The sequence below is a fragment of the Brassica napus genome, chromosome C2 (assembly GCF_020379485.1).
Source record: "Brassica napus cultivar Da-Ae chromosome C2, Da-Ae, whole genome shotgun sequence".
NCBI classification, from domain to species: Eukaryota; Viridiplantae; Streptophyta; class Magnoliopsida; order Brassicales; family Brassicaceae; genus Brassica; species Brassica napus.
In genome coordinates this window covers 34,767,326-34,911,504 of record NC_063445.1, presented here as the reverse complement: position 1 = coordinate 34,911,504, position 144,179 = coordinate 34,767,326, and the positions used below count along the sequence as shown (strand labels likewise).

The following is a 144,179-nucleotide window of genomic DNA, read 5'->3' as shown; positions in this document are numbered from 1 at the left end:
TCCCGTTACTGACTTTATTCTTCTTGTCTTGTTCGCAGGTACTCCTTGAAGGGGAAGCACTTGCAGCTGCGTCGTTTTGCTCAAGTGGGCTTTTGAGCCTCCAAGTCTGAGTGGGTTTGGGCCTCTCATTAATAGGCCCCCTCAAACTTTGCGTGGGAGGAAGGCACACGCCAAGTTTGCTTCGTAGACTCCGAAAAGGTTCTTGCGGGAGAGATTTCGTAAACACATCTGCGATCTGAAGTTTGTTGGAGATGTGTCGAACCTCAATAGCTTTGAGAGCCACTTGTTCTCTGATGTAGTGGTGATCTCTAGTAAAGTGCTTCGTCTTGGAATGAAATGAAGGGTTAGCTGCGAGCATCACCGCTGAGAGGTTATCACAGAGCAGGAGAGGTGTGCCCGGAAGAGGAATGCAGAGATCCTTGAGAAGCAAACACAGCCATGTAATTTCTGAAGCTGTTTCTGAAAGCGATCTATATTCTGCCTCCGTAGAACTCTTAGAGATTGTAGATTGCTTCTTCGATGACCAGGAGATCAAATTAGAACCCAAATAGGTAGAGAACCCTCCTGTAGATCGACTAGTTGTAGGGCAGCCACTCCAGTCACTGTCGCTGTAAGCGGTGACTTTGAAGTCTGTATGGCGAGTGAAGGAAACTCCCATTGTGACTGTTCCCTTGACGTATCTGAGAATCCTTTTGAGGTGATGGAAGTCAAACACTGACGGAGCATGCATTTTCTGACATACATAATTCATAGCGAATTGTATGTCAGGTCTTGTAAGGGTTAAGTATTGCAGCTTCCCGGCGAGACTTTGGAAGTAAGTGGGATAGGAGAAGAGCTCTTCTTTCTCCGTCACTCTGTTGAGATCAAGCGGAAGTGAGCAGTCTGACATTGATGCTATAGCTAGCAGATCCTCAGCGTACTTCTGTTGAGACATGAACAGACCATCTGAATGATGGTAAATCTGAATTCCTAGGAAGTATCCTAGTTGACCCAAATCTTTCATCTTGAACTGAGTGTTGAGTGACTCTAGGAGATCTTGTAGTAGTTTAGAATTGTTTCCGGTTACTAGCATCTCATCTACATAAAGGAGTAGAATAATGATGTTTGTACCCTTTATGCAGACAAACATTGAAGGATCAGAGAAGCTGCAGACAAAGCCAAACTCAAGAAGAAAGGTGCTGAATTTGTCGAACCATGCTCTGGGAGCCTGCTTCAGTCCATAGATCGCCTTATGAAGCAGACACACGTAATCAGGATGTTCCTCATCAACAAATCCAGCAGGTTGGCGCATATAAACTGTTTCCTGTAAATTTCCGTGTAGAAATGCATGCTGAAAATCAAACTGTCTCATTTCCCATTGCAGGACAGTAGCTAGGTGGAGAACCGTTCTGATGGTGGCTGTGCGCACCATGGGGCTGTAGGTATCCAGGTAATCTATGCCTTCTGACTGCTCATAGCCTTTTGCTACTAGGCGTGATCTCCGTTTCTTTAGAGTACCATCTGCATTTAGTTGCGTTCTAAACACCCAGCGGCAACCTAGAACATGCATTCCTGCAGAATACGGAACTAGAGTCCAAGTTCCAGTAGCATGACAGTTACTAATTTCTTCACTCTATCAAACAAAACAACACATCCTTCCTACCTTAAATCACTTCATTCATACTAATGATATTTTAAGCTTTTTCTGGAGAGAACTTCTAACGTAAGCCTTTCTCTTTTCTTCTTACATGAGCTTCAAGACGTTGGAGAACTCTGTGAAACAGCGCATCCTATGTGAAAGTATGCATGAGCTACAAACTTTATGTACTCCCCTAGCAACATGTAACACGAACTAAGAAATATTAGTTATTATTGTTTTTCTTAATTTAGTTAAGGATAAAATAAATAAATCAATAAAATATTGTATTGAAATTTTGTAGAAAAAAGTTTTATTCTACAAAGAAATTAAATTAAAACAGAAAGAATACTTGATTAACTACATTCAGTAACCAAAACGTCTTTTATAAAACAGTTCTCTTTGAATTTTCCCTGCAGATACTATATGAGTTTACATAATGAAAGCCGAGGAGAAAAATGAAAGCCAACAAAGAAATTTACATATTAGGGAAGAGCCGTACAAATAGAAGTTGTAGAATATAATATGCTCTTGATTTCTTTATTTTGATTTCACTTTGCCAAATTAAAAAAAAGCAATGACATGATTCTCATGTATATTCTTCTTGATCATTATATCTTCCATTATTGTATAAATACAAATACTTTTTTTTTAGCAAAAAAAAATACTTTTCTTTCCATCATTGTCTTAATATATAAATAAATCCATATAAGAAGACGTAAAAAGAGAATACGATTTCTAAAACCGCAATTAATGTTTTATAGTCAACCTTATGTATCATTAGCTTAAAGGTCAAGTGATTACATAGTTCTATTTTATAAAATTGCAAATAAGAAACCCAATGATCCTAAAGCCGAGAAAAAAAAAGTTAAAGTGAGAACTCAAGTAGACAAAATAGAAGACTAATTAGATAACAATTAAATTTTATTTTAATTAAATTTATCTTTCACTAGCTAATGTATATGCTTTGGATATTAAAAATGATACTTTCAAATTCATAAATTAGTTTTATTCTTATAATACAGTGGAAATATAAATGTATTATATACACTCAAATAAAATAATATATAAATTTAAATTTACTCAACAACCACAAAATTAATGACATGATTCTAAAAATACAAAACTAGAGACGTAATACAAAACAACATAACATATAACATATAAACACATAAGTAACATATGCGCTAAAAAATAAAAGAAAACAATACTACCAAAATAAATATAACATAGTTTCATTAAACCAATCTCACAGTTGAATTTTAGAATTCGAATATCATTTTTAATCGAAACAGATGGTCAAGAATGTTGAATCACATAAAATATATAATCAAACACTTTCAAATAAATTATAAAGTTAAATAAAATACTTAATTTTTCTGCACGTAGCGCGATTAATAATGAAAACCCTTTAAATTCGTAAAATATGTTAGCCCAACACTTCTTCTCCAATTCAAACTATTTTTCAAAATAAAATTCACCAGTATTGTGTACTATAAATCATCTCCGGACGCATACGAAATAACTCATATCACAAAGTCAACCATGTCTGGTTCGAATGTGGGAACGAAAGTGAAAACAATGAATAAAGTGAAACACGATCTAGACATATTTAAATAGCTTATCTTGGTTGTCTTATATTGTTTTGTTCTAAAAGAAAAACCTCAGTTACATTCTGATTTAGTGCATTATCGTTTGACATAACAACTACGATATTAATTAAAACCACAACACAAAATTTGTTATACTCTGGTGATAACTTTTTTAATCAACAGAAAATTTTGAAATGAAAATAGGATTATATATATAAATGGTGCATTTTTTATCAAAAAAATATATATAAATGGTGCATTTACATTAAAACATACTTTGGACGAAGTGGAACAAAAATTTGAAAGGGTAAATTTTCAAACATCTGTGAAAATAAGATAAATAATATTTAGATAATGGATCTGATTAGTTGGGTTGTAAATGCATAAATTTTGTTGTGAGAACTCAGTTTGTAATTTTTAGTGACATAGTTGTAAGTTATCTGATCTTGAAAATAATACAATTTTAAATGTCTGATTTAGGAAAAAACCATAAAAATTTATAGGATTGTAAATTTAAAGGGAGAGAATCCATTAAATTACGTACAGACTAATTGGAAACAAACGTTATAGTCTTATAGATGGTTTTAAGTGAAATAAAACATGTCCACAACTCAACCAATTAAATATCATAACTAAAATTTAATTAATTTTTGTTTATTCTGCCTTTCACCTTATATATAATTTCAAATAACAAAAAAAATTAGATACTAAAGTTTTTGAATTGCGTAAGACAAAAGGAAAGAAATGATTTAAAATTATTTTATATTTGTCTAAGCTACTTATATTTTTATAATATATTCTAAATAAATAAATATATATATATATATAAATAAATATATATATATATATATATATATATATATATATATATAAATAAATAAATATTTATATATATATATATTAAAATAAACATGCTAAATATATAATCAAAATTAAAATTTAAACAGAAAATCCGGGCGTAGCCCGGACCGACCCTAGTAAACAATAAATTATGATATTGGTATCAATTAGTATCGTAAGATTATTGTGTTTGAATGCATAATTAATTGTATTCATATAGTAATCAAAATACAAATATGTTTCTGAAAATTCTAAAAATATAAAATTTGGATAAATATCTATATTAGTTTTATTTTGAAAAATGTATTTCTTGTTTTAAATTTTATTTTCTTAAATAGTATTTTAATATTTATATAAGGTAATTCTCCTAAAAATTCTTAAAAAGTTTTTATTATAAAAATAACCCACAAAAAATGACCAAAAAAGTTTTTATTAAATAAAAAAAACTAATTTACTCTTAATGATTAATATGCTTAATATAAATAAATAATAATTTACTCTTAATGATTAATATACTTAATATAAATAAATTACTCTTATCCCATATATATTTAAGCACAAGTCACCTCACCTATTAAAATTTGACATGTGTCATTGCTTTGCAATTTTAAAAAGAAAATTTAAAACCTAAAAATCAAGATTAAAGCACGTTCTATTGATTACAAACATTTTTATAACCGTAGAAAAAACAAGTTCTTATATTTTCTCAAACCATCAACATGACACATGCACGCATTCAATAATATGATCTGTGACTCCCAAGTCCCAATATCAACTACTTCATCTCCTATATAGCATTCGATCAACTATTTATATTTTTTTCTATATTTTCTCTTTGTCTTCTTCTTCTAATAGTTTCATTTTTAGTTTTATCTGATTCAAGCATGGCAACGAGTTATTCTTCTCTTTGTCAAAAGAGGTTATTCTCCTCTTTTTCTTAATATTTTTCTATGATATTTTCTGCATTCAAGCTAAAAAATTAATCATAGTGCACTTCTATTTTGTAGATTAATTTTCACAGAAGGGTGGATATCAGAGTTTTGTTCACAAAATAACAATTCATGTGTTTTTCATAAACCCTATATTCTTTAATGTTACTACGCAATCAGTTATACTATAAAAACTCACTCCAACAACACTCCAACGGTGAAAAAAAAATTTGTCCAAGTCAAAGATGATTTATCATGGTAAAGTTTTGTCATCTCCCATGTGTTTTAATCCTTTCACGGTTGGCATCTTCTATACAATATATTTTTTTGTTGATTGAGTCAATTTCTTGAAAATGGTTCAGATTTAACATAACTGTCCAAATTACTGAGTAGCAGTTGCTGGTGATATAGCGATTGCAGTGGAGCTTTGGAGACTGCCAGAAAAGTACAAGAGATAATGGCATCTCTTTATATCGGCGATCTGGACACATCCAACTGTTTGAAGCATTTAGCCAAGTGGGTAAGGTGATTTCATATCTTGCTGCTCCTCAAGGTGGTAAATATCTTTAAAAAATTTAGGGTTCATATTGTATTGTGATAACAGTTTCTTGGTTTAATCTGATAGGAAGTTAGATATTATACTCATTAATTGAATTGGGGTTTAAGCTAAATTGTGTCTGTTTAACGAATTTTACATTGATGCTTTGTATCATGTTTTTGATATCCCTCTTGGAGGATATGCATCGTAAAATGGTATTCTAAGCTAGATTTGAAATAATTTTGTGGGCTTCTAATCATGTGTATTGAATCTTTGAATTAGGTGGCTGTGGAAGAATGTATTATTGTTGGAGAAACTATGCTAAAAACTAACTAAGTATTTTAAACCTAAACAACACCCCAAATACTAAACCCTAATTCTTAACCAATTACCTTATGGATATATGTGTATTTTAAACCCTTCGGTAGATATTTTTTTTTTCATTTTTTTCTTGTGAAATATTTTTTGATAGTTATAAAATAAGTTATTTTAGATATTTTTCGTTTATATAGTACTAGTATTGAGCTCATGCTATGCATGAGAGTATTTTTGCTTACAAATAATACCAATAAGAGAAAACTACAGAAACAGCAAAATGAGAAGCTTTAATCTAATTAAGAAGCTTCGATGAAAGCATAATCACTCTTGTCCCTGACTTGATTCAAAGTTGCAAGACTCCATATTATAAAACTCACTTCCCTAAAATTTAAACCTTGAGAATTAAGAAACAAAATATAACCATCGTGCGTACCAGTGTCTGCGGACATTTCTTTTTTATATTCGGTCCTTTTTATCAAACCTAAACATTGTTATAGTTATATTTTCTGGAACTGGATAAAAAGGAACACCTAAATTAGAAGTTCAGCATAAAACCAGTTAGAAGCCATTTTTGTGTTAAAATTTTCTATGTTTTAGGGTTTGACTGCAACACTTCTAACTGAAGTCGATTTTTCTTAACATGAAATGAGAAATTTTATCCTTTAAATCTGAACATGATATGAGAAATTTTAGGAGTTTAGGTTTTGTAGTTTCAAAAAACTGAAGTCGATTTTTCTTAACCATTTTGCACTAAAATAATGTTTTACACATTTAACTGTACATGAACACTAACAATATGATATATGGTAATTAATACGTTACCGGTAACTAAAGAAGTAGTGATCCCTATAAGACGATTGACCGTGGCACATGTTGAATAAAATCATTCAAGTGTTAAATTCATAAAATACGCATGTTGAATAAATTGAAAAGTTGAGGTGGATTAAAACTTGTCGCATAGTTTTAACATGTTGAAAGACATGCATGACTCATTGATAGGAATATGTCAACCAATATCTCAATTATCAATCATGACCTAAAATTACTTAAAAAAATGTTGAGTTTTTTTTTTTGAGAATTATGAAATCTTCAAAAGTTTGGAAAAAATAATATGGTGAAGTATTTGCAACTTATGATTTTATCCGAAAATTTAAAATATATATTAATAAATCCTTTAAATGATTTATCCTTTAAATCATTACATGATATAAGAAATTTTTGGAGTTTAGGTTTTGCAGTTTCAAAAACTCGAGTCGATTGTTTTTTAACCGTTTTGCACTAAAATAATGTTTTACACACTTAACTGTACATGAACACTAACAATATGATATATGGTAATTAGTACGTTAGTCGGTAACTATAGAAGTAGAGATCCCCATAAGACGATTGACCATGGCACATGTTGAATAATATCTTTCAAGTGTTAAATCCATACAATAAGCATGTTGAATAAATTGAAAAGATGAGGTGGATTAAAACTTGTCGCATAGTCTTAACATGTTGAAAGACATGCATGACTCATTGATAAGAATATGACAACCAATATCTCAATTATCAATTAAGAAAGTAAATAATTTTTTTAAAAAAAAATTATTTTGATTTTATTTATTTGCTGGATTAAAAACAAACTTATGATGACAAGGTTGTGATTAATACTTACTTTTATTGATCTTGATGTTACAATCTTTGGTTACAAAGTTGCTGATAGAACTTAGAATTTTACAGAATTTCTAGAGAGAAAGGAGAGCGATTTTTAGAGTGAGAAAGAGCTTGGCGAAATTGCTCGTGCTTCGTTCTTCCTCATGTGTTCCTTTTATAGGCGAAGCTTGCGTATTGATTGGTTGCCACGTGTCGTCTTCTGATTGTGCCGACACTCTGCTTGTTACGTGTCGTCTTCTGATTGTGCCGACACTCTGCTTGTTACGTGTCAAGTCTTGGTTGGCTGATGGAGACCTTTGTCGTGTTGCTTCAAAGTCTCTAGGTGGGTCCCATGCTTGTCTCATGTGGGTCCCTTGATGATGATGTCTTGGATGTTTATACAGATATACTCTGTATAATTATTTTGTACCTGTTACAAATATAGAAAGTCGAAAAGAAAATAATTTACAGAGTCTACTAGGATATTTTTTAGAACAAAATTCAAAATTTAGGCTATGGACATATTATTATATTTTTTTTTTGTTTTTTTTTTGATCATTCTTCGAAAGGGTCTTGTGCTAGAGGTCCGCCGAATGGGTCGTTGTTATCGTTGTTAGTGTCCTCTTCTTTGAAGCTTGAGCCCATCAATTGATCGATGAGTTGTGCCAGTTTTTCTTTCTTTGATTGCTTAGATCTTTTTTGGCTTCAAGAAGATGTAGTTGAAGTAGCAGGACTTGATTTCTTCTGAGAAGGTTGTTGTATTTGACTTGGTAAGAGTAGGGGAATTGTTTTTGAAACCGATTGGACAACTTGTTTTGCTTGCTTGATGGTGTCAAAGTATTTCTGGATGTTTGAATAGCTACATCGGTCTTGATTATATTTTTCCCACCATTTTACCCAAAATTCTCTGACAAGAGAATAGGGCATATCTTGAAGATGTAGGGCTAGTTGGAAGTGCCATGAGCATATCCAGGGAATGCCCATATCGATGTGAAAGTAAATCTTGTTTAAGGGTCCGATTGGTTGATCTGGAATATGCTTCTTGTAAAACTCGAAAGAGGTCTTGAGTAAGTTGGTTGGGTAAATTGCGTCTGATGGTCCGAACCAGTACCACCATTCTGCAAACCATCCGGGTATCGTTTTTGAACAATTTTGGTCAAAGATGAAGAACCAGGAGGGTCGTAAGGTCTGATGAAGAATGCCCTGAAAAAGGCATTTTGATAGTCGGTATAGGTATATCCTTGAATATGAAAACCTGGGGTAACAAAGGGTTTTGTTGTGTGATGGTGGATAAACCCAAGGTCTTTGGATTGGTGAATGTTGAGGATTTTACATGTTGAGTAGGCAATAGTATTTTTGTCTTTTTGGTCTGGGTAATGGGTTACTTCGATAGATCTAGAGTCTACTAGGATAAACTCATAGAAAGTGTGGTTTTTGGTTATATTATCGGTTGGATAGGGACAGTCTGGGTAAAAGGCTCTGTTTACAAAGGCTTTTAGTTGGGGTAAGGTTATGGGTTTGGTGAATTGGGTAGTCATCAGGTGCTGTTTTTGGGGTTTGACATAATAGGTTGATTTGGTAGGGGTTTTGGGCTCTTTGGATGTTGGGACAGTCTCTTTTGAGGTAGATCCTTCCGCGGCTGCCTTTGCATAAGATAGCGGTGGATATTCCACTAATGCTGAATATGGATTTGGTGTAAGAATTCGCCCTTGCAAATGCGGTTGATTCTTGACATAATCCGATGCCGTCATCGGTTTTTTGTTTTTTTGTTCAGCCATCTTGATTAGTTTTTCCCTGCAAGTATTCTCTTGTTAAGAAATCAGGTAAAGAGTTGTTTTCACCTTTGATATATTGTATATCAAAGTTAAATGCAGATAATATAGCTTGCCATCTTGCGAAGATTTGTTTGGATACGAGATTCTTTACATCTTTTTGTAATATTTCTTTTGCTGATTTGCAATCGACTCTTGGTAAGAATTTTTTATTAATTAAATCATCTTGGAATTTAGATATACAATTGACTATTGCGAGGACTTCTTTTTTAACAGTTGAATAATGTTTTTGAGGTCCTAACCAGATTCCTGAATGGAATCGGATTATTGATTCTGTTTTAGCTGTTGGTAATTTTTGCTTGAGTATTCCTCCATATCCTATTTCTGATGCGTCAGTTTCGACGATCATATCTGCCTCAGGATTTGGAAGTGTCAAACAAGGAAGAGTTTTGATCTTTTCTTTTACTTGTTTTACGAGTAAAGTATGTTGATTAGTCCAAGGTTTTGGATTCTTTTGCAGTCTTTGAAATAAAGGTTGAATAGATTTTCTTAAATCTGGTAGGAAGTCTGAAACATAGTTTAGACATCCTAAAAATCTTTGTAATTGAGTTTTTTCCCTTAATTCGTCAGAGAATTTATTTGCAAATTCAATTGATCTTGCTATTGGTGTAATAGTTCCTTGGTATATAGTATGTCCTAGAAATCTTATTTTTGTTTGGAATAATGACATTTTCTTAGCAGATACTACTAATCCATGTTTTTTTATTATATTAAGGAACGTGTTGATATGGCTTATGTGTGGTCTATTGATGTTGAATATACTAGAACATCATCTATATACACTATTGTGAATTTAGAATAATCATTGAATATGTTATTCATTATATTTTGGAATTCACTTGGTGCATTTTTAAGACCAAATGGCATTACGTTCCATTCGTAATGACCAAAGGGTACAGTGAATGCTGTTTTATATTAATCTTTTTCTGAAATTTGGATTTGCCAGAATCCACTTTTCATATCAATTTTGAATAGATTTTTGCATTATATAATCTTTTTAATAAATCTCTTTTATTGGGTATTGGATATCTGATCCATTGTAGTACATCGTTTAGCGGTTTATAATTGATTACTAATCGTGGTACTTCACGTTCTATTTCTGCTGGGTTGTTTACATAAAAGGCTGCGCAACTCCAAGGGGATTTGGAAGGCCTTATCAATTTTTTATCTAATAATTCTTTTATTTCCTTTTTACAGGTTTCTAATAAATCTTTATTCATCTGGATAGGTCTTGCTTTTGTTGGTATATTTCTTTCGTTGAATTCTTTTATATACGGTAGTTCTACCATGTGTTGTTTTCTTTGTCAAAAGGCATTTGGTAGCTCAGAGCATACTTGTTTTATCAAGTTGTTTTCTATTTCTTTTATTTTACTTATAGTGTATGGCGTTTTGAGTTGTTCCTCTATTTTTTGTATGTTATTTCTTCTTGTAAGTATTGAATATGATTTTGTCTATCTTTGATTAAATTGATAGTTTTTCCTATTGTATTTTGTTGTAGGTTCAATATTTCTTTTGTTTTCACAGGTGATAAAAATTCGAATGTTAATTTGGTTCCCATTATTTTCGTTGTTACTCCTATCTCATTTACTTTAAATGGATATATTTGCGTAAAAAATGGAGTTCCAAGAATTAACTCTTGTGATAAGTTTTTAACCATTATGAATTGATTTTTAAAACAATAGCCTTGATTACATATTTTAGCGCTTGGTAATTTATATTGAACTTTGAAGTTGGTGCCGTTAGCTCCACTTAAACGTTCAGTTGTTTTTTCATAATATTTAGTTGGTATAATTCCTTCTCGGATGCAGTTATAGTCTGCTCTTGTGTCCATTAAAGCTATTACATTTATTTTGAAGTTGTAACCGATATGTAAAGTTATTTTTGTATACCATTTTTGGTAATTTATTTTGTTGATCATTTGTATATATTCTGTGTCATCTTCGTTTGGTTCGCTTATTACTATTCCCTTTAGTTTCTAAAGACGTATTTTGATTACTTGTGGATGGTTCAGTATTATTAGTGTCGTTTGGTTTATTGTAATTATTTTCTATTATTGCCAGTCTTGCATCCATATGAAATTGACTTAGTTCCTGTCGGTTAACTATTATTTGTAATTCCTTTATTTGACTTTTTATTTGTTTGACCTCGGTTTGTAATTCTCCTGTTGTTACTTGTCTAAACAAACTTTGGGTTGGATATTTTTCGAATATTTTGTTTAAACTAAAAGTATCTGGGGTTAGTAATTCACTCTCTCTACTAATTATTTCTTTCAGTTTTATTAAATAATCTCTTTTGATATCAGGGTTGTCAATTTTATCGATTATTTCTAATAAGAATTGTTTATCGTTGTCCTTTGTAATGACATTAATTAACTTGCAGTTGCATAAGTTGTCAGATAACTCTGGTGGTTCTTCTGAAGAATTGCTTATGTTGTCTATCTCATTTTCTGAGGTTTCGTTACTTGATTCGTTGGACGATTCTGATTCTGATATTAATAATTTCATTAATTTTTCTTGAATGTCAGGTTGATCCTGAAATATTTCGTTGATTTTTCTTTTCATTTTGCATTCTGAGGACTTGTGTCCTGGCCTTTTACAATTCCAACATACAATTTTTTGTTTATCGTTTGGTTTATAAGATTTTTTATTTTTCGAATAATATTGATCATTAGGTTTTTTATTGAATTTATTTTGATTATTATATTTTTTATAATGTCTTCTATATTTTCCTTGATTATTTTTATATTTAATCCTTTTAATTCTTGATGGGGGATTGAGTTGATTATAACCATATTGTTCACAAAATGATCCCATATTAGTTTTAAATTGGAATTTTTCATTTCTCCTTTTATTTTGTGTTCTTGACATATTGCTAATCCTTCTTTTTTGATAAATGCGAATAATTGACCATAAGTTATTGAATTCGAGGGGATTGGCTGTCCTACTGAGTATTCTTTTAATTTATTTGTTACTCTTTCTGCGAAATATGTTGGTAATCCTGCTATAAATCTTTCTTTCCAAAAGGCTTGAGTACAGTCATTTCTTTGAAATATGTTTGTTACAAATACATCTTTATACCATTTGAAATCTCCTAATGTCGGACATCTCAAATTGGTTAAGATTATTTTTTTACTTTCTAATTCTTCTTTTGGATTTCCTATAAAGTGCATAGTTATAGTATGAATTAATACTTCTACCGCGTTTTGTGTTTCTACTTGTTCTAAATCTCCTTCAGTATTTTCTATTGTTCTTGTTTCAGTATGGTTGATAATTGATTCTCGGGTAACGCTGTCTAGTGAGTTATCCCACCAGTATCTCAGTGCTCCGTTGAATCCTACTACTAATAGGACACATGATTGATTATCATCATTTCCCTTTGCTTTATAAGCCATAGCGGCCATTCCCATTTCTTGTAATAAATTCATTATTTCGTATTCTGATCTTCCATCAATATTCCATTCATATATCCCGTCTCCAGAATACATATTTGCGGAATATTTATGGTGTTCTTCGAATAATAGGTCTGGCGGAGTATGTCTCTTATAATATGGTTTTGTTGATTTATTATTTTTTATTCGATTGATTATTAGTTCGTCTTCGGTTATTATGGTTGAAGTTGACTCGTTGTCTCCTTCATCTATAATATTAATATTCTTGCCCCTGTCTAATTTGTCTAGTCTAGCTGCGATTGACGTTAAAATAGGATTGTCTGGTAATTTTACTTGCATGTTCATTGGTTTAAATATTGGTGGAGTTATGGATGAAAATGGATGTTGATCTTGTTTATTGGTCTCGTTATTATTTATTTTTATATCTATTTCATTTATTTATCTAGATATTGTGTGTAATATCTGGCTTTGATAATTGTTTTGCTGATATATAGATTTTATATCTTGCATATGAATTGGATCTTTATCATCTTTATTTGCTCCAGTCTTAAACGGGGTTGCAATAACTTGTCTATTTGCAATATTTATTTTTAAATCCTTTAGAGGTGGATGGATTGATCTTATTTTGTTTCCATCCGTTTGTTCCCAAACTTGGCTTAGTGTTGAATTTACATTAATTGATTTGAATGGATAATTTATTTTATTTGTGTTTGCATAATCTTCAAACCATTTAAAAAATGGAATGTCCGTTTCTTTAAATCTCATAAAATTGTACCAATTTTCTCGATATAATATAGTTTCTTCTTTGGGAAAGGTATTAAAATACCATTTCCTTTTTTCCTCATTTTGTTTTGAATAAAAGTCTTTTTTTATGTATTGTTTATTTATTTCGTATGGTTTGGTTATAACGTTTATTGATTTAAAGTCTGATAAAGTTGGTGAGGTTGGATACATATCTTGATTTTTTTTTTTGTCAGCAGCAAAACAGATTCATATAGACTCTGCGAACCATTCCGGTAACTCTGCATCCATATGAACGACAAACGACGGTTGTTTCCTTGCACTGCGTGCTAGACTATCCGCCTTTGAGTTCTGTGTCCGTGGTATATGAATGATCTCTGAGCTGTTGAAACTTCTCTTCAAGAACTTTATGTCTTCCAAATAACTTGCAAAGGCTGGCCACTCTTCTGGTTCCGAAACCATCTTCACCAATTGAGCACAATCCGTTGCAAAAGTAACACAAGACTGTCGAAGGTTCCTCATGCATTCTATTGCCCATATGAGAGCCTCTATCTCTGTGTGTAGTGGCGACTGACTCGCTCTCGTATTCCTTGCTCCCATTAGTCCATCGTAACCTTCTAGGGTACTGTACCATCCTTGCCCTGAATATTTATGCTCTGTTTTCCAAGATCCGTCCGTAAAACACCATCTACCTGGTATACTCGGTATTGCCAAAGGTACTGGAACTTGGGTGCGGTCCGTACTCTGAGTCTGAGAGTTTTGTGCTTCCGCCCAAAGTAACGATTCCGTTTTTGCCAATTTGAGAGTATCTCTGGGATCCATATCCAAATTGCTAAAAACTTTATTGTTTCTACCTTTCCATATATACCAGAGAATCCAAGCAAAGTAATGATCCTCCATTTCGGGGGACACTCTCCAAAATAAATGATCCATATTGGTAAACAAAGATTGAGTGGGGAAAATATCCGGATTCGTTGGAATCCGTGAAAGTGCCCAGACCTGAACCGCCGGTGGACATTAAAAAAAACGTGATTAGTGGACTCCTCGAGGGCTCCACATCGGTCACATACAATACCTCCTTGCATTCCTCTTGACCTCAAATTTTTCTTAACCGCTATACACCCAGTTAAAATTTGCCACAAAAAATGTTTCATCTTGGGTGGACAGCGTACTTTCCAACAGAATGCCTTCAACGGTGTTATCGAAGGACCAAACTGGGGTGGCATACTTTCTATGTCCGGATATACTCGCTTCATATCCAGATTTGACCGTGTATTTCCCATTGTTTGTAAAATGCCATCCATTTCGGTCTTCTAGGTGAAATCTGCTTATAGGAATACATTCAATAATTTTCACATCTTGCGGATCCACCAGAGTCCGAATAACCTGTAAATTTCATGACCGTGATGTTCCATCGATAAGAGCATCCACTGTTAGTTCCGGGTAAATATTGTGTTGATTTTTATTTGCTGGTCTCGGGCGAGTGGATGGAAGCCAAGGGTCATTCCATACTGAGATAGATGATCATATTCCCACCCTTTTGATTAGTCCTTTGCTAACCAGAGATCTAGCAGAGACAATACTACGCCAGCCATAAGATGACGAGTATGATCTAATGGGTTCCAGGGGTGAAGCATTCCTGAAATATCTCCCTTTGAAAACACGAGAAAAAAGCGTGTTAGGTTTGTCCATTAATCTCCAAAATTGTTTCTCAAGCATAGCTGTATTAAAGTCTGTAAGATCCTTAAATCCCAAACCTCCATCATCCTTAGGACTACAGAGTTTGTCCCATGATTTCCAATGCATACCTCTCTTATTACCCCCTGGACTCCACCAGAATTGTGCCACAACACTCACTAACTTCTTCATTACCGTTTTCGGGATTCGAAAGCATGACATAACATTGTTTGGCAGAGCTGTAAGAACATATTTTATAATCACCTCCTCCTTTGGTGAAAAACTTAAAAGTCCATCCATTTGCTCTGCTATTTAACCGATCCTGAACAAATCCAAAAACTTGCACCTTTGAACCCCCCAGATTTTCCGGGATTCCCAAGTATGACCCAAATCCTCCTAAAGTTATGTATACCTAAGACACCTCGTAATTCCTGTCGGATACATATCTTGATGGGGCTCGGCTATTGGAGCTTTGAATTTAATTGGTTCTTCTTGCCTAACATTTTGATTTACGCTTTCTGTTTCTGAGTTTGTACTGGATTGACCAGTGCGATATTCAGAAAATGAAGCTCTCGAGTGGTATGGACTTATTCTGGGTGGTAACGGATCTCTATAAGATCCGAATTGTAACAATATTTTTCCGTCTCTTTGTTCAATTATTTTTGATATATTTTTCTGTTCAATGTTTCTGGGAGGTTGCGTAATTTCAATTTTCCATTGATCCGGTATAGTTATTTCATCCCAGTTCAGTTGTTTAGGTGTGTATGTAGCCGTTGGAATGTTTTTACTATGAACGGCCAAAATTGCTGTTTCACCTTTATTATCTTGTAGTAAACATCTTGGGTTGAATTCTGAAATTGATTGTTTGAAATACACTCTATAGAGTAATAAATATCCATGTCTTTCGTTTTGAAATTTAATTTCGGGTAAATGAACATTTAAGGTCAGAGTGTTGAATATAGTTGGGTCGTGTAGACTAACTTGAAAATTAGGAGCGCAATTAAAATATACGACTCCGTTGCATAGATTTGATTGGACTGCTCCAAGGAGTGAATCTTCGAATTTTAATAAAGTCTTGTCTCTTAATAACATAAGGATGGGTGAATCAATTCATGTTCTTGATAATGGTTTTATAGCTACTTGAATTAATCCGAAATGAATATAGTTGAATCCTTTTTGTTTATATTTCTCCAAAGCTAATGAGGATAATAATTTGATTTCTTCAAACTCGTTTTGTAAAGACAGAGTTTGTTCATGTTCTTTTATTGAATAAGCCGTTTTGAAATCAAACGTTCCTATTTGATATATATTCTCAGGGTTAATATGCGGTCTAAAGAATCGAAGATGCCATGATTTTAATCTGATTTTAAACTCATAAAATTTTACTAACCGTTTAATTCGACTCAACTGCTGGCTTGCCAACGGTCTTACTGCCTTCTTCGGACTTGCTGCCTGGAATACCTACAGTGACAGAGTTTTACTTAGACGGTGAGGTCGTTTTAACGGGTTTAAAATAGATTAAAGTCAGATATCTTGATGGTCAAATTCTTTAGACCAGTTTGCATCGTTTTAGCATCTGATACCAGTTTTACTTACTTTCTTTTTATTGATTTGTTTACAAAGTTCTTAATTTATTTTGATTTTATTTATTTGCTGGATTAAAAACAAACTTATGATGACAAAGTTGTGATTAATACTTACTTTTATTGATCTTGATGTTACAATCTTTGGTTACAAAGTTGCTGATAGAACTTAGAATTTTACAGAATTTCTAGAGAGAAGGGAGAGCGATTTTTAGAGTGAGAAAGAGCTTGGCAAAATTGCCCGTGCTTCGTTCTTCCTCATGGGTTCCTTTTATAGGCGAAGCTTGCGTATTGATTGGTTGCCACGTGTCGTCTTCTGATTGTGCCGACACTTTGCTTGTTACGTGTCGTCTTCTGATTGTGTCGACACTCTGCTTGTTACGTGTCAAGTCTTGGTTGGCTGATGGAGACCTTTGTCGTGTTGCTTCAAAGTCTCCAGGTGGGTCACATGCTTGTCTCATGTGGGTCCCTTGATGATGATGTCATGGATGTTTATACAGATATACTCTGTATAATTATTTTATACCTGTTAAAAATATATTAAAAAAATTATTAAAAAAAATTTGTACCACAAAGAACCATTATTAAAAAAAAATTTTAAAAGTGTATATAAAACAAACAAATAAACAAACATAGAATAGCCTTAAAAATTATTATCCTAAGACTAACTAGATTGGAATAGTGGATAATAGAGAAAGAAGATAAGATAAATAACAGAAGGCCGCACGTTATATAATAAAAAGAGCTGGATAAAGAAACTACAAATAATAATTATATATTATATGATAATAGGAAATCTATATATTTTAGTAATTTTACAATAAGAATTCATACAAAAATATCAATTTCTTATTTGAGTTGAGAATTCGTGAGTACCTCCGGGGGTAAGAAATTGCATCTTCCATTACGAAAGCATCCACAGATAACAGAGTTCCACATAATCAACAAGCTAAGAGCGTTGCTAGTGTGTATTTGCTAGGGTTTTAGCACTCGGAACTGTAAGCAAGTTGATGTTGTGATCAGCACAGAGAGCTTTAACAAGCTTGACGTAATCAGGCTGGTTGCAGTCTTCAGCCAAGACACAGAGCTGAGCAGACCGCTTCTCAATAAGCTTAGCGCATTCATGGAGACCATGAACCACACCACCGTGAGCACGAGCTTTGCAAATGGGACATGCTTGGTGAATCAGGTGCGATCATCAAAAGTTTTTTTGCAAACTTATTTGCAAACATCTTCACGCAAATCTTCCACTTATTCCCAAACTGGGAAACTGGAATCACGTTATTTGAAAGTGGGATAACTTCTTCATCCCAACTCCTATGAGATTTATTCAACTTCCTGGTGATTCTCCACCACTTTATGTATCCAAATCAAGCTTCTTACAAATTGATTCATCCTGGTTTGTTTGGAACGACGAAGAAGCTGTGCTATTCCTAAACTGGGAAACTGGAATCACCTGATTTGAAAGTGGGATAACTTCTTCATGCCAACTCCTATGAGATTTATTCAATTTCCTGGTGATTCTCCATAACTTTATGTATCCAAATCAAGCTTCTTACAAAGTGATTCATCCTGGTTTGATTGGAACGACGAAGAAGCTGTGCTATTCCCAAACTGGGAAACTGGAATCACCTGATTTGAAAGTGGGATAACTTCTTCATGCCAACTCCTATGAGATTTATTCAACTTCATGGTGATTCTCCACCACTTTATGTATCCAAATCAATCTTTTCACAAAGTGATTCATCCTGGTTTGATTGGAACGACGAACAAGCTGTGCTGTTCCCAAACTGGGAAACTGGAATCACGTTATTTGAAAGTGGGATAACTTCTTGATCCCAACTCCTATGAGATTTATTCAACTTCCTGGTGATTCTCCACCACTTTATGTATCCAAATCAAGCTTCTTACAAAGTGATTCATCATGGTTTGTTTGGAACGACGAAGAAGCTGTGCTATTCCTAAACTGGGAAACTGGAATCACCTGATTTGAAAGTGGGATAACTTCTTCATGCCAACTCCTATGAGATTTATTCAAATTCCTGGTGATTCTCCACCACTTTATGTATCCAAATCAAGATTCTTACAAAGTGATTCATCCTGGTTTGATTGGAACGACGAAGAAGCTGTGCTATTCCCAAACTGGGAAACTGGAATCACCTGATTTGAAAATGTGATAACTTCTTCATGCCAACTCCTATGAGATTTATTCAATTTCCTGGTGATTCTCCACCACTTTATGTATCCAAATCAAGCTTTTCACAAAGTTATTCACCTTGGTGTGATTGGAACGATGAAGAAGCTGTGCTATTCCCAAACTGGGAAACTGGAATCACCTGATTTGAAAGTGTGATAACTTCTTCTTGCCAACTCCTATGAGATTTATTCAACTTCCTGGTGATTCTCCACCACTTTATGTATCCAAATCAAGCTTCTTACAAAGTGATTCATCCTGGTTTGATTGGAACGACGAACAAGCTGTGCTATTCCCAAACTGGGAAACTGGAATCACGTTATTTGAAAGTGGGATAACTTCTTGATCCCAACTCCTATGAGATTTATTCAACTTCCTGGTGATTCTCCACCACTTTATGTATCCAAATCAAGCTTCTTACAAAGTGATTCATCATGGTTTGTTTGGAACGACGAAGAAGCTGTGCTATTCCTAAACTGGGAAACTGGAATCACCTGATTTGAAAGTGGGATAACTTCTTCATGCCAACTCTTATGAGATTTATTCAATTTCCTGGTGATTCTCCACCACTTTATGTATCCAAATCAAGCTTCTTACAAAGTGATTCATCCTGGTTTGATTGGAACGACGAAGAAGCTGGGTTATTCCCAAACTGGGAAACTGGAATCACCTGATTTGAAAAGTCATTTCAATATTACACCAAATATAAAAGAATAAACAGTATTACTCCGTTTCACAAAAAAAAAAACAATATTATTCCAAATATAGAGTAACACTATTCATTTACTCTATTTTTAAAATTGAAAATTTTTCTTTATAAATGGTCCCTCACTTTTACAAGTTTTCATTTCTACCTTAATAAAATCATATATTATAACTTTATACTTTTCAATATCATTAAATTCATAAAATTAATAATTAAATTAGCTGAAAATTTAAATGCACTAATAACTTATATTAAATTATAAAATACAATAACGTAATAATTAACAAAATAAATATACATAATCCATAATAAAAATATAAAAAGATTTAAACTTATCATTCTAAAAATATACTATAAAAAAAATTGTTGGACCTATTAATTAGACTTAACCTATTATATAAAACCAATGTTCATAACATGTTTTCTGCTATGGATATTGATGCTAACTGAGAGTGATATGTGGTTCTGTCTAAACTGGATAAATCCCTAACTGCCTTTCAGCTGAATCCTATAATTTATAAATTCTCCTATTTTCGCATACAAACTGCGGTTCTTGATCCAATATGTTTACACGTTTACTTTTGTAGATTGTTATGTCTTTTCTAAATTTAATACGTGGGAAAAAAAACTCAAACGTGCATGAGCTATTTTGTTTTATAAGCATTGATTTTACACATACAAAATCTTCACAAAACGTTGAAAATGTATTTTGCAACAATCCAAATGAAAAGCCAAATGTCTCTTCGTAGATAGCCTAAACATGGGAGAAGAAAAAGCCTTACATATACTGACTAGCATATCTGTATAATTTACAGACTAGCTATTCCCACACTGGAAAACTGGAATCACATGATTTGTTTTTGGTGTAATATTTATATGTCATAGGACCTTGACATTTGGCTAAATTCGCTTAGAATCTTATCCATATATACAAATATGTTAATATGTTTATCAGTATATTCAGATACAATGCCAGTCCAGAGTGCCTAATCTGAGATTTGACAGGTCATTAAAATTGCTCATTAAAGTCGTTAAGTGTGTAAGACATTATTTTAGTGCAAAACGGTTAAAAAACAATCGACTTCAGTTTTTGAAACTGCAAAACCTAAACTCCTAAAATTTCTTACATCTTGTTCAGATTTAAAGGATAAATCATTTAAAGGATTTATTAATATATATTTTAAATTTTCGGATAAAATCATAAGTTGCAAATACTTCACCATATTATTTTTTCCAAACTTTTGAAGATTTCGAACATTTTTTTTAAGTAATTTTAGGTCATGATTGATAATTGAGATATTGGTTGACATATTCCTATCAATGAGTCATGCATGTCTTTCAACATGTTAAAACTATGCGACAAGTTTTAATCCACCTCAACTTTTCAATTTATTCAACATGCGTATTTTATGAATTTAACACTTGAATAATTTTATTCAATATGTGTCATGGTCAAACGTCTTATAGGGATCACTACTTCTATAGTTACCGGTAACGTATTAATTACCATATATCATATTGTTAGTGTTCATGTACAGTTAAATGTGTAAAACATTATTTTAGTGCAAAATGGTTAAGAAAAATTGACTTCAGTTTTTTGAAACTACAAAACCTAAACTCCTAAAATTTCTCATATCATGTTCAGATTTAAAGGATAAATCATTTAAAGGATTTATTAATATATATTTTACGTTTAGGATAAAATCATAAGTTGCAAATACTTCACCATATTATTTTTTGCAAACTTTTGAAGTTTTCGTAATTCTCAAAAAAAAACTCAACATTTTTTTTTAAATAATTTTAGGTCCTGATTGATAATTGAGATATTGGTTGTCATATTCTTATCAATGAGTCATACATGTCTTTCAACATGTTAAAACCATGCGACAAGTTTTAATCCACCTCATCTTTTCAATTTATTCAACATGCTTATTGTATGGATTTATCACTTGAATGATTTTATTCAACATGTGCCATTGTCAATAGTCTTATGGGGATCTCTACTTCTATAGTTACCAGCTAACGTACTAATTACCATATATCATATTGTCAGTGTTCATGTACAGTTAAGTGTATAAAACATTATTTTAGTGCAAAATGGTTAAAAAAAAGCGACTTCAGTTTTTTGAAACTGCAAAACCTAAACTCCTAAAATTTTTCATATCATGTTCAGATTTAAAGGATAAATCATTTAAAGGATAAATCATTTAAATGATTTATTAATATATATTTTACGTTTTTGGATAAAATCATAAGTTGCAAATACTTCACCATATTATTTTTTGCAAACTTTTGAAGTTTTCGTAATTCTAAAAAAAAAACTCAACATTTTTTTTAAATAGTTTTAGGTCCTGATTGATAATTGAGATATTGGTTTTCATATTCCTATCAATGAGTCATGCATGTCTTTCAACATGTTAAAACTATGCGACAAGTTTTAATCCACCTCAACTTTTCAATTTATTCAACATGTTTATTCTATGGATTTAACACTTGAATGATTTTATTCAACATGTGCCATGGTCAATCGTCTTATGGGGATCTCTACTTCTATAGTTACCGGCTAACGTACTAATTACCATATATCATATTGTTAGTGTTCATGTACGGCTAAGTGTGTTAATCATTATTTTAGTATAGTTAAAAATCAACATGTAGTAGACTTAGGTTTCTATTGTGTCCTATGTTATCCCCTTTTCTGTAACACATGTCCTAGTTATCCTTAGTCCATATCTTCTACATATCAGCATTTGTACCTTCTTTACATCACGTGTCAAAAATGAGAGGGACATTTTAGGTAGTTAACTATGAAATTATAATAGTGAATATGAGTTTTTAGCATGTTTGTGTATTCTTAAATTTGGAATCCACTGTTTAGATTTTTATCGTCCAAGTTGGAACAAAGTTTAGCTTCCAAGTGCGAAATTAATGTTTAGATTTATACCTAAATTTGTCGTACAGTTGAAAGTGGAAACTATGTGGTGACCACAAAAGGAATAATAAAAATATAGATGAAAGGAATGAAGATGAAAAAAAAAATAATTAACTAAACTTATAACTACAACCACTTTGAAATTTTTTAACTATAATTTTGGATATATATATTTTTAAGTCGGGTACAAATCTATTTTTATCGGGTCGGATCTATTCGAATCGGTTTTTTTTTTGGATCCGATTCTATTCAGATCGGTTTTAAAAGAATTTTGGACCAAAAAGTACTCGTAAATTTTCGATTCGATTAGGATAGGATATTTTTAGGTGGGTTCCTGTTTGGGTTTTGGGATCGAGGTTAAAATGGCCAGGCCTAGTCACCAATGCGGATCCATCCCATTGAGAAGGAAAACAATAAGAAGGAACATCTCTTCTTTTCCCCTTGCTCACTCCAACATCAATCAATCATTAAGCAAACTTGGTCTCTAATGGCAACACTGAATCAGGAAGCAATCGACACGTTCATTAGCATCACGGGCGCCTCAGAATCCGTCGCCGTTCAGAAGCTCCAGGTTATTATTGTTTCCATTTGTTATCTTCACGTTTTTAGATGCTATGTGTAGTCTGCTTTATTGGAATTTCCCGAGTAGCTAATTTGAAAGTTCGTGAGACACGATCATCGGCTGTCTCTCTCTCTCTTCGTTCCTTGTTTTCTATTGATCTCTGATTGATTTTCAGAATGAATGTTAGGTCATTGGATTGGATGATCTGATTGAGTTAGTACTTTGCTCTTCGATCACCCTACGGTTTTCGCAGAGGGTTTCTTTGACTTTTAAGAACTGATTGTCAATGGAGTAAAGTTCAAAATTGATATGTATTGATGTGATTGAGTATATCTAATTGATTGATATTGAAAATGCAGGGGAATAGTGGTGATCTTAGTCAAGCTGTGAATGCATATTACAGCGAGGGATGTCAAAATTCGTATGCCATCCAATCTCACTATTTTTATCATCTTTTTCTTCTGAAAATTTATAATTTCTTTTTTTGTGCAGAGTACCAGTGAACATCCCTCTAGACGATGCAATGGAAATAGATGATGTGATTCCGGCTCCTCTAGTGATACCTATAGAGGTTAGGGATAGCACTGGGCCATCAGATGATGCTCCTACTACTACTGACCATGTCACAGAACCTGTACACGTTCAGGGTCCACCTACCCAAGGGACGGTTATTGTTGATGATGTTCCAACAAGAACAAGTAGGCAAGTTACACCTGCACCCAATAATAATCAAGATTACAATGATATTGAAGAAGAGATGATCCAAGCTGCCATTGAGGCCTCAAAAAAGGAGTCTGAGGTAAGCTTTTCCAAAGAGAATTGCCTGTATTTTTGTTTCTTTCTTGTTTATCTTGGCTTATCTATTTAGCAAAAATATATATATATTTTTTTTATATAGGTGTTAAGTAATCCTTTGCCTATTGAGAGGCCGTCTTCGTCTCACATGGGAGATGGTGATGACATAGCAAAAGCTGTCACAATGTCATTGAAGGTCTGTGTTTGTCTCGTTTTTTTGCGTCATCTTCCCTTTGGATCTATTTTCTTAACATAAGTGAGTGCAGTCAGGGGAGGAAGAAGTTTTGCGCAACCAAGGAGGGTTTAACGCCTCAACCTCGGAAACAGGAGCGTCTGAAACGGCTGCTGCTCAAGGACCTGAACGTACCCAAGCCCTGAATGGAAGGTTTGTTGGTTCTTTTCTGTTCTGCTTTACCACTTTGTTATCTCTGAGCTTAATATCTCCCCTTGTCAAAAAGTGAGGCCTAACAAATTGTATTTTGTGTATTGTCTAGATTGGCTGCACCTAGCTCACCATTTGAGGATCACTCTGATGATGATGATGACGATGATGAGGAACCTCTTGTTAGACACAGGCCAATACGTGTGGCATCTGGTTCTCTGGCCCAACCTGATGCTGATCGTTCCCGGAGCACGAGTCCTGAAGGAGATAATCAAGCGGACAATGGCAATAGAAATAGGTTTCCTTCTGAGGTATCAACAAAATCTGTTTTTGCTTCTTGCACAGGGACAAGACTAGTACACATGCATTACTTTTAGCGCTTAGAATCCTAGAGTAGCTAGTACTGATACCCTTATTTGTATATGCTCAAGTGGGGAGGCATTTCGTCTGAGGAACATGATGAAGCTGTCATGCTCGAGGCAGCCATGTTTGGTGGAATTCCCGAAACTGGATATAATCATCTTCCATTCTTACCTCCTCATCAGAGGGCACCACCACGTCCACCCTCACCTTCATTGACAGCTCAGAGGTTGATACGCGAACAGCAGGATGATGAGTATCTTGCATCCCTGCAAGCTGACCGAGATAGAGAACTACAATCCGTTAGAGATGCTGAGGCACGTCAGTTAGAGGAAGAAACTGCTAGAAAGTCTTTTCTGGAGCAAGAAAAGAAAAAACTCGAGGAGGAACAGGTACGTACCTCTTTCTAAGGCCTCGTTGAAACAAGTTCCTTGATTTTGGATTTTGAATGAAAACTATATAGACAAGATCAGCTAAACCAAATGCACATTAGTGAAGCCGGTTCTCTTGTTATTGAATGATTATCGTATTTTCCTCTGAATGTTGTTGCATGCAGGAGCTAGAGAGGCAACTAGATGCAAAAGAAGCTTCTCTACCTAAGGAACCACATGCAGACGAAGATAATGCTATTACTCTTCTTGTCAGGATGCCAGACGGAACTAGACATGGCCGCCGATTCCTTCGATCCGACAAACTCCAAGTGAAAAAAAATCCAATTTTCACTTTGTTATTGCATTCACTCAAAAACCAGAGACCTAAATAACTGTCAATGGCACTGTTTTTGTTTTTGTTTTTTTGCAGTCTCTGTTCGACTTCATAGACATAGCCAGAGTGGTGAAACCAAAGACTTACAGACTGGTAAAACATCTGCATCTTTATCAATAAAATCTCTCTTCATTACTAATGCGTAAAGATAGTGTAAAGCCAAATACGCTATGCTTGTCCGGGTGTTGTTCTTGGGTCTAAGTTTTGGTGTGGTGATGAAACAGGTGAGACCTTACCCTCGGCATGCGTTTGGGGATGGGGAAAGTGAGTCCACTCTGAACCATCTTGGTTTGAGCAGCAAACAAGAAGCATTGTTCCTTGAGCTCATCTGAGCACAAAATATACTCCACCCTCCTCTTACATTCATCTTCTGTCTTTCATGTTATTTTTTCATCTTTCTTTCTATAAAAGAAAAACAAATTTGTTGGGTGTTATTATATTCGTACAATCGTCGTTTTAGGAGTTTCATTTGTACATACGTTACATTGCCTGCAGAAAAAAGAAGTCAAAACTGAGAACATGCGTAAACAGATAAGAACAAAGGGTGAGATAAACCAGGACAAGTGTTACATATTAAAATATCATCTCTATTTAACCCATTACTAATATCAATTTGATACATTAAACCCAATTCTCTGTCTTCTCAGCCATGTAGTGTTTTTAAAACCGGACCGGAAATTGAACAGGAAATATTTTGGGTCATGGTTCGACCGGGTCAAACCTGGTTCAATAATATGGTTTAATATTTTTTTAGTATGTAAATATAAAAGTAATATTAGTAAACATGATGCATAGTTAAAATATAAATCAATTTTGAACATAAAATATTATAAATATAAATTAATTTCTTGTTTATATGGATGGTTTATAGATTTTCGATAGTTTTAGAGGTTTTTATTGGTTTAATAACTTTGAAATATAATCCGGCTATGTGGCCGGTTCATGGTCGAACCAATTACTAGACCAACCCGGCTATATAACCGGTTCACGGTCGAATCCGGTCCAACCATCGGGTAGGTCCGGTTTTAAAAACACTATAGCCATTGCAACTTTGTTATAGGGACCAATCAATTTGATACAAACATGTTCAAAATTTTGAACTCGACAACAAGAAATCTACGTTTTACTTGGCGATTTACAAGAATTGGTAACAAAATTGTTATCAGAAATTAAACCCTACCCTTTATACTCTCTTTATGTTCGTTCGTCGTACAAGGAAAACCCTTTTCTTCAACTACTTGCCGCAAGCACACCCTTCAAGTGATTAAGAAGGGACTTCGACTCTGATCTGATTTTAGGGTTACCGTTAGTGGCGAGGAATTGAAGAGAGCGCAAGGCATCTGTTTTGACGATAACCCGAGGAGTCAACGGCAAGCTTCGCATCATTCTGAGAACTTCGACGCATCGTATGGCTTCAGGAGAGACGACGTGAAACCCTTTGTCTCTTGCGATATGAGCGGCCCTTGTAGCGACGCTGATCAGTACTTCAAGGTCTTTACTTTTCACGGTTCTTCTTTTTCTGCTACGTCTCTTGACATCTTTCGTAAGTTGAGGAGGAAGATCATCGGAAATAGCCATTGTTTCTTCAGAGACAATTTAAAAGATAGAAAGAGAGAGAATGAGGATTGGTGCGAGTGAGAGGAGTCTGCGATTGTTTATATAGACGATAAAGGTTTTACCAATTTCCTTTTTCTGTTCTGCTCAACGAAGACAAGTAGCTTGCGGAGCAAGTGTCGAAAAGCCCATTAAACTAACAATACTAGCCCATTTATCACATATCGTTTTGTGAAATCGCAGTCGGTGATGCGAGTAGTGCTTGTAACAGTGATTGCGTTTGCGGTTGCATTTACAATAGCAATTGCGCTGGAAAGTTGTGTTGATTGATGTACAGTATTTGTTTACCCCGCTGCTCCATTTTCCAGTAACTCCATTCGTCATTTTTTTCTGCTTGTATTTTTCTCAGGTACTTTGTGCTTTCTTTTAAGTTTATGAAAAACAAACTTTCGTACATTTTTTTACACACTCTAAGAGGTGCTCGGTAGTTGGCCGTCCAGAGTACTATTTATTTTTAAAGCACCAAATTCAGGACAATCAAGCTTTAAATTTTTTTTTGAAACCACAGTTCTTGAAATAACCTACGGCTGTACAAGTGTTCTGCAGAGTCAAATATCCAAAGCAATTTTTGAGTGCTTTCCATAAAATTCTACAGGAATAAAATGCACAGCAAAAAATTAACAAATTTTTTCTACAGCAAAAATTTTAAAGCTACAGTACTTACCAATCAGACCCTAATATACTACCTCTATGCTTTTACTTACTAGGCTTCTAACTTATGGTTGGATTTAAATAATTTAATTTTTTGTTTAGATGGTTCCACTTAAAATAAAATATGGCTTAGCTAGGATTGTTCGTCCGTTTTATCGTGTATATCTTCTGGTGCTTTGATTTTCGTTGGTTGTTTTATTCCGGTCTACATATCATCTCAAGCTTTGAGTAATAGAATAGACTTTTGATGTTAAAAAAAATTAACTATGGTTTTAGAAGATTTCATTTCAAATAAACTTTTATATTTGTCTTTAAACCATTATTTGAGAAGCATTGCAATATTTTAGCTATAATGCTTGTCATCACTATAATGTTTCTCAAACCCTTTAGAGAAATATGTTGTTCTATCTGAATATATACATTATAATTCTCATTAAACTAAGAGAAAAAGACAAAAATAGCACTAAATCAAGTTTTTGTTCCCAAACTAGCACTCAAGGTCAAAAGTCACAAAAATAGCACTTAATGTTTTATCAAAAGTCACAAACTTAGGGTTTAGAGTTAAAGGGTGGGGTTTAGGATTTAGGGTTTAGGGTTTAGAGTTTAGGGTGTAGGGTTTAGGGTTTAGGGTTTAGGATTTAGGGTTTAGAGTTTAGGGTTTAAGGTTTATGGTTTAGGGTTTAGGGTTTAGAGTTTAGGGTTTATGGTTTAGAGTTGAGAAATGAGGTTTTGGGGATAAGATTTCAAATTTTGAAAAATAAAAAAAATTAAAATTTTCAAAGGATAAACTTAGAAAGGTGTTATTTTGGTCGTTTTAGTTTTTGAGTGTTATTTTTGTGATATAAACTTAGAAATGTGCTATTTTAGAGATTTGCCCTTAGACTAATCATAAAATTAATTAACAATATACACTTAATGTTTTCATTCTTTCCTTAAATAAATGTACAAAATTACTTAATATCTTCTTATATAGTAATGAAGTGTTATCTCTCCCGTGAGAGTGCCACATCATTAAGTCGTTAACCACAGCGCGACACGTGTTCCTTTTTCTTAATTGGGCCAGAACAAGTTGCTTTTGGGCTTAAATTACATTTATCGTGTTGGTGTGGATTAAGATTGGGCTGAGAAAAGTAACTAAAAACCTATCCCGAATGTCGACCGCTGGAGCTTTCCCCTCCAACAATGGTTGTTTCAGATTACTAGGGTTCTTGTCGTCGTCTTCTACTTTATATCTCCTTCTTCAACGCTTGCTTCTTATAGATTCGTAGGTTCATAGCATCATCTTCTTCTTTCTGTAATTAGGGCAATAGACGGTGTAGATTCTGGAGGCAACCATTACGCGAAGCACTGAAGCAACGCCATTGACGACCTTCTTAACTCTTTATCCCCACTACATCAACGATAACGCATTCAATGCATCTTGACTCTCACCAAATCGGTATATCTCCAGCTATAAAAAAGGTAAACTTTCATCCCGTAGAACTCATCCTCACAACTCCAAAAACACCAGAACCTTCTTTTCAATAGAATGGCAAACTCATCTATCGTACCAGCTGATTTAATGTCTGGCCGTTGTACTTCCACCGCCGAAGTGCGACTGCTCCGGTTTTGGGAAGCTAGAAATTTGAAACGCTGTGGTGCTGCTCCTTGACGCTAAGATTTGTCTGGAGAAACGTTGAATCATCTTACCATGGAGATCACATGGGCTTGGGTGACGTCAAGGTTGAACTGCAAGGACTTGTAGGAGTTCAAGTTTGCCGGTGATGGTGCCCCTACAATTACTCCCTCATATCTTGGCAGTAAATAAGGTATGACTGCAACCATTACATATATGTATTCAGGGCATGGATTAATCTTAAGAAACACTTTGATCATGAAAATTTGATTTTTTGGACATATGAGCAGGAATTTAGATGGAGGAAAGTTCCATGAGTTGATTTAGTACACTACTTTACTGATCATACTGTCAGGAGCATCCAACACAGATCTAACTCATTGTTACTTTGTGTACTTCAATAGGTTGTGCATGCCAACACTGAGGTATGGCTTCGGTCACTTTACTCATATGTTGTGGGCTTTAGTTTTTTTCCCATGACTTATGTTATTACAAATTGTGTTCGGCTTTTACTGTATATAACATATTGAGGGTGTAAAATCCTACTAAACATCACAACCAAAGGTTTTCTCTTCTATTTATAAGGTAAAATGAGAACTGTTGCTGTGTTTTATTCTTTGGGATGATGATTGACACAAAGATTTGGCCGTATGTCTTTTTATTCCCAAAATTTTCTAAATGTGGTGCTATAGTTAACCTTTTCACATGTTGTTTATAATGCAGTCGTTGTCTCTGCACTCTGATATGCTGTGTGCTTTGAAGTTGTAGGGAAGCGATGCTTTGAACTTAAACCTAAACAACTCCACTTCTCAGGCTGTTAGGTGGTGAAGGTCAATATAAAGTGTGCCAAAATGTAGGTGGCTTCTCTTCCACCAACACTCTGCTACAAAATAGTGAAAATGTACCTAAGAAAATAAATGGTTTAGCTCTAGGCAGATTCCTTATTTGACCACAACTTTTGCTTGCTAAATAAAGCTTTAGAAGCTAGCACCCATTTTAAAAATAAAAATTTAGCATCATGTATGTGTTTAGTCTTTCAATATAAGCATATTTCATTAATCATTCAATTATTAAGAAACTGAGGCATAAGAGTTTCCTGGCCATACTGAGGTTGACCACCACGAACAATTATTCTATTTAAAGGCTACAACTCAAGCATAACATAGGGCTAATTACGTAGCACAACTTTATGTACCAAACCATTTCATTATGTTTTCCCTTGCAAGTTTGATTATAGAATTGATTCGTATCAAACTTATAATCAAATAACAACAAAAAAAAATATGGCAAAGTGTGCTGAATTCCTGATAAAACATTCAAATTGCATTAAAGATCACAAGTTATACCAGCGATAGCCTAATTAATCTGCACCCATGTCAATTCAGACTTAGGATGCGTTGGGTTTTCCATGCATTTAAAGCACAATTACACGTTTAGTGCCGGCTAAAACTACTTAAGAAAATTGTAGCCTTGAGTTTCATGAGATAATGATGCATGAAAACATAATTTAAAGCAAGTTAAGCTTACTTCTCCATTTATTTGATTCTTATTGTTAATCTCTCTTACAAACATTTTTTAAATATAGAACAAAAATATATACATAAGTATAATGAAGAAAAACAAATAGAACACAAATCTTAAAAGAAAGAAAATAAAACTAAATGAAAATATAATATGTGATGGGATAATTTTCGAAAAACGTATAATCAAACTCCCACATTAAGAAGATTTCGTCCACAAAAATTAGAAGGCAGAAAAATTATGATATGTGGCATAAATGTAAAATATTTACAACACAGCCACACATTATTACATAATATAGCTCAACTTCAAAAGTGAAAATATATTCCCATATATTACAAGATATCCACATCTCCAAAACTAGGGCTTGCATTTGATAGAACAAGAGCGTCGACATAAGTAGTTAAGTAGCATCTTCAAAAGTCTGTTTACAATACAAACAATGATATTTAATAGCAAATATCCAGAATACAATTACACAAATGGTAAATTTCGTTTTCATATATAATAATACATAAAAGATTCTAACAAACATTTATATGTACAAATAGTAACAGTTGTTTCATGTTATATATTTATCTATTTTAAACTATTTTTAGTTTTAATGAATAGGTTATTTTCATTGGCATCGTGTAAAGTATTTTTTTTCTAAATATCTATCTTAAAATAATCAATAGTTTTTCTGTCATCAAATAATAAATATTTTATTTCATGAAACAAACATATAAACGAGATAGAAAATAACTTTAGTCTACTTATTATTTATAACTCAACCAAACCCAAGCAACTGTAATTTTTAATTCATACACTAAAGTAAACATTGAAATAAAGTAAATAATTATATTTTAAAATTATAAAATAATTAGATAATTATATAATTTCTAAAGTAAATAGTAAAATAAATTTAAAATTGTTGTGAAAATATTATGAAAGTTAATGCTATTTTAATTAAAATAAAGTAAACATTTAAAAGTAAATTTTATATATTTATTTATTTATTCATCCGTCCGTAGGACAGGTTTACCCTAGTGATTAATATATATACGTGTGTGTGTGTGATAACTAATGATTTTAATAATAAAGATTTGATAAAAATGTGTGTATCTTCTATCATTTTTGTTAAATTTTTATTATTAAAATAAATCTAAAAAAATACATTAACTATATAGTAAAATTTTAGATTTTTTTCATATATGTTATATTTTGAATTATTTAAAATATTATAAATTAGTAAAATTGTTAAAAGTCTCACATTAAAACTTTTATGATCAATGGTTTAAATCATACTATTATGTGAGAACACGCTTAAGTGAAATCTTTATAATTTGATTGGCTGCACTATCTCACAATGGTGACTCAGCTATTTCACAATGGTGACATGGCAATAATCATTAGCCTTGCTGACATAGCTAACACATGTTTTGCTTCCCTGAACTGTTTTTAATTATATCTTTATCAATCTCGGTTTCTCTTAATTTGCTATCTGGCTATACTAATCGAACCTCGCTCGGTTTGTATCCTCTAATTTCGGTTTGGTCCATAATTATTGACAGATCATGAACCGTATTACTTGACAAATGATGCATGTTATATGGTTTAAGCACATATGATATGGTTTGTCACACAAAATTACATAATATATAATTCCAATTTCAAAGATACATGTTCCATGATTTATTGATTATGTTTTGTGTATGTATACTTTTAAGGTTTAGGGTTTAGGGTTTAGCGTTTGTATTGCATATAGTTAGGGTGCAACTTTTATTGTAGAATAATGTTTATGTATCTAGCAAAATGTACGAAAAACGATATATTATGTCATTTGAGATATTTAGAATATTATTTAATTTTGTTGATTGGCAATCATGTATAATTTGCAATTCTGTTTTGATATTGTTTCAAAAAATACGAATTCGGCTTTGTAAAGGAGAATATCTCAAGGTATCATCATACCATAAGTATAGTCAACCATTTAAGTATATCACATATTATGGTAGTTCAAATATTATATTTATTGTTTATATTTTAAACAGGAAACTACAGGATACTTGAGTATATTCTTCGGTCTCCTAGGTTAAGCCTTCTAATACTTATATATATTTCTTCTCATTTACAACCAAATCGTTTGACTCGTTCATCATCTTCAAAAATGTCAATTGTCGCAAGAAATGTTCAACTCTACATTCTTGTCAATCTTTTGGAAGCACTCAGTGAGACTCAGAAGATTTGTGTCAAGATCATCAACAAATGGAGTTTGTACAACTCTAGAGCGGGAAACTCTATTGAGTTAGTCCATGTGGATGCATCTGTAAGTTTATGATTACATGATCTATTACTTTCATAATACTAAAATCAAATTCATTCATGATTTATTAAAGTACTATTGCATATTTTTGAATTATCATAGGGTACCAGATTGCACGCATCTATAAAGAATGAATTGGTTCAGAAACATAAACATCTTCTAAACTAAGGTCAAGCTTTATCAATAAACGCATTCAGTCTGAAAGAATACAGCGGCGAGTTCATGACCAGCTCATTTCCTTATAATCTGGCTATCCTAAGGACAACTAGGACCAAAACGTTGATAGATTTTCCTGATGATGTACCAGAAATTTTTTTTCACTGATTTTGGGTGAGATCTTAGACGGAAAATACGAAAGAAACGTATTGATAGGTAACAATATTTTTATATTGTTACATATTCAGTACCAAAAAAAAATCATGATTTTCTATTACTTACCGTTTGCATAATCACTCATCTTTGTCACTGATAGATGTCATTGGACAAATCATTGAAGTTGGTAACGCTGAAGAAGTGAAGACAAAAGGAAATTCAAACAATTCTTCCAAATACAACTTTTTAGCAATATAAAGTAAAGAGTGTATATATTCATATATTCTAATCAAAGATATAGTATCTTATAGAAAATAATTATTAGTGAAGTTACACTTAAGTATACTTTATGGGAGGAACATGCTAAACAAACATTTTCTCATACCACCAAGAAGATGGATGCGGTTGTGGTATGTGTCATGCGGTTTATGTCGTTGAAATCATACAAAGATATAACATTTTTTTACTTTATCAAGTTTTATATATTTAATTCATATGTCTAATGTCTTCTCGGTGTTTTATAGGCGAGATAAATATATTTAATGCTTTCAGTGCCAAGGAGATATTGTTTGATCCTGCTACTGAACATGTTGATAATTTTAGAAATATGTATATTTATTAAACTTATGATCATTTTTGAATAGTTTTAAAAAAAAAAAATTGATTTATGCATAATTAACTACTGTTAAATAATACTATTATTTTATCCAAATAGGTTGCCTAGTAATCGTCAAATGATTATACATGGTGCTTTCAGGCATGTATCATATGGTAATTCTTTGGATATCCGCAGTGAGTGTTTTTTGAAAAGTCCTCGGAAGACTTTATCCGGTATTTTAGAGTCAACATCGGTAAGCATTAACTGAATGTGTTTGTGTTGAAACTCATTTCCTGATTTTTCAATATATAACCTTATCAACCAATTCTTGTGTTACATGTAGTTTGGAAAAGCGGTTTATTGTGTTACTATCAAAGGGGTCGATACTTCCAAAAACTGGTATTATTGGGCACGTAGAACCTGTAATCTTAAAGTTCAGAAATGGTGAGTTTTTGGACGATGATGGGACTCAACCATAGTACAATTGTAAGACCTGTGGCGATGTTAATCTGGTTTATCCAAGGTATCATACTATTCTACATGTTTGTTAAATTTTATAACACTATAAATTAATTAGCTTATATATGCAAAGTAATATATTTCATGTTCTTAGGTATTATTTGGTTGTGTGTGCACATGACGATAATGATGAGACTAGGTTTTTGATATTCGATCAAATTGCTGAAAATTTACTCGGAATATCTGCCGACCATTTGATGCAGGAATACTACGAGGTAAGTTTATAATTATACATTCATTTCATTGTGATTCTAATATATTTTTAGATATTTTTATCTTTTTACCTTGATCATATACCAGTTTATCCTGAGTTGCTTAAATCCATTGTTGGGAAAATAATTATTTTTAAGGTCTCACTCAAAAGAGATAATAATAAGTTTGGAGACTCACCTTATGTTCTGGACTGTTATTTGGATGATAAAGACATTATCGATGAATGGCTTGAAAATTCCTCTCATGTATTACTATTTGTGTATCTCTTTATACATCAAAATAATTTTATTATGGTTTGATTCTTTCTGCCTAGACAAATATGCAGTCTTTACAGCTTACAAGTGATGAAGATTGTTCTGAATTATCTCTGGCGGACGCAAAGACACAAAGACTGAATAATGATTATGTTTTCCTATCTTAATTTCTTTTATTGTTTGAAGTTTCACTTGCTTGTAACAAATGGTATATATATATATATATATATATATATTTCTCTCATACACTTAATTTAACTATTAATGTTTCCTAGATTGTTACCAATCAACAATTTATGGTAAATGTTCAATTTCCATATTATTGTTTACAATAATAAAGTATTTAAGTGTACCATAAAATCTTACCAGTACTCCAAAGACCTACACTCTTTATCACAGTCAACACTTTCTTTATTCACTATTCCGTTTTATGATTTATAGATATATGATCCTCCGAATATGGACGATGGTAAGAAAATGTCAACTATTTTACCAAAGTCTAAAGGTAAGATTTTTATCTCTAATCATCAATAAATGTAACAGCGAACAAAGATAACGATGTTTATGCTATTGAGACGGTAATCATTGTAGATGCCCTGACTTTTGGATAGAGAAAAATATGTTAATTGTGTTCTTATGTAATATTCTTATGTATTGGACCTTAATAATAATTTAATTTTTTTATTTGGAAGAAGACAATCCAAAGATAGCGCTGATACAAATGATAAAACTTCCTATCAATTTTTTTTGTACTAATATGTCTTATTCTGTTAAATTAAGTAAAGTAACAATTTAAAATTCATGTACTTTGTACTTAAGTCATGCTGGAAAGAAGACAATTGTATGAGTTGGTATCAAATGATGCTGGAAGGAAGCCTTTACTTGACATCATACTATTATAGATAGATACAAGTAGTTACCTATTTGTATTTTATGATTGTTTCTGTAATCACCTAAATGTTAAATGGATTTTATTCTCTGACGTAAATAAGAAATGAAAATTATCCAATAAATATATCATATACACTAAATTTCCTTACGGTATATTCAACTCATTAAATTACATATTGGTTTATATATGATTCCATATTTTAGTTGATATTTATATTTTAAATTGATATATTTTCATAGTAAATATAACTATCTCAATGTTTCTAAGTCATAATATTTCCTAAATTTTATACGATCTTCCTATTTTAGCATATAGGTATGATTCAACACATTAAAGTGTATTTTAAAAATATTTCTTCATAATTTCCATTTTTAGTTGTTGTTAATTTTTAAAATTATATATTTCATATTAAATCTAACTATCTGTATATTTATAATTATTAAGATTCCTAAATTTAATATAATATTAATAATCAAATATTTCGAGTTGTTAAGGTATTATTTGCATTGTTTAGTTTACATTTTCTATTTGCCCTAATTTTCCAGTATATAAGGTTGTTATTTCTTAAATTTAATAGAATATTAATAATCAAATATTTCGAGTTGTTAAGGTATTATTTGCATTGTTTAGTTTACATTTTCTATTTGCCCTAATTTTCCAGTATATAAGGTTGTTATTCCATTCATTGATCACACAATTATCATGGAAGCTATTGTTTCCCTCGAAAGGTTAGACCCTCGATCTTTGAATGTTTCTTTACGAGTCAAAATAGTACAAAAATGGACCGTGAGGAATTGAATGTCCGGTTACGATTGTCATATGATATTGATGTATGCAAATGTGCGTATTGGTTATATACATACAATACTCAGAAAATTTATATTATATATTATATTATTTTGCTAATCATACGATTTGTTCTTATAGAGGAAAATGATTCAAGCAACTCTGAAGAATTCTTTAATGCGTAAATTCTATTGTATATTTAATAAGCATTGTTAGCTTAGACTATATATCTAATTTCAAAGTAGTCCATTCTACTGGAATTACCATGGTAACACGTCATAAGTATCATATTTATTTTTCAAAGACTGCTCGTGTTGAATTCATATATCCAGAAGTGACATCTGAAAAATTCTCATTCGTAAAATACAATGAGTTGATGGGATTAATTCATCTCAAAATTTTATTCGGTTAGAACTCTATCCTTTTCGTATGTTTAGTTAATTTTATTATGTTACAATTGAATAAAAAAGTATACTAACTTTTCTTCAACTTTATATTAGACATATTAGGTGCTCTTATATCAGTTGGAAATTTAGAGTTGAGCTTTAACCAAAATGTTGGAACTGTATTTCTCAACCCTATCAGTACGATATCGTTAACCTTAACTGATATCAAGTAAGTATACATTTATATTACTAAATTTTTTATTTTAATAATTATACTTATAATATTATATTACTTCTATATAATTGTGTGTTTGTTCAATCCTAACTTTACCCTCGAACGAGTCACTTGTGTTGCATATGGGAAAATGACAGAACATGCCAATACATTCTGGTCATTTTATGTGGATGATGTTGTCATTTGCGTGCTACAATTATAGAAGATTGACGTTCTAGACAGTTAGAAATTAATAGATCATATGTTTATTCCACTATGTTTTATATTGACAATATGATACAATGGTCTATATTTGCATGCAATATATAAGGGGATATATAGAGATTACTAACATAACTGGATGCTCTGCGATAATGTTCAACCCATTAATTGAAGCAGTTACTACGTTAAAAAAAAATGTTCATAAATATATTCAATTTACATATAATGATTATGACAATATATATTAACACTCTTTTGTGTTTGGCAGGATCGAAGAAAAGCAAAAGAAAACGGTTTCAGAGGCGTTGTGCACTCTTTTGTGTTTGGCAGGATCGAAGAAAAGCAAAAGAAAACGGTTTCAGAGGCGTTGTGAACAATCTATGTGTTTTTTTAATTTAAGTTTCGCTATATGTACTATCTTTTATTTGCTTTTCAGAATATTTATTTATCATTGTTTCATCCAATTTTTGGAAATTTGGCATATTCTTCAGAATAAAATTATAATTTTATGGTTTAATATCACGTCATTAAAAGCTTTTTCATATATTAACTCAAAAGAATGTACGTATTGAATTATTTTAAAATTGTATATAGTATTAATAAAATTGGCAAGCATTAACATTTATATTAGTGCTTGCCAACTTATATCATTTTTTCTCGACATATTTAGACATATTTAGAGGTCCTTATAATATCTTTATAAATGAGTTGTTTGTTTTTAATTACCATACAAACATCTGAGTTCTGTAACATTAATACGACCCACACCCTGTAAATAAATTTTGTAGAAGTATCATCAAGAATGACATAACATATCATTTTTAAATTAACAAAAAAGCTTAGAGTAACTATCTGACTGGAAGATCTGGCATTAAGCCACTAATTTACTGTTTGTCTTCGTCGTTGACATCATAAAGATGCATCAGACCAGACAAAAACAAATATTACCCACTAAAAATAGATGTGTATAATTTAGTCTTGCAAATCTTGAACATTTTCATCACCATCATCGTCATCTTCACCATTCACTACTTCTCCCCCGGAACATGACTCTGTAGAAGTCACAACATCGTTATAGCTTGATCAATGTTGTGATACATCACCTGTTGAGGTCAAATACATTAGTCTACCAATTAATTCCCCATCTCCTACAAGTGGTCTTATCTGAGCAAAGACCTGATGAATCAGGTAAAGAAATTTAATTGGTTGTCATCCATTTGATTGCTTTGCCGTATCCATTATATGATCGTATACTAACAGATCAAAATCTATTGGCTTCTTCTAAACAAGAGCATATTAAAACCGGAGATGCTTTTCACAAAGTACAACATTTGTACCTGGAATCCAATTTATCATGCATACATTGTACAAAACATGATATACTGGACAAAGATCATCATGACAAAAACTTTCCTGTTTGTGCTTATGATCTACGGTCAAATATGCAACAGCCTGATCCAAACTTTCTAATTCCCACACATGATCATGATCAACATTCGGAGTCCCAAACACATTATTGATTAAAATGGAAAAAAGCTCAAACGTGGCTCCGCAAATCATGACTCCATTACCAGATCCAAGCAAATTTGCAAGACGTTCTCTAACTATTCTAGGAGAGAATGCTCTAAGATTCGTCACCATGTTCATCCAACCTACACTAGCTATGATTTCGCGAAATTCGTGAATATTAACCTTAGTTGTTGACATGATACCTTGAATCTGTGTTAGAAACCACTCACATGCGTCATCGTTCTCACTGTCCACCACACCGAATGCTAGCGGGAATATTTGAAAATTTCCATCTTGCGGACATGCTGAGAGTAAGAAGACTCCATATCGCCCTTTCAAACTTGTCCCATCGATGACAATCACTTTCTGCATGTAACGGTACCCTTTGATTGATACCCCAAATGCAATGAAAGCATACTTAAACTGCATGATCCCGTCTACATTTTCTTCCTTTTCTCCTTTTCTAGACAGTAGATGGAGCCGGGGTTGGTTCTTTGTAGGAGACCCATATACGCTGGCATAAGTGCATAACTGCCCGCCATAGAGCCTAGCGCCAGTTCCATTGCAACCTCACGTCCCCTCCAAGATTTCCAGTAAGATACATTCACATGGAAGTCGTCCAGCAGCATTTTGCGTATCGTAGATGGCGTCGGCCCTCTCTTGATCACGATGAAACGTGATTGTATAAGCTCACCAATCACTTGGGTTGTTCCCAATTTGTGGTAGTTACGAAGTGCATCAAGTGTGAAATAGCGGCGGAGGGTCGCTTGCTGTATCTGAAAGTTTCTGGTCCCATCTACCAAAGCTGCGTAAACTCTCCATGGACAGTCGGTCGCCACATATATGAGCACCATGAATTTAGGCGTCGACCTCTTTGTCTTGAAATGAAATTTTCTTATAATTGCATGAATAACAATTTTTATCTTGTAATCACTTTTCGACTTGAACACATGTCCCACAAACAGATTGTCGCCTTCATATGGCACTGCCGCTAACGCGGCCTCCAGTCCTGCAGTTGTTAAAGTGCAAGGTAAAATTATGATATCACTCAAATTACCCTAAGGAGTGAATTACTCTCTCAAATAAGAGGTTCAATTATAGAACTTAGGGATCGAATCCACAGAGACTTTAGGATTACACAATAGATTTATAGTCTTCGAAAAAAGCTAGATTAATAGGTTTTTAAACAGTAAATGAATTAGGGAGCAAGACAGTTGCTCGATTAGTTTGATTTGAGGTTGTTAACAGTTGAGAAATTAGCTAGATTCATGTATATTCTCAGGTATGATAAATAAATAACTTAATTTTTGTTTTTAGGGGTTTGTTGATAGTAATTGTTCTCGAACTAAAACTCAGGTATAATAAATTAGATTATGATTTCGACTTTCATATGTTAATCACGAGAAAGTGTCGATCGATGATTCGTAAAGAATATCGATCGATGATTCGAAAAGAATATCGATCGATACACCTTTCAAACTATCGATCAACAGAACTGTCGTCGCGTCGATTGATGCTTCTTCCAGGAAGCTTTACGAGCGGGTTTGATTAGTGTTCTCTAACTTACTAGACCAACTTTCGTGTGTATCTAGTCAGTTAGATCATACTAGTTTAGTTTCAGGTAAAAGGCGAAGTTCTCACTTGCACCAATCAGTCCTAAGATCTAAGATTCAGGGTTTATCAACCCTAAGCTTAGAAGTAAGAACAACTAGATGAAGAACTAATTAAATCACCCTAACAACAATTTAAGCTAGCAAGACATATATCAACCTTATGAGAAACCTAAATCTAACAGTGAGATTACTCAGACATATTCATAAAAGACATGGTTATGATGGATGATCTGAATAATATTGCAATAGATAAATAAACAGAATAGAGTAAAGAAACAAAGGGATTTCAAGATCTTCCCTCTCTCAAGGTGTACAGATCTCTCTCTCCAATCCTAAGCTCTCTCTCTCTAGAATAGTATGAAGCATAGCCGTCAACAATGGTTTAGAAACAGTTAAATAGGGTTTTTAGTCCCGCATGGGTATTCTAGTAATTTGTGGTAACTCCTGGGCCTAAATTAGTCATAAAATATAACAGGCCTGCATTCTGGAAACATCGTTGATCGATGTCAAGGCTTCACCATCGATCGATTTTCCTTCATCTCCTCGACAGCTTCCTTTCGCGAAGCAGACTGACCACTCTTCAGTAAGACATGCATAAGTTATGCTACAGGATTCTGATTGACCTCAAACTGGTGGCATTGGAAAGCTGATTCAAAGATTTATCCTTTTTCAAAATATGGGCTCAATCTAACGGTGGTAAGGTCTTCACCCATAGCTAAACATCTGATACGTCTGTGCAGCTTTGCACTCAAAAGGCTCCAAAAGACACCAAAATCACCGGTTTCCTCCAAATCATCCATGAACCTGTAAGCACTCTAAATAGACTCTATATCGTAGTAATTAGTTATTAAAAAACTTATAAATCATGGCTAAAAATGGGTAAAATTCATGGCCTATCAAGTTACATTATCATATATATGTTACTAAACAACTGCATAGTGTAGTATGCGTGTTTCCTTACCATCATTCTCCATACTGTCAACAACCGGCAGCGCATGTGAAGTCTCATCATCAAGCATCTGGTGCAGTGCATCTTGGAACCTAGTCCAATGAGTTAGTGCAGTTGATGTGTCACCTCCACCTGCCTCTGTTACTAGAGGAGGCTGTTGAGTGTTCCCTGGTAAAGAACCTGATCCGGGAACATCCAGTTCCTCCCAGCAGCGATTCCAAGATGATGAAACAAGCGACATCTAATGATGCAACTTTGTTCCCCTTCCATCTGGATGTTGCTTTCCGGCACAAGTTCTGAGGGAGAAGATACGCATCTTCATCTCTATCCTTCTCAGCCTCCGTTACAACCGCTTTTCGTTTTCCACGGATGACTGTCAGATTGGTTGGACTTCTAAGCCAAATGATACCTTCTTGTTCGCGTATTTCTACACCATTTCCCCTCTGTGGTGTAGTACATGTCACCCTTACATGAAAGCTTCCTACGAAGCTATTTTGTTCGTGTGGACATGTCATATGTGTCTCAGACATCGCAAACGCCATCCACTCTTCATCGGTTCTTCCATCTGTGTAAGAGATATCACCATCTTCCTGATTTAATAAGGTTTGGTTGGTTAGGTTCGAAAAATGGGGTTTTCGGTGCTCTTTTGTTACCAAATTTATATAATGTGAGATTGTGACAAACAAGTTGACCTTCTCTATTTTTCACCTCATTTTCACAAATGCCTCCACCTCATGGTCATCGGAGATGAACTGTGGCGTTGAACCATCACCATCGTCAATTTGCATCAAAGTTGGATATTGATACGACATTTTAATTGTCACATTTGTCGACGGAATAGATAGGCTCTCCTTAACGAGGTGACCAGTTCAGCATATTCCAGTCCCGATTTGAGAGTAATGAACTTTGTTCCCTCTTCGGTTAGAGTATCGAAAACCCATTTCCCATCTGACTACCTCACCCAATTGCCGGTCATAAGCATAACGGTGTCCTGTTCCGTCATCTGCAGCACAAAGTTTAATAGTTTTATAATTTGCTTACAATCAGCATGTTATATAATTTCTTACTACATCCTTGTAAAGCTTACAGTCGTCTATCCCACTACGGCTATGTACATTTATTTTTTAGTTCATTCACTTTCTGTCTATACAGACTTCGCTGGGTATTATTATTTCTAACATACTTTGGACGTCTCATACTCTTTCCACATCGATATATATACCACCAAATATTAAAACTTTTCATAGATAGTTTCTACAAGAATACTATAGAAAAGTATGTGTTACATACTATGACACCTACATAAATAGTCTAAATTAGTCCCTTAAGATCCTTCGCCCCTAGCTACCAACCAAATCTAAAAATAAAGGCACTTTAATAGTGAGAAAGATACCTCGGCCGTATACGGATGTGCGTTAACTCCCATTTTGTCGTCTTCTTCAGACATTTTTCTGCTTTTCGTTCTTTACTTTTATCATAAAAGAGAATATTACAAATGCTATTAATACCCTAACACTAACTCATGTCCGCATACCCAATCGGCGGGAATTTTTGTTTATTCTTATTGCTTTTCGTTTGCGTTCGGATATCAATTAGACAGCCTAAGTCTATGACACAGGTTTGGTAGAAAAGAATAGGACACATGTCTTAACTTTGCTCCCGGTAAAGTAACGCGTCACGCGCTGTTAGGGAGCGAATGAGAACTTTTGTGGTGTAATTGTCTCATCCTTTGGATGTTACTGTAGCATGGATATATGCTTAATTGATATCCCTCTTATGGATATTCGCCAAAATCATTCTTTTCGAATTCGAACTTTTTTATAATTTTTTTTCAAATCTTTTTTTCAAATTTTCTTTTTGAAATTAGAAAATTCTTTTTGAAACTATTTAAAAAAAAATCTAAGTATCTATATATATATTTATTAGAACCCTAAACTCCACATTCCGAAAACCCTACCTCACTCCTCAACTCTAAACCCTAAGTCTATATTAGTTAACCATATGGTTATAAATGTCTTTTTCCTTCTTTAAAAGTGTTGGTAAAACTAGTTAAAGCAACCATGAAAAATAGAATTATGAATGTGGTATGTTTGACAATTTCCCTAAAAATCTACTGTAAAATTTAAATAAAATTGTAGTCTTTTAGCAAACAATATTTTAAGATTTTAGTTAAAATTTGTAGTCTTTTAGCAAACAATTTTTTGAGATTTTAGTTAAAATTTAAATTTTAAACATAAATTTTTACAAGTTGTTTTCTATGAAATTATTTTCTAATAAACTTAGTATTTAAAATATATGACACTTAATATAGTTAATGTACACATTTTATTTGTTAGAATAAATTATTTCAAAAAATAAAATTTAAACCATCGTGAATATTTTATCTATTATAATAGAAGTCATAACTTATTTTATGTGTGATATTTCATTTTAGACTATTTTTTTAGAAATTCATCACATTTATTTGTCCTCTCATTTATTTTAATAATAAACGTAATCACAAACATTTAATTCTCTTTTTTTTGTAATAAACATAAACCTTAAATTGATGATGAATTCTCAACTGATTTAATAAAAAGAAATCAATCGGGAATATGTCTGGAATTTTTTGATGAATTCCCAACAAATTTAAAATATAGTTACATATTTTTTTGAAAACACATATTCATTTAAATTTATGAATTTCTGACAAATTTTCTACAATTAATTATGTAGCATGTAATGATACCTCAGACAAAAACAATGTGAAAACAGAATTCCCTCTGTTTCACTTTATTTGTCGTTTTAGGTTTATGCACACAGATTAAGAAAATCTTTAATTTTGTATATTTCCAAAATAAAAAAAATCATTACATATACACCTAACCATATTTCAACAAATAGAAAAATAAAATGAAGAATATTGTTATTAAATTTTGCATTGAAAATATAAAACGACACTTAAAATGAAACAAAATATTAACTCTAAAACAACAAATAATACGAAACGGAGGGAGTATTTCCATGCATAATTTCCCTCACCTAGTGTCGGCCCACAATCTATGGTGCTTAAAGCACACAAACACAAAAATGTGACCTTTTACAAAAACTGATATGAATTCCAGAAAAACTGCATACAAAAACTGAAATGAATTCCAGTTTACTAGTTTTTACACCTCACAACTGTTACATAGGTGATTTAACGCTTTCTTACTATGCTTTCCATCGGCTAAATCGATCAAATCATGTCTCCGTTCATTCAAACATCTAGTTCTCTTTTGTTTTTATTTGACCAAAAACATAAATAGGAAAACAGAGTTCACGATTTACCGGAAAACAAATCTTGTGCAATAACTTCAAGTAACTCCGCTAGAACGACATGTGAAAAAGAGCCTAGGTGGATTCATGCCTCCTCTGTGTCTGTACTGAAACCTAAACAACCACCCTTGCAGTTGCAGGTTAGTAAAGACTTTCTTGTAGTTTTATTCATTAGATCCAATGTATCCTAAAAATTCGATCGTGGACTTCTGTTTGATACAAGTGAGTATTCTTATACTTATTAGCTACCTAAGAATATATATACATACAACTATAATCTCAAGAGTTTGAATAGATTCAGGAAAGTTTATATCATAAAAGACAACTATGAAAAAATGAAGTACATAAATATTAAACTAACATCAAATGCCAAAGTATTTCTTCAAGATCAAATAATATTTGAGAACATGTTGTGTTTGTAATGAATTCAGTTAAAAGTTTTCAAGTCAGAAGCAAAGTTAAAAGCAGCCATTTGAAAAGATAAGAGATGAAAACAAAATAGTTGCTATGACTTGTTTGTAGAATTAATCTACAAGATTCTTTTCACCAATTTTTTCTTGGACTAGGCCAAGTTATACATATAGTAAACCACTTTTGTGAATTTTTTTTTTAAAATGTTTTTCTTCATTTCAGATTAGGTTTCACTTCCCGATAAAAGCATCATGCTTAGTTCGGGTCGTGGTCTTCGGATTTCTTGATGGCGATGCTCTTAGCCGACATAGCCGCTGTTCTGGTGGATTCATTCGGTAGCTAGGGTTCCATTTTGTATCCAGCCCATTAGGGAAACCTCATTGAGGCTATTGGACAAGGTTTTGGAAATTAAAAAATTAAAAAAAATTAGAAAACATAGTGTCATAGAAACTATTAGTTCTCTGCAGCGAACCTAAGAGCAGCTCCATCAGTTAAAACCTCTGAGAGTTTCTAAAACAAAAAAAATAATATTATTATAATAATTTAGTTACACATTAATTTTTTAAAACCAATTGAAACAATGATAGTGTAACATCTGTCATTTGATGTTTAGAATCAGTTCTTAAATGTCCAAATTAAGAACTTTTCTACACTCTCTCACTAATATTAATTATTTTTTCATTTTTCTTTAATGCTAAGAACTTCTTTAAAGGCTCACCAATGGAGCTGGTCTAAGGTCATTAGCATTCGTAGTTTCTACATGATTTTCTAGGGCAGTTTCTAACAATAAAAATTATAAAAGAAGTGAAATAAGAGATAGAATCCCTTCGTAAAGAAATTCTGACACCATCATGAGGTATTCTATTGACGCATGTCAATTCTTTAATGATTGATTTTAGCTATATATAATTATGTAATCAATTTCCTTTTTTATAGTTTATGAGAGATTTTTGGAGTCTCTAACCACTAATGATGCCTTAACAAAAACAAATTAGATACCTTTTTACACATGTTGATTTGTTAGTGGCTTGCATTAACTTTTGGGATTTACATTTAAATTTTTACTAAATTACAGAAATCTATTAATATTAAACTAGGTAACAACACGTGGAAAGATACTCTCCAATAATCATACTATTAGACCATCTCAAATTCATCTCTATAATAGAGATGGATTGGAGATGCTCTTAGATTGAGTATTATAGGCTTACTTTTGTTTAAACTTGTTTTGGCTGTTTTTTCATAGGTTTTTAAAAAAATTCTAGCTGTCTTGTACATTACACAAAAGAAACAAAAAAATAAATTAATATGAAAAACTTTTATAGAAAAAAGAATAAGCTATTATTTCTATAAACTAAGCAACTGCATGTAATCGTCACTAGCGTACTAAATGCTAACGTGCGTTCTTATTAGGCTCTAGTGCTTGCTTGTTTGATTATTACTTATTATTGAAGCGAACAAAAAAACTATGCATGCAAACAAATTGGAAGAGCATTACTACATATATATTAAACTAGGTTCGATATCAAATTTATAATACCACAGTTTGTCTTTTGGGATATCATAATTTTTAATAGTTTAGGATTTTTCATCATTGATGTATTTAACTAATACTCCATCTTTTTCATTATAATCGTCGTTTTATGTTTCGCACCCAGATTAAAGAAACAATTAATTTTGTCTTTCCGTAAAAGAAAAAAAAACTGTGGTATTCAAGTGTCGTAAACAATAACCTTAATTAGGATGATCTGTCTTTCCGTAAAAGAAAGAAAAAAATGATCTGTCTTTCCGTGGCATGAAGGAAAGACAGAGAAGAGCAAGAGAGAGAGAAAGAGAGTTGCGTTGATCATGTGCGTCATTGAACCCAGAGCCCTTGAAGTATGTATAAATAGAGAAGTAACTGATCCGTAAATACAAACATTAATAACAAATAAAAAAAACAATGTTGTCTCTACTCTCTATTGTATTGACTTTTCTTTCTCTTATTATCATGCCTTGTCTCTTCGTCTCTTGGCGTCTACGTGTTCCCCTCTCCATTACAAATATCCGCAGATTCATCAAAACCGCAGCTTCTCAATGCAATGATAAAGAAGAGAGGTAGGGTGCTTCTGCTAATCTTAGTTCATTGTACATGATAATATTAATAAAAATTAATAATATTCTTAATATTTTGCTAAAATAAATGGTATATCTCAGTCAAATCTGATAAGTATTAACTAATCTCAGAAACTACAACCTAGCTAGCCAAAAATGTCCGTCCTCAACCAACCTAAAAAAACTATTAGACTATATAGATAAAGTTGGTTTATCTTGGGATGTTAACATGGATTCAACTTAAAAAAAAAAGGTTAACCTAATCATATAGCAAAAAATTTAATCCCAAACACTTAGTTTTTGTAAAGATTAAAAATGGGCCGGATATAATTCGTCTTTAATAGGATCAAGTTTTAGCCCATTATTTTTCTTCATACAAATTATTCAAAATAAAACTGAAATTCAAAAATAAACTAAAACAAAGATTTCAAAATTATGTTTTTATAAATAGCAAATCGATTTTCCCGATAAAACAATAAAATTATGTTTCTCACCAAAATCCGGTCCATATTGGATAAACCGTTTATCCAATGTATTCTAGTGCACAAGTTCATATTGCTAAATTAAAAAATTGACATTTTATACTTCTAAGATTATAATTTTATAGATAACCGGGGCTCATGGACTGATAATTAACTGTATTAGAAAAACCCTCTTCGAAATATTATAATTTTGTCTTGTATAGTAAACTCGTATATATATATATTATTTTTTTGAGCAAAATATATGTGTGTTGGATGTCAAGGAAAACGGTTTTTGCTCAATGTGTTGCTTTCTTTTGTTATTACTAATCTGTAGCGGTACAACCGGAGAGAAGGAGAAAGGAGGGAGAATGCCAAAGCATGTGGCGATCATATTGGACGGAAACAGACGTTGGGCAGAGAAACGAGGACTCGGGCCATCGCAAGGTCAAGAAGCCGGAGCGAGAACTGTTATGGAGAATGTTAAGGACTATTTCTCTATGGGGATTAACACTGTTTCACTCTTTGCTTTCTCCACTGAAAATTGGGGAAGACCCGGGGTAAATATAAAAATATGAGAGACGGATCATTTTGTCATATCATTTCAAGATTTTTTTTTATATTTTCCATCTGTCTAATCCTTTTAATAATCAATTCTTTGATCAGGATGAAGTTAAGTACATAATGGACATGTTTGAGAAAATCGTCAAGTCTGAGATGCCTAACTTGCGCAGGTACTGAACATGTTTTTATCCTTTTTAAGTGTTATAAGTTAATTTTTCCATTCTTCTTTTAGATATGGCGTCAAAGTCTCGGTCATCGGAAAACGGACGAATATTCCGGAGCCACTTCTACATTTGATAGGAGAAGCAGAAGAAGCTACAAAGAACAACAAAGAGAAGCAACTCATTGTGGCGTTAGACTATAGTGGAAAGTTCGATATTTTACAAGCATGCAAAAGTCTTGCTGAAATGGCAAAAAACGGGCTGATCAATGTAGAGGACATCGACGAAAATCTGATGGACAAAGAGTTGATGACAAGCTGTAGTGAGTTCCCAAACCCTGACCTATTGATTAGAACAAGCGGAGAACAAAGGATTAGTAACTTCTACCTATGGCAATCAGCTTACACAGAGCTTTACTTTCCTAGTGTTCTATGGCCTGACTTCGGAGGAGCTGAGTATTTCGAGGCCTTGGATTGGTATCAGAAGAGGCAGAGGCGATTCGGTCTAAGGGTTTAAACTTTCAGTTTTTTTTATGTATTATTAATAAATGGTTTAACTACTCAATAATGTATGCGTTTGTTTTCACGTTTACTAGTTCAAGATGCTACTTCAGTTGTTATTGTTTCTAATAAACATCATTGTAAGTTTATAATTTTAAAATGTTATTGTGTGAATAATATCGTATTAACCCACGCAGGTAAATGCATCAATTTTATGTTTGTTTACTCAAAAACATCCATCATGCAGGTTTGCATACATGGACAAGTACTAACACAAACAAAGTAAGGTAGATCACTACATTGTGCGTTGAACCATGTAACCAAATATAAACATACACTACGAGAAAACAGCGGCATACCGAGGGAAAAAAATCGTCGGTATGTCGTCGGAATAACGTTATTCCGACGACATACCGACAAAACAAGTCCTCGGAAAAAACTCCTTGGAAATTTATTTTTCCTCGGAAATCCCTCGGAAATTTCCGACGGAATTCCGAGGAAATGAATTTCCGAGGAAACTCCGAGGACCACCAGTTCGTCGGAAAGGTTCTCGGAATATACCGAGGGAGAACTTCCTCGGGATATTTCGATGGACTTTCCGATGGTCCAATCCTCGGAAGTTCCGATGAAATGTTCCTCGGAATTTTCATCGGGAATTTCCGAGGAACGGAGCCCTCGAAAATTCCGAGAAAGGAGTCCCTCGGTATATTCCGACGACTTATTTCGAAGAAATGTTCGTCGGAAATTTCCGAGGGTTCATTTCCTCGGAATTTCAAAAAAAATTAAATTTTTTTAAAAAAATAAAATTTTTGAAATTTAAATTCGAAAATATAAAATTAAAATTAAAATTGAAAACATATTATATAATATTCAAAGTTGTACAAATAAAAATAAAACATTTCGAGTTTTAGAAAGAAAAAAAAAACTACGGGTCTTGCACGTTCGGGAACACCTCGTTCGGGTACATCCTCTTCATCATCTCCATCATTTGCTGGTCCAGCCTCTTATGTGCCTCATAGCCCGCCTGTTGAGCCGCCATCTGGGTCTCCAACAAAGATATGCGATCATCCTTGTCCTTCAACTGAGCCGTAAGTACTTCTGGATCAACAAAGGGCGGTGGTGCAGAAAAAGGAGGAACCGACTGGGAGCGACGACCCAAACCGACCAAACGTCTCTTCTTCTTTGGAACCGACTGAAATAGAAAATAGCCAAATTTAAATAATATAAAAAGATGATAAAATAAAAATCAAAAAATAAATGAATTGAACTTTAAAAAAAAAGAACTTACCGATTCAACGATTTCGTTGATTCGAACCCGGGACAAGTTGGTCGAAGCCGTCGAATCGTCATCCTCGGTTTGAAGCAGAGACACTTCGTCTTGCACCTGAGTTTGGACCAGGGTGACCACTTCCCTCACAAGACCATCATCAATCTGGCCGGTCTTCTTGTTGGTATACGCCTTCTTCATTAGGGCGAGATCATCAACCGGCTCGCCATCATTTTCTTCCGCCTTGAAGAAAACATAAATTAAACAAACATTAGAAATTAGAAGAAATGCACAAAAAATAAAATTTCAAAACTTAAATAATTGAAGAAAAAGCGGCTGAACTTACCATGCGATCCCCCAGAATGACAATAGATTGAGCACCAAAGTTATGCTTGAAGACGCCCTTCCATTTACGCTCGCTCCTGCGGTTGGTGGAGTTGGTGGAAGAAGTTTCTTTCGTCTCTTCCTTATCCCAATGCACACACAACTCCTTCCAGACCGTGTTGTTCATCGACTTTGGGACCTTTTAATTAAAAAAAAAAGAAAATAGTTAAATAAATAAAAAAATTGTTTAATAAATAAAAAATTGTTTAATAAATTAAAAACAACCTTGTTTATTTCCCATTTCTTCTTCCACTCGTGCATCTGCTTCCCATCCATAACTTTATGGACGAAGTGGTGATAGATAAAGAGCGTATCATCGAAATTCCAGTTGAATTCTTGCTGAAAAAAAAACACAATTAGTAGAAAATTTATATTAAATATTAAAAATATAAGTAAAAAATTAGAATACTTACCGCAAACTGACGAAACCACAGATGCTGCTTGTCGGTAGGGAAGTCAGTGAAAGTCGGATGTCCCTTGTCGAGTGCCGAGTACATCATACGGTTGATCCATTCGCTGATCCCGTTCCCGGATCAGTTGAACCTAATAAAAAGAACAAATTATTAATAATGAATCAAATTTTAATGAAAAAAATACGTTTAATTACCATGTTTGACCCCGTCCATGTGGATACGGAGTGAGATAGGGAAGAAGGTCACGACCGGGCTGTCGAACCAACTCCGCAACACTCATCACTCCTGGAGGACCCGGAGGAGCAGGAGCGGGTGCAGGAGCGGGAGCGGGTGCAGGAGCGGGAGCGGGAGGAGCAGGAGCGGGAAATGGAGAGGGAGATGTATGGTAGGAGCTGTGAGGCGAAGCGGAATCCTGAATCTGGCTGGAATCCCGAGACTGGCTCCCCGTACAACCACGACCACGACGCTGTCGAGGCCGGGTCTGATCATCATTAGACCTGTAAATTAAAAAAAAAACATATTTAAAAATTAGTTCTAATAATTTTAATAAATAAAAAAAAACATATTTAAAAAATCTTTTTTAATCACAAAAATATAAATAGCTTAATAATTACAAAAAATAGTTTTAATAAATAAAAATTAGTTTAATAATTACAAAAAAAATATTTTTAATAAATAAAAAATAGTTTAATAATTACAAAAAATAGGTTTAATAATATTAAAAATGTTTAATAAATATAGAAATTTATATTATATATATATATATTTGTTTTCTTTTTTAAATCCCAAATAATAGTTTTTAATCACAAAAAAAGTTTTATAGATATTAAAAATGTTTAATAAATATATAAATGATTTTATAATGCAAAAAATAGATCTTATATACAAAAAACGTTTTCATATTATATATACATAATTATCAATTAGATTTTTATAACCACAAAATTAATAAAAACTAAAAAAAAAATTCCAAATCAAGTGAATACCATAATCAAACTCGATTTTACACAATCCTACCATTCACCCTAAAAAAAATCTATAAATATCATTCCAAAATCATCAAATCTACTTAAAAACCTAACAAATCTAACCTAAGAGAGTGGGATAGGGTTCATACATGATGCAGTGACTGAAATTGAGGAGGATTAGGGCGGATTCGCCGGAAATCGTCGAGAGAGAAGGGAGGAAACGGCGGAGAGGAAGAGAGACTCCGACGAAGAGGAAGAGAGAAATGGGGAAGAAGATCTGGTTCGACCTAATAAAATGAGGCGTCCGACGGAAAATGTCGGTCGGAATTTCCTCGGAATGATTAAATATTTCCGTCGGAATTTCCTCGGAAATCATTAATTGAATTTTCGCGAAATATTTGGCGGCTTGGTTTACCCGGTTAAATGAAAATATTCCGAGGAAACATGGTTTGGGGTTTCAAAACATCGATTTTTTTTACCGTATTTCATTTCTTATACAATTGCAATGCATACCATTGAGGATTCTTTGTATAGATGATCATAAACCATGAAATAAAAAAATTTCAAAAATAATTGTAATTATTCCCTTTACCGTTTATTAAAGTGTATAAGTGTTTCTCTTATGGTGTGTGGTTTTCGTTCATGCAATCGTAAAAGTGTTTGTTATTGGGAAAAACACCAAAGTTTGACTTCATAATCTGGTTAAGACACTTAATGAAGGTTATATATGTGTTATTCAATCCGCAAAACGTTGTTTTCGGTTAAAAACCCCTAGTTCCTCGAAATTTCCTCGGAATATTCCGAGGGAATTATGAGGAAACCCTTATCTTCCTCGGAATTCCGTCGGAATATTCCGAGGAAATTCCGAGGAAAAAGACTCTATAATCAAATCCCTAAATCGACAAGGTCTATTCCGAGGAAATTCCGAGGAAAACCTATCTTCCCTCGGAATTTCCTCGGTATTTCTATTAAAAAAAAAAAGTCAATGCTAGTCTCGTTTCCGAGTCATCATCACCAGATGAATCTGAATCTGGATCTTGGTGAAACTCTCCAATCAATGGTTCATCATCTACGTGAACGACAGCTTCCTCTCGTCATTTAAATCGACTACAAGGCCAACTCCAGCTAAATCTTCTGCTGCACTTAAGTTGCCGGATGTGCTTGGTTGTAGTGGGTCTTCCAGCTCAGAACTTTCCTGAACTCGGCCTCTCAGGTTGAGTCTTGTAACAGTAACCCATGGATCATCTCTTACCCGGGGGTACTTGATATAACAAACCTGTAACATTTAAAAAATTATTAGTAAAATTATAAATTAATACACATGATGATGAATCATTCTGAATAATTAACATTTAATTACCTGATCGGCCTGAGAAACAAGAATGAAATGATCATAATATTGCAGCTTTCGCCTCGAATTTACTTATGTAACACCAAATGCATCTGTTCTCACACCTCGATCTAGAGTGTTGTCGTGCCAATGACAAAAGAAAACAGTACAGCGCAATTCAACCATGCCCAAATACTTGATTTCCAAAATCTCATGTATGTGTCTGTAGTATACATCATCTCCTGATGCAGAACAAACGCCAGCATCATAAGTCGTACTCGAACGTCTCCTCTTCTGAGTTGTGAATGCATATCCTCGAGTACAAAATCTCGGATATGACTTCACAACAAAGTTTGGTCCAACGACCTTCTCGCGTATCCAATCGTCAAATGTTTCACCTCTAGCCAAACCAGCAGACACCTATTAATTGCACATATATATGTTATATCAATAAATGTGAATTAGTATAAATATGTGATAAATGATATTTTAATTTGTTTAAAGCACTCACATAAGTAAACATCCATCAAACAAATTCTCTCTGCTTCATTTCTTCTAGTTCGTCCTCTGTGGCGTATCTATATTCGAACCGCTTTTCTGCCATGAAAATCCTGTACATATGATGACAATAATGTAATTAATTAAGATTTAAATTTCAACTTGTTAAAATAAAAATTTGTAAGCTAATTTATTTACCTCTCATATTGAAGAACATCTTCGCAGTTAGTGAGCAAATATGTTTGCAAATTACTGCGCTCCTGCTCAGTAAGTCGACGGTCCTTTGGTTTTCCGCTAAGTCGTCCAACGTCAGTGAAAATGTCTGGAACCGTAACATGATATGTTGCCCGTTCGCCTCTATCATCATAGGGAGCAAGTCTTCTGTTTTTGGTCTGAACTTCTGCTGGAAAGTAGTACTCGGCAAAGTTTGAAGTTTCTTCATTGATTATCTGTGCGACTATAGAACCTTCCACCCTACTTAAATTTTTCACTATCTTCTTCAAATGGAACATATACCGCTCATACAGATACATCCATCTATACTGCACAGGACCACCAAGTTCCAATTCTCTTGCCAGGTGAATAACAAGATGCTCCATAACATCAAAAAATGAGGGAGGAAATATCTTCTCAAGGTTGAACTGAATCACGGCTATGTTAGTCTTCAAATTTTCAATACCTTCAAGAGTCACTGATCTCGTGCATAAATCGCGGAAGAAACTACTTATCCCTGCAATTGCTTCATGAACATTTCGTGGTAATAGTTCCTTGAAGGCAAACTGAAGGAGGCGCTGCATCATTACATGGCAATCGTGGCTTTTCAAGCCAGTAAACTTTCTTTCCTTTCTGTCGATACAGTTACGCAAATTAGATGCGTCACCGTCTGGAAATTCCACATCGTTTGAAATCCAATCAAAGAACGCATCTTTTCCCTCTGCATCAAGTCGGTATATGGGAAAAGGAGTCCTACCATTCTCATCAACATGAAGTTCTGAACGAGCACATATATCGACTAAATCCAGTCTTGACTTGAAATTATCCTTTGTTTTACCTTGAACATTAAGGATCGTGTTCATGAGATTGTCAAAAAAGTTCTTCTCAATATGCATGACATCCAAATTATGCCTTAGCAGATGATCCTCCCAGTATGGCAGATCCCAGAAAATACTTTTTTTTGTGCCAGTTATGTAGGTCTCCAACAGCATCTACCGGAAAATGCTCATGTCCACCGACGTCTGGCGTCCTATCTGCACCAAAATCTCTTAGTTGTGTCTTCAAATTTTTCCCACAAATTTCCGGAGATGGACTGTCAAACACCCTCTTGTTCTTCGTTAATAAATTCCTACTCCTACGATATGGATGATCAGGTGGTAGGAATCTCCTGTGACAGTCAAACCAACACGTTTTCCTTCCGTGTTTTAGTTGGAAAGCATCAGTGTTATCTTGACAATATGGACATGATAGCCTTCCATGTGTTGTCCATCCAGATAATATACCATATGCTGGAAAATCATTTATTGTCCACATTAGTACTGCCCGCATTTGAAAGTTTTCTTTACACGAAACATCGTATGTTTCAGCACCTTGAGCCCATAGTTGTTGTAACTCATATATTAGTGGCTGAAGAAACACATCAAGTGATCTCTTTGGATGCTCTGGTCCGGGAACAAGAATCGAGAGAAACAAAAACTCTCGTCGCAAGCACAAGTTTGGGGGTAGGTTGTATGGTGTAAGAATGACTGGCCATAGAGAATACTGTCTTCCACTCTTGCCAAACGGGCTGAAACCATCAGTACATAATCCAAGGTAGACATTTCTTCTCTCATACGCAAAGTCGGGATACTTTGATTGGAAATGCTTCCACGCTTTTGCATCTGAAGGATGTCTGATCTCACCATCTGTTGAGTACTCCATATGCCATCTCATTGGTTGCGCTGTGCGTTCAGACAGATACAACCTCTGCAACCTTTTCGTCAAAGGCAAATACCACATCCTTTTATATGGCACTGGAACTCTTCCACTAGTATCTTTATAACGAGGCTTCCCACAATATTTGCATGTAACCCGCTGTTCATCTGCCCTCCAATAAATCATGAAGTTGTCGCTGCATACATCTATTACCTGATACGATAAACCAAGACCAGCTACGCGTTTCTGAACCTCATAGTATGAACCAGGAGCTACATTATCCTCGGGTAGAATACATTTTACAAAATCAGCAATCGCATCCACACAGTCTTCAGCCAAATTATAATCTGTTTTAATGCCCATCAATCTTGTAGCAGATGATAAAGCTGAATGATCATCTCTGCAAACTTCGTACAATGGTTGCTTTCCAGCATCCAACATATCATAAAATATCCTAGCTTCTGCATTGGGTAAATCTTCCCCTCTAAAATGATCATTTACCATCTCCTCAGTACCTACACCATAATCTACATCCGTTCTAATTGGTTCTTCTAATCTAACCGCTGGCTGAGGTTCGCTAGTACTACCATGTTCATAATCAGTTTCCCCATGATGATACCAAATTTTGTAACTTCGTGTAAACTACTCAAATATAGATGAGTCCAAACATCCCACTCTTTAATAACCTTTCTATTTTTACAATTAGAGCAATGACATCTTAACATACTTGTTTTTGCTTCCGGTTGTCGGTGAACTAACCCCATGAATTCGGTTATACCTCGTTGGTATTCTTCCGTAAGCAATCTCGTGTTCGGATCCAAATGAGGTCGATCGATCCAAGAACGAAAATAATTTGAAGAAGACATGTTTTTTATGAATCAAATTCGTGTGTAAAGAGAGTAAGAGGGAGGATGAAGATATGGAGTGAATGAAGAGGAAGAGGGGTGCTTGTATTTATAGTTGAAATCCTGTAGACAGACCGAGGAAATTCTGACGGAATTCCGACGCCAAAGGCTAGTTCGTCGGAATTCCTCGGAATTTTTAAAATCCCCCAACGGCTCTCCAACGGCTCTCTAGCGGCTATAATATATCCTCGGAATTCATCGGTTTTTTCCGAGGAATACATTTTTCCTCGGTATTCCATAAGAATATTCCGACGGATTGATATTTCCTCGGAATTCCGTCGGTATATTCCGAGGAAACCAAATTTTGTGTTTCCTCGGGATATTCCGAGGATTTCATTTTCCGTCGGAATGTCCGTCAGAATACCGCTGTTTTCTTGTAGTGATAATATTATCTTTAATTATTGGGAAGTTAACTTAATCATCCTACAAATTAGGTGAAATGACCAAAACCATGTAAAACTTTTTTTATTACTACCAATTTCTAAATATCCAGTGTGCCATTTTATTATGTTATGACAAAAAAAACATAATTACAAGAATGCTATTACTTTTTAAAGCCACGTCGGAAAAGTCTGGCGCCACGTACGAAATTGTTAACGTGTATTAATGAAACACAACGGCGGTATTGACGACTGAGTTATAGTTACATTGCACCTGATTTATAAAACTCGGCTGACTTATGAGATAACAGCTGACTTACGAACATTTGTTACTTCCATGCATAAATCAGCTGCACGTGATGGTTGATTTACAGAAATGAGGCTGATTTATGAGATAACGGCTGACTTACGAACATTTGTTACAGCTGAATTATACATCGGCTGGCTGATTTCTCAAAAACTTGGGTGAGTTTTAGATAAGACACGGATGAGTTGTGTTTCTCCGACTGATTTAGTGATCATTGGATGGCTGAGTTATTTAATGTACGGCTGACTTATTTAACTGTAAACTCAGCTTACTTACGGTGACATATTAGTGAAAGATTAATTACTAGAATAATATTCATTTGACGGCTGAGTTATTTGACGATACGGCTGGCTTAAAGTTTTCCAGCCTTGTCTCCGCTGATTTATTAACGAAATATTAATTACTGATATAGTATTCACGTTACGATTGACATACACTTGTAGTTATGGCTGATTTATTAAGGCTGAGTTATAAGTTCGTTTTGTGGCTGCCTTGCCGATTTTCCATGTCATCAGCTCCTATTTTCCATGTCATCAGCATTTATTTTCCAAGTCATTATTAATGTTACGACAGTCAAATTAGGGTTTATGTTAAAGACGCCATGTCTTGTTTTCTTCTTCTTCAACCCTTGTTCTTTTGTCTCATATATATTTATCCGAGATCATATGGATCCGTTTATTATTGTTTCCGGTAATTGGATCAAGACAAACAGATATGTATTCAATGCCGACGGTAGAGGGTGTTAAGTTATGCATATAGATGAGGAAACAACACAGGAGGAGCTTGCGGAGTTGGTACTCGATGATTACGGATTGAAGGATTCAACCCATCAGATTCAGCTGAGCTACATGTTCTCGAATAAAGCTTTGAAAACAATGGCACACGATACCCCACCAGTTTATGTCTCCACTACTCGACAACTGAATGGTGTTTTTAAGCCTAAGGAAAATCGAACAGCTACGTCTATGTGTGGAGATTACTGAGAAAAAGAATAGCACAATTAGCGGGAATGACGGTGCGAGAGATAAGAAGAAAAGTTTATTCAGTGTAGAATGCTCAGAAGTAGAATCTAGATACGAAGATTACAATGGGGGTTATTGTAACGACCCGCTCCAGGATTATTTTTAATTTTGAAGAAAATAGAACGGGAGAGGTTTTATTCTACAAGTAGCATATTTTCTAAGTGTGAAGACACTTGTATTCATGAAGATTGGAAGAATAAATGTATTTTTAACTAAATGTCGGATCATCAATAAGCTCATGGAAAATATTTAGAATGTGTTTAGCGATGGTAAACCGATCATGGAACGATCATAGCATACATACGGAGAGATCAAGACCGCAAGACCAATTAAACAATGTTTGGCTGTTGGATAATGCGGGTTCCAAGTAAGGAAAGTTTGACTACCATAATTGCGGGATAAAACAAAAGGAAGGTCGGATCTGCGGGAGTCAGCTAAGGAAAGAATCAAAGATATCAAGTCAAGCCAGTGATGGTGATCTTTGACCAAGCCAAATAAGGAAACTGACATTAAGTGCCCGGTTTGGTGAGAAAGCTTGGGAAATCATATATAAGGAGCCCTAGAGCTCTCATTTTTTCACACAATTCAAAAAGCAAGATTAGAGAGAAGTTAGAGAGCACAAACGAGTTGGTAAAGAGAGAAGTCCGAGAAGAGGGATTCAGAAAGGAGGAGCTAAGGAGTTCATCGCTTGAAAACGCTAGGTAGTTCAGAGTCTTCGAATCCTTGTGATTCAGCTAAGGTGAGGGCGTGATTCATGGCAACTTAATAAGTTGTATTTTGGTCATAGTTGTTTTGTTAGGATGAAGATTATGTGTTTAGGGATTTATTTATGGAAAGTTCGTTCTTCGATATGGTTCTGCTACTGTGAACTCTGGTTAAAGTTACTCCTCTGTCCATTGCCATAAGAGATCTTGTATCCACTCTGATTTCCAGGCTTCTAATTCTGAAAATCAGTACCACTGATGAAGTTCATATCCTCCTCTAAATCTCTGTCACTGTTGACATCTACAGCTTATTCATCTTTTGCAAAGCTAACCTGCTTCTTGAGAAGCTTGTGAACACTGTCCAACTTAGCCTTAACATCATCCCACTTAGCCTTAACATCATCCAACTCCTCCTTTCCTAGGGTGGCTGTTTTTCTCCTCTCAAAATCAGTGTTCTTGGTGCTATTATTGGATGCCAGGTTCTCAATCAGTCTCACAACCTCTTCTAGATTCCTAGTGTTGAAGTTTCCTTCACTAGAAGTGTCCAGATCCATCTGATATGCCAATGCGATGCCTCTAACGAAAGTGATGAGCAGCTGCACTTCGTTGAATCTATTGTGTGGAGAGTCTCTCTGATAGGACTTGAATTTGATCCAGGAGCTTCTGAATGATTATGTAGGTTCATGTGTGAATGTAGCAATATTGCTCTTTAATTCCTCAGCTCGTGACTCATCAAAGAAATTGCGCAGGAACGCATTCTTGATTTTAGTCCATGATGTAAGAGATCTTGGTGGTAACATCTTAAGCCAGCGCGAAGTGTCGGTAGACCGATTTGTAGGATTGGTCGACGTTTGCTGAGAAGTGTCGTTCGACGAACTGATGTTGTTGTCGATCGATGCAGTTCTCTTTTTTTTGCGGATCGTGCGTTCCAAGAGTGCAAGGTCTGAGAATAACAGTGATTTTTCCTTGTTGTTTCTGGTACTACTAGGCATGCACCTGAAAGAAATTAAGAAAAAAATTTATCAGTTTTCTTGAACAGCAGAAAAACCTAGACTAAATCTAACAAGATAAGATCTAATGGTGATCAAAGCCCCCCGGCAACGGCCCCAAATTTGATATCACTCAAATTACCCTAAGGAGTGATTTACTCTCTCAAATAAAAGGTTCAATTGTAGTACTTAAGGATCAAATCCACAAGGAACTAGGGCATACAATAGATTCTAATCAGCAGTGATTAAGCTAGGTAATTTATGAAAACAGTAAATAGCAAGCAAAGCAAACAAGACAGTTGTTCAGTTGATTGGTTTTGAAGTTTGCAAACAGTTAAATGAAAGCGCTAGATCTAGGGTTTCTATTCAAGTAATTAGGATTATAGAGGTATAAAGTACTTAGGTTGTCAATCCCATAACTCGACTTCTAGTGTAAAGATATCCAACTTTCGCATGTGATTCTTATGTTTTGACTAAGTCCAATATCTCAGTTGTCTCTTGTTGATACGGATCGAACGTCGATCGATGTTATGGTAAAAACGTCGATCGATGTTCTCTTAGACAGGCTTTGGCAAGTTAATCGATAGGTTCACTAGTATTGTCTAAATCAACTTTCGCTTGTTTCTAGCAATACTATCTCAAAGGAATTAGTTCTGGTGCAGAACATACCGTCGTAGTTATCCACAATCCTAAGTTCAAGGTTATAGTTAGCTACTCTAGAACACATGCATTTATCACCTTAGCAATTCTATATTTTGGGCTAATCTCTCATAACCTATTTGAAACCTAAATATAACAGATGAATTACTCAGACATAAAAAGGAATTCATAAATATAGACTGAATAAAATGATTAAATAGAATAGAGTTAGATATACTGTAGTTCCAATACAAATCTCTGAAAGAGTCTTTGTTCTTCTCTCCAAATATACTAAAAACCCTAATTATTGTTTGCTGTGAAAAGTAGAAAATATGAGAACGTATGTTGCCTAGGACAATGGCAGAGCACATAAATATTATGTTAAAATTGGCCAGAGTATTTCTGTAAATGTGTTGTGACTTGGGACTTAAGTCTGCTGAAAACCTACCCGGGTCTTGCGCGCTTCGCTGTCGATCGACAGCACAGGATGTGCGTCGATCGATGTTATCTGTGAAATGTTTATCTTTTTAGTATATTTACGATTTCAAGAATGAATTGGAGGAAAATTGTATTTTTTGTTTAGATAAAAATAAATTTATAGATTCAAATTTAATATTATAGTTTTGCTATTATTGTAGCTTAAAATTCTGTTTTAGAAGTTTTTTTCAATTTTAAAACTATTTCTACATTTTCTACGAATTCAGATTTTCAGATCTAAAATTACTCGATACAACACAATTCATCACAAGTCTAACTTATAAACTATGGTATAACACACTTCATCTGAAAACTACTAAACTATAACTTTCAATAAAATTTCAAACTAATTCTCTTTGAAGTCTAAATTCTATTAAATGTGATTTTAAACTTTTTTTTTATCTCATGTGTTTGTATAATTTTAAATGTTTATTAATATTATTTTTATCTTCTCTTGTAAATCTTATTAGCAGACATCATTAGAAGATTACATTAGTATAATTGAGTCTTCAAGATTATGCATAACCAAACAAACTCTAGAAGAATTTTATAAAGAGTTTTGTAATAAATTATCATCATAAAATGTTTGTTTGTATATTTGATGCATGATCCTTAAATATAGTATTCATTTAATTTTGTTTCATTTGTATGATATTATAAACTTTTTGTTAACTATCAAATTTAAAATAATATTCTCTAATCAAGCAAAAATTGAATCCACCATGATTATAATACATAAACATGCCAAACTCACTAAGAATAAAAAAAAATAACTAACACACATGTGAGAACAAAAAAAATTCTATAAAATGATTATAAATATATACAAATGAACATTTTAATCAAACACAAAATTAACATATCTTTATAGGGAAGACTTTGTGTGATGTTTATTTAAAAGTTAAAGAGTTGGTCAAATGCAAAACGGGCTCTCGCAACTTCTATCATCTTGGAGTTTTCTATTTCTTATATTCTCTTTCTATAATGAATTATCAAATAACTTACCAATAATTATCAAGTAACTTGCAGGTAATTTTCAAGTAGTAGATAATAAAGTAAGACAAGTAATTTTCAAATCCGTCATATTTAGCAAGTACTTGAAGTTGTATGTACTCGTTTTTAACAAACTAAGTACAAGTCCAAAATTTTGCTACTCGTACAAATTAATTAAGCTGAGTACCAATTATAACAAAAATATCAAGTACTCTGTTTGTATCCACCCTACTATAAAAAATATCTTCTGGAAATAAATACTTTAAACAAATTGTGTGATTGTATTTTAAAAATAATATTATATAAGTAAAATATAATTTATAGATTATTTTTACTGTAATTGAAAGATATTATAGTCAACTAAATATGTGAAAGATAAATAAAACATTTCAATAATACTAATTATAAACTATTTTTGTCAATTAAATATATATCAGTTTATGTTACTTAATTATTTTATGTAATATTCTAAGAAAATAAATAAATATATAAAAATTATTTCTATTACTTTGAAAATATATATTTTTTGCATTGTTTAAAATTATGTTTCAAAAGAAATAATATTTCTTTTTCTAATATCAAGATTATGTGTGTGAATGTTTTTTTTAATGAAATCACATTATATGCAAATATATATATTCATCTAAGAAAATATAGATATAAAGAAATATTTTATTACTTCAAAAGTATATTTTTTTGTTATTGAAAAATATTTTTTAAATGAAATATTTCTATTTTGGAACTTTCCTTTTTAATGAGATCATATTATATATACATATATTTTCGTTTTTAAATTTGTTTTAAAACTTTATAAATGTTTTTTATTATATATGTTATTTGTAAAATTGTAAAAAGGAAAATATATAAAAAATCAATAATAATATTTAAATGTAATATTTTTTATTCATTAAGGGTATCGGTGTAATCAACCATCATAAGAGTTAACGTAAGCGGGACACATAAGAAACTGACTTCTCAAATAATATTATAGAGATTAATTGCAACTTTAAATTATATTAAACTGAAATTAAAGAAACTTAACAATTCTACCAACTTTGAGAATATCTTTTCATACTCAATATTTACACAATATTATCCAATATATTATATATAAAAGCAAAAAATATATGTGAAATAAAATCCTCTATCAAAAAAAAAAAAAATATATATATGTATATATATATATGTGTGAAATATACTGAACTATTTATTATAAAAGCAAATCTACCAACATTTGATCACAATAAGTCTGGACTAATTTTTCTCTTGTTTTACTCACATTTTCTTAGAAAAATTTTCTAAGATAGTTTTTTTAAGTTTATCTTCATAAAAATAGCATTCAATGACCAAAATAAATTTTATTAAAAAATAAAAATACATTTTTATCCTAAAGTTAACTAATCTAAATTTTGTGTTTAGAATTAAAGGGTTGGATTTTTAAGATAGAGTTTCAAAATAAAATAAAAAGACTATTTTGGTCATTTTCTTCTTAAGCTATTTTTGTAACAAAAAGTTAAAAATAGCAGTTATTTTTATAACAAAAACTTTAAAGTATCTATTTAAAAGAATTTTTCTTTTTCTTATAAGTTGTTGTTTTTTCAAGCAACTTGGTTTACTGCTCTAATCCTTTTAGAATTCTTAGTGTAACACAGCAACGACATTATCAGTCACAATGTCTACCTACTACTAGAGACAAAATCGATTATAAACAAATCAGAAATTTATTATAGTTTCGATGTAACAGTTGGTACCTGCTAATATGGATCTGGAAAATACACTAATAGGTATATATTAAAAACATAAATTGTCGTAAATCTAATAGAAAAGTGTGTTGAGGAAAGGACGTAGAGGTTCGAAATACTGACGTGCACACACACACGTGAGAGGCAAAAACTGTATTTTAGCCGCATGAATCTCGTCTCCTGTTTTATTACAAGGTCAACTTCTGGTCTCTCTCTCACTTCTAAATCTTACTTAATTAGTAGATTCTGATTTCAAATCTAGCCAATTAATAATTAAATAAACGTAACTTCAAATTCAAATATTAATTATAAAAACAATTAAAAGCCTCGGTTTCATGATCACACACCTCACATAGAAGCTTCTTCAGACTTCACAGTCTTCACTATATATATATATGTGTGAAATATACTGAACTATTTATTATAAAAGCAAATCTACCAACATTTGATCACAATAAGTCTGGACTAATTTTTCTCTTGTTTTACTCACATTTTCTTAGAAAAATTTTCTAAGATAGTTTTTTTAAGTTTATCTTCATAAAAATAGCATTCAATGACCAAAATAAATTTTATTAAAAAATAAAAATACATTTTTATCCTAAAGTTAACTAATCTAAATTTTGTGTTTAGAATTAAAGGCTTGGATTTTTAAGATAGAGTTTCAAAATAAAATAAAAAGACTATTTTGGTCATTTTCTTCTTAAGCTATTTTTGTAACAAAAAGTTAAAAATAGCAGTTATTTTTATAACAAAAACTTTAAAGTATCTATTTAAAAGAATTTTTCTTTTTCTTATAAGTTGTTGTTTTTTCAAGCAACTTGGTTTACTGCTCTAATCCTTTTACAATTCTTAGTGTAACACAGCAACGACATTATCAGTCACAATGTCTACCTACTACTAGAGACAAAATCGATTATAAACAAATCAGAAATTTATTATAGTTTCGATGTAACAGTTGGTACCTGCTAATATGGATCTGGAAAATACACTAATAGGTATATATTAAAAACATAAATTGTCGTAAATCTAATAGAAAAGTGTGTTGAGGAAAGGACGTAGAGGTTCGAAATACTGACGTGCACACACACACGTGAGAGGCAAAAACTGTATTTTAGCCGCATGAATCTCGTCTCCTGTTTTATTACAAGGTCAACTTCTGGTCTCTCTCTCACTTCTAAATCTTACTTAATTAGTAGATTCTGATTTCAAATCTAGCCAATTAATAATTAAATAAACGTAACTTCAAATTCAAATATTAATTATAAAAACAATTAAAAGCCTCGGTTTCATGATCACACACCTCACATAGAAGCTTCTTCAGACTTCACAGTCTTCACTATATATCTTTTGACTGTTTTCTCAATCTCACCACTGAAAACAAACACAAGAAGCTCAAAATCGAATGGCGTCGATTACCTGTTCCTCTGATCAACGTCTTTCCACAAGCAAGAGACGTTTAAAGCCGTTGATGTTAAGAGATTACTTACTCGATGACCTCAGCTCTTGTTCATCCAACGGCTTCAAATCGTTCCCTCGTCGTCAACCTCCTTCATCATCATCCACCGTTCGACGTCTCCTCGACGCTGAGATCAAACGGTCAGGATTGAGCCATCATCATCATCACAAGCCACGTCTCACTGGAAGAAGCCGTACGAGTTGCGGAACGGCTATAAATCACGCCGTTCATAAAGCTTCGACGGCGTTTCTCAACGCCTTGAAACTTATACCATTCCATGCAACCGTTACGTCACGGAAAGGAGATCAGAAACAACAAGGCGTTTTCTCTAGAAGTTTCTCTAAACGGCTCTTGAGCAAACGCTTCTGGAGAAAACCGGTAAGTCAATCTCGCCGTGAAGTAACGGTCGAACTCGGAGACGGAGCGATTCAATGGTGGATATCCACCGCGTTTTTCCCTGACGAAGAGAATTTAGATCACGGAAACGAGGCAGCAACATTCTCGGCCTCCCAAGCTGCGGCGGTCATCACCACCGAGAAACTTATCTCCGGTTGTGACTCGTCGAGTTCCGGTAGTGTGTTTTTCACGAACTCGTCGTCGTCGGAGGCTGTGCAGTCTTCTTCTTCATCGGTCTCATCAACGACGACGAGCGGTGAAGCTGAAGAAGTGTCGACCAGAAACGACGCCGTGGTTGAGAGCGAAGAGAGTTTAAACGCACGTGACTGTGACGGATCATCTGTCAACGGCAACAGCATGTGTAACAGAGAGGTTAGTTCGTTAAAAGATCGTTTTCTTTCGGGACTTCAGTGTAAAACTGTACAGAGTGAATGCATTTGATTTTTTTTTAACTGATAATTAAAGAAAAACAAAATAGGTCATATGTTATAAAAAAAAAGGTCATATATTGAAACTTGTCGGGGAATGCGTGTAACTCACGTGTGGTGTAGGATTTAGTTTAGTGATGAAATCGAGGGCTGAGATTCTTCATACTTAGCTTCTAAGGCGGATTTTTTTTTTCAAGGTACTACACGTACGCAATTAATTACTCTCAAGGTCAAAAATATTCGTACACAACTTCATAAGAAATTAAAAAAAAAAAAAAAAGTCAAATTTCCAAAATATCAGATTTCTAAGTTTATGTCACAAAAATAGCTCTCAAAAACAAAAATGACCAAAATAGCATTTTATCTTTTAATTTTTTTTTATTTTTCAAAATTTGAAATCTTATCCCAAAACCCCACTCTCCAACTCTAAACCTAAAACCTAAACTCTAAACCCTAAATCCTAAACACTCTAAACCCTAAACCCTAAATCCTAAACCCCACCCCTTAACTCTAAACACTAAACACTAAACCCTAAACCCTAAACCCCATCCCTAAACTCTAAACCCCTAAACCCTAAACCCTAAACCTTAAACCCCACCCCTTAACTCTAAAACCAAATGTCTAAATTAATTTACCATTGAGGTATAAGTGTATATTTATCTCTTTTGATAAAACATTAAGTGCTATTTTGATCATTTTTATTCTTATATGCTATATTTGTGACAAAAACTTTTTTAGTGCTATCCTAGTCATTTTCTCAAAAAAAATAAATAAACTAGTATTAGTTTGGTTATTATGCATAAATCAACACATTTAAGTTGTAATGCTTATAATATCTAAGAATGATTCTTAATTTAGCACCCACGTTCATGAGATTTATTTAGAAATCTTCGATGATTAATTCTTGGATTTGATAACACAAAAAAGATATTTTCAAGTATAAAACTTATAATCTCAATCAAGTAAAAAAATAAAAAAAATAAAAACTTATAATCTCAATCAAGACAAAAGGCAGGATCCGACCATACTTAATGTATGGGGGCAGAGACAGATAGGTAGAGAGACATGATGTGGTCATGGCAATGGTTGACTAACGTCAACTTATTATTGCCATATGATTTTGTTTCTGTTGTGACTATTTCTATTTTTGATATTTTTTTGTAATGTTTTTTTTTCTTTTATAATGTTGTGTGATCACATTTGAAACCAATTTGATTTTAATTGCAATTTTTTAGGAAAGTGTGAATGAAGAAAAGGAACAACTTAGTCCAGTATCGATCCTGGAGTGTCCTTTTCAAGACGATGATGATGACGATGATGAAGAGGATGCAATCACTGATCATATTTCCCACCAAAAAGGTAATTTTATCAATAATCTATTCATCAAATATGTAAGAAATTGTTATAAACTACATGAAAATATGTTGTTAGAACTAATTTAATAAGCTTAACATTCGCAGATACATACGAGAAAACTGCAAGAAAAAGCCGGAGGTTTAATGGTTTTGTACGTCTTGAGCCACTAAACCTGGAGAAATTCATAGAGAAGCAAGTAGAGAGTGAAGAAGATGAGTACTCATATCACACACAAGAAACAGAAGAGGACGAATCAGAAAGCCGAGCAAACCGCTTGTTTGCTCTGGTGAAGTTAACAATCGGTGAAACAAACAACATACTACTGGCTTCTAACGTAGCGGATAATCTATTATTAGATTATTTTCAAGAAGATAATATTGGGCCAAAAGAAGAGGTGTTAATGGTGAAAAAAGTAGAAGATTGGGTGATGGATAGACAAGATGAGATGTTTATGAGCTGGGAAGTTAGAGAGATGAGACAAGTTTATGTGAAGGAAATGAAATGGGGTTGCATTAATGAGGACGAGAGCGAGTGTGTGGTTGAAGATTTGGCTAATGGACTCTTCACTTTATTGGTGGATGAATTTATCAGCAACTTAGCTTCGTGATAAATAGTTTTTTATATGGGGGGGAGAGAGAAGTTAAGATTTTGACATTTTGTTGAAGATTAGATTTCATAATGTATTAGAAATATGTTATCTTGGAATAAAACTATATGTTGTTTGACATAAGGGGAATGCTTATATATTTGTTTTTCAAACTTAAGAGTCTAGAGTGAGAGTTAGAGTCCGTAGTCATTATGTGTTTAGTTCATAAATCTTTTTTTTATATTTCCTATAGTATTTTACACAATCAATGGACGCCATCTTTTCCTAAAGACACGATTTTTAGTTTCTTAATGAGCCTATGTTTATTTATTTCAACAAGGTATTGATCTGGACTTTTTTTATTTCATGGCGATTTCGTATATTCCACGCTTTAGTCTGGTAAATTGCATCTCACCATAGGACTATGCCGATCATGCTTGATTCACCACATTCTCCCATTGCCGACTGTATCTCCATCCGTTTATCTGACTAGATGCCCGTTGTTTAGAACATGGATTTACACCCATACATAGTGCTAGCAATATCTAGTTCCGGATTTAGAAGATTATTTGGACTGTCAGACACCTCCTGGTTAAAAGAAAAACGGAACATGTGTTAAACATAAGAATAGTCAAGTGATGTCTATTGTACTCATATAAATTATCAATGTTCAAAAACCCGCTAGGTGGAGATTAAGCGTCTTATAAAAGATTATTGGATTAATGTTTAGGAAGAAGCCTAGACCAATTTTTTGAATGCATAGACTGATTTTAAAAAATTCGGTTTAAATATATCGTTTCGTTCACATTCGAATTACTGACAAGACGGAGCATAGGCACCACTAAACCTATTTTTAGAACACTGTAAATTACTATCATCAACCTTTTTGTAAACCATTGACAACACTTATCATTGCCACTATATCATGATATTATTGATAGCTATAACATCTTTTTTTTTTGAAATGTTGAAATAACTAAAAGAAAATGTTTTTTTTTATATATTTATGAACTTATAATTTGAGATGGTTAATTTATCACAAATTCGAAACTGAGGTTTTGAATGGGAAAATGAACTAAAGATGGTTCTACTGCAAGGTGGTTGAACCATTTACAATTTGAGTTTAAAGGTTTGAGTGAGAGATGGATAATTAGTGGAGGGAACAAATATATTTAGAATCCACTTTTTTCTCACCATTCAACAAAAAGGTAGTGTTTCTGTGAATAACGTAGTTAGACTGCTTTAAAAAAAAACTTTTATGGCTTGTTCTAAATTTTTAGATCGCAAGTGAAGCATTTTAAGTACCCATATTTACAAGTAGTTAAGTTTATCCGCTTGTACTATATATAATTTTTAGACATGAAATAATTTTATGATGTTATTTAATAATCTATATATAGGTAATTCATTATCTTGATAAAATTACTTCTATCCAATTAAAAATAATAATAACAATACTAAATTAATATACTAAATTAATATTTACACTTAATTAAATAATATTTTCATAATATTAAATAAACTAAATTAATCATTCACATTAATATTAAATTTACACATTGATATTTATATATAGTTGATATCTATAAGAGTTTATATATTATATTCAAAAATATTCAATGAGGAGATATTTTGAATTAGTTATGACAATATATTTTATTTATTTATTTTTTGTAATATTTAACGAAGTCAAAAACAACTATTTTAGAAATAATTTAATTTAATTCAAAAGTAAATAACAAATAAATTCCTTGAAAAATAATTTAAAATTTATTTTACACGACTTTTTTAATCAAAATATATTTATTTTAAAATCATCCAAAATCAGATACATATTTAATTTTAAAACTCAAAAGAATAATATATATTTTTATGTTCTATTATATTTTGAATATTTTTTATAAAGTATTTTTAATTATGAAATAAATAGTATTATAAAATTTTATATGTATTACAATATTTTAGACCACTTTTATCCACTTTCACCATTCAAATATATGTTTTAAACTGCTAGATCCGCTTGATCTACATTTGTACCACACGAACCGCTTTATCCATACTTATTACGCTTGATCCGTTAGATCCGCAACGCTGATCCGTTATCTCCAGTCGGAGCATGAATAGTGGATTAATAAGTGATTTTCATGCCGACATGGATGCTCCACCTAAAATTTCCCATTCTAGAAACAAATAACAAAATGTGTGTTCTAAAAATATGATTTACAAGTGGTTCAAATGTGTGAGCAAGTGTAACAAAATTAATGAACTGTCTTTAACAGTAAAAACACTTCAAAAAGGTGTAATGGCAGTCAATACTTTTTATTTTTGATTATCTATTTGAAACATTATGATCTCTTAATGTTGAATAAGTTTTTTATTTTAAACTATCTACTATATATTTTATCATTATTTAAATTAATAAAACAAATCACATAAAACATTTCTTATACATAATGGTTAAAAATTACCCAAATTATAATTATTTTAATTCATCCAAGAAATATATATATATTTAATTTAAAATTTAAAATAACTATATATAAAAATTATTTTTCTATTATATTTTGAATATTTGTATTAATTGAAATCATAAATTATTAAAAAAAATAATTTTAATTTTGTATAATATTTTAGACCATTTTCATCCACTTTCACCATTTGAAAATATGTTTTGGAGTACTAGATCCGCTTGATCAACTTTTGTACTGCTAGATCCGTTTGATACACTCTTATTCTTCTCTTTCCGCTTTATCCGTTAGATCTCCAACGCTTGATCCGTTTAATCTGCAGTGCTTGATCCGCTTTTCTTATCCGAATTTGGTCATTTACATTTACAACGAAGCATAGTAGTTTTCCAGGAAAATAATAATTAAAAAAAATCTGGAACGCAACAGTAAATTGTGGGTGAGAATTTACAAAGAAAATATATATATGCTCCACTTTGTACAGAAAAATATTGTATATTTTGAGTAAATGATCTATTTTATGGTATTTTGATATCACTCAAATTACACTAAGGAGTGAATTACTCTCTCAAATAAAAGGTTCAGATGTAGTACTTAGGGATCGAATCCACAAAGACTCTAGGATTACACAATAGATTTATAGTATTCGAATTATGACTAGATTAAATGATTTATAGGTTCACTACAAGAAAACAACGGTATTCTGACGGACATTCCGACGGAAAATGAAATCCTCGGAATATCCCGAGGAATTTCCGAGGAAATTACGAGGAAACACAAAATTTAGTTTCCTCGGAATATACCGACGGAATTCCGAGGAAATACTAATCCGTCGGAATATTCTTATGGAATACCGAGGAAAAATGTATTCCTCGGAAAAAACCGATGAATTCCGAGGATATATTATAGCCGTTAAAGAGCCGTTGGGGGATTTTAAAAATTCCGAGGAAATTCCGACGAACTAGCCGTTTCCGTCGGAATTCCGTCGGAATTTTCTCGGTCTGTCGGCAGGATTTCAACTATAAATACAAGCACCCCTCTTCCTCTTCATTCACTCCATATCTTCATCCTCCCTCTTACTCTCTTTACACACGAATTTGATTCATAAAAAACATGTCTTCTTCAAATTATTTTCGTTCTTGGATCGATCGACCTCATTTGGATCCGAACACGAGATTGCTTACGGAAAAATACCAACGAGGTATAACCGAATTCATGGGGTTAGTTCACCGACAACCGGAAGCAAAAACAGGTATATTAAGATGTCCTTGCTCTAATTGTAAAAATAGAAAGGTTATTAAAGAGTGGGATGTTTGGACTCATCTATATTTGAGTGGGTTTACACGAAGTTACAAAATTTGGTATCATCATGGGGAAACTGATTATGAACATGGTAGTACTAGCGAACCTCAGCCAGCGGTTAGATTAGAAGAACCAATTATAACGGATGTAGATTATGGTGTAGGTACTCAGCAGATGGTAAATGATCATTTTAGAGGGGAAGATTTACCCAATGCACAAGCTAGGAGATTTTATGATATGTTGGATGCTGGAAAGCAACCATTGTACGAAGGTTGCAGAGATGGTCATTCAGCTTTATCATCTGCTACAAGATTGATGGGCATTAAAACAGATTATAATTTGGCTGAAGACTGTGTGGATGCGATTGCTGATTTTGTAAAAGGTATTCGACCCGAGGATAATGTAGCTCCTGGTTCATACTACGAGGTTCAGAAACTCGTAGCTGGTCTTGGTTTATCGTATCAGGTAATAGATGTATGCAGCGACAACTGCATGATTTATTGGAGGGCGGATGAACAGCGGGTTACATGCAAATTTTGTGGAAAGCCTCGTTACAAAGATACGAGTGGAAGAGTTCCAGTGCCATATAAAAGGATGTGGTATTTACCTTTGACGGAAAGGTTGCAGAGGTTGTATCTGTCTGAACGCACAGCGCAACCAATGAGATGGCATGCGGAGTACTCAACAGATGGTGAGATCAGACATCCTTCAGATGCAAAAGCGTGGAAGCATTTCTAATCAAAGTATCCCGACTTTGCGTATGAGAGAAGAAATGTCTACCTTGGATTATGTACTGATGGTTTCAGTCCGTTTGGCAAGAGTGGAAGACAGTATTCTCTATGGCCCGTCATTCTTACACCATACAACCTACCCCCAAACTTGTGCTTGCGACGAGAGTTTTTGTTTCTCTCGATTCTCGTTCCCGGACCAGAGCATCCTAAGAGATCACTTGATGTGTTTCTTCAGCCACTAATATATGAGTTGCAACAACTATGGGCTCAAGTTGCTGAAACGTACGATGTTTCGTGTAAAGAAAACTTTCAAATGCGGGCAATACTAATGTGGACAATAAGTGATTTTCCAGCATATGGTATGTTGTCTGGATGGACAACGCATGGAAGGCTATCATGTCCATATTGTCAAGAAAACACTGATGCTTTCCAACTAAAACACGGAAGGAAAACGTGTTGGTTTGACTGTCACAGGAGATTCCTACCACCTGATCATCCATATCGTAGGAGTAGGAATTTGTTTACGAAGAACAAGAGGGTGTTTGACAGTCCACCTCCGGAAATTTGTGGGAAAGATTTGAAGATACAACTAAGAGATTTTGGTGCAGAAAGGACGCCAGACGTCGGTGGACATGAGCGTTTTCCGGTAGATGCTGTTGGAGAACTACATAACTGGCACAAAAAAAAGTATTTTCTGGGATCTGCCATACTGGGAGGATCATCTGCTAAGGCATAATTTAGATGTCATGCATATTGAGAAGAACTTTTTTGACAATCTCATGAACACGATCCTTAATGTTCAAGGTAAAACAAAGGATAATTTGAAGTCAAGACTGGATTTAGTCGATATATGTGCTCGTTCAGAACTTCATGTTGATGAGAATGGTAGGGCTCCTTTTCCCATATACCGACTTGATGCAGAGGGAAAAGATGCGTTCTTTGATTGGATTTCAAACGATGTGGAATATTCCGAGGCTTTTTCGAGGAAACAAGGTTTTTAAATCGAAAACAACGTTTTTCGGTTTGAATAACACTTATTTAACCCTTATTAAGTGTCTTAGACTTATTATGTAGTCAAAAATTTGTTTCTTACCCTATAATAAACACTTTTCCGATTGTATGAACGAAATCCCCACAACATAAGAGAAACACTTATACACTTTAATGAACGGTAAAGGGAATACTTACAATTCATTTTGAAATTTTGTTATTTCATGGTTTATGCTCATCTATACGAAGAATCCTCAATGGTATGCATTACAATTGTATAAGAAATGAAATACGGCAAAAAAAATTGATGTTTTGAAACCTCAAACACTAGTGCCTCGGTATTTCCTCGGAATATTCCGACGGAATTCCGAGGAAGATAAGGGTTTCCTCGGAGTTCCCTCGGAATATTCCGAGGAAATTTCGAGGAAATAGGGGTTTCAAATCGAAAACAATGTTTTTCGGTTTGAATAACACTTATATAACCCTTATTAAGTGTCTTAGACTTATTATGTAGTCAAAAATTTGTTTCTTACACTATAATAAACACTTTTCCGATTGTATGAACGAAATCCCCACAACATAAGAGAAACACTTATAAACTTTAATGAACGATAAAGGGAATACTTACAATTCGTTTTGAAATTTGTTATTTCATGGTTTATGCTCATCTATACAAAGAATCCTCAATGGTATGCATTACAATTGTATAAGAAATGAAATACGACAAAAAAATTGATGTTTTGAAACCCCAAACACTAGTTCCTCAGTATTCTCTCGGAATATTCTGACGGAATTCCGAGGAAGATAAGGGTTTCCTCGGAATTCCCTCGGAATATTCCGAGAAAATTTTGAAGAAATAGGGGTTTTAAATCGAAAACAACGTTTTTCGGTTTGAATAACACTTATATAACCCTTATTAAGTGTCTTAGACTTATTATGTAGTCAAAAATTTGTTTCTTACCGTATAATAAACATTTTTCCGATTGTATGAACGAAATCCCCACAACATAAGAGAAACACTTATACACTTTAATGAACGGTAAAGGGAATACTTACAATTCGTTTTGAAATTTTGTTATTTCATGGTTTATGCTCATCTATACAAAGAATCATCGATGGTATGCATTACAATTGTATAAGAAATGAAATACGGCAAAAAAATTGATGTTTTGAAACCCCAAACACTAGTTCCTCGGTATTTCCTCTGAATATTCCGACGGAATTCCGACGGATATTTTACTATCCGTCGGAATTTCCTAGGAATATTTTCATTTAACCGGACAAATATTTCGCGAAAATTGAAATTAGAATTCCGACGGAATTCCGACGGATAGTATCCGTCGGACCCCAGGTTTTATAACCACGAGCCGCTTCTTCTTCCCCATTTCTCTCTTCTTCCTCTGCGCGACTCCTCCGGCGATTTCCCACTGAAATCCGACGATATCTCCGGCGATCTCCCCCTTCTCTTACACAAATCATGTAAGAACCCTATCCCACTCTCTTAGGTTCTATTTGTTAGATTTTTGTTAGGGTGATTGGTTAGGATTGTGATTTGGTTGTATAATAGGTTTAGAATTGTGATTTGGTTGAATAATTTGTTTTGTTGAATTGATTTAGAATTTTTTAATATTTTTTTTGTTTTTTTTTATTTATAAAATCGATTTTTGTATATAAAATCGATTTTTGTATTTTACAAAACAATTTTTGTATATAAATTCGATTTTTTGGATTTTACAAAATGTTTTTTGTATATAAATTCGAGTTTTTTGGATTTTACAAAACATTTTTAATATCTATATAACTTTTTTTGTGATTAAAAACTGTTATTTGGGATTTAAAATATATATATATATATATATATTATTAAAACTATTTTTTGTAATTATTAAACTATTTTTTATTTATTAAAACTATTTTTTGTTTATTAGAACTATTTTTATATATTTATTAAACATTTTTAATATCTATAAAACTTTTTTTGTGATTAAAAACTATTATTTGGAATTTTGTTTTTTTTTTTAAAAAATATATATATTATATAAATTTCTATATTTATTAAACATTTTTAATATTATTAAAACTATTTTTTGTAATTATTAAAATATTTTTTATTTATTAAAACTATTTTTTGTTTATTAGAACTATTTTTATATATTTATTAAACATTTTTAATATCTATAAATCTTTTTTTGTGATTAAAAACTATTATTTGGGATTTTTTTTTAAACAAAATTAATTTATATATTTTTATATTTATTAAATATATTTTTTTTAATTTACAGGTCTCATGATGATCAGACCCGGCCTCGACAGCGTCGTGGTCGTGGTGGTTCGGGGAGCCAGTCTCTGGATTCCAGCCATTTTCAGGATTCCCTTTAGCCCCACAGCTCCTACCATACATCTCCCTCTGCTGCAGCCGCTCCTGCTCCTCTCGCTCCCGCTGCTGCATCCGCTCCTGCTCCTCCGGCTCCTCTGGGAGTGATGAGTGTTGCGGAGTTGGTTCAACAGCCCGGTCGTGACCATCTTTCCTATCTCACTCCATATCCACATGGACGGGGTCAAACATGGTAATTAAACATATATTTTTTTCTTTAAATTTGGATTCATTATTAATTGTTTGTTCTTTTTATTAGGTTCAACCGATCCGGGAACGGGATCAGCGCATGGATCAACCGTATGATGTACTCGGCCCTCGACAGGGGACATCCAACTTTCACTCACTTCCCTACCGACAAGCAGCATCTGTGGTTTCGTCAGTTTGCGGTAAGTATTCTAATTTTTTACTTATATTTTTAATCTTTAATATAAATTTTCTACTAATTGTGTTTTTTTTCCGGCAAGAGTTCAACTGGAATTCCGATGAGACGCTCTTTATCTATCACCACTTCGTCCATAAAATTATGGACAACAATGGGAAGCAGATCCACGAGTGGAAGAAGAAGTGGGAAATCAATAAGGTTCGATTTAATTTATTAAACAATTTTTTAATTTATTAAACTATTTTTTTTTTATTAAACTATTTTCTTTTTTTTTTATTAAAAGGTCTTAAAGTCGATGAACGACACGGTCTGGAAGGAGTTGTGTGCACATTGGGATAAGGAAGAGACGAAAGAAACTTCTTCCACCAACTCCACCAACCGCAGGAGCGACCGTAAAGGGAAGGGCATTTACAAGCATAACTTGGGTGCTCAATCTATTGCCACTCTGGGAGATCGCATGGTAAGTTCAACCGCTTTTTCTTCAATTATTTGAGTTTCAGAATTTTAATTTATTGTGCATTTCTTCTAATTTCTAATGTTTCTTTAATTTATGTTTTTTTTCAAGGCGGAAGAAAATGATGGCGAGCCGGTTGATGATCTCGCCCTAATGAAGAGGGCGTATACCAACAAGAAGACCGGCCAGATTGATGACGGTCTTGTGAGGGACGTGGTCGACCTGGTCCAAACTCTGGTGGTAGACGAAGTGTCTCAGCTTCAAACCGAGGATGACGCTTCGACGGCTTCGACCAACTTGTCCCGGTTTCGAATCAACGAAATCGTTGAATCGGTAAGTTCTTTTTTTTTTAAAGTTCAATTTATTTATTTCTTGATTTTTATTTTATCATCAATTTATATTATTTAAATTTGGCTATTTATATTTCAGTCGGTTCCAAAGAAGAAGGGACGTTTGGTCGGTTTGGGTCGTCGCTCCCGGTCGGCTGCTCCTTCTTCTGCACCACCGCCATATGTTGATCCAGGAGTTCTTACGGCTCAGCTGAAGGACAAGAATGATCGGATATATGCGTTGGAGACCCAGATGGCAGCTCAACAGCCGGGCTATGAGACACAGAAGAGGCTGAACGAGCAGAAGATGAAGATGATGAAGAGGATATACCCGAACGAGCTGTTCCCGAACATTCAAGACCCGTAGTTTTTTTTTTTTAACCAAAAACTCGGAATGTTTTATTTTTATTTGTAGAACTTTGAATTATCTAATATGTTTTCAGTTTTAATTTTAATTTTATATTTTCGAATTTAAATTTCACAAATTTTAATTTTCTTAAAAAATAATTTTTTTTTAAAAAAATTAATTTTTTCGAAATTCCGAGGAAAACCTTCCTCGGAAATTTCCGACGACCTTTTCCTCGGAATAAGTCGTCGGAATTTAAAAAAAAATCCGAGGGAATGTTCCTCGGAATTTTTCGAGGGGCTACGTTCCTAGGAAATTTCCGAGGGCCACGTTCCTCGGAAATTCCCGATGCAAATTCCGAGGAATATTTCGTCGGAACTTCCGAAGATTGGACCATCGAAAATCTCCTCGGAATATACCGAGGAAGTCCTCCCTCCGAGGAACTTTCCGACGATCTAGTGGTCCTCGGAGTTTCCTCGGAAATTCAGTTCCTCGGAATTCCGTCGGAAATTTCTGAGGGATTTCCGAGGAAAAATGAATTTCCGAGGAGTTATTTCCGAGGACTTTTGTCGTCGGTATGTCGTCGGAATAGCGTTATTCCGACGACATACCGAAGATTTTTTCCCTCATTTTTTCCCTCAGTATGCTGCTGTTTTCTTGTTGTGGTTTTAAAGCAGTAAATGAATTAGTGAGCAAAATAATTGCTCAATTGATTTGATTTGAAACTAAGATCAACTCTCGTCTGTATCTAGTCAGTTAGATCATACTAGTTTATTTTCAGGTATTGGGTCAAACAATGGCTTGATCCCAACTAATCCTAAGATCAAGTTTAAAGGGTGATCAATCCTAAACTTAGCTTTAAGAACAACTAGTTGAGGAATTATGTTTTTAAACACCCTAGAAACAGTTTAATTCAGTATTACATGTATCAACCTATTGAGAAACCTAAACCTAACAGCAAAAACTACTCAGACATATTCGTAAAGCACATAGTTATGATGGTCTGAATAATACTCAATAGATAAATAAAAAACATAATATAGTAAGAAACAAAGGGAGTTCAAGATCTTCCCTCTCTCAAGGTGTACATATCTCTCTCTCTCTCTCAAATCCTAAGCTCTCTCTAGAATAGTATGAAGCATAGCCGTTAACAATGGCTTAGAAACAGTAAAATAGGGTTTCAGGTCGTCCAGGGTATATTGGTAATATGTGGTGACTTCTGGGCCTAAATTGGGCACGAAACAGGCTTGGCCTGTTTTCTGGAATCACTGTCGACCGATACCAATGATGTTTCATCGATCGACAATCCTTCATCTCCTCGACAGCTTCCTCTCGCGAGGCATACTGACCACTCTTCAGTAAAACGGGCATAACTTCTGCTATAGGATGCTGATTGACCTCAAACCGGTGGCATTGGAAAGCTAACTCAAATCTCTATCTTGCATCAAACGATGAGCTCAATCTAACGGTGGAAAGGTCTCCATCCATTGCTAAATATCTGATGCGCCTGTGCAGTTCTGCACCTCAAAAGGCTCCAAAATCACCATATTTCTCCACAACGTACCTGAACCTGTAAATATCCTAAATAGACTCTATAATATATATTAAAACACTTATAAACCATGGCTGAAAGTGGGTAAAATCCATGGTCTATCAACTCCCCCCAGACTTACCCTTTTGCTTGTCCTCAAGCAAAACATAAGGGCCGCCTCTCTGAAAGAGGTTTGAAAATAGCAGAGACTCACATGATTTAAAACTTAGAATCATCACCTCTACAATATTGCAATTGATATATTGTGTTTTTAGCACATTATACGAATGTCTTACTAAAAGTTTTCAAGGTTTTATCGAGTCTTTTTAGTCTCTTTTGAGTCACAACAGGTCTAGAGTTGTATTGGATGGGAAATGGACCAGCTAGAGGGAAAGAAGAGAAAAAGGTATGATTTGGAGTCTTTCGTGCAAAACAACCAACCAGAGCAGCCTGAGTGCCTGTTCCACCGACAGAGATAAAAAAAAAGTTTCCAAATATTTCGGGATTTGCCCTAGATTTCCTATTTCCTTCTTCTAGCCGCATGTGGCTCCTATATATATAGTTTCCTATTTATTATTTTAGACATACCTCAGTTTTACGCAAGAAAGATCTGAGAGAGCTTGTGATTTGCGATTTGCTACTTGTAAGGGAGACGGCTCCATCTATCTCCTAAAGAAGATTATCCTGAACCCTCTCATTTCTAATATTTATTATATGCAGTATTATTCAGAAATCATGCATCTCTGTTCTTGTGTTATGTCTGAGTAGTCACCAAGTTAGTTTAGGGTTCTAGGGTTTTGGATTCGTGAGCTGAAGCATAGATAAGTCATCTTGAGATTGTCTACATTCATATCTGTTTTTATTGCTTGCATTGAACTGATCACTTAGTGCATGAATTAGGGTTAATCGATTTAGCTAACCGTTGATTGATAACCTGATATGATTTGAATGAGCTTGCATCCCTAATCAGCGAGAGTAGATATTAGGGTGTATTGTGAACATATCAGACTTGATCTCTAAAGCTTGCTGGCGTGTCTTGATCCAAACGAGAGTTTAGGCATCAAGACCGACCTGCAAAGGAATCGATATCACGAGAGTGGGTTGATTTAACTTTAGTGATCCGAGTTTAGACTTGTTACAAACAGAACTTGAATAATTGCTTGGTTCGCGAACTCCTTGCCTGAAAAGAAACCCTAGACTAGCGCCTTTAATCAATTCGAAAACAACATAATCTTGCTACTTGTTCCTTACGTTATTTACATCTTCTTAAAACGCCTACTTCGTTTTAGCTTAATTTTGATTCCATAAAGATAAAGTGTGAACTGGTCCTCTGGAATTGAATCTAAAAATATTACAACTACACTGTTAACTTGCCAGTAGATTAAGATCCAATTTTAGTGTATCAAGTTTTGGCGCCGTTGCCGGGGACCAGCTTTTTATCTTTATTTTTCGGTTATTTATTTAGTCTAAAACTTCTAACTTTTTTTAAATCTTTTTTTTGCAGTTAAATAACCAGATGCATGCCCAGTAGACATACTCGGAGCAATACACAAGGGGATTTAATTTCGCTTACAAACCAGGAACTCGCAAGCTTAGAAAGAACCAACCGTCAACAAAAATCAATCACTACAACAATGGTCGACTTTGGCACTCCAGAACAAATGGCCACGTCTATGCAACATATGCAACAGCAGATGCAACAGATGCAAGAGTTACAGCAAACAATCCCAGCGCAGCAACTGGCTGCACAACGGGAACCACCTGTCCCAATTGGTGAGAGAAACCTACCGCTTAACATCCCTGCTATGCGATCTGCTATCGCTCCACCACCATGTCAAAGGGAAGATTTCGAGATAAAACCCGGCATGATCAATCTTGTCCAGAGAAAGATGTTTCATGGACTGTCAGCTGAGATACCGATGGAACACATTGAAGCTTTTGAAGAGATATGTAATTTCACTCGTGCAAACGGCGTCCCACCCGACTACATCAAATGCATGCTGTTACCATTCTCCCTAGCGGACAAGGCTTCACGATGGCTTAAGTCATTACCTACAGGTTCCCTAACTTCTTGGGAACATGTTAGAGCGGATTTCTTGGGACACTTCTATACGAAAGCCAAAACAGCTGCCCTACGAAACAAAATTTCCTCCTTCAAGCAACTCGCTAGTGAACCTTTCAACGAAGCTTGGGAACAGTTCAATGATACCCTCAGAGAGTGTCCTCATCACGGGTTCGATGATGACCATGTTCTAGGAATCTTCTACGATGGAGTGGAATGGGAGTTCCGCAATGCTCGGAATGCAGCGAGCAATGGAGATTTCATGACTCAAACCATAGAAGGAGCTCACGCGCTAATAGAGAACATGGCAGCTAGTTAGTCCAAAAAAAACGAGGAAATTGACTGTTCCAAAAAGGTGAACAGCATGGACACTAGGAAGATTGATGACCTCGCCGCTAAAGTCAATTTGCTGCTCAAGAACAATTAGAATCAGATCTATGTCATGTAAGAAACCAATCTGGAACCAGGTACTACAGATGCTGCAGCAGAAATTGAGACATCAGAAGAAGATCAGCAAGAGGTCAGTTACGTTAACGGGCAGGGTTGGCAGTTCAAAAATTACCATCCAAATCCTAATGTGAGGAACAACCCGCATCTTTTCTCGTACAAGACCAATCGAGATAACCCCAACGACAGATCTCAGGGAAATCAGTTCCAAAACACTGGATATCAGAAGCCATACTTCCAGAATCAGAATCAGAATGGGAAGATGTTCATCCTCAGCCAGGCTCAGAATCAATTTCAGAACCGGCAGAATAATCCACATGCTGCTCCTGCAACCGCGAGCAGTCCGCCATATGTGCTTAAGGGAATGATGCAACAACTTCTGCAAGGTCAACAAATTCAAGGAAAAGCACTGAACCAGGTTACAACCGAGATAAACACTCGGATGGACAACATGTTCACGAAATTGAATTCCAAATACGATGCTGTAGCAAGCCACATAAGGCAAATGGACGTTCAGATTGCTCAAACTGCTGAAACAATAAAAAGGCAACAGGGAACACTCCCAGGGAAAACATACAAGAATCCCAAGGACTATAACGCAGTCGAGCTGAGAAGTGGAAGACATCTATCAGATCATGTCCCCACGAAGCTCACTGCTCAAGAGAAGGGAAAATAGAAAGAGGGAGAACCACATTCGCTTGAGGATGTCCACTATGACGATCATGAACCGGAACAACCAACAACCGCAGAACCAGTAGCCCCCACGACGCAAGATCAACCTGTTCCAACACGCGTCTACATTCCAAAATTTCCCTATCCAGTCCCTGCTAAGAAATCACGCAAGCATTACGAAGAGATGAAGTGCAAAAAGATGCTTGAAGAGTTGAACGTTAAGTTCTCTCTCATGGATGCTATTCAGATGATTCCTTCAATGCGCAGTGTTGTGAAAGGACTGATCTCCGGGAAAACTTCTGCAGACAGCGACATCATGATGGTCTCGAAGGAATGCAGCGCAGTCCTTCAAAACAGAACAATCAGGAAATTAGAAGATCCTGGAAAATTTGTCCTATCTGTTCAGATTGGAAAGACAGTCTTCGCTTGTTCCTTATGTGATTTGGGTTCCAGTGTGAATCTCATGCCCTACTCGGTTGCAAAACGCATGGAACAAACCAACTTCAAGCCAGCCAGGATTTCTTTGGTGTTCGCAGATAGATCAGTTAAGTTGCCAGTAGGTGTTCTTGAAGATCTACAAGTTCAAATTGGTGACAGCACTGTTCAAGCAGACTTCGTGCTTCTAGAGCTCGAAGATGAACCAAAAGACCCTCTCATCCTAGGGCGTTCTTTCCTGTGCACAGCTGGTGCAATAATTGACGTCCGCAACGGGACGATTGATCTCCATCTGGGAGATATTGTGATGAAGGTCGAGATGGATGAGCTTCTCAAACGACCTATGCTAGATGGTCAAAACTTCACGATTAGCGACGAGAATTCTGCCTTGACCCCTCAACAAGGGATGATCGAAGAAATCCTCGCAGATGATCCTTTGGAAGTAGCTCTGATACGAGTAGAGACTGAGCAGAACACGTGCAACGTTGATGCCGACGGATACGAAAAGATGCTAGACTCGTGTGAAATCATCGAGAAGCCGGTCGCTTTTCTAAGTCTGGGGGAAACGAGCAATCAGATTTCACCAGGAGGAGCAGCTGCTCTTAAAAAGCCGACCAAACCAACCAGCCAGCTCGATGATTCGTGGAGCGAACTCAAGGCTCCAAAGATCGAATTAAAGTCCCTTCCAGCGGGACTCAGGTATGCGTTTCGTAGACCTAATTCAACATACCCTGTTATCGTGAACTCTGAGCTTAATAATGTGGAAACTGCTAAACTATTGTGTGAATTGAGAAAATACCGCAAGGCAATAGGATATTCGTTAGCTGATATTTCTGGTATTTCACCTGATTTATGCATGCATAGAATACACCTAGAAGATGAATCGATGACTTCTGTAGAACATCAGAGGCGGTTAAACCCAAATCTAAATGATGCTGTTAAGAAAGAGATAATGAAACTTCTAGAAGCTGGTGTAATTTATGTTATTTCTGATAGTAAGTGAGTTAGTCTTGTTCATGTAGTTCCTCAGAAAGGGGGGGGATCACTGTGGTTGCTAATGAAAAGAATGAATTGATACCCACTAGGACAGTAACCGGTCACCGTATGTCGCGGGAGCGTTGCACAAACCAAGGCTACTCCGATGGATCTTATTACTCCAGGAATTTGACCTTGAAATCAAAGATAAAAAGGGCATTAAGAATGGCATTGCAGATCACCTCTCCAGAATGAAAATAGATGAAAATACAACACTTGATGACAGCCTTCCAGTCTAGCATGTCTACTCGTTCAGTCTGGGAAGCGTCACAGAACAACCGCTCCGTCCAGTTTGCTCTAGCGTTCTGGAACACCTTGTCTGTGCGATCAAAAAGCAACATCCCAATCTTCCATGGTTTGCTGAGATCGCCAACTATCTGGCTGCTGAGAAAGAACCTGTCAAATTCACTGGCAATGATAAACGGAAATTTCTGAGAGGAGCAAGACATTACTATTGGGATGAACCCTATCAGTACCGTAGCTGCAAGGATGGAGTATTCCGACGATGTGTAACTGAATCTTTGATTCTAGGAATCATCTATCACTGTCATGGTTCCTCTTATGCAGGGCACTTTGCGACCTTTAAAACCGTGTCTAAGATCCTTCAAACCGGTTTTTGGTGGCCAACAATGTTTCAAGACGCCCATTCCTACATCTCTAGATGCAACTCATGCCAGCGACAAGGGAATATCAGTAAACGGAATAAGATGCCTCAGAATTTCATCTTGGAGGTTGAAGTATTTGATTGTTGGGGAATCGACTTCATGGGACCATTCCCACCATCCTTCAAGAATGAGTACATCTTGGTAGCAGTTGACTACGTTTCTAAGTGGGTGGAAGCGATTGCCAATCTCACAAACGACGCAAGGGTGGTCACAAAGATGTTCAAAACCATAATCTTCCCAATATTTGGGGTACCACGCGTGGTCATCAGCGATGGGGGTAGTCATTTCATCAACAAGATCTTTGCAGGTCTATTGAAGAAGAACAGCGTGCAACACAAGGTAGCCACGCCATATCACCCTCAAACTAGTGGGCAAGTACAAGTTTCAAACAGAGAGATCAAGAGCATGCTGCAGAAAATAGTTAACACAAGTCGCAAGGATTGGTCGCTCAAGCTAGACAACGCTCTTTGGGCTTACAGAACAGCTTACAAAACACCAATCGGGACCACTCCTTACAATCTGGTGTACGGTAAAGCTTGTCACCTACCGGTTAAGTTGGAGTATAAGGCGGATTGGGCTGTGAAACTACTCAACTTTGACATCAAACCAGCAGCAGAGAGACGATCCATGCAGATTCACGAACTGGAGGAAATTAGGCATCTCGCCTATGAAAGCTCTAAAATCTAGAAGGAGCGAACTAAGGCTTACCATGGCAAGAGGATCATCAACCGCAACTTTCAACCTAAGGTTCAGGTGCTCTTGTTCAACTCAAGGCTACGATTGTTCCCTGGAAAGCTGCGATGTAGGTGGTCCGGACCATTCTCCATTAAAGATGTCTGCCCCCACGGAGGCTGTTGTGTTGCTGAACACGAAAGGGGAAGAATTTGTTGTCAATTGCCAACGCATAAAGCCATACCTTGCCGAGACAACAATCACAGAGGGTGAAAAAATTCCCCTAAGCGATCCTCCCTTAGCCTAATAGGCCAACCAAGTCAAGCTAGTGACTTAAACCAAGCGCTTGGTGGGAGGCAACCCACTGGTGAGTGTAAATATTTCTTCTAGATTTCGTTTTTGTGTTTCTTTTTACTTTTTGCAGGATAAAAATCAAAAAGCCCGAGTTTTACGGAAGAAAGATCGGGACATCGAGATTCATATAAGGAAAGAAGCGCATAGATTCTCGAGTATTGATGAGCAAGTCCAAGAGCAATATTAAAAGAGACCTCCAGCTCTCATTCTAGTCACAACTCAAAAAGCAAGTCTTAGGGAGTCTAGAAAAAGAACGCAGTCTTAAAGAGAGAGTTGGGGCGGTGAGGATCGAGCAAGGAGGATCGCAGGATTCTTCGCCGGAAAACACAACTAGGTTCAGAGTCTTCGATCTTTTAAGATCAATACAGGTGAGGACGTGATTCGTGGCAGTCCAATAAGAATTATTTTGTCTAGTTTTATTCAGTAAGAACGTGTGTATGATTGGATTGAATTCATTTATGGAAAGTTTGTTCATCGTGTTCATAGGAAAATGTTTGATAGAATTCGTTTAAGGAAAGATCGTTCTTCGTTTTCTTAAGAAATGTATGATAGGAATTGATTAAGGAAAGTTCGTTCATCGTGTTCTTGAGAAATGCATGCTATGGATTATCGAGTTATGTTAGGATGTATATGTGAGAAATGAACGTTTGATCTTGAGAACCTAGGTCAGGAAATTATAATGCGTTTAAGGAAAGAATAATTGAAATGTAATATAAGGAAAAGGTTAAGGAAAAAGGTTAAGGAAATGTAATGGACCGACGGGTCACAGGTTGGCTACGGCCGCAGGTTTGGCTACGGCCGCAAGTTTGGCTTCGGCTGCAGGTTTGGCTACGACCGCAGGTTTGGGTTCAGCCGCATGTTTGGCTTCGGCCGCAGGTTTGGCTTCGGCCGCAGGTTTGGCTTCAGCCGCAGGTTGGCTTCGGCCACAGGTTGGCTTTGGCCGCAGGATTATGGACCTTCGGGTCGAAAGGTTAAGAAATGTTAAAGTAATGGAACTAGTTAAGTAAAGGAATGATAGAACTGGATGCTAGGGTGTTAGTATTGATTGAGTGTTTGATTATTGGGCTGTAGTGGGCGGTATTGAGTGTCCTCACTGAGTACTTTTGTATGCTCATGCCTCCTTTTGCGATACAAGTAAGATTGATTATGTAGACCGGAGCGCGAGGCTATAAAGACCATCGGCAAGGGTGTTTAAAACGTGGATAATGTTGCAAGGTTTTGTAAAAAATATTTTATTGTAAACTACATGATTTTTAATACTAAGGATCGGGTTTCATTTATAAAGTTACAGTATTTCTCATATTCATCCGATAAAAATTTGACTCGATCTTTTACTTAGAAATTTTCACGTGTTTTCAAAGATTCACGGGTTGGGGTGTTTCAATTTGGTATCAGAGCGGGGTTAGCCAGCCAGTTCTGTCCTGGCTGGCTGTTTTTCGAAAAAGAGATTTGTGGGTAAGGGTGGAAAGGAACCGATGGTCTATGTCTCGCGCGAAGGATGTGTGGTATGATTTGCCTAAGGTATTTCTTGGTATGTGTTTATGATTGGACTGCTTAGTAAATGGCTAAGCAAAATTATGTTAGATAGTTGCAGGAAGTTAGTGAAAACTAACTTAAGTCTTATGAAGGCTATAAAGTGTCGACTGTCGAACTTTTCAAAGGGGAGACAAGGAGGGTATGAGGTTGGTTCGGTCGACAAAGGTAATATGCTTAAAGTCGTGCGTGATGGAGCAAGATATGTCAACGTTAGGGAATGATTAGATATGATGATAGAATGTACGAAGCAATAGTCGGCATGGATTGATGGTTATTGACTGGGCTTGTAGCATCCTCATCCCGCAGTCAGAGCTGGATCAGTCCAAGGCTGAGTGTTAGTTTGACTGATCAGTCGAACCTGACACGTATGACATGTCGTCTGGATAGTACTGGTCGGATTAAGACAATACTGTGGGTCCAGACATAGCAGTTGGGCTTGTCGGACTGAGCTGGTCGGATTCAGACAAAGTAGTCGGACTTGTTTTTTTGAGAAAAGTTAGTTTATATACGGACTGACTGGTATACTTTATGGTGAGATTGGATACCGAGCTGAATGTGTACTGATAAGCTAAGTAAAACGTCGGGAACAGTTACCTGATGGTTACCAAGCGGTTACTAAGGAATTACCGAAGCAATTACCGAAGAAGTTACAGGACGGTTCCGGGAGGTTACTGCTTAACTGACTGGACGGTTTATTGTCTGGAACTGCCAAGCAGTTATGGAACGGTTACCTAACCGTCCGATCGAGAAAGAAACTGTTCGGGGAGTTAATAAAAACTATCAAGGACAGTTATTGATTTGGGATTGGGCGCGGGAGCGGTTACAGGAAAGGAAAAATCGCCAACTTCCCTTTTTAATGGGATTCCGTGGATCAGAAAGGGGGAGGCGTAAATAGAAACAAAACCGAGAAAAACCAAGAGAGAAAGGGAGAAACGAATGGAGAGGGACTGAGATCGGTAAGGAGGACTGATCGGATCCTTTCTCCGACTACCCTAAAGCTCAGCGGTGGTCTTACTGATCGTCTGAGATGTGTCGGGTTCTGGTTCGAAGGTACGAAGCGAGCGGTTAATAGGAAGAACCGATTCGTCTCTATCCATGGCAGTTGAAACAAGCGCGAACCATGGATAAGGATGTACCGGCTTAATCTGCGCATGGTGGAACCATGTACTGTTGGATCGCAAGGTATACTTGACGATGCTGATGCATACTGACGGTCTGATGAGGGATCATGAGTCTTGTTTGACGGCTTGTGGTCTTAGACGAGACTGGTATCAGCAGTACGACAGAGGAACAACGATGGAGTGCGACTGGAACTGTACTTCGGTACCGTCTGTACGATCCGGAGGAAGGATCGGTCAGATTTATGGTGGACCGGAACAATGGTGGGAACTGAGCGATAGATCAAGAGGAATCGACGGATAGTAAGCAAATGGAGTCGATGGTAATTCGGTTTAGTCTGAATACACAAGCTGGACGCAAGGACGTAGTCGATCCACTTGTTAGTGGTGTGGTGGCGAAAGCCAAACTTTGTTTGACTATAGAAGATGGTAATCCGGTTTAGTTTGAATACACAAGCTGGATGCAAGGACGTAGTCGATCCACTTGTTGGTGGTGTGGTGGCGAAAGCCAAACTTGGTTCGACTATAGAAGTCGCATTTCTTGTGTGGCAGGAAGTTGTCCGTAGCATTAGAATGGATTCGGGGAAAAGATCAGATTTGTTCAGGCAGCATACATGGAGATTTTCAAGTCGCATGATATTTATCAAGATGTTTCAGTGATGGTGGAGAGTGCAGATAACTTTAATGGTTTGATCGTGTTACTAGATAAATGGTTCAAAGGAGCTCTTAGAATGGACGCGTTGGATCAATGTCGAGTTAAGTTGATTAAACAGATATTAGGGTAGCGTAACGGAAAGAAGGAAAGATGGTAGCTCAGAAAAATGAAGAAGCAATTTGATATTTCAAAAGTATCAACAGAAGAACGGAGCAGATGGTCGAGAACAAGTACAAATTATTCTTAGGACCATCACAGAAGCAGAATTTGAGCAGAGAAGTATTGGTTAAATTTCAATGTGGGTAGAATGGGAAGGAATCAGGATTTTCAAGGAAGTTAAGCGAGTCAAGTTATCAGAAGAACGTAAATTGGGTTCGTGAGTGCAGTGCCTGAGGAAAGCATTGGGCGGACCAAGAAAATGTTACGACCATTGCAATTAGCCAAGGATGAAGATTTCAATACGATCACATGCATGGTTGGATGAGTGGGTAAGAATCGTCGTTAGTAAAATGATATGCAAGTTGGTTCAACCATTCGATGGTTTGCAAGTTGGTTCAACCATTCAATGGGTTGACGCCAAATTATGTGAAATATGGTGGATGACATACGACAAAGAAAGGTTTGTGGTTCAGGAAGAGAAAATTTGGGTATGTATATGTTAGTGAAGTCTAGTTGGGAATACTTTTGCATGGATGCATCCAAGACTGGAATTAGTTATTTTATGAATATGATATCGCATATTTGTCTTGACGGTTGTGGAACAAAAGGATTGCAGTCAACACTGAAAATTTTGTGAATCAAGGGTGATCCAGATAATGTGAGTGTTTTGAGTGAGAAATCAGGTGATCAAGTTGATTGTCAAGCGACCATATCCGCCAGGGAGTATGTGTCAGCCCTGCATTTTGGGATCCATGATGCAACCTAAAAGAAGCATTTTTCGTCAGCATATCGATTGCATTATTACAGGTGACTAGAGTATCAAAGTGTTCTAGTCAGACCAATAGTGTTGGACCAAAGTTAAATGGAGGAAACATAAAGATTAGATCCAATAAGCGGTCAGTGAGCGCGGAAGCAAAATACATGCAACGAGTCCGGAGTTGTTCAGTTTCTATTTATGTGGCAGTTGGTCGAGACAAAATCCGAGGACGAATTTATTTTAAGTGGGGGAGAGTTGTAACTACCCGCTCCCGGAGTATTTTTAAATTTGAAGGAAATAAATCGTGAGAGGTTTGATTCATCAAGGAGTCTATTTTTCTAAGTGTGGAAACACTTATATCCATGAAGGTTGGAAGAATAAGTTGTACTTTGACAAGTTTCGGATCATTAGTGAGCTTATGGAATGAAATTAAAATGGGCTGAGTGACTGTAGAACGATCATGAAATGATCGGAGCGTACGTAAGGAGAGGTCGAGACCGCATGGCTAATTAATGAATGTTCGACTACTGGACAATGCGGGTTCTAACTCAGAAAAGTTTGACTGGTCATCTTTGGGAGAATTTTACGGAAGAAAGATCAGGATATCGAGATTCATATAAGGAAAGAAGCGCATAGATTCTCGAGTATTGATGGCAAAGTTTGACCAAGCCAAATAAGGAATACAACAATAAATTTCCGGCTTGGTGAGCAAGTCCAAGAGCAATATAAAAAGAAACCTCCAGCTCTCATTCTAGTCACAACTTAAAAAGCAAGTCTTAGGGAGTCTAGAGAAAGAACGCAGTCTTAAAGAGAGAGTTTGGGCGGTGAGGATCGAGCAAAGAGGATCGCAGGATTCTTCGCCGGAAAACACAACTAGGTTCAGAGTCTTCATTCTTTTAAGATCAATACAGGTGAGTACGTTATTCGTGGCAGTCCAATAAGAATTATTTTGTCTAGTTTGATTCAGTAAGAACGTGTGTATGATTGGATAGAATTCGTTTATGGAAATTTTGTTCATCGTGTTCATAGGAAAATGTTTGATAGAATTCGTTTAAGGAAAGATCGTTCTTCTTTTTCTTAAGAAATGCAGGTAAGGCTGATTATGTAGACCGGAGCGCGAGGCTATAAAGACCATCGGCAAGGGTGTTTTAAACTTGGATAATGTTGCGAGGTTTTGTAAAAGATATTTTATTGTAAACTACATGATGTTTAATACTTAGTATCGGGTTTCATTTATAAAGGTGCAGTATTTCTCATATTCATCCGATAAAAATTTGACTCGATTTTTTACTTAGAAATTTTCACGTGGTTTCAAAGATTCACGGGTTGGGGTGTTTCAGAAACCCTAGGAAATAGGAAGTGGGGCACGAAGTGGGCCTATAAAAGGGGAACGTTTCCCATCTCTTTCCCACTTCCACAAAACTCGCTTCCTCCTTCCCCCACCACCCCTCTCCTTTAAAAACCTTCAACTCTTTCAACTTCTTCAACTTCTCTTGAGTATTTCGGTTTCTATTTGCTTGAATTTCGAACTATTTGGCTAATTTGCAGGACTCTACCATCACCAATCGAACGGTAAGAGGCGAAATCACACTGTGATTCTCGGCCTAAAAATCTCTTTATCTTCTCTTCTTTGTGCTTGAATAGATCGATTCTAGGGTTTATCACAATCAAAATCGAGCTCTCCTTCTGCTGCTAGGATGGTTAATAGAAGTTGAGATGAGAATGGTTAAATCGATTAGGTTAGATGGAAAGTCATCACCTTTGGGCCAATGTTCTTAAATTACACATGCATCGATTTATAAATACGATTTTGGGATCTATTGAATCGATATTTGATTGGCGAGTTAAATAATAGTATCTAATCTTCTAAAGTGATTGTCTCTGGTTTGCCATTGTCAATCGCTTGTTATCTCTACATTGGGTTATGGAATAGTTTGGAAAGAGAAACTAAATTCGAAAAAGCTTCCAACTTTTTCCATTCAAACCCAATCGAACGGTACTAAGAACTTCTCCTTTGGTTTTGTTTTGCAGATGGCTCCCAAACGAATCAAGGCAGCATCCAGGATCAAGCCACCATACTCTCGGGGTGAACCGGAGGATTACACTGGTCCCCCAACCTACCCATGGCCACGAGAAGAGGGAACCGAGATCTCCATCACAGATCCAAACATCCCAAAGTCCTCGGAGACAAGATGGGATAAGGAAGCCTCACGCCGCTACAACACTCTGCTCAACACCAACATCCTCCCCACCCGTTTCGTCGATGCTGGGGCTTTGAACGACCTAGGCCTCCATGAGGATTTACATGTGGTTCTCCATGTGTTGGGAATAGCTGATCTCTGTCACAGAACTCACCCGTTGTACCCTTATCTGGTGAGGCAAGTCCTAGCCACTGCAGAATTCACTTTCAAAAGGCTCGGTTTCCCGATCTTTGAGGAAGCCTACTTCACTTTCTTTGCGAGCGGTGTTAAGCACTCCATTACCTTTGAAGCGCTGACAGAGGTCTACGAGATGTCCGAGGAATACACTTAGACGTCCTTTCCAAGGAAGTTTGTTCCAGAGCAAACATTCTGGAAATTCATCGCTTCAGGGGATTTCAAATCCCGATCAGCCAGTCAGTCTCACATCCGTAACCCTATTCTGCGCATTGCTGCTAAGGTCCTGAGCAATCTGCTCTTCACAAAGGACCAGACGTCAAAGGTGACACGTGGAGAGTTGCAGATGCTATGTGCCGGTGTTGAGGACGAGCTCAAATTGTCCGACATTGGGATTCTGACCGCGCCGATGACAACTAGTCCTGGTTTTGTGCTTGCTCAGATTTTTGTGGACAAGAAAGCCAGAGTGGTCAAAGGTTCTTTGAAGAAAGACTGTTCTGGGAGTTTGCTTACTCCTCTCTTCCGCCACTTTGAGCTTGATCTCAGCGTCTATCAGTGTAACGAGACAGCGGCGTTCATTGATATCCCCTACCTGATCAACTGCCAGATTTTCCGCAACGAGAACACCTACAGCTTCCTCAGTTAGGACGGGAGAAACCTCTACTGCAAGCTGCCTCAACCGAACATCACCTCGCTAAGTGATGTGACCAACATCTGTTTCGTCCCTGATGCTCAGTATCTCTGCGCCGACCCAAAGTAATCTTATCGTGACGATACTATGGATGATGTTGAGTTTGTCCGCACAGATGGAGGCGACAATGCATATGACCTGGGTCCCCTTGATGACAACGCAGATGACGCCACCTACCGATATTGGATGGTAGATTCCCAGTGCAAGAACAACAGCCTCATGAAGAGGATACTGAAGGCGATCACTGGAGGATGCATGGGAGCTCCGAGCACAGCTGAACCTCGTCAAGACCAGCTTACACCACACAGTCATCGTCCAGGGAAGGAGCCAGCAGGAACTGCAAGGGGTTACGAAGAGACTCCATGGGCTACTCCACGCAAAAGGAACAGGCGTTCCACGGGCCAGTCCGAGAGCGATGATACTGACTAGGCAGTCTCCTAGTTCTATCTCCATTGTTATATCCGTTTGGACTCTTTCTATTTATGTTTCTGTTTCCTGCACTTGTTTATTATTTTGGCCTTTCCTCGAATTATTTTCTCACCAGGGATGGTGAGAAGTAAGTCTGGGGGAGGCGATTATCTGCTACTAATCGTTTACCTTTGGTTTTATGTTTAGAGTCAGTCCTCTTTGATGTCTTTATCGAGTCAGTTTGTTAAGATCGAGTCAGTCCAAACTTTATGGGAATCAAGACCTTATTCTATGATGTTTATTAACCACCCTCGTGCTCTAATTCATCTTATTCAGTGACCTTTGCAGAAGCGACAGATGCACATGTGGATCCAGAACACCCTGACATTACATCATCTTGTTCTCCAAAAGCTTTCAGCTTGCGAGGTTACTCTGGAAAGACTTAACTCCATCTAACTTGAACTTAATCTTGACTGCAATTCTTTTTGTTATGGGCGTTAGAATAGGGTTTAACGTGATCAACACTCATGACTTCTTATTCTTTTTATCCATCTTGCTGATCCTGAGTGGCTAGCTCATCTTTAGCTAGTACCCACCTTAAAACCCTAAAGCCTTTGTTCCACCCTCATTCATTTGTTATCCAGTATCTTATGTGCATATATTTACAAAAGGGTCGGAGAGGAAATGATCGACACAGTCTCTTACTCGTTGATGCAACATAATATTTTGGTGAAGAATAGGCGGAAGCACACAGAGCCACCGCTTCGCCGCCGATGATCTAACTTAGAAAAGAAGAGATACAAGAATGAATGGGAGGTCAAGAACTCCAGTGGCATGTCGCTATCACAATTGTTACCTCCTGCTTCGTCACCATCACCTATGTATTATTCAAAAAAAAAAAAATTAGGTTTATGTACTTCAGAATAAGGTGATGAAGAAGGAGAAGATTCTAAAAGAAAAGACAGACGCCACTGGTAAATTAGAAGGAGTATAAAGAAAAGAGATGAGAACCATGCAGATCAGAGCGACTGTTCCTAAAGAAGAATATTCAAAAACGAGTAGAGGCTGTGGACATCAATGGATCTATCCTCTCTTGCAATTTTGCGCGATATCTTGCATCCTCTATGAAATTTGGTAACCCCTAAACACTGATTAGCTCCACTTAAACACAAAAAGGCCTGTTTCATACCTAGACCGTTACTCTATCTAATGCATATGATGAGAAACTCACACTACTCTTAATTGAATATAAGGAGTTTTGTCTGGAAGGTTTTAACTTTGACAGGTATGAGATACAGAGTATGGAGCCGTTTTGAACAGCAGTCAGTGCGGTTCTTGGTAAGGATGTGTCGTTTTAGCTAAACTGCTTATATGGTTCAGAGATTCGTGGTTATTGTATGGTTGCTGAGAATAAGCGAGTTCCCACACTTTAAAACCTTTCTCTCGGTTCTTGGTACTTGATTTTGTTTGAGGACAAACAAGGATCTAAGTCTGGGGGAGTTGATATATTGTGTTTTTGGCACATTATACATATGTCTTACTAATGGTTTTCAAGGTTTTATCGAGTCTTTTTAGTCCCTTTTGAGTCACAACAGGTCTAGAGTTGTATTGGATGGGAAATGGACCAGCTAGAGGAAAAGAAGAGGAAAAAGTATGATTTGGAGTCTTTCGTGCAGAACAGCCAACCGGAGCAGCCTGAGTGCATGTTCCAGCGACATAGATAAAAAAAAAGTTTCCAAATATTTCGGGATTTGCCCTAGATTTCCTATTTCCTTCTTCTAGCCGCATGTGGCTCCTATATATATAGTTTCCTATTTACTATTTTAGAACTACCTCAGTTTTACGCAAGAAAGATCTGAGAGAGCTTGTGATTTGCGATTTGCTACTTGTAAGGGAGACGGCTCCATCTATCTCCTAGAGAAGATTATCATGAACCCTCTGATTTCTAATATTTATTATATGCAGTATTATTCAGAAATCATGCTTCTATGTTCTTGTGTTATGTATGAGTAGTCACCAAGTTAGTTTAGGGTTCTAGGGTTTTGGATTAGTGAGCTGAAGCATAGATAAGTCATCTTAAGATTGTCTATACTCATATCTTTTCTTATTGCTTGCATTGAACCGATCACTTAGTGCATGAATTAGGGTTAATCGATTTAGCTAACCGTTGATTGATAACCTGATATGCTTTGAATGAGCTTGCATCCCTAATCAGCGAGAGTAGATATTAGGGTTTATTGTGAACATATCGGACTTGATCTCTAAAGCTTGCTGGCGCGACATGATCCAAACGAGAGTTTAGGCATCATGACCGACCTGCAAAGGAATCGATATCACGAGAGTGGGTTGATTTAACTTGAGTGATCTGAGTTTAGACTTGTTATAAACTAAACTTGAATAATTGCTTGGTTCGCGAACTCCTTGCCTGAAAAGAAACCCTAGACTAGCGCCTTTAATCAATTAGAAAACAACCTAATCTTGTTACTTGTTCCTTACGTTATTTACATCTTCTTAAAACCCCTACTTCGTTTTAGCTTAATTCTGATCCCATAAAGATAAAGTGTGAACTGGTCCTCTGGAATTGAATCAAAAAATATTACAACTACACTGTTAACTTGACAGTAGATTAAGATCCAATTTTAGTGTATCAGCAATACCATATCCTATCTTAGCAACCAAATTCACCTAGCCAACAACTTAGCAAATTCTGCCTGACATTCCCCTCTACCAACCTCATTTCTTAACATAAATAAAAGTGAAGGCTTTACCTTGGGAGTATCGATTACAGGATGCAAGGATTTTCAAACAAATATCTGGATCTGCAGGTAAAAGTTAGTTCATATTTTTTCTCTCTATTAATTTCTCTCTTTAGTCAAAGTCTGCTTCTATTGCATGATCATTAACCAAGATTGGACAGGCTTCCATGAATCAAGCCTTAATGGAGGTTGCCACCAAGTCATGTTCACTTCTTTTTGACATATATCCAAGAATTCATGTGAATCAAACCTTGATGATTGCCGCCACCAAGTCCCGTTCGAAATATTTTTGTTGAAATCTTTATGAAGCAAGCCTTAATGGTTGTAGCCACCAAGTCATGTTCGGATTCCACCTAACTAACACCTATTATATATATATATATATAATTTTTTTATTTATATATATATAAATATATATATTTTTTTTGAAAATAAATATCTCTATCTATAAATCTAGGGTCGAAATAGAGAGAGAAAATGTGATAAATCTACACAAGACTTTACCTTCCAGACTTGTTTGAAGAATCTTATCTCATGTATACCAAGCCCCAAGACAGGCAGTTGTGTCAAGTTTAGTGTTGGAGGTCAGCTTTGGTTCCTTCAAACAATCTCAACAAGTGAGAATAGTTGACAGGTTGATCCACTTTAGTATCTTTAGTACTATCTGCAATCAGTAAGTCTAGAGTGGTGCTAAAGAGTGGTTAGATAACAAGCAAAAATCTAATAAGTTCATTATCTCATTCTTGACTCAATAAAACTCTTTTGAAAACATTTGATAAGACTCACAATAAACGGGATATCAGTAAACATCCCCCCGGACTTAAATTACACTGTCCCCAGTGTATATCCAAGCGGAGTTATGGTGAGAATTAATCATAAGTACACAATTTAACAAGTTAGAACGATATACCTGACCGGGTTAAGTGTCGATCGATGGAAAGGAGTTACCATTGGTCGCTGCAGGTGATGTACTGTCGATCGATATCGACATGCTCTCATCGGTCGATTTTATAACCGTCTACTCGGATTTTTTTTAATATTATTATTATTATTATTTTAGTTTAAACTAAATCCTAAATATTTTAAAACTAGAAATGGGTTGGCTCCCATTCAGCGCTTATTTTAAGTCTTGAGCTCGACTCGAGGCCTGATCTGTCTAATTATAAGGAAGAAGGCCTAAGTTTAAAGGCCTGCTAATTGGTGCTTTAGCCCAATAGTGTTTCACTCGTTGACCATTCACTGTAAATTCTTCTCCTTTATCGTTTATAAGTGTGATGACTCCATAATGTTTGACATCCACAACAGTGAAAGGACCTGACCAACGAGATCGGAGTTTTCCGGGAAACAGCGTAAGCCGAGAGTTATATAACATCACTTGATCATTTGGTTCGAAGTGCCTGGAGATGATCTTTTTTATCATGATATGCTTTCGTTTTCTCTTTATAGATCTTTGAAATCTCATAGGCTAAGTGTCTTATTTCATCCAGCTCGTTAAGCTGCATTAGTCTCCTTTCGGCAGCTGGTTTGATGTCGAAATTTAATAATAGCCAATGCTGCCTTATGTTCTAGCTCAACCGGTAAGTGACATGATTTTCCATAGAGTAGGTGAAATGGGGTTGTTCCTAGTGGGGTTTTGTATGCAGTTCGGTAGGCCCAAAGTGCATTGTCCAGTTTTCTAGACCAATCTTTCCTAGAAGTTCCTACGGTCTTTTCTAAGATTTCTTTGATCTGTCGATTTGAGACTTCTACTTGTCGACTTGTTTGCGGATGGTAGGGTGTAGCAACTCTGTGGTGAACTCCGTTCTTCCGGAGTAATCCGTCAAAAACTTTGTTAATAAAATGGGAGCCACCGCCGCTTATCACTATTCTAGGAACTCCAAATCTTGGAAAAATAATGCTCTTGAAAAGCTTGACAACTACAGATGCGTCATTTGTTGGGGAAGCTACTGCTTCGACCTATTTTGATACATAATCAACTGCGACTAGTATGTATTTGTTCCCGTACGAAGAAGGGAAAGGACCCATGAAATCTTTTCCCCAACAATCAAAGACTTCTACCTCTAGAATAGACTTCTGTTCCATTTCATGTCTTTTACTGATTTTTCCCCTTTGTTGGCATCTGTCGCATTGTGCTATGAATGCATGAGCATCGCGAAACTTGGTCGGCCACCAGAATCCAGCCTGAAGGATTTTTGACACCGTTTTAAAGGTTGCAAAATGTCCAGCGTTGTCGGATCCATTGCATTGGAATAAAATATCATGGATTTCAGTTTCGGCGACGCAACTTCTATATATCCCGTCAGAGCAATGTTTGTAGAGATATTGCTCGTCCCAGTGATATCTCTTAACTTCTCTTAAAAACTTCTTCCTTGTATACCCTCTCAACTCTTCGGGTTCTATCAGGAGCTAAATAGTTCACTATATGAGCGTACCAAGGTCTGCTCTTTGAACCTTGTCCGACTGCGTGCACTTCCCGATGCAGACTCTCATCTAGGGGGAATCATGGTCAGGGTGTGGCTCGTTGTATGCGACGTTTACTTTTATATCGAAGGTGAGGGTTATGGGATTTATTTCTTTATTTAGATCATCTAGGGTGTCGATTGACATAGCATTGTCGTCGTCGATCGACAGTTCCTCGGAAGTGAGACAAATATTTCCGAAGACTGAATCCGTTTGGTAAACGTTTTCCGTTGGTAAGAAATCATCGATAGGAACGTCATCTTCTATTCGTATCCGGGAAAGATGATCTGCAACTCCGTTTTCTACTCCTCTTTTATCTTTAATCTCGATGTCGAATTCTTGAAGTAGAAGGATCCATCACAGGAGTCGTGGTTTCGCATCTTTCTTTTGCATTAAATATTTAATTTCAGCGTGGTCAGTATGAACGATGACTCGCGAACCAACCAGATATTGATGGAACTTTTCAAATGCATAAAATACAGCAAGCAGTTCTTTTTCTGTTGTTGCGTAATTCCTTTGTGCCTCGTCGAGTGTTCGACTGGCATAGTAAACTGCATGTAGCTTTTGGTCTTTTCTTTGGCCTAGAACTGCTCCTACAGCGAAATCGCTTGCATCGCACATGATTTCGAAAGGAAGATTCCAGTCAGGTGCTTGTACGATGGGGGCAGTTATCAAGGCTTTATTTATTTCCTCAAAAGACTTTACGAATTCTGGTGAGAAGTCGAATATAACTTCTTTACAGAGGAGGGAGGTGAGAGGTCTAGCGATTTTGCTAAAATCCTGTATGAACCTCCTGTAAAATCCGGCATGTCCGAGAAAAATTCTCACGTCTTTTACGTTCGTGGGTACAGGCAGGCCGGTCATTACCTCAATCTTCGCCCGATCTACTTCTATGCCAGCAGCAGACACTTTATGTTCGAGGACGATTCCATCGTTAACCATAAAGTGGCATTTTTCCCAATTTAGAACGAGGTTCTTTTCTTCACATCTTGCCAGGCCTTTTCATAGGTTATCGAGACAGTTTTTGAAGCTGGATCCATATACGGAAAAATCGTCCATAAAGACTTCCATGAAATATTCTATCACATCTGTAAAGATTGACATCATGCATTGTTGGAAAGTGGCAGGGGCATTACAAAGACCGAATGGCATTCTGCGGTTTGCAAATTTTCCGTAAGGGCATGTAAAGGTGGTCTTTTCTTGATCGTCAGGATGTATAGGGATTTAGAAAAATCAAGAGTATCCGTCAAGAAAACAGTAGTATTGGTGATTTGCCAATCTTTCCATTTGATTAATGAAGGGTAAGGGAAAGTGATATTTTCTGGTGGCAGCGTTTAGCTTCCTATAATCGATACACATTCGAAGTCTAGTGACAGTTCGCGTGGGAATGAGTTCGTTTTTATAATTCTTAACCACTGTAATTCCGCTTTTCTTAGGTACAACATGCACGGGGATCACCCAGTTGCTATCCGAAATTGGGTAGATGATTCCAACATCTAGAAGTTTGATAATTTCCTTCTTAACAACTTCTTTCAAGTTCGGGTTTAGCCTTCTTTGATGTTCCACTGACGATTTGGAATCGTCTTCCAAGTGAATCCGGTGCATGCACAGATCTGGAGAGATACCAGGAATATCCTCGAGAGAGTATCAGAGGGCTTTCCTATACTTGCGCAGTTTATTTAATAACAACGTAAGTTCTTCGTTGGTTAGGTTTTCATTTACGATTACGGGATAAGAATTATTGTAGAGAAAAGCATACTTGAGTCCGGCGGGCAATTGCTTTAACTCAATTTTTGGTGCTTTTTCGGGATTCCAATTCTCTAGAGGGGATGGTTGTCGATCGACGGCGGCCTTTAAATATCGATCGATGTTGATTTCCGAATCATCATCCTCCATATCATCGACATTTGCTATTTCTATACTTCCGTCCATTAATCCCGCGTATTCATCAGCTCTGATGTCGATGCTAAATGTTTCCCCTTCGGTAGATGTGAGCACTTTTTTCCGGGGATCATGTGAGCATTGGTCTATGAAGGATTCTTCAGCCAATTCAGAGATATCGTCCACGTAAGAGGCTTGTTTATCGATTAAGGGTCGTTTTATCAGTTTTTCCATATCAAAGGTCATTGGAATGTTTCCATTGTTTAAACTTATCCGACCTTCCTTGACGTCGATGATTGCACCAGCAGTAGCTAAAAATGGTCTACCTAAGATGAGGGGATCTTCTGGTTCATTCTGGTATTTCAACACAACGAAATCCGTTGGTACATGACAGTCGTTAATTCTTATCGGCACGTCATCTAGTACTCCCTCAGGTACTCTAACGGATCTATCAGCAAGAACCAAAATTATTTCAGCGGGTTTGAACTCGTCGTATCTCAGGGATATCGCGACAGAGTGCGGCATGAGATTTACGCTAGATCCTAGGTCACAAAGGGATCGAGAAAAACTCTTGTCTCGTATGGTGCAATCTAGAACAAAACTGCCCATATTAGGTCTATTGATCAGGGTTTCGCCTTAGATTATTGCACTTACTTCCTCTAAAATCATCTTGACGCTGTGTTCTGCAGCTGGGAAGCTGTTGGATACCATGTCTTTTACATATTTCTTAATCGAAGATGAAACTTTTATGGCATCACTTAGTGGCATTTTCAACGTGATTTTATCGAATGCTTTCTTGCATATCGCTTTATCCAATTCTCACTTAGTTTGCGTCCTGTTAGGAGGAAAGGGTGGCAAAGTCCTATACACTCTCTCTACTGCCGGCTTGGTAGGAGTCGAGCGTCGATCGACATTGTTTTCATTCTGTCGATCGATATTTACCGTAGTCGGTCGATAGACATTATTCCCTTCTTGTCGATCGATTTCCACATCTTCTTCCGACTCCCCCTCTTCTTCATCGAGGTTAATCGTTGACTTTTCAGCTTCAGGGGGTTTTCTGCAGAAATGATTTCTACAGTACTCGGGAAAGGTGTTTTCCGCTTCTTAGTGACACAGCACAAACTTGACGTCTCGGGTTGGTGTCAGTTTTTCTAGGAAGGAATCCTTCATCCCTTCTGACAAACCCAGCGTTATGCAACTTGGCTATCCAATTTATTCACATGGTCACTCAAAGTTTCAAACTTATCATGTAAATCAGAATACACGGAATCCATTTTTTCATCGAGAATCACACTCATTTTCTGCTGGCCTTTTAGAACTTGCCCCATCATATATTCCAGCCTGCTCTTATGAGTTTGTTCTGCCTTGTAGGTCCTTGTGAAGCTCATGTTTCGCTGCTGATCGGCAAGTCTTTGTTCGCGAAAGCCAGTTTCATCGATGAGGTCTACAAGCTCTTCTTCATCTCCTTCACGTAGAAAATTCTGACTCTCATCGGCAGACCGAACTTGCTCATCTCCAATCACAAAAGCATGAACTAAATCTTACGTTTCTTTCACCTCAGATATCCGATCTCCATTCGAATTCTCGGCCATCTTCCTCCTCTCGAGATCAGTCTTCTTGGCACTAGTGCTAGACGCCACATTTTCAATGAGCCTCGTAGAATCTTCAGGTGTCTTGGTTTTGAAGTTCCCTTGACTCGCAACGTCCAAAGTCGCTTGGTATGTCCAGTCGAGACCTCTGAAGAAAATATCAAGTAGCTGGATTTCGGGAAAACCATGGTGTGGGCAGTCTTGCTGGTAGGCTTTGAATCTCAACCAAGAAGCCTTAAAAGCTTTAGTAGTGCCTTGAGAAAAATTATAGATCTTATTCCTAAATTCCTCGGTTCGTGCATCATCGAAGAAGTTGTTGAGGAAGACGCTTTTGATATCACTCCAGCAAGTCAAAGATCCTGGCTGCAATTGTTTTAGCCAGTGCCTCGCATCTCCAGCAAGGGAGTGCGGGAAGAGTTTGCAAAATAGGTAGTCTTCAGAGACTCCATGCACCTTGATGTTAGACACAAAGTCCTCAAGTGCTTCGATATGGTCTATGGGGTTTTCATGAGGAAGACCATGAAAGGGGTGCTGACTTACTAGAGAGAAATATTTGGGTTTCAGTTCAAAGTCTTTTCCTTGAATTGCTGGAGGACGGATCGCAGACCTGTTAGTGTAGAACCGATCAGGCATGTCGCAATCTCCAAGCGTTCGGTGATGCTCCGGTCCAGCATTCAAAACAACAGCTACTCCAATAGGAATTGGAGCTCTATGTCTATAATTAATTTGGTTTGATGCATTGCATACTCGACCTTTTTGATCTCCTAGAATTACTTTTTCATTGTTGAAACAGGTAAGAACATACTTACTTTCTTCCAGCAGGATGGCGTCGATCGATATTGTCTATCGACTTTTCGGTTGACCCGTCGCTCGATGTTGTTGTCTGAGCGTCGATCGATTTTTGTGTCGACCCGTCGCTCGATGTTGTTGTCTGAGCGTCGATCGATTTCGGGCCGAAATTCATGTCTTCCATCTTAAGTACCTGTGTCAGCAGGGAAAGAGGAAAAACTTAAGCAGATTCAGTAACAAAATCTAGACTATATTCTAAACTTAATCTAATGGTAATAAGAAAGAGTCCCCGGCAACGGCGCCAAATTTAATATCATTCAAATTACCCTAAGGAGTGAATTACTCTCTCAAATAAGAGGTTCAGATGTAGTACTTAGGGATCGAATCCACAGAGACTTTAGGATTACACAATAGATTTATAGTATTCAAATTAAGACTAGATTAAATGATTTATAGGTTTTGAAGCAGTAAATGAATTGGTGAGCAAAATAATTGCTCGATTGATTTGATTTGACGTTGTTAACAGTTGGGAGAATAGTTAGATTCAAGTATGTTCTAAGGTATGATAAGTAATACTTAAGTTGGGTCTTTAGGGGTTATTGATATTAATTGTTCTTCAATTCAAACTAAGATATAATCAATCTGATTATCTAATATGGATCTCGGATTTGAACTATCGTATGTTAATTGCGAGAAAGTGTCGATCGATGATTCGTTAAGAACATCGATCGATACACCTTTCAAAATATCGATCGACAGAGCTGTCGCTGCGTCGATCGATGCTTCTTCCAGAAAGCTTTACGGAGAGGTTTAATTTATATTCTCTAACTCACTAGATCAACTCTCTTCTGTATCTAGTCAGTTAGATCATACTAGTTTATTTTCAGGTATTGGGTCAAACAATGGCTTGATCCCAATTAATCCTAAGGTCTAAGTTTAAAGGGTGATCAATGCTAAACTTAGCTTTAAGAACAACTAGACGAAGAACTATGTTTTTAAACACCCTAGCAACAGTTTAATTCAGTATTACATGTATCAACCTATTGAGAAACCTAAACCTAACAGCACGAACTACTCAGATATATTTATACAGCACATAGTTATGATGGTCTGAATAATACTCAATAGATAAATAAAAACAGAATAGAGTAAGAAACAAAGGGATTTCAAGATCTTCCCTCTCTCAAGGTGTACAGATCTCTCTCTTCAATCCTAAGCTCTCTCTTTATAGAATAGTATGAAGCATAGCCGTTAACAATGGCTTAGAAACAGTAAAATAGGGTTTCAGGTCGTCCAGGGGTATATTGGTAATATGTGGTGATTTCTGGGCCTAAATTGGTCACGAAACAGGCTTGGCCTGTTTTCTGGAATCACTGTCGACCGATACCAATGATGTTTCATCGATCGACAGTCCTTCATCTCCTCGACAACTTCCTCTCGCGAGGCAGACTGACCACTCTTCAGTAAACCGGGCATAACCTCTGCTACAAGATGTTGATTGACCTCAACCTGGTGGCATTGGAAAGCTAACTCAAAGATATAGCTTGTGTCAAAAGAGGATCTCAATCTAACGGTGGAAAGGTCTCCATCCATAGCTAAACATATGATGCGTCTGTGCAGTTCTGCACCACAAAAGGTTCCAAAATCACCATATTTCTCCAGAACGTACCTGAACCTGTAAATACTCTAAATAGACTCTATATAGTAGTAAATATATATTAAAACACTTATATACCATGGCTGAAAGTGGGTAAAATCCATGGTATATCGTATTTTATGTATTTTTACTATTATTATTAGAAATATGTATTTTTGACAAACTGATATTGAAAATTATAAAGACTTTAGTTTTAGTAATATATAAAAATTTATATAAAACTTTTTTTTGTAAGTGTTATCAATGTATTATTATAGTTAATTTTTGACATAATAAAATATATATTGTCTAAAATGACATAATATAATAATTTTACATTTAGTATAATTAATTAATGACTATTACTATCAAAAGTTTATATTATTTTCTTATTTGAATTTCATTTAAATTTATTCATGTATTATATTTTGAATATAAAATGTATACTTATTGTATTTATTATATTTATTATATTTATTAGTATTTTTAAAATAATTAGTTTTAATTATAATAATATATAACAATTTAAGCATTTATATAAATTATTTCAAATTTATACAATGTATTGAACCACTTTTATCTGTTTATACCATTCAACCATCTATTTTATATTTCTATATCTATGTGATCCGCATTTATACCGCTAGATATGCTAGATTCACTTTTGTTCCACTCGATCTACTAAATCCGCGCTGCTTTATCCACTTTTCTTACTCAAAAACAGGAAATCAGGCTTGGAGACTTTTATTATGTCATTCCTATCGTAGTAACCGATTTTTTACGTACTTAATTTGCTTGTCAATGAATCATATAAAAGAGATGTTGTCAGGCTCTGGAGATGGAGCAATGAATATAATCCTGGTTTGTCAATGGAAAAAACATGGTACCTCATGCGTGGAGCACACCCTTAGGTGGACTGGCACCGAGGTATTTGGTTTCAACACAACACCCCCAAAGTTTTCTTTTACAGCTGGGATAGCGATTCAAAATAGATTTCCTACTAGAGATCGTATTTCACAGTGGAACAGAGGGGTTTTGACATTGTGCGGTTTATGCAAAACAAAGCCAGAAACAAAAACCATAACTGCCGATATTTTGAAGAAGTTTGGAAAAATCTCACACACAAACTACTGTCCACGCAGTATTCAAAAGATTGAGAATTTATAATGATACTCCTTAGGAGAAGTAAGGTTGAGCTATTCCTCCCCAGATATGTTTTTTAAGCTTCCATATATGCTATTTGGAAGGAATTGTATGGTAGAAAGTTTGGTGAAGCGGGTAATTCAGATGTTAGTTTTATTAAACTCATCGACAAACAGGTCAAAAACCATATTTCAAGTTGGAAAACAAGGGAGGATTCAATCTATCGGAAGGCCATGGCAACATGGTTCCTTTTTAGATAACAAAAGATATGATGTAAACCAAATAGTTTTGGTTTTCTCAAACAAGAGCAATTGTGCTGTAAAAAGATTTTTTTGGTTAAATTAATTTAACTTTCTTTCAAAAAAATGAACCCAAGCTGAAATTTGGAATTATCACCATGTTTTGTAGCGTTTCCTCAGTAGACAATAGTCATAACATGAATTAACTTGTTGCATATAATATTCATATAAACGTGTTTCTCGAAACTGAAGTTACACAACCTAGCATCACTGAACTTCAAGCATTTGTTTGGAAAGTGAACGCACCTCAGAAAATTCGCCATCTTATATGGCAATTAATTTCAGGACAGGTAGCAGTAACAAGGAACTTAATACGTCGCAATCTGCGGTGTGATAATTACTGCCCAAGAAGTGGAGAGCCAGAGGAAAATGTAACCCACGCGATCTTTGAATGTCCACCAGCGTTACAAGCATGGGAACTATCATCTACGCCGTCAAACCCCCAAACTCTCCCCATACCGAGTATGTACGCCAATATGGACTACCTTTTTGGAGGAAAAATACAATTAGAAGGCCAGAAGATGATAGAGACCCTTACCCCTGGATAATCTGGTACATATGGAAGGCGAGGAATGATAAGCTATTCAGGGGGATTGACAGGGACCCTTTGGAACTGGTCAGGTATGCAGAGAGTGAATGTCAGGCTTGGTATAATGCTAAGGAGTCTATACCTAATCCCCCACAGGCACCAAACACTGAAGTGGTACAAGCCTTAAACTTGAATAATATGTGTATGGTGGATGGCTTTTGGACATCCACAGATCTTTTCAGTGGAATTGGATGGGTATGGAAGGATAACACGGGAAAGATCCAACTTATGGGAACACGGAACTTAAGGAGGCGGGAGACAGCACTACACTCGGAATTGGAAGCATTGAAATGGGCACTGGAAAGCATGCTTCAACATTCAAACTGCCAACACTTTGGAACATATTGCAAGGACCTGATAGCCATGATAAAGGAACCCCAAGCCTGGCCAAACTTTTCAATGGAGCTGGAAGCCATTCAATTATCCTCATGTGTTATTCGGATTTCAAGATCACCTACGTGCCAAGAACACAGAATGAAATTGCTGATTCTTTAGCTAGGAATGCTCGATCTTTTCATAGATCTCTTTGTTTTATTGGTTGTTCTATTCCGGTCTCGTTACCCAGACCACCTCATGTTTGAGTAATAGAATAGCCGTTTGTTGACAAAAAAAAACGTGTTTCTGGTAAGACAAAACAAAGGTTGATTTAACTCTATAATACGAAAAACTAGGGTTGGTCCGCCCTACGGGGGATATATTTTACTTGTGATCTAGGTTATTATTTTTTATATGATTTTATGGTTTGTGTTTTAGGTTTGCATTTGCAAAAGATGTGTATGATAATGATTTTTGTCTTTTATGAAAAACATTAGTTGTTTCGATATTAAAGAGATGTGCCATTGATATGCTCTGAGAGCTTCAAATGGTCTTCATGCTGTTTCATTTTACAAAACTTTGATCCCATATTTGGTGGATTATTTGTGGTTTGTAATATTTTAAGTTGGGAAGGATTGGGTTGTGGATAAATTTTTGTGTGTATGTTATAAGAGTAATCACTTTATATGTTGAAATCATAGTCTTTCGAAATGTTTTTGGAGTGGAAATGGTGATTATTTGAAGTTGTATTTCTTATTAAAAGTAGATTGTTATATTGAATGCGAAGAAGGTAGTCAAGCAAAGCTAATCAAAATAGTGGTCGATGAGTGTAGACACTTGTTACTCACCGTAAAACTAACTCCAAGAACTTCTCCATTTGTGTATAGTAATAACAATCACGGCTACGATTTTCCAGATTATTGAGATGACACTTTCTTTGTGGCATTATAAAGATTATATTAGTTTCATAACATTTCTTTTTCAATATAGAGACGTTGCGTAATGAACGTTTGTTGGCATTGAGATATACTATTTTATTAATTAAAAAAAATTTTTGCTAAAATTTATTAATTTAAGTTGTTGGTTTGTAAGTAATTTTTGTTTTCAATTTTTGCTTTTATGGCATCACCATGTGAGTTGTAATGTCATTTGCAGTTGAATAATTTGTATCTTGATTAACCTTGAATGCTATTAATAAATCCTACAGCAATAGTCCCTCGGACTCAGAAAATTATAACAAAAATGGCTAACCCAATAGCGGATTCCACACCTGCCACCGTTGTAACCAATGAAGAAAATACTTGACTCGTATCATCCGAAGAAATGAAAAATACCAAAAAGTTCAAATTCACAGCTAATAACATTGATTCAATTGGCATTGACATAGTAGAAATAATTCGTCTATGTTATCCACCAAAATATGCACTTTAGACTCATGTTTGTCATAAATATATACTTACCCTGTTTTAGAATATATACTATAAAACAAACGCATCACCAACCCCCTAAAAAATTGTCAAAAAAGCAACAATTTTCATGTAATTGATAGTCACTAAAAATAAGTATTTTCCGACACACAGCCTTGAAAATGAACGAATAAAAAACAAATAACAGTACTGGCACAAAAAGAAAGCTGCTCAGGCTTGTTCTTTTCAAAAATCTTGTAGCATTCTGCATTGTTTGTTGGGTATGCATAACCATGCACCACCCTACAACAAATGTGGGAGAGTAAATCAACACTAACTAACCTATCCAATATCGTTGAGAAACAAACAAAAAGGTAGCAGGATTTTGAACACAAAAAGGAGTACACCTCCTTAAGAGAACATGATAAATCAAAAATGAATAAACTCTCTTAGATATTGCTCCAGGCACTTGATCAGCAGAGTAAGATAAGTCTTGGACAGTTATACACAATATAGCGTGTGTGTGTTAATGCCATTGGACGGTCAATCATTGTATCCACCTGGAAGAAGGATACCTAATGATTTTGCTGAGCTTCGATAAATTTCTACTTCAACCATATGGTTACCGTTCTAAAACGGCTGCAAAAGAAAAACATAGAAAGCGAAGGTCAACGGTTTATGACTGTGTTTTCAAACTCTTCATATTGATTAACCGTGGGTTTTTCTTGTTATCTCCTCCCTGCCTAAGAGCTTGATCCTCCATTCCTCCTGAAAAGACATTGATGCTCTGTTTATTACGGCAAGGTGGCACTTTGAAGGTGCTTTGCTTTGTGAAGGGTTGGCCGTCGCGTTGGCCCATATTTTTGTAGATCTTTTAACCATTTAATTATTTAGAGGTTGTTAGGTTTTGAAAAAAGAAATCTGAGAATATCTGTTGTTGGAGACATGAAACATGAACATGTGATTGATTTTCCTATGTTAGCAGATTTTGTAATGATGTTCGCTAGCTTTACCTTCTTTTTTCTAACGGTTGTTTGGCTTAATAAGTTGTTAATAGCTACACTGTTGTTAATTTCTTTGCTTTCAGAGGGACTTGAAAATAATTGAATCCAATGTAAAAAAAAAAAAAAAAAAAAAAAAAAAAAAATTGAATCCAATGTATCTGAAATGGATTCGGATAATAGTACCCAAAGTAACCATATTACCCGATTCGGTTCGGGAATTTTGTATTCAAACTATCCAAAAATATAAAAAAATAACCAAAAATACTCACTATATACGGTTTTGTTTGAGTATTTTTTTATCCAAACTATCATATTTTATCCAAAAATACATAAAAGTATTGAAAATAACTAATATCTTTAATTTATAATTTAAATGTAAATTATTAAAAATAATTATAAATAATATTTGTAAATATATATTTACATTTCAGATATCTTCGGATACTTATTCGGTTCTCGGTTCGGATCCCGAACGGGTATCCGAATGCCCAGGCTTAGCCCATACATAACAAACCTGATTTAATGAAACTTAGAGTTTTATTTAAATGGACACGTGGCGCAACGTAGGAGGTCGACTTTCTGATATGGAGTCTCATATGGCAGTTTTAGGAGTGAGTAAAACACTAGTTTATAAAATAAGACAGGGTACGGAATCATCCTAGCTATATTGTAATTTGGGAGTGTTCAAAAAAAAAAAAAAATGGGAAAAAAATGCTTAGTAGTAGATTTTTGTTTTGATGTGTTTTCCACTATTTTTCAATTTATGTTTATTAATATTGAACAAAGCATATTTCCTGGGGAAAAGCATCTGCAAAAGAGCATCTTTTCTTCATCTTCTCTTTTTAAAATTTGAAGAAAGGCACAATAAAACCCTAAATAAAATTCCCCCCATTTACCAGCTGCCTCATTTTTGTTCGATTCTCCTTCCGCCGAGTAAAACGCCGTTACTGAATCATGAGGGGACGCAAACGCGCCGCTGTTTCCGAATCGTTTCCCGAAGCCAACCAATCTCCCGTGAGCTTCTTCCTTTTTTTCTCGTTAACAAGTCAGATTTAAAAGTTGACACTTTGGGTATTCTTGATTAGTAACGTTTTAGCAAGCTCTCTATAGGTATTGGGTGACTTGTATGAATATAAAGTCTCCATCTTTCAATCCAAGTAGTAGCTGAAGCAGTTGGTTTGGTTTTTTATTTTATTTTTTTTTTCTTTTAATTTTGAGGTTTAACTTTTATTGGAACTGAATCTGTGGCCTCAATCCCATATTCAGTTTAAGAATGCAAAACCAGTGGAAGGAACCTTTATTGTTTGTATGACTTCAACAAGAAACTAATTATGCTTCAATGTATAATCAATCAGTTGGGTGCAAATGCAGCTGAAGAATCATCCTGATGAACTCTGGGAAAATGGGATGAATGACTACATTAGCCATGCTTCCAACATTCTGGTAATAAATATTCTACAGTTACATCATGATACTTTTTTTTTTCACAACATGAAAAGTATATTTGGTTAGGGTATGGTTTTGTCTATTGCTGGGTTTATTTTTTCAGTTTTGAAAGGATAAAGTAGCTAACCGCCCCTTGAGTGTCTTGCTTCTTTTGGTTACTTCACGTCCATTTTCTCTCTTGCAGGAAAAGTTTAAAGATGTTGTCAACTGGCTAAAACAAAGTAAGGGAAGGGGGGATAATGTATCCCCTGAATCTACTGGAGCAGAGAAGAAACAGGTGGGTGAAGTCGAGAATAACTACGTTAAACCAGCTTCAAATAACAGCCTCTTTGCTTCAAACACTCAACCTGGCATCTTCTCCACCAATCAATCTTCCAATTTTTCCAGCAGTCCATTTGGTTTAGCATCCAATAGTCAAACTGGATCTTTTAGTAGTGGCCAGTTTGGTCTAGCCAAAAGCAATAGCCAACCTTCTTTCTCATTTTCTAATAATCAAAATCCTTTTTCATCCGGAGGTATCTAGATACTTTTGCCATTTAAAGAATCATTTTCTGGACAATAGTTTATATCACAGAGACCTAACCTCTAATTTCCTTGTTTTCTGGTATTAGTTACTCCAGTTTCCATACCTACAAAGCGGGATTCCCCAGAAGATGCAGACGGTGGTGAGCTTATCACTATTCTTCCTGCTTCATAACCATTCGTCTTTGAAAGATTATGCTGTGAATTACCTGTTTTCTTTCTCAAATCTGCAGAAGATGAAGAACCTCAACCGAGCAGCCCATCTGTCAGAAAGACCGAAGAGAAGGGTGTTACTGTGGTCCATGAAGTCAAATGCAAACTTTATGTCAAGGTAATAATCAAAGTAATATGAATAACGTATGTATGCAAACCATTAAGGGTGTCATCATCAAAGTCGTCTTAGGTGTCATAGGCTTGTAAAAGAGTTTATTCTCTCTGTCTCTACTTTAGTTACCTTGATGATCTGTTCTTGCTGTGACTGTAGTAATTGGTTGATTATAACCTGTGTATCAATGTTATTATGCAGTCAAAGACCCAACAGATAAAGGTGCATGGAAAGATAAAGGAGCTGGGAATCTCTGCATAAAATGCAAAGAAGGCGTCGACAAGGGGACAAAAGAATCTAAACCCACAATCCTTGTCCGAAACGATGTATGATTTCAATACAAATACACAGTTAACTTCCAACTTTGGTCCATAGATTTTAAACTGATTTTGTTAACTAGGTCGGGAAGCTGCTTCTTAATGCTCTACTGTACGCTGGAATCAAGACGAGTGCACAGAAGAACGCACTTGTTGCAATATTTCACTCCTCGGTAAATGAGAATCTGCTGAAGCTTTTTCTTTAGCGTTTTCATGGTGGTTTGGTAGTTTCTCTGATTTTTATCTAACCTGCAACAGGAGGATTCCAACGAGAATGTAACACCTAGAACCTTTCTGATAAGGACAAAGACAGCAGAGGCTAGGGATAAGTTAGCAACAGCCATCCAAGAATACGCACCTTCTTCATAAAAATGCCCTAACCCTTTTTATATCTTGTGGAGCCATCCACTATATTTTTGTTCTCCCTTGATCTGTAATACTAGAACTGGTCTTAAGATTAACACAAGGCTTGATAAGGGGATGATAAGATTGTTGTATTGATTGAGAGAAAGAGCCAAAGTTACTTAAATTTATATACATTAACTTATGAAATTTGATCATAATTTTTTTGGATTGATATAAATTTTCATGAATTTGTATTACTTCTTTTCTATCATTTTTTGTAAAATAAATATAGAATCTATTTATTTTCTAAATGATATAGCATGATTATTTATGTTTTGCTTTCAAATTAAAAAGAAAATAATTCTGAATTATAGTTTTGAACATATAATTTGGATTTAAGATGCAATAGATATTTGGTAAGAATAATTATTTTGTTTTCTAGTTTTTTTATCTCAAAGATTTTAAAAAGCACATGTATACATATGATATTTGGAAAGTTGAGTTTTATGAGTAAAAATGAATAGAATTCGTCTCCCAATAACACTAGATTTAGTTATTAATATTTGTAAATAAATGTAATTATTAATATTTGTAAATGTAATTATTATATTATATTAAAATATAATATTTTAAAAAATAATTATATATTCAAAAATGTAAAAGTATATAAATGTAATGAATTATAGTTTTGAACATATAATTTGGATTTTAGGAGCAATAGATATTTGGTAAGAATAATTATTTTGTTTTCTAGTGTTTTTATCTCAAGGATTTTAAAAAGCACATGTATACATATAATATTTTGAAAGTTGAATCTTATGAGTAAAAATGAAATAGAATTTGTCTTCCAATAACAGTAGATTTAGTTAGAATTAGAAAATCAATAATAACTAAACTTTTTGAATAACCAAAGATTTGAATGGATTTTGAAAATTTTTAAACCAATAACAACGGATTCTAGTAAGATTTCAAGAACAAGAACCAATAACCCCCTAAAATGATTTTTTTTTTATATATCACTCGGATGTTTAACTATGATATAACAAGTGTACAGAATACTAGACTTTAGAACCTATAAAAGCCATATATATGTATTCCATCAATCTCCATTCATTCACTACATTTTTAAATTTATACATAAAAGAGGGAAACAATCAAGGAACTGAACAATATCTAACATTCTCCGTTTTGGTTCTGTGATCTATGAATAAGGAAATAATCAACTACTTTCACGGTAGCAACAGGGTCTTGTTGCGCTGATGATGCACACCATTTACTTGGAAACTCTCTCTTATGGCTCATCACCCCACTCTGTTTCGGCTCTGCATCCCAATGTTTGTCTAGCTTCCAGTCTTTTGGCACCTACACTCATTATCATATACACATAATTCTCGTTAAAGTTCCTTAAAAACATGCATTTAATCAACGAAAACAATGACAGTGTCCATAAAGGTTGGTTCATCACAATCATCTAAGCATCTTCAATATCAGTTTTGGTGTAACTGTAGAGTGTTTTCTTTTTTTTTTACCTTGTCAACCGCGAGAGTGAATACTTCAATGTCTTTATTCTCTTTGATGTGGAAACGAGTGAAAGATTTGTAATTGGCAATGCGGAGTGAAGAGAAAGCTTCATCAAAATGGATGTGGAGCCAGTTGATGCAGATATACAAGTAGCTTCCAAACACCAAAGACACCACAGGTGTTGAAAAGACCCAGAAGTAAAGGAAGACAGAAGCATAATATATGACAGCTCCGCTTCGGGACAGAGATTCCATTCCTTCTTTGCATATGTTGGTCCGGGTAACCGCCATCACCTGATGATGAAAGCACATTCAAGATCGGTTTTTCACATTGGGTTCTCGGTTAAGACACAAAACAAAAATACAGTAATTACCTCAGGAACATCAAATGCTGACATAAGATACTTGATACACGCTGGATAAAGGCCAAACGTCCATTGTTCGATACGGGCTCTAAGGCCAGTAGGGTCCGGGAAATGCTCGCTTTCCACTGATTTGTACCACTGATACAACGTATGATACCCTGTGTGAACAAAAGTGTCACAAATTAGACACTGCGCTTTGTCATAGAAACCCCAAACAATTCAGTATATAGTGAATGGAAACTGACCAGAATTTGCAAGTAGATTATGTTGAATACAGATCTCTATGCCTAGTTCCAACATCAACATGAGAATCAGAGCTGCCATCAGGTGAGCAGTAACATGGAGAACTCCGATTACCACTCTTTTCTTCCGAGATATCTTTGAGGGCACAAATATGATTGCAGTGATTAGCAACACCAGGACACCCGTAAACGACACGTATGATTGTTCCATCACATACACAAAAGCGGTCCACACTGTGCCTAAGAAACTCTCCAGGTGTCCAGAAAAGGAATCACCTCGTAAGATGTGGGCTAGCTTACACTGAAACCAATTGATGAACGAGAGGGAATGAGATATCAATTTTCTTGTGCACTGTTTAAATAGGAAGACCGAGCTTAAAACGCACCTGAGGGAACAATGAAAAGACCAGGATAAAGTATATAATGCCACCTATGAAATCAAATTGCCAGTTCTTTTTCCGGAACTTCAAAATATTCCCCAAAGCAATCTGCAAACAGTAGAAACCACTACCATTTAACATCAGAACGCATAGTAAAGAAACTGGAGGAATAAAAGTTTTAACCTTGCTAGAATCATGAAAAGAAGGGTAGGCAGCCTTGCTTGCATAGGAAGCCCCATAGTACTTTGAAAATTTGCTGAACACATGGGTGGGATGTAGAAAAGCTCCTCCACAGCCATTTACAAGAAGATGTTGGACCTGGACAGGCGCATCTGATTGAGTACATGAATGTCGCATATAATGATGCAAATCCCCTGCCATTCTGAGTTTACACCTGTACTTTAAAACGTCGCATATCAGATGCCTCACGTTCTGCCCTGTATCGCTGCTCCAGTACCAATCAAGAAGCCAGCTGGGTTCATGCGTGATAATGATCACCGCATCATCCTCCTTAACCTAATTGAGGAAAAATATTTATACTTTAAGAAAATTGAATAATCTGAAAAGACAAAGCCACTATAATCTAGAATATGATATAAAAAAAAGTTACCTTCTCCTTCACCAATTCGGCGAAGAATTTGAACTGGTCAACATCAATATCACCATGAAGTGCAAGATCCAAACCAAACACCCACCATCCCTTAGGTAGCTGCAACGCAAAATAGCTTTTCTTCTGGGGCATTAACCAGCCGCCTAACCAACTCTTATGGCATATATACCTCATGAATGTATTGAGTCCGTCAAACCAGTCTAGGAAATAAATAAACAAAAATGGTATAGTTAGAGGAAATGGGAGAACAAACCAAAATGAAGATGGGGCCTGGAACTCACCATGGTTTCCAGGGATGAGGAAACATTGGGGACCATCATAATCCTTTAGATCTTTCACTCCCTCAGGTAATTCTGGCTTGTCAACGGCAATAGAGTCATTTTTATACCAATGGGGAGGCTGTAGCGCATACTCAAATGGACAAAAGAGACGTTTTTCATATGTAAACGCTGATGGATTGGGGTACCTGAGGTACAACATCGAAAAGACATCAGCGGTTACATTTAGAACTGCCGAAAGCTAGAGAATATGTAAAGCACTTACGCAAGATCTCCTCCAATAATCAGTACATTACCCCGAGGCAACGGTCTAGTTTCACCATCCACCGAGACTTGGAGAGTAGGCTGAGCAAGAAGTTTCGCTACAGCGTATGATGAATTCCCACCATCACCAGTGTCCGCCATGAAATCAAACCAAAAATTGTCCTTATTAGCAAGGTGGTCATATAAAAGTTCTTCCCTCTTGGTTCCATCACAAGATTTGGTCATTGCAGCCTTAACATTTTCCAAAAAAGAAAGAAGCAAAAAAGTAATTATCATAAATGTCTGGCCGCAGAAAGAAGAATCAAATTACCACAAAGAAAAGAAGTATACCTGCAGCATCCGCATGTCAAAGCGGCCAAGAAAGACCGTTACTGATACGAGGAGGTCAAACACAGTTTTAAACAAATCAGCCGATGTTCTGAAATATATATATAATTAGAGGAATCAGCACCTGGTCAAGTGTCTTGCTTTTTTCCTAAGCAATAAAGGGAAATATTAGTTTGGCATAGACATACCCTGAATACCAAGGAACCATATCTAAGAAATTTGGTTTCATTTGCTCCTTCTTCAGCTTCTCAACTTTGTCTACTGACAGAGGGTGTGTCAGAGCCCACCTAAAAAAGCGTAACAGAACATATAGATAAAACATGCCCATGGGAATGTAAGACCAAAGCTGCTCATGCAACTTACCCTGTTGATCTCTCCACTACATAATTGGCAATGTAAAGACCAATAAATGTGGCCCACAATGAGTATATTGGAGAAATTTCGTTAGATGAATCAGGACAGGAACCATTGCACGCAATCTGAAAAGAAAAAAAAAACAAGGTAGGAACATGATTTGAAAAAAGGGTGAACAAATAAATCATACTCAGAGCTTAAAAAGAGATACCTCTCCATAAATGAACCATTTGGATAACAGTGGATAGTCATTTGCAGATCCAACAGGAGCAAACCACGAGGAGCACACTTGGTCTTTCAGCTTATTCATACGAATTAATTGTGCAATCCATGTACTGTGCCTATGTTCTCTTTTCCAGAATGAAAACAAGCTAGAATACTGTCTTCGAGGAGGCTTTTGCCTCAGAATAGCTCGATTACCACAATGGCTGTAAAAGATGCAGCAAGCCATGCTAAGAACCTGCAGGGATGAAAGACAGTAAATTTTAAGTTTAAGGTAAAAGCTGCAATTAATTTGCGAACTTACAGCGCAGTTTTGAAGAACGGTTAAGATCTCAGGGCGTCTTCCAGCCACGCGAGAAACAAGACCAACATACCAAAGGGCAAGAAAAATGATGTGGAAGACAACAAGGAAGACTATTGAAGATATGTAAATTGTCAAAAACAAGGACAAATTCATCCTCAAATCCAAACCCATTGACTGAAAGTTAGGAAGATGATACAAAGCTGCAACTAAAATCCAGGCAATGTACCACCGACTGAAGTTGGAGTAGTTTGGTCTGATAGTCTTGCCAATAAAAGGAGAAGAAAAGAAGTAGAAAAATCCGAGCAAGCATGCATACATGGACCACCACTTGAGGGAAAACTTTTCTATGAGGGTGTGCATGTTATCGGAAGAAATAAAGAATAGGCAGCCGAGAAACACAGCAATGATAGCATGGCGAGAATGCTCGTGCGGGTAAGGGTAAGTATGGGTTAGAATCGTTCTGACCCTCTCCATTTTGAGGGTATTCAATAAACGAGTCGAATGTTTGTCAGGGCCCATATCATGTGGTTCTTGAGTTTCTTGGTCAAAGCTCAAACCTTGGCAGAGCTACGGAAGGTTAACAAATGACAGCTTCCGATAACAAAACCTTGTGCCTAATCAAAAATGAGAAGATATTTAGCACATTTTGATCCACTAATGAAACAGTAAGTTTTGATAAAGCAGTCGCAAGTTATATTGGATATTCAAATTTCACTTGGAGGAGAATCTAAAACCGCTGTCTGAATACCAATGATTCTTTCACTGATTGTATTAAACTAAGCTTCTTAAAGCAATTTAATAGCCAAGAACTCAAGTTTCCAAAGATGTAGTAGTCATCAACACACATACAACCTGGACTTGTTAACATTAGATGATCTTCAATTCTCATAGTACTGAGTACATAAGATGAATAAAAACTCTGACCCGTCAACAGAAACATTCTCAATAAAAGCTGTAAATATCCAATTTCAAAAGCAATTATGAACTTAGGTAAAAAAAAAGGCGGAGACTTTTTCGTTCCTTTTTAACTACGAGAAACGAAGCTAGAACCGAGACTAATCATACCTGTGAATTGGGTCCGAACTGCAACGAATCAAGGTGAAATCTCGAAACCCGTTTGGATCAAAATCGAAATAATCGGATTTGATTTTGTCAAATATCAATGCGGTGGAGCTTACGCCCAAATACACACACAATAACCCTAATTTTGAAAAATTGAAGCTTTACAAAAGAATGATCTGTGATGAGTCAAGCGTAGAACGAGTCACGTGGCTCTGCTTCTTTGAATAACTTCTTTTTTTTTTTCTTCTTTCCTTTTTGGTGTGAGAGAGGGAGAGAAGAGGAATATATGAAGGAGGCGGTTTCCAAACTGATTGCCATTTTCGTCTTCAGTTTCTTTTTTTTTTATACATATATAAAAAGATAAATAATAAATAAATAAAATAATATAAACGGATTGGAGGGAATCAACGAATGATTCCATTTCTTGCTCCCTTCAAAAATGTCCGAATCTTTTCTTAGGAATTTTTATGTTACAGATTATTTGCGTGTACATTTTTGTGGAACTTGTAATCGAAGTAATGTAATAATCTATTAATTGTTTTCTAATCTGATATTTTTATTTTATATAATAATAAACTAAGAGACTTCTCTTTTCACACAACTCTTGGTGGAAAATCCTTTAGAGAAACTTTAATAATAGAGTTTCAGAAAATAAAAAGTCTATAGGATTTTTAGATAAACGAGATGGAATATGGTAGCTGTAGTGGGATATGGTCGGCTTGGGTGAACCATATCAATGTCTTAAAGAAAAGCGAACCAAGTAAGAAAAATGATATATTAGGTTTTGTTATTTGAAAATGGATTGTTGAATCTTTATGGTTAACTAATTAAGTTTATAAATAATAATATTAGGTAAATAAAAACTTATACAAAAAGTGTGTAAATAAGTTAATTAACCTTGTGAGTCAATAGATAAACGTGTTAGGTGAATAAATGCTAGATTTCATAAACTCAAATACACATGCAATGTCTTTGAGCTGTGCACATTTATTAAACCTACCCCAACCACAAGTATTTTTTCTTCTAGTTCTATCTAGTGGATGTTGTTTATTTCTCTCATTTTTTATGTTGTGACTTCACATGTTAAACTACAAATGTTAACATCATTTTAAAACCAAGGTCTTTTAATGCACATATTATTGGCTTTAAAAGTAACAAAATAATAAAATAAAAAACAAAGGTCTAATAGTACCATTTACACATAGATTTCTATGGAATAGATGGTGAAGTTTTTCCAAAAAGAACATAAATGGCAGCTGCTTCATTATTCAACTAGGGGAAGAGGAAAGTGTGAGTATTGTAGTGGACATGGCCGGCTTGGCTAAAAATGGTCGGTTAGGCTAAACCATGTGTGAATCGTGGATACAAGCTAACTTTTTTCAATAACTATATCTTTTCATTACGTTTCTAATGCGGTAAAAGAATGAGGAATTCTGTGTGTTTTATTAGTGAATAATACATCCCTTTATATAAGGATTACAAAGGAGTTTAAATGGAAATACATAAATGAAAAGACTACAAATCATAAACCAACAAGGAATAGGAAAACTAGTAATATGGAAACCCTAAGTCGGCTGCCTCTCTCTCCTTAGTCGGCCGTCTCTCTCTCTTCTCTCTCTCTAGGGTTTCGGCCATGTCTCTCTAGGTATGAGCCGGTTATGGACCGGGCCGGTTATGGACCGGGCCGGTTATGGACCGGGCCGGTTATGGACCATCCACTTAATGATTTATAACACTTCCCCTTGGATGTCATAACCATACATGATTGTAATACGCTTAATGTTGCCTCATTAAAACCTTATCAGGAAAACCCAGTGGGACAAAACCATGATGAAGGAAAAAGAGTACAACACGTACTACTCCCCCTGATGTGAACCTCAGTGGAGATTCTTTAGTCTACGCATCTGATGCGTGAGCATCCTGAACGTGCAGGTAGGAAGTAAACAAATCGGCCAAGTTTATTATTGAACCGTAATTGGACCACTTCGACCTCTCCGGTCTTTTCTCATTTCCTCTGACATCGTGTGTGCAAGGTCAAGAAGTGAACCTTTGCTGTCGACTTGTCTATACTTTTGTCGGACAGACTAAACATACTTATGGACAATATACTAAGTATGGTACCATGAATTTATAATCTCAGGTCGTAAACCTAAGATCCAGTGTATCTTCTATACACGGATGTGTACCAATGTCTTTGTCCATTGATCTTTCTTTATTATCATCATCAGCCATATTCTATTCTAATTGATTTATGTTGAGTCATAGATCTTAACCACACAAGCCCACAGATACTCCCTTTGGCTATTATGATTGGTGACGATGATAAAGTGTGGACTATATGAACTTCTCCTTTTCACTACCATCGGCAATGTTTTAATCTGATCGATCCATGTTCGGGTCATAGACCTCGTCTATACATGTCCACAACTCGTCTCATGAGTGTCCAAGATCATGATGTGACCAATGATCATTGCTGCAACGAGTTTTTACGATCTTATCAAACTATGGCTCTGCGGCCAAATACACTCGTGGACTTCATACATGGCTATAGTTTTTTCTTGCATTCGGTAATGCCATATACATCAGACATTGCAGTCCTATATTTTTCTTGATGGTGTCCCATGACCTCTCTTGCCATGTATCATATCACGCATTGAATATATATATATTAGGTCATGGACTTTGATCACACGAGCTTATAGACTGCAACATATTGGTACCCGATCGAGATAGGTTAAATATCTCATCTCAGCCTCATGACAAAGTCTCGTGGGAGTAGTTGCCGTATACAGCAGCAGCAAACTGTTCTGCAATGCCGGATCCTTATCTAAGGGAGCTGATGTCGGATTTGTCTATCCGGAGAACATGCTATATGAGATAGCAAGCTGAGTTAATCCAAATTACCTTTCTTTAGGCTGATAAAGTAAACACAAGGAATTTCGAATTTCTTTTGTATATGTGTGTGGACTGAATTGGATTGTTCTTATACAATTCCTTTACTAGTATTTCATACTATATGCAGCTGCTTTGTTTCAATCCATGAACAGCTTAGGAACAAAGTTGTTCTTTATCCAGTGATCCATATGCTGCTTACTACATCATTATATGTCAATCTAATTTTTTTCTTATGACCAGACCTTTATCAATTTCGAAAATATGTAGCAGCATCCACCACATAGGAGTTTATCTCCTTATAATCTGTTCCATGGTCTCTGTGAGTATCCTTGTGTAACAAGCTATGATCGTATGCTCTTAGTAGGAAACATGAACACCTTTAGACCACGTGATCATGTACCATATCTCACGGTTTCTTTTCCCTCACAAGACCCATATATTTCACTGGTTTATATCAGATGACGTTTCTGTATATGTATGTATGGCCAATACGCCTATCTCTTCTTTAGATACTTTAAACCCCACGTTTATCTTTTCAATCTAATCTTTAATCTTTATGAGTACTATTTCGTGGGTTCATGATCCTCGTTTATATCTTTAAACTCAAGTGCTACTCTCTTATGTATCTTTATACAAATATATCTCTTATGTGTCGACACTTATGTATTTGGTTCCATTGTGTTCCAGACATGATCTAATCGATTAGAGATTTCATTATCCAGGACCTTTGTTACCTAGCAGCTTGGCGTCCCAAGATACATGGTTTGGTACCCTAGATGTTTAGCTGCGCAGCCTTTTCTTAATGTCTGGTATGGTTTCCCTTATGACCTCGGATCTGTGTTCTATGCACCTTTCTCTATTCTTTCCGAGGTTTCTTATCTTATGGAACACATTGGTCTATCTTGTATAGACTCTGTAGCAACTTGACTGTGTCTCTTTCTAGGACATCAGATTTCGTTTGGTGCTAAGCTGGTTATGACTTAGTAATTCTTTTCTTTTCGGGTCAGTGTCTGGCATCTCGATTAGCTAGCTTTGTATAATCTTTTCTTTTCTTTGTTTGGACGTCTATAATCATATTCTCTAGTCCGAGGATATTTGCCAAGACAATGATGGTTGATACCATACTATTTCTCTTTATCATTCTTTTCTTTGTACCAGATTATCACTTTCTCCTTCTAATGTTGGATAGTCGGATTCATTGGTCATACAATCCGTGTACCTGGCCATAATCTGATCACCCATGTTTTGGCTCAAGGTCTCTTAGAAATCGTGGGAGGAAGACATTTATCCAACATATATTCCCAATACTCTTCTGAGGTTCCATCTTAGACGGCACATATGTTTGTGGTGGTTTATTCAAAGTCTCTTAAGATGGTGTATGTCTGGTTTATGACCCATATTCAATCTGAGATGGGAATATCTATGCTCACTTATATGGGCTGATGCATATTATCCTTATGTACATGTAAATTCATGATGTCCCTAAGCTTTAGGATGGATGTCCGAACCTTATAGGTAATAGCCTGCACGGCCAAGCCGTTTATAGCATGGTCATAGACCATGGTACACGAATTTGTAGTGTGGTCATGGATTTAGGGTTTTATCATCTTTCCTCCTCATGAAAATACTATAATTTCGTGATGCTTAGGACAATCAAGCCTAATGAGTTTCCCTTGTGTACATGTTACACAACGTGAGATCTTTATGGGATAACTCTGTGTGCCTTTCAATAACAATCTTTGCATCAAGTTTTAGACTAGGATGGCTAATCCAGTCGTGCCATAAAAGTATATAATTCCGTGGGATATATCAGTATGGTCACCACGGCTCTTGCCTCTTACATACTGATCTGTAGCATAGTTTTGATCAGTAGAGTACGTAGGTATAGTCTTGACCACTTTCTTATAAGGTCTTAGGCGTTCTCTTTCTTTAAATCTGAAGGAACTTGTTTCCTTTTGCCCATTGTTTCTATTTGGAAAACATTTATTATAACTCAATGGTTCATACATTCTTGGGTGTATATAATGCCCTTTAGGCAATGCCTTGGCCATAGATTTCTTACTAGGCTACTATACCCGTACTATAATGCCCTTTAGGAAATTTCTTTATCAAAAAAATCATTCACATTATCAAGCAAAATTAGGCAAGATATAATAGCAATGAACTCAAAGCATTTCATAAAAAAATAAGACAAGATGTCGATTTTAGTCTTTGAGACAATCAGAAGTCTCAAAATCCAAGAGGTCGTCCTTTTCAAGGTCGGAATCATCATCAGCATCATACCCGGTATCATGAACCATATGGGCTTCCAGGTTCTTGTTCTTAAGGCTCTCTTGATAGAGCTCACATAGATGTTTAGGGGTTCTACAATTCTTGGCCCAATGGTTACTCATCCCGCATCTGTGACAAGTTGATTTGGTCGAGTTAGACGGTTTGGATATGCCACCTCGACCACGGCCATAACTGCCTCGGCCACGGCCATAGCTGGAACCACGACCACGGTTATTATGGTTTCCTTGCCGGCGATATGAGTAGTTGTCACGGCCCCGTCCTTTCTATCTACTACGGCCTTTGCCGTGTGATCTCTTATCATCATGGACGTGGTTGCACTCTTTGGGATCTTTCTTTTCAGCCTCATTGGCTTCTGGTAATGCTGCTGTTCCGATGGTTCTCATCTCACTGTTTTTCATCAGGAGTTCATTATTAGCCTCGGCCAGGAGTAGGCACAAGATCAGATCAGTGTATGAGGCGAAGCCTCTCTCTCTATATTGCTGTTGCAGCAACACGTTCGTCAAATGGAACGTGGAGAATGTTTTATCAAGCAACTCTTTCTCAGTTACTTCCTCACCAAAAAGTCTCATCATTGAGACTATCTTAAACAATACTGAATTGTATTCATCCACAGACTTATAATCCATGAATCTGAGATTCTTCCACTCATGTTTAGCCTTTGGTAATAGCACCGTTTTCTAGTGATCATATCGTCGCTGTAAAGCGGTCCAAAGGTCTAGTGGATTCTCCATGGTGAGGTACTGATCTTTTAGACCCTAAATAAGATGGTGGCGTATAATACTTATAGCCCTGTACCGATTCTTATCAGTCTCATTGTTGCCCTCGATGATTGCATCACCGAGTTCCTTTGACCTCAAGTTAATCTTTTTGTCAAGTGCTCATTGCAAATAGTTGTCTCCGGAGAGATTAAGGGCAGCATAATCTAGGTTTGAGATTTCAACATCTGAATCACATTATCATTCAAAATTTAGGGTTTCACAATGTGATCATGTGGCCGCAAGACAATCAATAATCTCGGCCACAAGCAAGTCTTATACAATCATGTTTTCAAACAATCTAAAACGACCATGGTACGATCAATTATAGATTCTATATTAGGCCGCACGGCCATACAATTCTATGATGCAAACTATTCAAGTTTATACGATCTATATGTCATGCTGGTCGATATTTTAAAACAAGACGAATGCAATTCATATTCAGTTTTATATGTTTATGCAAACAACCCTAATCAATCGATTTCTTATTATGAAAATTAGGGTTTTGATTTAAGCAATACTAGAATTCGATTTTAGCAATATGAGATCAAGGTTTTAAGGCCTTTAGGATTTCAAATTTGAGATTAGATCTATCAATCAATCTATTAATCCTAAAACCTCAGATCATCAATCATTCAATCAAAACAAGAACAATCAAAATCGAATTCAAGCTTTAGGGTTTTAGGGTTTCGATTCCAGAATTTACGGTTTCAAAATTCAGATCAGAAACAATCAATCATGTTCTAGGGAATCGATTTCAATCTAGTGATTATGAGATGATCAGTTTTAGGTTATACCAATTTTAGGGTTTGATCAATAACATCGGATTTCCATAATAATGGATTAGGGTTTTAGGGTTTGATCATTATGATCTCAGATTATTCGGTATACCTTTGTTTGTAGGGTTGAACCGGACCACCAAAGGGAACGGATGAACCTCGAGCTGGAATGAGAACAAACACGAGCTGGACACGAGCTGGTTGCTTTCGTATCGTGAACAGCTGGGACGAAGAACGCACGCCAACTGCTTCCGGGGACGTTCATCTGCTTCACGCGTCTTCGAGCTGGGGGGTGTCGATCGTCGGATTGCAAGCTGGTCCTTCGGGAGCACGAGCTGTCTGATCAGGAACGTGGGTTGGCTCTGTTGTGAATAGGAAACTGAGGACGTCTAGGATCAGGAACGCTTTAGGGTTTATGCTGATCGGATAGTTGCAAGCCGGAACACAAGGAAGAACAGATTATGGTTCTTAGGTAAGTTGCCGGCTAGGTTAGGTTTAAGGGGTTGGCGATTTAGGCTCAGGTTGCAGAGGACAATCGTGCTGATAACGTGTTGTAAAAGAATGGAGAATTTTGTGTGTTTTATTAATGAATAATATATCCTTTATATAAGGGTTACAAAGGAGTTTAAATGGAAATACATAAATGGAAAGACTACAAATCATAAACCAACAAAGAATAGGAAAACTTGTAATATGGAAACCCTAAGTCGGCTGCCTCTCTCTCCTTAGTCGGCCGCCTCTCTCTCTCTTCTCTCTCTCTAGGGTTTCGGCCATGTCTCTCTAGGTATGGGCCGGTTATGGACCGGGCCGGTTATGGGCCATCCCCGATTTATAACATCTAAAAATATATATCTTTTCATTATACTTTCTTTTATAAAAAACTAGGACGGCCCGCCCTACAGGCGGGATATACTTTACTTGTGATCTAAGTTATTATTTTTTTTATGATTTTTTGGTTTGTGTATGATAATGATTTTTGTCTTTTATAAAGTATTAGGTGAGGAGTGATTATATGTGATTATGTTGGTAAAAAAAAAATTAACTTTATGATACTATATATTAGTTAAATTTTATCTACTTTATTAAATTATTTGATATATAATGTGTGTTGAATTTGATGATAGTATATAAATATATTTTATCTGTAATTCAATGAAAAAATCTAAATATTGAAATTGAAAAAATATATGAAAGATGAATACATTTTTTTAAGAGATGATTTGTTTATGTTTATATAAAGTTATATATAATAGTTATGTTAGTGTTTCAAAAAAAAAAAAAATAGTTATGTTATTATTATTTTATCGAATTAAGTTATATTTTATATATGTCCAATTCAAGACCAGTAAAATTTATTAATTATTGTGTCTATTCATTTGCCGAGTATTAATTTATAGACTTTTACTATATATATGTTATTTATATTTTCATTATTTTGTGTCAAAATAATGAATATCCGCGTTATCGGTTAAATATTTTTATCGCCAAACATTATCGACTAAAGCAAGAACTTCATTGATTGTACAATTTGTTACGAAAAGACATTTTAAACCGAAGCGAACATATAATGGAATATGAATCAAAACCAATTGTTTCGTGTTAAGAACATCTCCAATAGCAATTTCAAAACTTCATATATATATTTTTACATGCTATAAAAGCAAGTTCAAAATTTTAAATTTTGAAACTTTCTACAGTGAAACTTCATATTTGAAGTTATAATGTACAAAATCTCATATTTGAAGTTTTTTATGTTTAAGTCCTTGCAATTATCTGTTTTTCAAATAACATTGTTAAGTTTTATTGTTATCACTTTAGTCCTTATAATTTTATTATCTTATACTATTTTTGAACTTTTAGTTTTTATAATGATATTGTCAACTTTCATATAATATTTGATAAATTGGAGTAAAATATTTTGATTAATTATAAATATTTTGCTTGAAATATCATTAATTTATATTTTAATACATACTTATATGTAGACATACGTAAAAATTCTATAAATCTTTTATTGTTCTATATGTATATTATATTTATTAAAGCATCTAATTGAATTTAAATTATTCATTTGAAGAGAACGTAAATAATTTTCATCCCAGATGAATATTTATCTCCAAAAGAAATAAATTTTTGAATATTTAAACATTTGAAGAGAACATATATTTTTTACAATATAATAAATAACAAATGAAAACTTAATTTTCTATGTGCAGTAAGAGAAAATCTCAAACTCAAAATTATGGATTATGTTACTTATGTGATATTTGAAAGATGGAATGGCTAAAATATGTGTTGAACTTTTATTTTTGTTATCTTATTATATTTTAAATTATTTATTATATAGAATGTTTTAGTTTTTTTTTAAAAACTGTTCAATAACAAAACAATGTAATTGTTAAAGTACATTAGGTGAATTTTTTATTAGTTGATTAATAATTTTTATTTTGGTTATGATACAACACTTACACTGGTTAGCACAGTTTCTATGGCTTCTGCTTTGATGTTTCTACTTTCTCTATTTCACGTCTCAGACTGCACAACTCCATCTCCTTCTCCATTAAACTCCTACTCACTTCCATTAAATTTGATTTAATCTTCTTAAATTTGCCCATATTAACATATTATGTCTTCTAATCCACTATCCCTTTTTTCAATACATTGTTTCAGATATCTTTCTCAAGAACCCATACGTTCACGTTTCCGTCCATTCTTTGAATCTCCTTTCTCAGAACGACCAGGTTCACCAGTGCTTTTATCATTTCCTTTAGCAGTGTCCTCAACATTTTCTGTTAAATCAACGGGCTCATTAAGTTGTATAGATTCTCTATAGATGGTTTTAGCGTCTTCAACAACAGCTTTGACAGAGCGCGTTCTTCTGACTCTGGCTTTTCCTCTCATGCGTGATAGACCATCAGCAGCTATAATAGACAAAGAATCTACATCAACTTCTTGAGCCTTGCTGTTGATTTTGCTGTGATCACCGTCTGAGTTTGCATTGGCGACTTCAACTTCTATGATGTCACTTTCAGATTGGACCTGAAGCATAGTTGATGGCCCACTGTTCACGTTAGCTTGCTCAGCAGACTGAGTTTCTTGGTCAGTAAAACTCAGAGTAGCTGTTGTTTCTGCCATTTTTATTTGGGGACAACTTAAGAATCTTCGAAGTACATTTCCGTAGCCATGACAATGTCCCACCATGAACTGGCGATATATCCCACATTTCCTGCCGTGGTGCTTCGTTCTCAAGAATGTTTTCAAGTTTTGACAAATTGGGCATTTCCAGGTTGTCAATATCAGGAAGAGCGAGCTCTGAAAGCAGTTCGCTGCAGTGGTTGCAGTTCCTATTACTTTACAGGGAAGAAAGGAAACGGTTTCTCTCCCTAATAAACTGTTCCCGTTGTTACTTCAGTTTCTTGTCAATTGCTGAAACGCACTCAAATTCTTAATTTCCAGATATGAACCAACACAAATTTGGATCATAAACCAGATGTAGTAGAATGAAAAAAGAATGAGTTGATCATATCTCTTCACTCGCTAGACTCAGAATATAAAAGACGACAAAGAAAGAAAGGAACTTGTTGACCTTGGTGCCAAACTTAACTTGCACAATTGGACGGACTGAGATGTTAAAATCGCAGTGGAGAGAGCCTTCTTGGATATTCCTGTTACTCACTCACAATCCATTGCATCTCACTGGTGTATTACGTGCCTCCGATCCCACTTCTCGTATCAAGTTAAGATTCCATCTCGAGCAAAGGAACTCCTGCTCTGTTCAAATATACATGCACCATAAGAGTTACCAAACATAAAGAAACAAAAACATCTTTGCAGGTTATTGAAACCCATAAAACCTATTGGCTTTTCTTGATCTCATGGCTAAACATCATTGCATGTTTTTTTGTGTGGCTTCTTCCAGACTTACCATTTTTGCAGATGATGATGAATCTCCTCTATTTGCTGTTTTATTCCTGCAACAGTGTAACACGTTTCTCTAAAGACCGAACCTCAAATTTAGAGTTCTATGGCTAGCACTCAGTCTCACCAATTACACCTTCTGTGTGTGTAGAATCAAGGATAGGAGAGATCTGAGCCACATAACCAACGTGAATTGAAATTTGACCTCTCCAAAGTTTTCTGTTAAAGTACAAATTAAAAAGTACAGATTTTTGAATTACCCCGTGATCTAGACATGATTCATCAGTTTGGTCTAGCGTTTTCTTAAATCTGGAAACAATGGCTTGTACCATAATGTAACAATCACAACGAAATCAATCTTCAACTAAAAGAAGACCAGGAAAGAGGAGAATAAGGAAGTAGTAGGGTACCTCTTTGGAGTTGTAGAGACAATCGAAGTAATCTTCAAGAAGAAGAGAGATGTACTTGGGCTCTCTACAGTAAGACGTCATTCACTCAATTCCATCCAGAAATCATATCCCCCTTCCCAACTCCTTTTCTCGAAGGAGATTACGGAGAGAATGATGCTCGGAAGACGAATTGATCCGAAGGATAAATACATGATCCAAATAATTTAAGGAACATAAATCTTCGCGTTGACAAAGAGATGAGAATTAGGAACGTAAAACATTTAAAACAGATGGAATTTATGATGATTTCTAGATCTAGGGCAGATGTCGCTTCGGTTTTTGAGAGGATTCAGAAATTTGTAAGACAAATAGTTAAAGAGAAATAGTGGGAGAGACCGAACCATAGAATCAAAACAACGCCTTCCAAGCTTATGGACCTACACTCAAAAAGTGGGCTTTCTGAAGACAAATAATAACAAAGCCCAAACGGAATGGGAACGAAAATAAATGAAACGATGCTGTTTGTTTAACGAGACACGTGTCACACCCAGAGTCTTCGACTTTCTGACCTGGAATCCCATGTGGCATCACAGGAAGGTCACCAGCATCTTTATATATAGAGTTATTCTTGGGTTCACCCCCTAGGGTGAACCTTTAGATTCACCAACCAATAGAAAGTTGTCATTTTAAATCTAGTATCTTTAATTAAGGAAACCAAATAACTTGCAAATTATATTATTTTTTCAAAATAAAATTTAAAAATAAATAAAAATAATATATAAAAAACGAATTCAAAAAAAAAATGTTGTCAACAAAACACTAAACCCTAAACTCTAATACTAAACCCTAAACTCAAATCCTAAACCCTAAATCCTTAAGTAAACCCTAAATCCTTGGGTAAAACCCCTGAACCCTTGGAAAAACACTAAACATGTTGTCAACAAAACACTAAACCCTAAACTCTAATCCTAAACCCTAAACCCTTGGGAAAACCTTAAACCCTTGGGTAAACTCTAAACCCTTGGGTAAACCCTAAACCCGTAGGTAAACCCTAAACCCTTGGAAAAACACTAAACATTTGGATAAATTCTAAATTATAAATCTTAAACACTAAACTCTAAATCTTAAAAATAAATATTTTTTTTAAACAATATTTTTTTAGAACTATTGTTATTTTTATTTACTTAATTTTTTATTTTTTATTTTAAAAGCATAATATAATTTGGCAAGTTATTTTGTTTCCTTAATTAAAAGATACTAGATCTAAAATGACAACTTTCTATTGGTTGGTGAACCTAAAGGTTCACCCTAGGGGGTGAACCCAAGAAAAAGTCTTATATATATATAGATTGGGATTTACGTAAATGCATAAAGAAAGAAAAAGTACAAAACTCCAAAAAAAAATCTAATGGACTCGATTTAAAAACCTCAACATGGACTAAATCCACAAAATAATCCAACTACGAAGATCTCCGGAAAATCTAGCTCCAATCGACCAGAGCTACTGCCGCAAGCACACACTCACCGGAAGCGAGAACCGCCAAGGCTACCATGAAAGCGAGGAGAAGACAAAGCACAAGAAGGATTTGTACAAGCTCCATCGAAAACAAAACCTGAGCGGAACCAAGAAAAAATTGAGGTAAAGCACTATGGACAAGAAGACTCATCGAGAGGGAAAAAGGAGATGTTGGAGCCGGTCCCGTCCGTCTCCTCCCGTTGTCGTAATCAGCCACTGCCGGAGACCCTTTTAAGGCCACCGTCCTCTAACAGCGAGCTTACTCATTGGTCCCAGCAGTTCAACCTCTACCAAAACCAGTTCACAATAACGATTCACCACTTTCCCTTCCACCATCGATTAAAATCTCGGAAGCTTAAGGGGTCATAGAGATGGATAGGTACCACACAGCCAAGTGGAAACACAAAACCGGGTATTGTCCTCCACAAATCCAGACATGCATGACCTCAGTACCAAGAACGACCACCAAACGAAACCGGAACGCCAAAAAAACCCAACACCGCTACATTAAAACCAGAAAAGATCCACTAAATCAAAGATGAAACACCAGCCAAAAATAGAAGGATGGGTCCCTAACGGCACCGGCAAGAATGCCGGAAACCAGAGGGACTAAGCTCGATGAAGACGAAAGATTTCTTTCTTTAGAAAAAAAGTTATAAAAAGAGAAAAAAACGTACCAAGTTAAGTTTAAGAAAATTGATTATTTGGTTAAAATTTGGCTCTCTAGTGAAAGAAAAGCAACACAGTTGGCTAAATTAACAAAATGTTATGAATATTATGTGATGTCCAATATAGAAGGTAATAGATTTACTTTTTCATCAAGGTTTTACTTGGTCTCCAAGCTAAACCCTCTTATTGTATCCCTATATAAAGAATTCATTATTCATGGAATAAGACACATCAATTTCTATTTTTCTCTTTTCTACTTATAACACGTTATCAGCACGAAAATCTAGTCGTTAATTAAAGTTCAAAATCCCAGTAGACATAGCTTCCACTCCGTCCCTTGCTTTTTTTTTTCTATCGAGCTAAGTATCACTTGTGCTTTAATCAATCGTAATTTGTTTATGCTCTTCTTGCTTTAATACATATACATGACATAAGTATGTTTACTTTAGATGTGATTTAACATGCTTGAATATTAAATCGAGTCATGCCTTGCTGAACGTATCAATATTTTCAGTTATATCTAGATGTCATAATTGTTTCATAAACGGTTGCATAAATAATTTCATGGCATGCTAGTTCATGTTGGTTTTGGCCCTTTTGGGACAGTTTTGTAATCTTGCACACCGTGATGTTTAATTTGCTTAAATGCTTTATTGATTCATAAATTGTGGATCTGCGGTGGATTGATTTCGTTTAATTTGGTTATGCATATTATCCTCTTTACTACTCTTATGCTTTGGTAAATACTGATCTAGAAATTTGTTGGGTTAAAGTGGTTTGTTTAGTCGATATTCATATTTGGTTAACATATTGTTTCATTAGCTTTTTTTATACTCGACCATATCGAAATATAGCTTTGAAATTAAAGAGATGAATGGCTGAATAAACTCGTTTGTAATTAATCTGTTTATTTCTAATAATTGGTCGTCTGTTTGATTGCTTGATGAGATGGCATATTTTTTCTTCTATGAGTTGAGGATTATTAAAACAGAAATTGGCAAATACGCAATAGCTTGGTTTGGTTTGTATAGTTTGTTTATATGATTAACTATTTGACAATCACATAGCTTTACGAGAACCGTGCTTATAATTATGATTTATATGAGATACTATTGGTTAGTTGGTCATTTCACTTTGAAATTACTAAAGTTTATATGAATGAATATTTTGAGATTAGATTTACTTGTATTGATAAAAGCATGTTTACATTTTAGATTATGCAATAAAAGAAAGTATGATATTGCCCTTCGATAAAATTTTGGTAGATAGATCTTTACACTTGATTCAGTAACCAGAGTTTAATATTAAGCTTGCATATATATTTGGTCAACTAATAATCAAACCGACGTGTAATATTATGTATTGTAACCATGTAATTTAATTTGGTTTATACTATGGTTTGGTGTTATGCCATAGTTATCACTTTAAGCATACCTATATTTTATCTATTTTTGGTTCATTGTGTTTTACTAACTTGATAGCCATATTTTTATGAGCAAAATCTTGACTAGTTCAGTTTTACAAGGATTTAATCAGTTGAGAAGTAAAAACTGTTCCGATGTTATCCTTGCGCTGGAACTCCGATCTTGATTGCTCTACTCCCTATTGAGATAAGTATTTTTTTTCATGCATTATATACAAGGTTAACTGAAATTTGATTAGATAAAAATAACTTATATGAAAACTGAGAAATGTGATATAACAATTGTTCACTAAATTGATTTATTCATTAAACCTTGTTAAATAGCATGAAATGAAAAGAAAGATCAAGTCCATATAAATAATTACTACAGAAATATTATTTATTTCCTCATATAATAAGGTCGTATTATATTACATATCTTTATATAATTTGAATTAATTTTACCATTATATTTTATTACCATTGTATATACGAGGGTTTTAAGTTTAATGCTTGACCGTAAAGATCAATAAGTTTTAGAAAACAATCCAAAGAAAGGTATGATCACCTGAATGTGATTACCTAAAGCTCATTATGTATTTTGCATCTAAAGATTACAAGACCTAAAATCTGTAAATAAATTTTAATTATGTTGGATGTTAAGTTTAAAAGAAAAATTTCTCGAAAAAGTTTTAATGATGCATATATATTGAAAAATACATTTTTCACACAAGTAATGTTGTCCAAAAGACACATGATTAAGAAATGAGATTAAAGAAGTTTATACTTGTATCTTGTCTACTTGAGACTCAGAAAAACAATGAGTTATTGATGTAAGATCATAAATCACGTCTAGTTGGTTATGATTCATTCTCTTAAAGAGAATTTAACACTTTGAGAAAGAAAATCCACACAAAAAATATTAGTAAAAAGTGAAAGTAGAAGTGGTATACATAAATGTAGATATATATATATATATATATATATATATGGTTATAGTCAATGTCAATATCCAAAGAGTTTTTTTTTAGAACTCACACTTTCATTTGAAGTTGAGAAAATAAAAATGGTAATAAAGAAGAGATGTGATTCAATCATCTAAAGATGAAAGAAAACTAGTGTGAGTAAAATACAAGGTAGTATAAAGTGTATTGAATGTTCAAAAAGGGATATATATATATATATATATATATGATGCTCGAGAAGAGTACATAATATTACTGCACATAAGAATGCAATTTAAAATCATTATTGCATCTTATTCTTATAAGTGTCAAAAGTTAGAAGGACCTGAGAAAGAATACATGACCCATTTAGGATATGTTGATTCAAAAATGAGATTCATTCGAGATTGATAAACTTATAGTATTATCATCTCGAGGGGAAGAGTTAAAGAATTTCACATTTTATATCAAGTGAAACATCTAAAAGATTATATTTACACTAACCTGAGAATGATAAATCCTTCATAAAATAAATCCATAGAAATTTGAGACAAATTATACTGAGACACTAAGCGAAAGAAATGTTAAATTCATTTCAAATCAGAAATATTTCTCAAGGAAGTAAAAGTATAGTTGAAAAAGTTTCTACACCCTCTTATAGATTGTACTGCACAAACATTTGTCAAATGGAGATATATATATAGTAAACCAGAAGTTTACAAAATATTTGGCAATATTTAGCATAAACAAGTTAGACTCTTTTTGTTCAGTAATGATGCAAAAAGATTATTCCGAATGATTTGACATATGTTGCTTGCTCATAAAATAAAATAGTAGTATGTTTTTTCACCAGCCTAAAGAAGTTGTTGGCATGAATAAAAGAGATGTTAGTGGACTGATCTCCCACTATGCATCTTTGTAATATTGGTGAGTCCACGATAAGTATTTGATAATTATTGCATGTTCATTGGTTTAAGTAGTGAACATTTTGAGCAACATAATTTTCATTAAGCCAATAAGTTATAAATAGTTCTCCCATCACTAGTATTGAGTCATAAACCAAACATTCCCATCTAAGAATTTTGAATGTGTATTGCTCCACCACAGAGCTTTGAGATAAGTTTTCTAATGAGTTGGGAGTATATGTTGGGTATGAATCTCCATTAATAGTTACATTTCTAGAGCCATCCCCAAAGGATAAAAGTAAGGCTCCATGTGAATGCTAAAATTAAATTAGTATTTTCAACATAAGGAGGAGAAAATAAATAGCTGAAAAAAAAGAAGTTGAAATGAATTATCATTGATCCTCGGACTAAAGAATATGTCAAATAGAAGTCCAAAAAATAATTCAATTATAATGCTTAGTAAAACAGTTGTCAGACACATTTGCAGACCCCAAACAAACATAGTGATCAAGTCACATATAACAACTGTAAATGCTCCAATAAGAATATATGTTCTAGAAGAACAATATCAAACTGCTAGTCACGCCTGCAGCGTGGTAGACATATTGGCTCCAAAGATAAAAAACCTCGTACATGAAAAGGAGCATATATTGATAATGATCAAAATGAAGCAATATAGTTTTGAATGATCTCCAAAAGAGACTTTAAACATGACTGAAAATAATTCAGGTACCTGAGACAATGAAGAGATCTCAATATGTTATGTCATGTATGAAACAAAATGGAACTTATAAGCAAATCAACATCGATGATATTTATGCATGCAAAGTAGCAGTTGATATGATAAACGAGAAAGATGATTATGAAACAAACTCTATTGAAAAATGTACACAAACAAATGAATGGCCAAATCAGAAAGAAGCAATAGATAAATATATAAACTCTTATGAAAGAGAAAAATATTTGGACCAGTAGTCCATACACCAAAATGTGTAAAACAAGTGGGATAAAAATAAGTAGTTGCTCAAAGAAAGATCAATATGGAATTGATTGTGAAGAGATATAACCTCATATGGTAGATGCAACTACTTTCAAGTCCGACAACAAAGGAAGAACTTCAATTATACAACCCACTGGAAACTGATAATCCCTAAGAGATAGAATCCTTAAATGAAAGAATCCCTGAAGAACCGACGATATCAAAATCATGTTCCCGGGAACTCTACCTATTGGATCGAAATATGTTGTATGAGATATATGAAATATTTGAAGTTAATCAATACATCTTTGTTTATCAAGAGATTATACCATATTGTCTTTATGTATTTCAAAATGGAGATATAAAAATAAGATGTTATCAAAAAGATCCCTAAATGATTTTATTTAAGATGTTCATATATGTTTGGTCTTGAAGTACTATATTTAAAGTTTTATTCAGCAAATTACTTATCTTTTCATAATGCATATTTTGAAAAGATATTGGGTTTGAAATCCAAATAGACCCAGAAAATGTTGTATATGTCAAAAGAGAATTATAGACGAAAAGTCTAAAGACTCTAAATAAATATATATTATATAAAAAAAGCTTTTGCTTCCCTCCCAGCCTATCCACATAGGACGACATGTCACTAATTCACCTTCTATCATAGCGACACCTGTACACTCTCAAATCCGCACCGTTTCATTAACTCTCATGTGTTTTGGGCTTTTTCGTTTATCTCTGGTCGCTGTGGTTTGGGCTCAGGAAACTGCTGTTCTTATCTTTCGAGACATCCCAATAGCCCAACAGATTGAACCCTAACTGTGTTTTACACGCAGAAAGGATTTTACAGTTCGTCTCCCTTTTTTCTTCTGTGGTTCCCCTCTTCTTCCTCCTGTGACTTCTGATCTTCATCTGTAACATTGAAACGCTTCCAGTTATATCTTCTTCATGTTTAATCCTTTATTAATTAGATGATTCTGTTTAGAGAAATTCTTAGGGTGAACCTCTAGGTTCACTATCCAATAGTGTTTGAGTATTTGATATTTGATATCTTTTAGAAAAGAAAATATAATTAAATATCCAAATTAGATTATATTTTTAAAATAAAACAATAAAAATACATAAAAATAGTTACAAAAAATAATTAATTAATATTGTTAATCCTTCAGCAAAATACTAAACCCTAAATACTAAACCCTAAACCCTAAACGTTAAACCTTAAACTTTGGATAAACTATAAACCGTTAGAAAATCTTAAACCCTAAATCATACATTAAAAACTAAATTTTAATAACACTAAACCCTAAATCCTAAATCCTAATCACTAAACCCTAAACCCTTGGGTAAACTCTGAACCCTTGGATAAATCATAAACTCTAGGGTTTAATTTTAAATATTTTTGATTTAGAGTTTATGATTTATCCAAGGGTTCAGGGTTTATCCAAGGGTTTAGGGTTTAGTTATTAGGGTTTAGGGTTTAGTGTTATTAAGATTTAGTTTTTAATGTATGATTTAGGTTTAAAATTTTCCAATGGTTTACGGTTTATCCTAGATTTAAGGTTTATAATTTAGGGTTTAGAGTTTAGGATATAGGGTATAGGATTTAGTATTTTGCTAACGGTTTAACAATATTAATTCATTTATTTTTTGTAACTATTTTTATGTATTTTTATTGTTTTATTTAAAAAATATAATCTTATTTGGAAATTCAATTTTGTTTCCTTTTTAAAAGGATATCAAATATCAAATACTCAAACACTATTGGTTGGTGAATCTAGAGGTTCACCCTAGGGGGTGAACCCAAGAATTTCTCTATATTGACGAGAAATTATTGGGTTCACCCCCTAGGGTGAACCTTTAGGTTCACCATCCAATAGTGTTTGAGTATTTGATATTTGATATCTTTTAGAAAATGAAATAAAATTAAATATCCAAATTAGATTATATTTTTAAAATAAAACAATAAAAATACATAAAAATAGTTACAAAAAATAAATTAATTAATATTTTTAAGTCTTCAGCAAAATACTAAACCCTATACCCTAAATATTAAACCCTAAACCCTAAACGTTAAACCTTAAACTTTGGATAAACTCTAAACCGTTGGAAAATCTTAAACCCAAATCATACATTAAAAATTAAATTTTAATAACACTAAACCCTAAATTCTAATCACTAAACCATAAACCCTTGGGTAAACTCTGAACCCTTGGATAAATCATAAACTCTAAGGTTTAATTTTAAATATTTTTGATTTAGAGTTTATGATTTATCCAAGGGTTCAGGGTTTATCCAAGGGTTTAGGGTTTAGTGATTAGGGTTTAGGGTTTAGTGTTATTAAGATTTAGTTTTTAATGTATGATTTAGGGTTTAAAATTTTCCAATGGTTTACGGTTTATCCTAGATTTAAGGTTTATAATTTAGGGTTTAGAGTTTAGGATTTAGGGTATAGGATTTAGTATTTTGCAAGACTCAAGGCAAGAAATCTGAGAGAAAGAGGAATTAATTGTTCTAAATCAAAAATATTTAAAATTAAACCTTAGAGTTTATGATTTATCCAAGGGTTCAGAGTTTTCCCAAGGGCTTAGGGTTTAGTGATTAGGATTTAGGGTTTAGTGTTATTAAAATTTAGTTTTTAATTTATGATTTGGGTTTAAGATTTTCCAACGGTTTAGAGTTTATCCAAAGTTTAAGGTTTAACGTTTAGGGTTTAGGGTTTAATATTTAGGGTATAGGGTTTAGTATTTTGCTGAAGACTTAAAAATATTAATTAATTTATTTTTTGTAACTATTTTTATGTATTTTTATTGTTTTATTTTAAAAATATAATCTAATTTGGATATTTAATTTTATTTCATTTTCTAAAAGATATCAAATATCAAATACTCAAACACTATTGGATGGTGAACCTAGAGGTTCACCTAGGGGGTGAACCCAATAATTTCTCGTCAATATAGAGAAATTCTTGGGTTCACCCCCTAGGGTGAACCTCTAGATTCACCAACCAATAGTGTTTGAGTATTTGATATTTGATATCCTTTTAAAAAAAGAAACAAAATTGAATTTCCAAATAAGATTATATTTTTTAAATAAAACAATAAAAATACATAAAAATAGTTACAAAAAATAAATTAATTAATATTGTTAAACCGTTAGCAAAATACTAAATCCTATACCCTAAATCCTATACCCAATGGTTTACGGTTTATCCTAGATTTAAGGTTTATAATTTAGGGTTTAGAGTTTAGGATTTAGAGTATAGGATTTAGTATTTTGCTAACGGTTTAACAATATTAATTAATTTATTTTTTGTAACTATTTTTATATATTTTTACTGTTTTATTTTAAAAATATAATCTAATTTGGATATTTAATTTTATTTCCTTTTCTAAAAGATATCAAATATCAAATACTCAAACACTATTGGATGGTGAACCAAGAGGTTCATCCTAGGGGGTGAACCCAATAATTTCTCGTCAATATAGAGAAATTCTTGGGTTTGAGTATTTGATATTTGAACCTCTAGATTCACTAACCAATAGTGTTTGACTATTTGATATTTGATATCCTTTTAAAAAAGGAAACAAAATTGAATTTCCAAATAAGATTATATTTTTAAAATAAAACAATAAAAATACATAAAAATAGTTACAAAAAATAAATAAATAAATATTGTTAAACCGTTAGCAAAATACTAAATCCTATACCCTAAATCCTAAACTCTAAACCCTAAATTATAAACCTTAAATCTAGGATAAACCGTAAACCGATGGAAATTTTTAACCCTAAATCATACATTAAAAACTAAATCTTAATAACACTAAACCCTAAACCCTAATCACTAAACCCTGAACCCTTGGATAAACCCTGAACCCTTGGATAAATCATAAACTCTAAATCAAAAATATTTAAAATTAAACCCTAGAGTTTACTGACTCCGCCAGAAACTTCAACTATAAAAAGGTATGCTTGACCCCATGAAATGCATTAGTTCTTTCTTCACATTCATAAGCTTTCTAATAAACAATCTTCATAATGGATAATTCTTCTGTCCTTCTGGCCTATTTGCAGCGGTCCGTTTGCTTAGGTTCTGAGAAGCTATGAATATTAAGCGCGGCGGTGAGGTATTTCCTCTGTCCTTCTGGACGCGAAGGTAACTCTGGCTTGATTATGTTGTTGTTTTCTGTTTTTTAGTCTTTTCTCGCGTTGTCCATGTTTATAATATAAAACTTTCAAACCTAATAGTTTTCACCGGAGATCAATTTATTCATGTCTCCGTTAGAAAAATTATTCCCCTGAAGTTTTTGTTACTTACTTGGGATATGATCATTGTTGTAACATTATTCCCCATAAGTTTTTGTTGAGAACTACTTTTACAATTAAGAACTGATCGTGTTCATATTTTATTACATCATTATACGTCCTGTAAAATTATATATGGAACATACTCTCACACGATACTCTAATCATTGCTGGTTGGTCACCAACGACAATGGGACTACATCAACAGCTTCATTGTTGAGAGGCTTCAAGATTGAGCCATTGACAATAGCTGAGCTTAGCCAGTTTGTCATTACAGCCGAGCCTTAGGTTCACTTACAACCTTTAATAGGTTTGTCTCCACCATCATTCTAAGTTCTGTTTATGATTGCAACATCTATTATTGCATAACATAGAATGTATCTGCCCTGGGAAAGTCATCTGTACTCATATAAATGTATGGTGCTACATATCTTGCTCCAAGTGTGCAAGGAAACTTCAGAGGATTCCTCATCGTTTGCATGCATGTTCTGCTATCAGAGTAATGCCCTTGGTGTTCTCAGGTACACAGCGGTTTTAGTTGTTTCTTTATAACAATGTATCTAAAACATTGTACCCTGTCTATTAGGTATTGTGTGGAGATGACTGTTGCTGCTGACCCGGACGAAGCTGTTTTCGTTAAGTTTCTATGGTGACATAACAAAGCTCACCAATATCCGGGCTGCTGATGCTGGTCATCTGCTGGATTATGAGGTTTACGTGAGGATAGCCGAGGACATGTATTGTGATCTAAGAAAACTCTGCCAAATCCTATCCAAAACGGCATTTGAGATTCATGAACTGCATCAGTACTCATCTGAAGTTTTGTGAAGAGGCAATGAAGCAGAACAATTAATTCCTTTTTCTCTCAGATTTCTTGCCTTGAGTCTCTAGTAAACAAAAAAAAATAATTCTATTCAACAATAAACCGTCTTCTGTAATAACTGTCTAACACCAAGCAACCGTCTTCTGTAACAAACGTCTTTATCATCTACATCTGATACATGTATGCTAAATCATTATCATAGCCAATTACATAATTTAACTTTGCATATATAGAGATATCTATTAAACAAAAGAAATAATTTTATTCAACAATAAACCATAATCAATACAAGTCCGTATATAATAAATTTATTCCAAGGATTATATTTTATAAGTTAAGTCAGTAATATTTATTTTTGTGATAAAAAGGTCAGTTATATTTATTTCAAAATTTTAATCAATTATATTGATGTATAATAATAATTATAATACCTATAAGATTCTAACAAACATGTACTATATAAACGATATTTTCATATTATTTATTTATATATCCTTAATAGTGTTAGTTATAATGAATAAGTTACTTCTTTTATATCGTGTATATCATTAGTTCTAAGAAACAATGTATAAAAACAATTTAATTCATGAAACAAATATATATAATTGAGAGCAAAAATAACTTCACTGTACTTAATCCAATCAACTGTAATTTTACGAATTTTTTGTATCTTATTGTTATAGTTAAATTAGAATAAAAATTAAAAGAAAATAATTATATTTTAAGTCTATAGTAAAATAAATTGTGTAACTGTTGTAAGAAATTTATAAATGTCAATTCTACTTTTAGTTAAAAACAAATCAAACATTCAAAATCAATTTGTATTATTAATTTATTTGTTCGCCCGCCCGTAGGGCAGGTTTGCCCTAGTCTTCTTATATAATAAAGTAGTCTTTTTTTCTCTCCATGGGGGAGAATAGACACGTGTCACCTCAGCTACTTTAGCTATTTTCGATTTTTTTTTTGGGTCGTTGCTGGGCTTCTAAAACAGGTTATAGATATCATTTTATGGGTTAAATGTTTGCTGATTTCATATTGGGCGTTTCACACTCTGAGGCCCTTTAATTTTCCTAGGATTGTTCGTCGTCTTCTTTCTAGATTAGCCGACGAAAGTTCTGAAAATCTTATCAACTCTCCGTAACATCTCGACGTTTGATTGTCGTCTTCTTTATTTCCTGTTTATACGTGATTACTCCACTCCCAAGCATTCAATCCGACTCATTGCATTCCCAGAGTAACTTACTAGAGCTTCGAGTATGAATAACCCCTCATCCAGACATGAGAATCACAGCTTCAACGAGAACCAGAAGATTACTCTGCTCAACTTTCCGGTTATTAAAATGGCGAATTCCCACATCCTTCTTGCCGATTTGAGACTATATAATTACTCTGTTCAACTTTCCGGGTGACCCACTAATCCCATGACCTTCTATTCATTGCTTCTTTAATTCCACCTTGAGAAGCTTAATTTCGTGTATGTATAAACCTCCTTAGAGTCCTCTCCAAATCCTCCAATTTCATCCAAAAAAACTCTGTTCTCTCTTAATGGCAACTTCTCAGCTCCGTTTCTCTGAGTTGAAGACATATCGCTGTAGAAAATTAGTTCAGACGAGACTCATCTGTTTCGCCTGTTGTGAACAGCTGCGACGTTAACTGAGGAGGCTATGTTGCTTATGGAGTTGCAGAAGGAGATGCAATTGATCCAAGTAACATCTCTGTCGATACTGAAAAACACTAGAATAATACACTTTTGATGTCTTTTTGTTTTATGTCCTTGCACTTTTCCAACAGATGTTAGATTCTCATTCAATAAATATTTATTTTATGCATAAGTTCCTTATGTTAGATATGTTGACAAGATAACCACCTATAACTGAAGCTCCACTATAACAACCATAAACACACAAAAACGTAATGCACAAGTTTCTTCCAATGTAATAATCTTCAAATGAGTTTATAACTCTGAGATTAACGTTAATGGAAGTTGCCAGCATCTACTGTTTCACTTGCGTCTTGATTTTATAAATCTATTGATTTTAAGAAACGGTTGTAACTGAAAAAATGCAGGAGCCATGGACATCTGATATGGTAGAAGACACACCTGCGACAGCTGAGGCCAAAGTATAGTAGATGATGTTGTCCCAGAGTAAAATCATCAAAGCCCCAAAACCTGGAGCCAAGGCTTCAAAAGAACCAAAAAAATGTGGAAAGAAAACAGATTCTCTAGGTAAGTACTATATTTATCTGTTTGTATGTGAATGGAAATGTTCAGGTTGATTAGCAAACACTTGCGTGGTGTGATTTTGCAGCCTAATCATGGCAGCACAAGACCAAGACCCACAGACCTTAGCTAAAGATGTATTGCCAGTACTGCTCTCATACCCTACTCCCTTTGCAATATATCATCAGTATTTACAGGTATGTTTGATATGGAGAAAGCTTTTCAGTATCTCTGGTTATAATAATTATGCAGAAGAACAATAAATCTCACGATAATGAACACTTCGCAGCCTCTGGCGACATGTATGCACAACCTTCATCAAGGGAAGATGGTCATCAATCTGCAAATATAGAACCATAGCTACGCGAATATCAGATAGTTTTTAGTCCCAATCATCATCAATAGATATATCATTGGCTGAGAGGTGGGGTTCAGATATTGAAATGGAATGCCTAAAATGCAGGTTCTTCCATCAAGAACTCATTCTCACATGCAGATGAGCTCTTTTGGAGGCTAAGCTCTTAGCGGCATCAGATTCTCTACCATTTTATGATGCTCACCTCTAAACGTCATTCTTATCTTATCATTTTTAATCACTGAGGTTTGATGGTTGGTCTTTTCTTTCAATAGGTCTTGGTATCAAGGCCACAACTTTATATTCATACGCAATTCGGGTTTTGACCGAGTGTTGTTATTCATGACCACACCCTTTTATTAATTGCAATAGGTGTTACAAAAATTCAACTAGGCGGGCAATAGTTCAGAACAGAAGAGTTCACAAATTAACGATAATGGGAACCACAAACGAATTTTGACACCTGCAACCTCCAGAAACATAAAATTTCTATGCAAGAACACCATCTAATAGAATTAGTTTATACCTTCTACTACGTAGAACTTTACATAGCTCTAACCAAATAGTGAAGAAAACACAGTCTCGAGTTGCAGAAAACAGCACGGAGCCTTTTGAACGACCCAACGCACGATCAGTGAGAGGACCATCAAACATCGAAATGAGATCTCCCAAGAAGGCTAGAAAGACAGTTTTGAACATATCAGTTTGTTAAAATATAGTTCATCAAATCAATAACCAAGTTTACCATCTAGACATTTTACAGTTTTTGATCAAATATCATGTAAATTTATTTAAAATTTTAACATAGCTAACAAACAGAAAACATATAATATCTATTTTCAATATTATTAGCTTTTTCACTTTAATAATTTAACTTCATTTAGAATTTGTATTTTGTAAAAATCAATATATATATATATATATACGCAATATATGCATTATATATATAATATTAAAAAATAATATAATAGATTAAATTAAACTAAACTAAAATTTATATAAGAAAACCCAGGCGTAGTTCGGGAAAACCACTAGTATAAATTAAAAGAGTTTATTCTGCTAAGCTCAATTTCTTAAAGAAATCTATTTGTTCGGAATGCATATCTTGAAGATACTGTTTCGAGGGGAAGAAATG

At 35.0% G+C, this 144,179-nt stretch overlaps 9 protein-coding genes, 1 long non-coding RNA gene and 1 other non-coding gene across 36 annotated transcripts; 7 read left to right on the top strand and 4 right to left on the bottom strand.

Moving 5' to 3' along the window:
* The first annotated feature begins 22,848 nt into the window (after nt 1–22,848).
* On the top strand, nt 22,849–25,907 carry LOC111211800 (plant UBX domain-containing protein 8-like). The gene is made up of 10 exons (XM_022713083.2): nt 22,849–23,094; nt 23,445–23,506; nt 23,578–23,884; nt 23,984–24,076; nt 24,147–24,265; nt 24,375–24,573; nt 24,694–25,014; nt 25,179–25,322; nt 25,424–25,480; nt 25,612–25,907. The coding sequence occupies exons 1-10, from the start codon at nt 22,906–22,908 to the stop codon at nt 25,717–25,719; spliced, it is 1,599 nt and encodes a 532-aa protein (XP_022568804.1). The 5' UTR covers nt 22,849–22,905; the 3' UTR covers nt 25,720–25,907.
* A 190-nt stretch (nt 25,908–26,097) lies between these two features.
* On the bottom strand, nt 26,098–27,668 carry LOC111211799. Its single transcript, XM_022713080.2, has one exon. The coding sequence runs from the start codon at nt 26,963–26,965 to the stop codon at nt 26,618–26,620; it is 348 nt and encodes a 115-aa protein (XP_022568801.1). The 5' UTR covers nt 26,966–27,668; the 3' UTR covers nt 26,098–26,617.
* An 836-nt stretch (nt 27,669–28,504) lies between these two features.
* LOC111203299 lies at nt 28,505–30,329 on the top strand. Of its 5 annotated transcripts, none has more exons than XR_002656058.2 (3): nt 28,732–29,460; nt 29,558–29,692; nt 29,991–30,329. It is a non-coding gene; the product is annotated as an uncharacterized LOC111203299 (long non-coding RNA). The 5 variants fall into 5 exon arrangements; XR_002656057.2 differs by having other exon boundaries at nt 28,760–29,460; nt 30,030–30,329; XR_002656060.2 differs by having other exon boundaries at nt 28,764–29,113; nt 29,206–29,460; nt 29,558–30,329.
* Nucleotides 30,330–47,165: 16,836 nt separating this feature from the next.
* LOC111197745 (dehydrodolichyl diphosphate synthase 5-like) lies at nt 47,166–49,271 on the top strand. Of its 2 annotated transcripts, XM_048747776.1 has the most exons (5): nt 47,166–47,365; nt 48,161–48,383; nt 48,490–48,557; nt 48,620–48,870; nt 48,974–49,271. In XM_048747776.1, the coding sequence occupies exons 1-5, from the start codon at nt 47,211–47,213 to the stop codon at nt 49,054–49,056; spliced, it is 780 nt and encodes a 259-aa protein (XP_048603733.1). In that variant the 5' UTR covers nt 47,166–47,210; the 3' UTR covers nt 49,057–49,271. The 2 variants fall into 2 exon arrangements, with proteins under 2 accessions (XP_048603733.1, XP_013686514.2); XM_013831060.3 differs by having other exon boundaries at nt 48,620–49,271.
* Nucleotides 49,272–63,063: 13,792 nt separating this feature from the next.
* On the top strand, nt 63,064–69,737 carry LOC106434385. The gene is made up of 3 exons (XM_013875246.3): nt 63,064–66,198; nt 67,490–67,613; nt 67,715–69,737. The coding sequence occupies exons 1-3, from the start codon at nt 65,377–65,379 to the stop codon at nt 68,215–68,217; spliced, it is 1,449 nt and encodes a 482-aa protein (XP_013730700.2). The 5' UTR covers nt 63,064–65,376; the 3' UTR covers nt 68,218–69,737.
* Nucleotides 69,738–80,737: 11,000 nt separating this feature from the next.
* On the top strand, nt 80,738–82,288 carry LOC106434380. Its single transcript, XM_013875240.1, has 2 exons — nt 80,738–81,479; nt 81,633–82,288. The coding sequence occupies exons 1-2, from the start codon at nt 80,738–80,740 to the stop codon at nt 82,286–82,288; spliced, it is 1,398 nt and encodes a 465-aa protein (XP_013730694.1).
* LOC125582781 lies at nt 81,233–81,339 on the bottom strand. Its single transcript, XR_007320234.1, has one exon. It is a non-coding gene; the product is annotated as a small nucleolar RNA R71 (small nucleolar RNA).
* A 23,821-nt stretch (nt 82,289–106,109) lies between the features above and the next one.
* LOC125582361 lies at nt 106,110–106,781 on the top strand. The gene has a single exon (XM_048749026.1). It carries the CDS (start codon nt 106,110–106,112, stop codon nt 106,779–106,781), a length of 672 nt encoding a protein of 223 aa, XP_048604983.1.
* Nucleotides 106,782–109,613: 2,832 nt separating this feature from the next.
* On the top strand, nt 109,614–112,214 carry LOC106434384. 3 transcript variants are annotated; one of them, XM_048747775.1, is made up of 8 exons: nt 109,614–110,025; nt 110,383–110,454; nt 110,642–110,734; nt 111,069–111,122; nt 111,213–111,310; nt 111,506–111,630; nt 111,705–111,794; nt 111,880–112,214. In XM_048747775.1, the coding sequence occupies exons 1-6, from the start codon at nt 109,966–109,968 to the stop codon at nt 111,522–111,524; spliced, it is 396 nt and encodes a 131-aa protein (XP_048603732.1). In that variant the 5' UTR covers nt 109,614–109,965; the 3' UTR covers nt 111,525–111,630; nt 111,705–111,794; nt 111,880–112,214. The 3 variants fall into 3 exon arrangements, with proteins under 3 accessions (XP_048603732.1, XP_013730699.1, XP_013730698.1); XM_013875245.3 differs by having other exon boundaries at nt 109,705–110,025; nt 110,642–110,972; XM_013875244.3 differs by having other exon boundaries at nt 109,709–110,025; nt 110,367–110,454; nt 110,642–110,972.
* A 799-nt stretch (nt 112,215–113,013) lies between these two features.
* On the bottom strand, nt 113,014–118,209 carry LOC106434391. Its single transcript, XM_048747774.1, has 15 exons — nt 117,898–118,209; nt 116,833–117,446; nt 116,518–116,766; nt 116,316–116,431; nt 116,141–116,239; nt 115,956–116,043; nt 115,627–115,856; nt 115,365–115,549; nt 115,084–115,283; nt 114,657–114,989; nt 114,480–114,581; nt 114,097–114,394; nt 113,861–114,009; nt 113,496–113,780; nt 113,014–113,328 (listed from the first exon to the last, which is right to left on the bottom strand). The coding sequence occupies exons 2-15, from the start codon at nt 117,349–117,351 to the stop codon at nt 113,140–113,142; spliced, it is 3,042 nt and encodes a 1,013-aa protein (XP_048603731.1). The 5' UTR covers nt 117,352–117,446; nt 117,898–118,209; the 3' UTR covers nt 113,014–113,139.
* Nucleotides 118,210–127,012: 8,803 nt separating this feature from the next.
* On the bottom strand, nt 127,013–129,333 carry LOC106434376 (protein CROWDED NUCLEI 1). Of its 19 annotated transcripts, XR_007319484.1 has the most exons (5): nt 128,947–129,331; nt 128,797–128,858; nt 128,664–128,755; nt 128,544–128,589; nt 128,022–128,389 (listed from the first exon to the last, which is right to left on the bottom strand). XR_007319484.1 is itself a non-coding variant. In XM_048747771.1 (2 exons), exon 2 carries the CDS (start codon nt 127,817–127,819, stop codon nt 127,298–127,300), a length of 522 nt encoding a protein of 173 aa, XP_048603728.1. In that variant the 5' UTR covers nt 127,820–128,755; nt 128,797–129,321; the 3' UTR covers nt 127,013–127,297. The 19 variants fall into 19 exon arrangements, 3 of the variants coding, with proteins under 3 accessions (XP_048603728.1, XP_048603729.1, XP_048603730.1); XR_007319485.1 differs by having other exon boundaries at nt 128,022–128,589; nt 128,797–128,845; nt 128,947–129,333; XR_001286739.3 differs by having other exon boundaries at nt 128,673–128,755; nt 128,797–129,328.
* Nucleotides 129,334–144,179: the final 14,846 nt, after the last annotated feature.

Coding starts and splice junctions, on each gene's coding strand:
- LOC111211800 (XM_022713083.2), top strand. CDS start 22,906: ATGCGGATCCATCCCATTGAGAAGGAAAACAATAAGAAGGAACATCTC. Junction 23,885..23,983: donor CCTCAAAAAAGGAGTCTGAG/GTAAGCTTTTCC, acceptor TTTTTTATATAG/GTGTTAAGTAATCCTTTGCC. Junction 24,266..24,374: donor ACCCAAGCCCTGAATGGAAG/GTTTGTTGGTTC, acceptor TGTATTGTCTAG/ATTGGCTGCACCTAGCTCAC.
- LOC111211799 (XM_022713080.2), bottom strand. CDS start 26,965: ATGGCTATTTCCGATGATCTTCCTCCTCAACTTACGAAAGATGTCAAG.
- LOC111197745 (XM_013831060.3), top strand. CDS start 47,211: ATGTTGTCTCTACTCTCTATTGTATTGACTTTTCTTTCTCTTATTATC. Junction 47,366..48,160: donor TGCAATGATAAAGAAGAGAG/GTAGGGTGCTTC, acceptor ACTAATCTGTAG/CGGTACAACCGGAGAGAAGG. Junction 48,558..48,619: donor GAGATGCCTAACTTGCGCAG/GTACTGAACATG, acceptor TTCTTCTTTTAG/ATATGGCGTCAAAGTCTCGG.
- LOC106434385 (XM_013875246.3), top strand. CDS start 65,377: ATGGCGTCGATTACCTGTTCCTCTGATCAACGTCTTTCCACAAGCAAG. Junction 66,199..67,489: donor ACAGCATGTGTAACAGAGAG/GTTAGTTCGTTA, acceptor GCAATTTTTTAG/GAAAGTGTGAATGAAGAAAA. Junction 67,614..67,714: donor TCATATTTCCCACCAAAAAG/GTAATTTTATCA, acceptor TAACATTCGCAG/ATACATACGAGAAAACTGCA.
- LOC106434380 (XM_013875240.1), top strand. CDS start 80,738: ATGGTCGACTTTGGCACTCCAGAACAAATGGCCACGTCTATGCAACAT. Junction 81,480..81,632: donor AATAGAGAACATGGCAGCTA/GTTAGTCCAAAA, acceptor ATCTGGAACCAG/GTACTACAGATGCTGCAGCA.
- LOC125582361 (XM_048749026.1), top strand. CDS start 106,110: ATGGGAACTATCATCTACGCCGTCAAACCCCCAAACTCTCCCCATACC.
- LOC106434384 (XM_013875245.3), top strand. CDS start 109,966: ATGAGGGGACGCAAACGCGCCGCTGTTTCCGAATCGTTTCCCGAAGCC. Junction 110,026..110,382: donor CCGAAGCCAACCAATCTCCC/GTGAGCTTCTTC, acceptor GTGCAAATGCAG/CTGAAGAATCATCCTGATGA. Junction 110,973..111,068: donor AAATCCTTTTTCATCCGGAG/GTATCTAGATAC, acceptor TTCTGGTATTAG/TTACTCCAGTTTCCATACCT.
- LOC106434391 (XM_048747774.1), bottom strand. CDS start 117,351: ATGGGCCCTGACAAACATTCGACTCGTTTATTGAATACCCTCAAAATG. Junction 116,432..116,517: donor AATGGTTCATTTATGGAGAG/GTATCTCTTTTT, acceptor TTTTCTTTTCAG/ATTGCGTGCAATGGTTCCTG. Junction 115,857..115,955: donor TTGACATGCGGATGCTGCAG/GTATACTTCTTT, acceptor GAAAATGTTAAG/GCTGCAATGACCAAATCTTG.
- LOC106434376 (XM_048747771.1), bottom strand. CDS start 127,819: ATGGTGGGACATTGTCATGGCTACGGAAATGTACTTCGAAGATTCTTA.